General features: G+C 61.0%; 1 protein-coding gene across 3 annotated transcripts; it reads left to right on the top strand.

The window, feature by feature from the left end:
* The first annotated feature begins 88,789 nt into the window (after positions 1-88,789).
* Positions 88,790-138,714, top strand: PRR5 (proline rich 5). 3 transcript variants are annotated; one of them, XM_012757527.2, is made up of 9 exons: positions 88,790-88,838; positions 112,812-112,928; positions 123,681-123,761; positions 128,363-128,411; positions 130,237-130,294; positions 134,763-134,854; positions 135,278-135,418; positions 136,230-136,365; positions 137,779-138,714. In XM_012757527.2, exons 2-9 carry the CDS (start codon positions 112,822-112,824, stop codon positions 138,252-138,254), a joined length of 1,140 nt encoding a protein of 379 aa, XP_012612981.2. In that variant the 5' UTR covers positions 88,790-88,838; positions 112,812-112,821; the 3' UTR covers positions 138,255-138,714. The 3 variants fall into 3 exon arrangements, with proteins under 3 accessions (XP_012612981.2, XP_075863037.1, XP_012612973.2); XM_012757519.2 differs by lacking the exon at positions 88,790-88,838 and having other exon boundaries at positions 112,564-112,928; XM_076006922.1 differs by lacking the exons at positions 112,812-112,928; positions 123,681-123,761 and having other exon boundaries at positions 88,816-88,838.
* Positions 138,715-139,213: the final 499 nt, after the last annotated feature.

Raw genomic sequence — 139,213 nt, 5'->3', positions numbered from 1 at the left:
CTCGCTGAGTGCTGGCCGTGGCCACAAGCACTGTCTTCAAAGCCACCGTCACCTGCCCCGCTCCCGCCGGGGCCTGGTCCGTGCTCTTTGCAGCAGAGGTTTCCCCGGGCGAAGAGGAGGAGCTTCCGGCAGGCACACGCACGGGGACCGCTGTCACGCAGCCCGCGTCCCTGCCACTGCGCAGGGTGCCATCTGACAGGGGACTGGGCCCAGGTCTTTTTGTTTTCTTCCTGAACATAATATCTGGCCTTGACTTTGTGGTTGGTTCCGCGACCCTCTCAACAGGGACTTCAACTTCCTCTGCTTTGATGATGTCGTTGCTGTCTCATTCCAGCCTTTACTAGTAAAATTGCGCGATTTTGCACCGGCACGCTTGCTTCTGTGCTTGAAACTGCCATCGCTTGCCAGGGCGATCCCCGCATTTTTCTCGAAAAAGAGGTGGGACCTTCCTCGGCTTCAGGCAGCTGTTTAACAAAGCTTCATAACAGGCAATAAAGTCCCCCGGTCTAGGGGACAAGAGTTCACCGCTGCAATGCAATCGGTTTATCAGATATTTGGATTCATTGCATTTCGAGTCACTGTTGGTGTCTGGGCTGTGTATACAAAACCCCCTAGCGGGAGTTTCACTTCCGAGCACCCACACAGCCTCGCCTCCTCGCCTGCGTGGTCTGCGTTTGTGGCCCATCCTGCCTTCTGGTCAGAGTTTCACCGTCTTCATCACTCCCTTGTGTGTTGACTGGCCACGCCCAGGCACTGAAGCATCTTTGCAAATTAGGAAGACAATGCAGTGAATTGTAACTATAATAAATGCACATTACCTCGAGGAAATGATTAGAGGGAAATTAGGTGAAAATACAGCGCGGAGACAAGCTGCCACCTGGTAGCTGAGTTCCCCAGGCGCTCCGGGCAGGGCAGCCCCGTGGTGCAGGCGTCCTCTGTCCCTTCTGTGGGCTGAGAGGCCCCAAGGTCTCCAACAACGTCGGCACACAGTCGGATGAGAGAAGAACGCCACATGATGCCCAGCAGGCATAGCCACCCTGGCACTGCTACGTCTGTGAGCACGGTGTCACGGTCGCATCTTTGGGAGCTGCCACCCCTCCTAAGGACATTTTGGTTGAGCCCCAAAGTCCAGGGCCCCTGCGGATCTCCTGGGCGGGCACAGAAAGGCGGAAGGTGGGGAACGGCCCCGGGGGGTGGGAGGGCAGCCCAGGGAGCAGATGCTGCAGGGACCGGAGTCTCATTGTCACAGACCTCGGGTGGGGTGGCGGCGTGAGTGACAAGGCTGACTTTTGGAGACTGGGCCGGCGTGCCAGCCTCCAGGTGCTTCGGAGCCTCTGCTGCGGTGCTCCCGGCGACCCTTCGCATAGCTCGGCTCGCCAGCCAGTCCGGCCGGCAGGGAGATGGGGGCGCAGAGAGCCGCAGGACGAGCTAACGGGTGTCAGGGCCAAGACCTGGAAGCGGCCCCCACGCCCTGGCCCGTCACCAGCCCACTAATCTCTGCCACAGACAGCAACTTAATATCCAGGGACAGGATATTAGATCCGGGAGCCTCCTCGCTCTTGTTTCAGAAGAGCTGCGTTGGCAAAGCCGTGTCTTGCTGTTTGCTTATAAAGGATTCTCCTCCTCTGATTCCCAGAGCAGCCAGGGAAGCTGAGGACAGAATGGGACAGAAAGAAAGTGTGCACACCACAGCCTGGAACATCGCAGGGGGTTGACACGTGGGAGACTTGCCGTGACAGGAACCATCGTAAACATTGTCATCTCAGTGGCTTTTTATTTTTTTATTTTTTTATTTTTTGAGACAGAGTCTCGCTTTGCTGCCCAGGCTAGAGTGAGTGCCGTGGCATCAGCCTAGCTCACAGCAACCTCAAACTCCTGGGCTCAAGCGATCCTCCTGCCTCGGCCTCCCAAGTAGCTGGGACTACAGGCATGCGCCACCATGCCCGGCTAATTATTTCTTTATATATTATTTGGCCAATTAATTTCTTTCTATTTTTATAGTAGAGATGGGGTCTCACTCTTGCTCAGGCTGGTTTCGAACTCCTGACCTTGAGCAATCCGCCCGCCTCGGCCTCCCAGAGTGCTAGGATTACAGGCGTGAGCCACCGCGCCCGGCCGTCAGTAGCTTTTTAAAACTTCCTTACTGGCGGGGTGCTGTGGCTCCCGCCTATATGATCCCAGCACTTTGGAAGGCAGGAGGATCTCTTGAGGCCGGGAGTTGGAGACCAGACTGGGCAACATAGTGAGACCCCTGTCTCTGTAAAATAAATGAATAAAAAATAAAAGTGTTGACTGGGCACACACGTGACTGGGTCCATAATTTTACAGAAGTGCACAAATGGGAGCCCATCATTAACTAGAGCAGTATATATAATAGCCCCAAATGAGAAACTACCTAAATTCACAAGTAAAATGCTAGAGCAGGAAATTATAGACCACTAGAAATTAGTGGAAGAGCCCAGAATTTGGTGACATTGACCCATTCACATACTCATACATTCACCTACTCAACATATGTTCAATATATTCTTGTTCAACGTGCATGGGTTGATACAGGAATAGGTAAGTGACTTGTACTATAGCAGGGATAATACACACATGAGTAAACAGGGCAATGTAATGAAACAAGTGTTCTGAAGACGGTAAGAGGTGGAACGTGCTGGAAAGTGGTGGAGGCTGAGGTTGGGGTGGCGGCAGGAGCACTTTGGCTGGAAGGGTCAAGGGAGACTCCTCTGGGGTGTTGACCCCAGACTTGAGACGGGGGCGGGGGGAGGGGGGGCAGGCGCCAGCCGCGTGCGTGTTTGGGGCACAGCGGTCCGCGTGGGAGGAAGGAGCGGCGAGTGCGAAGGCCCCGGGAACCAGGGTCCAATCCCAGTCGCACCCGGCCTGCCTGCCAAGCCCAGCGGCCACCTGCTGTCACATCAGGGCAAGTAGAGAGCGCCACTGCCCTGGGTGGCAGGTCCCCGTCTGTGAAGCGAGGAGAACAGCAGGGGCATCACGAGTCCCGCGTGAGGACGCAAAGGCCAGCTGGGCGAGGAGCTGTGCCCGGGCCCCTGCGTCCATTAGCACTCCCCGGCAGGAGGGCAGAGGGCAAACACCCGGCGATGGCCCCTTGCAGTGGCGGCTGGGGTGGATGTTTGTTTTATCGAGTTATTTAACACAGCTGTCCTGTTGAGCGGCACGAACGCAGTCAGTGTGAACCGCTCTTTCCTGTGACGACTGTTGCCCCGAGGGAGTCGCTGCCCCCCCCACCCGCCCCGGACACCCACAGCTGGGGCTGGAAGAGCACCCTGCGTCTGAGTCCCGGCTCTGCCCTGCAGAGTGCACAACTGCGGGCAAGTCGTCTCTCCTTCTGATCCGGTTACTTGTCTACAAAACAGAAGATTCGAACTAGACCACCCCGCACCAAGCTGGTCTCCGTCAGTGCCCGCTGCTGGGACAGGTGCCGTGGACGGGTGGCCCACACAGCAGGAACGTTCCTCCCACCGTCTGGGGACTGGAAGGCCGCGGTCGAGGCTGGCAGGTGCTGCGTCCGCACGCGGCAGAGGGCAGAGAGGAGGCCGGCTCCCCAGGCGCCAGTCCCAGCACGAAGACGCCACCCTTGTCACCTAATTGCCTCCCAAAGCCCCGTCTCCAGACACCATCGCAGTAGGGATGGGGCTGCAGCACGTGAACTTGGGAGGGACTCAGACATTCGGTCCATGGGACGCTCGGTAGCAATCTGGCCCAACGAGAGGATCCATTTCCACAGTGCACGTCCCCGTCACTCCCGGGCTGTGTGACCTCAAGCGACACGCTCCGCCTTTCTGGACCCCTGTTTTCATCATCCATGAAGTGGGGAGCTAGGAGCGCTCGTTAGGGCCACTGCGAGGTTCCGCTGCATCTATGAAGCTCTCTTGGCTCCTTCTTGGCCAGTTGACGAGCTCCTATTCAATGTTCAAAACCCAGCTCCCACGGCAGCTCGGCAGGGAGATGCCCTCCCCACTTCCCTGCACCGCGGCAGGCCTGGTGCCAGCCCTGAGACGGCTGCTTCGCTCGGCCGGCTCCCCCCTGGGCTGTGGTCTCCCGGAGCTCAAAGGCCACAGTCTGTCGCTGCCACGTCCCAGGGCCCAGGGCTGAAGCAGCACCCCTGGCCCACATAGAACCTCCCTTCGTCCCCCGGGATCAGGGGCATCTTGCCCTGCCCAGCCCAGTCCCTGCTGGGCGTCTAGGACAGCTGGGCAGAGCCGGGACTCTGACCAGATTCCAAAGACAAGCACGTCTGCGAGCCCGCAGCCCCAGGAAACATCTGCCAGACTCTTTGCCGAACCATTTTCTAAACTGCTTCCCTCTCAGAAGGATAAAAGCTTCGGCACAAAAAAAGATGACAATCTAAAACCTAACAGTCACGTCCGGTCAGCCGCTGGTCACCGGCCATGCCTGGACACTCCGCAGTTAATCCCAGTCCAGTGACGAAGGTTCAGGAGCCCCTCCTGGGAGAGAGTCACCCTAACTCACACACGGCACCCCTCTCTTGTCCGCCCGGCCCCAGCAGCTGAGAGCGCGGGAGTCCACAGACCTCGGCCACGCCCGGCCGCCCCTCTGGCAGTGTGACCCTGGGCAAACGCGAACGTCCCGAGGGTGCGGGCACCAGCCTCCCGGGGCCGCTGTAGTCACGGTCAGCGATCACGTCTAGCGCCCGAGGGTGCTCAGCACGGGACGGCTCGCCCAGCTGTGGCTGGTGGGCTCCTCCCCCGCTGGGAGGGGAGTGGAGGGAACCTACACACACAGCTCAGGCTTGCGTCGTTCGGCCTATTTTAGCCTCGCAGATAAATGTCATCGTTTCCGCCCGGTGTTTTCCTCTCCACGTCGAGAGTCGTGGTCCCTGCTGCCAGTGGCTGTGCCGCCTGGGTCCTTGCCGCTGCGACGCATTCCACGTATGAGGAACCAACTTTAAGTTTTCAGACTACAGAAATAAAACTGACCCGGCATATTATCACCCAAGTCATGTAGCCGTCTTTGTATGTGCACCTGCGTTTCTGTTTTGTGTTTCTGTGCTCATCCTCCGTCCTGTAAACGGACCACGGCAGGCAGGAGAGTGGCATGATCAAGCTTAGATGCCAGCCTGTGCCTCCCCAGGATGGCCCCATGCAGGCCACCGCCTCTCCCGCAGGTTCCCGCTCCTGCCCCCAAATTCCCGGTCAGTGCTGCTCAGAGCCATGCACTCCTGGGAGAAAAACTGGGAGGAACGGCGGCAAAATGCTCAGTCGTCATCATTATCTCTGGGAGGAAGGGCAGGTCGAATGTGCTTCTTAATGGGAGGTTTGCTCCCAAATTCCCTTCAATTAATTCTTTTTTTTTTTTTTTTTTTTTGGAGGCAGAGTCTCATTCTGCCTAGCTCACAGCAACCTCAAACTCCTGGGCTCAAGTAATCCTCCTGCCTCAGCCTCCTGAGTAGTTGGGACTACAGGCGTGTGCCACCATGCCCGGCTAATTTTTTTCTATATATTTTTAGTTGGCCAATTAATTTCTTTCTATTTATAGTAGAGACAGGGTCTCGCTCTTGCTCAGGCTGGTCTCAAACTCCCGAGCTCAAACGATCCACCTGCCTTGGCCTCCCAGAGTGCTAGGATTACAGGCGTGAGCCACCGCACCTGGCCTCTTAAATTATTATTGTAGGTATTGCATTACATATAAATACCTGTTTGTTATATATTAATACATATTAATATAATTTATTAACACAAAATTAATGTTTTACTTTTAAACTTGGGGCAACGAATAATTATGATTCATCCAAAGGAGATTTTCAAAGATGCTCCCATAAGCACCAACAGGTGTTGAGCATCAGGCTTCAGTCCCAGCTCGGGGGGCCGGGGAGGACAGACTTCAAGAGGATCGGGTCATGAGAGCTGGAGCTGCCGGAGCTGCGGGGGTCCCTGGGTGGAATCACAGGCACCCCAGCCTCCAACCCCCGTCCTGAGGCTGCATGCTGTCTGTGTCTGCCCTGCGTTCCTCCTCTGGGGAACCACACACCGTTTTCTGGAAGACTTTCTGCAAAGGGGGTCGCTCCGCAACACTCGCCCCTGGGAGCCTCAGTGTCCTCATCTGTCAAATGGGAGGGGCTGTTGAGAGGACTTGGCGAGAAACCCCTGGGAAGTGCCCGGCGGAGGTGGCCCCTCGGCAGGCGCAAGGCCCTTCCGTCTTTACTGACGGTTGTGACTCTAGCTGTCCAGCGGCCACCTGGCCTCTTCCCAGCACAGCAGGGACGCCAGGCCTGCGGGCTTCAGCCGGCACAGGCACCGGGCCCCATCCGTCCCGTCCTTACAGGCGTTCTGAGCAGGGACGCTGGGCCAGGTGCCGCTCAAGGCTCGAGGGGACCGTCCCTGAATGATGAACAACGGCTCCCCTGTCCTCGGGAGCCTGTCTTCCCGCAGGAAGGGAAAGCATGGCGTGAGCCCTTGCACCAGCAGGAGATACGAACAGACGGAGCAGGAGAGCCGGGGCCCCCAGGGCGGCCCCACCTGGGGGGCTGCAGAGCCCTGGAGGGAGAGCTCGGCAGGCAGAGCCAGGCCCCAGGAGGCGTGCGGGGCTGTGTGTGCGGTGAGGTCAGCGGCAGGAGGAGCCGCAAGGAGGTCACACAGGGCCACTGACACTCGTGGCTTGTACTCAGGGAGGGCTCCGACACGGTGCAGAGGAAGGACCACCCCGACCCACGTGAGTGGGCCCCTCGGCTGCTGTGCCGGGGGCAGCTGAGCATGGGGGCAGCTGCAGGGAGGCCCCGGCAGCCCCCGACGGCTGGCTGGGGAGTGAGGGGCTCCGCCAGCCGTGGCACTGGGCTGCTGAGAAGCCCCCGCAGCTGTGTAAGTTCTGCCCGCGAAGCTTCGGGTCCCCCATGGCCCCTGCGGGGTGGGGAGAGAATGAAAGAAGTGGGGGGTACCCGCAGCCGATCCCCATCCCCTGCGGCCCCAGCCAGCCGGCGCCCCTGGGCAGTCAGCGTGTCACCCTGACCACTCGCGGCTGTCTGGCCCTGGAACAGCACCTGTCTCAGCCTGTCCTAACGACCGCGTCCTGCCCCCACTTCTGGGAGTCCCGTGGCAAGACACAGCCTCCAGGCAGCCACTGGCCTTTGCCACAGTGGCGTGGCTGGGAACCGTGTCCGGGTCACCCCCCCACCCCCGCCGGGCCGTGAAGTGCCACGTGAGGACGTGGCCTCACATCCAGGGCCAGGAAGAGCCCTGTCCCCCTGCCTGCCCATGGGAAGCCCGTGGGACCTTTCCCTCTTTCGAGAGCCGCTGTCTTTCCTCGGAGCCGGCCTCGCCTCGGCCCCAGCAGTCTGTGCGGCGTGACCGCCCGTCTGTGCCACTTCCTCCTGGGGCCCCAAAACTCAGACTTCAGCGCAGTGGGGATGAGTGGGGTGCTGGGAAGCTCAGGAACGCCCAAGGGCCTCTGCTCCCTCCCCTCCCCTCCCCCCATGCGGGCTCCAACACGCGGGGTCCCTGGGATGACCCCCGGGTGCCCGGACCTGCACCAGCCATCTCTCCATCGGGTGGGGGAGGGCAGGGCAGGGACACCCATAGGCGTCCCCTCCCCCGCCCCCTCCTTTCCTTCGGCCTGACTTTCCTGTCCTTATCCTGTGAACCCTTTTAAACAGGCCTATTGTGGAAACCTCCGTGAGGCTGCAAAGGTATTTTATCTCAGGATCTCACTGATCTCCAGCAAGGCCCGGCAGCGCAGGCCCTGCAGGCTCCAAGCGGGAACCGGCTCAGAGAAGCACGGCGCCTTGCCCGAGGACACAGCTGGGAAGTGGAGAAGCAGGACTCGGTTTCCCATTGTGGGGAAGAGCGGGAGTGCGTATGATAATAAACGAGAGCCTCGCCTCGGGTCTGGGTTCCCGGCGCCAGCTGTCCGGGGTCGCGTGGGCAGAACCTGACGCCCCAGTTCCCCGCGGACAGCTAGCTTGAGCTCCGTCTCCAGCAGAAAGCCCCGATGTCAAATCCCAATTTTAATTAGCAGAAATCTCGGGGTGCACTCGGAGCCGCATCCATGTGGGACTCGGGAGGCAGCAGCTGTTTGTTAGCTCGGCAGCCAGACGTGGCGCGGGGAGGGTCCGCCCTCTGCTGCCAGGGCCGCCCGGGAGGGATGTGGCCCTGGGTGGGGAGGTGGCCCAGCCCCTCGCACCCGCTGCCCGGGGCACGTGGCACCTTGCAGTGGCGTTACCTGCTGGGGCGTGGGGTGTGCTGGGGCCCAGGTTGCTAGGTTTCGGGCGGACAGAGGAGCCCACCTGGGGCTGCAGCCACACCTGGCTCCCGTTGCTGGGAAGGTTTCATCAGTGTCCCTTCGCGTGGCCTTTGTGAAGGACCCGATTATCCCAGACCTGGCCCAGTCGGCACCTAGGCCGCTAAAACCCAAGGCTTGTCACGAGCATCTGACAGCAGCTCGTCACCCAGAACCTGCCAGAGCAGGGAGCCAAAAACACTCCTTTTCAACGCCCACTAGAAGGCCGTCAGCAGCAGGATTTGAAACCTGTGTTTGTCTGTCAAGAATTTGCATTCATGCCGGTCTCACCGGAGAGAGCTGCAGGTAAAAAAATAAATAAATAAATAAGAAGGCCTGAATATATGAGCGGGCTCTCCAACGATTTACCAGACCTTAACCTTAACCAACATTTGCAGAGGCTTCCTGGGTGCAGGCCCTGCCCACGGCACCGTCTGCACGCATTCGTTTGTTTACGTCTCTCAACAACAGCCCTGCGAGGGGCATTCGATGGTGTTGCTGTCAACCCCACTTACATATGGGAAACTGAGGCACAGAGAGAAGCGGGGTGTCCAGGGTTGCTCCTCCAGCAAGTGCCAGAGCAGGGATTCACCGCACAGCCCAAGGCAGCCAGGACACGCCCCAGTGCCTTTGCACCTGCCCTCATCTCTCCACCTGCAGTCCCTCCCCTGGCTCACCCGCCAGGCCGACCTCAGCCTCCTGACTCGGCCCAAACCCTCTCGCTGTCTTCCGGGAGGCTTCCGTGAGGTCCAGGCCATCGGTGCTCCCTCCTGTCAACCCTGTCGGCCTCGGCTGTCTTCCCCACCAGCCGAAGTCACCTCCACGTGCCCAGGCCAGGGGATGGGGGGGGGGGGAACCGTGCGTGGAGGGAAGGGAGCCATAGCCGGGAGGGGCAGAGGCACCTGGTCCCCAGGGGAGGTGGTTGGTCCCAGAGCTGAGCACAGCCCCAGCCCCTGGGCACAGCCGCCCACCCTGCCCAACTCAGGCAGGACGGACTGTCCCCTGGAGAAAATGACAATCATGACAGGAGTTGACCCCAGTGGACTACTTACTACATGCCGACACTGTTCTGGGTGTGTCCGATGTGTGTCACCTGTGGGTGGGCAGGGCCACTGTCCCCACACCACGGATGCAGCAGTGGAGGCACAGAGAGGCGAAGTCTCTCTCTCAGGGTCCCACGGCCAGGAAGCGGCTGAGCCCTGATTCCAGTCCCAGGACACACTTCTCTGCTCTGAGGAGCAGGCTCAGGCCAGCCTGGAACGTCCGCCACCCTCTCCTGTCTCAAACCATCCTCTGGGGGCTTTTCTGTCTTGCACCTGCCTTGCCTTCCCTCCTTTCTCTCTGTAAGGGCAGTCCCTGAACCTGGAGCCTTAGCTGGGATGAGCCAACTTCGGTGCTAGTGGGGGGAGTGGAGTGTGGGCTCACGGTGGGCAGCCAGGGACCAGAGAGCAGATTCCCTTCCGTGGGGGTCAGGGCCAGCGCCCACAGCTCCAGCCCTCGCTCAGGCCTGTGTCCACATGCTTCCCCCAGGGGAGATGAGATCTGTCTCAACACACTCATTTCTGAACTGAACTTGCCTGGGTGAAAGGTCAGCGTCAAACCCTGGGAAGACCTTGGCCCGGCCAGGTCCAGCTATCAGAGCGGCCTCCAATCCTGCAGCCTGACCCCCCTGCCAGCCCAGATCTGGCCCCCACCGACCCTCCAGCCTGACCTCCCTCCTCTGCCTGGAGCCCCTTCTCCACCCCTTGCCTGGTCACCTCCTTCAGATCTAACCAGACTCATCTCAGATGTCCCCTCCTAATGTGACCATGACCCCCAGGCACTGCCCCAGGCTCTCACAGCCTCTGCCCTCCTTCCCCCTGTCCACACCAAGTGCTGCTTGGCCTTCCTCACCTGTCTCCCCACCATCAAGGCCAACAAAGATCGAGGAACATCAGCACAAAGTTCTAGGGTTCAAGGTCTACAAGCCCAGGGACTAGCTTTGACTTTGCTTAGAATCCTTAGAGTATGGCACAGAGTAGGCACAAGTATGTGAGGGATGGGTGGATGGACAGATGGATGGATGGATGGGTGTATGCATGCTGGATGGGTGAGTGGTGGTGGGTAGCTGGGGATGGGTGGATGGACAGATAGATGGGTAGATGGATGGATGCATGCATGCTGGATGGGTAGATGGTGTGCATGTATGAATGGATGGGTGGGTGGTGACTGGTAGCTGGGGATAGGTAGATGGATGGATAGGTGCATGCATGCATGGATGGGTAGATGGGGTGTATGCATGTTTGGATGGGTGGGTGGTGATGGGTAGCTAGGGGTGTGTGGATGGATGGATGGATGGATGGATGGATGGATGGATGGATGGATGGGTATATACATGCATGGATGGGTGGGTGGCAATGGGTAGCTAGGGATGTGTGGATGGATGGATGGTTGGATGGATGGATGGATGGGTATATACATGCATGGATGGGTGGGTGGCGATGGGTAACTAGGGGTGTGTGGATGGATGGATGGATGGGTATATACATGCATGGATGGGTGGGTGGCAATGGGTAGCTAGGGATGTGTGGATGGATGGATGGGTGGATGGATGGATGGATGGGTGGATGGATGGATGGATGGGTATATACATGCATGGATGGGTGGGTGGCGATGGGTAGCTAGGGATGTGTGGATGGATGGATGGATGGATGAGCACATGAATGCATGCATGGGTGGGTGGGTGATGGGTAGCTGGGGATGGATGGATGGATGGATGGATGGATGGATGGATGGATGGATGGATGAGCACATGAATGCATGCATGGGTGGGTGGGTGATGGGTAGCTGGGGAAGGGAGAAGTGGGGAATGGAGGCTGGGAGGATGGGTGGGAAGATGGAGGAGCGGGTGGACGGATGGATAGAAGGAAGGGATAGAACTGACATCCTTTCATTCTGTTCTCTTAAAAGCAACATGGGAAGTAACGCAATATGAAATCGGTGTTGCCTCTGCAGCAAGCTGCCCCCAGCTCCACCCTGCCTCACCCCCAGCGACCTTAGCGACCTCGCCTCAGCGCCCCTCCCCTTCCGCAGCTGCCCGGTGCCACAGCCCCGAGCACACTGCCACTGCGTGGCCGCTCTGGGGACCGTGGGCGGCCCCGTCGGCTCAGCTCCACGCACGCGGCGCCCCGCACAGGGCCGGCGTCCGGCCCTCGAGTGGCGGGACCCACGCTCGAGCTGCAGGTGCTGGAGCAGGCAGACGACCGGGCCGCGTTCGACCCACACCGCACAGGGCCCCTGCGGGAAGGTGGCCACACACGCTGGCGTCTGGATGACCCACGCCGCACAGGGCCCCTGTGGGAAGGTGGCCACACACGCTGGCGTCGGCGAGGGCCTCTCTGGCTGGGGCTGCACGGGAGAAAGCAGCCCTGACGTGCACGGCCGCGCTGTCCACGGGGAATGAAGGCCACCCGCAGCCAAGCCCACGCTTTCCCAGAGCCAAGCCGGCAAGCGACTGGGGTGGGGAGACGCCCCGGGAGGGAGGCCTGCCCACGCGGCGGGGCCACGGGTAGCCAGCGAGGTGGGGGCGAGGGCTCGGCCTCCCACTCCGCTCCTCCAGGGAGGCTGCAGACATGAACCGTGGGGACAGTCGGCCCCAGTTTAAGTGGTGGCTCTGCCCTGGATGGCTGCGTGACCGTGGGCATGTCGCTCGACTCTGGGTCTCGCTGCGTGGCCGTGGGCATGTCGCTCGACTCTGGGTCTCGCTGCGTGGCCGTGGGCATGTCGCTCGACTCTGGGTCTCCGTCCCCACCTGGCTGCCGTGAGATCCAACAGGCTGCGTGATCAGTACTGCGGAGCGTGGCGCGCGGAGTGCTCCACTCGCTCTGCCTGCTCCTCCCTGCCCTCCACTCCTCCCCGCTCACCGCTCCTGGGCCTGCTGGCTGGTTCCCAAGTGTGCCGAGCAGGCGACACCTCGGGGCCTGTGCACTTGCTGCTCCCATAGACGACATGGCCAGTGCCCGCACGTGAGCCACCGTGGGCACCAGGAGTGAGGGGAGTGGGAAAGGCTTCCCAAGGGACCGGGTGCTTCTGGGTTTTGAGGGATGAGTAGGAGTTGGCCTGATCACGAAGGAAGCCCTCACAGTCCCAGCACCGGAGCAGGTTCACAGAGGGCAGGACAGAGCGTGGACTGGGAAGCAGGGACGGTACAGGAGAGAAGGGAGGGTGCTGATGCGGGGAGCAGGGGTGCTCTTCCAGCATGTTTTACGCTGAGGCCACAGGGTTCCCTGGGAGCCTTGGGGGCGCCAGGGGCCGGGGAGACGCAGGGCTGCTTGCGTGCCCCCCGAGGCCCGCCCAGGCACCGTGCACAGCCTGTGCTCATGGACAGCACGCCCGTGGGGGCCGCCTGCTTGGCAGAGCCCGGAGTCTGGGTGGCCGTGGGCAGCGGCAGCTCCGCTGGAGCGACGGGGTCCAGCCCCGGAACGCCGACCTCCGAGCGGCGGCCTCCGAAGGGTTTTCACAAAAATGAGGCCGGTCTGGGAACGGGAGCGCTCTGTTGGCCTCGGGGGCTCTGCGGCCAGGCATGCACAGAGGGTCACACGCCCCGCGGCGGCAGGAAGCGCAAACCCCAGCAAAGACACGAGGCTGCCCGCTCACTGCGTACCCCAGGACGGTCACCGACCATTAGGACCCTGCTGCGTCTCCCTGGCATCGGCCCCTGCGTGGGGCAATGTGCCAGCCCCTCACCTCCCCTGGGCACCTCGCCCCCTTGTCCCCACGCCCGGCTGCTGTGACTGCGCCCTCCAGCCCCTCAGCTCCCCTCTGTCCACGGTGATGGCCTTTCAAACATCGCTGTCCAACAAAGCACCGGGTCTCACCTGCCCATTACAGCTCGGAAGACAGAGGCTCAGAGAGTGGCCGGCGTTGCCAGGCTGCCTTCACGCTGTGTGATCTTGGGTAGATTCCTCCACCCTCTCTGAGCCTTGATTCCCCACCTGCAAACGGGGCGCCACTGTCCATTCTGTGCGTTATAGCTCCCTGCCACTCCCCTCTCCGTCAGTTGCTCCGCAGGACTCTAGGACAGAGTCCGCACTCAGAGGCCTGAAGTTCAAAGCTCTCCAGGACCTGGCCGCTGCCCAGACCTGCACCCCACGTCCTGCCCCGCCTGCACCCACGCCCTGCGGCCCCCCAACCCGCAGATCTCTGCCCCCTGCGGCCCCCCAACCCACAGATCTCTGCCCCTGCACGTCTCACTGCCAGGGATGTCTTTCGCTCGCCTTATCTGCTTGGTGAACTCCTATTCATCCTTTAAAACCCAGCTTGGACATTCCCTCTCCTATGTCATCCAGGCTGTCATCCCTAACCTGGGCTGCCATGGCCCTGTGTCACTCTCTGTCCCTCACTGGGACTCACCTTGTCTTCTGTCTGTCTGGGCGTCAGTCTCCACAGCACACTGGGACAGCCAGGACCGGCCTGACTCCTGTCTGCGTCCCCAGTGGCGTGGGCAGGGTCTGGGCCGCCCACGGTCGGCACCTGTCAAGGCCCACGAGCTCGAGGGAGGTGGCCAGGCTCACGCCCTTGGCCGAGAGGCTGAGAAGACTTAAAGGCTGCCTGTCTCCGTCCGCTCTAACCACTGGCCTCCCCGGCCCTCTCCCCGGCCCTCAGCCTCGGCAAGGGCTGCTAACGGAACAGCCAGGCCCCTCCGCCCAGACAGCTGGGAGGCTGAATAATTTAGAGCCCTTTTACACGGAGCCCTGGTAAAATATTTCGATGGAGATGAGATTGTTCATCAAAGTTGGCACCACACGGAGCTGCCCTTTCCCTGGGGCGCCACCAAGAGAGCTGGCCTTTCTTAAAAATAGAAGTGTCCTTACCAGCTCTCCACCCAAGAGCTCGCTTGCAAATGCAAATCCCGTCCTCTTACCACCGAGCAGGAAGCCCTTCAATTTCTTCCACCTGGCGGGGATAGAGTCTGAGCTCCGGCTGCCACCGTCGGTGGGGTCCACTGCGCCTGCCTGCAGGACCCAGCCCTGCCCGGCCCCCTGCCCCTGCCCCTGCCCCCAGGGGCTCTGTCTGCCCTCCGGGAGGAAGTGACATTTGCACTGAAATCGGCAGAACTGAATCAGAAGGCAGGGGAAGTAAAACACATCTGGGCAGAGGAGACAGCATGGGCAGGAGCCCTGGGAGGGGACGGAGTCGCTCACGGGGACAAGTCCCTCCTCTCCCCGGGCTCCAGGAAGACCCCATTCCACAGCCCCCTGGCACTGGGCTGGGCCGGGTTCCCGCGTTCTGGCCGGCAGATGGGGTGGTCTGCACACCCAGGCCGGGCCCAGCTCCCTCCTGCTCCCCCACAGTGGCCGTGGAGAACACGTGATGAAGGTGGCAGTGGCCGGGCTTAGTCCCCGAGTCACTGTTGGGGGACGCCACCCAGGAGCGCTGCTAGCCTGCGCTAAACTCGTCACGAGGAAGAAGGAAGCGTGGCGTCAAGTTGCTGAGATTTCAGAGTCTATCTGTAATTGCAGCGTGGCCCGTCCCGCCCTAACTCAGTGAACGAATGAACGAGACTGGATGGCCACAGTGCCCCGGGTCACCCAAAGCAGAGCCCGGGAGGGAGAAATCACCACCTTTCCATACACTGGCGTGTCTCTGCATTTTATTTTTTAATTGAGATATCCCCTCCAAGGTGATCTCCACGTTTAAACAGCTGGGGCCCTCGGAGGTCGCCTAGACAGTGATGTCCACGCAGGGTTCAGGGATCCCCAGCATGGGACGAGAAATCTCACGCTTGGTGGGGGCAACGCAGCAGGGGGCAGGGCAGGGTGAGGCAGAGCCAGACCCTGACCGGCCGGGGAGGCCTCGTCGGCCATTTGAGCGATGGGACTCTGAACAAGTCTCACTCCAAAGAATGATCCTGCTGCTTTAAGTTTACATGGGGCCGGGCGCAGTGGCTCACACCTATAATCCTAGCACTCTGGGAGGCCGAGGCGGGTGGATTGCTTGAGGTCAGGAGTTCGAAACCAGCCTGAGCAAGAGCGAGACCCTGTCTCTACTATAAATAGAAAAGAAAATAACTGGCCAACTAATATATATAGAAAAAATTAGCCGGGCATGGAGGCGCATGCCTGTAGTTCCAGCTACTTGGGAGGCTGAGGCAGGAGGATCCCTTGAGCCCAGGAGTTTGAGGTTGCTGTGAGCTAGGCTGATGCCACGGCACTCACTCTAGCCTGGGCAACAAAGCGAGACTCTGTCTCAAAAAAAAAAGTTTATGTGGAAAAGCCTAAAGCCCGTCGGTCTAGCCTGGTGCCGTGGGAAGGGTAGCAGCCCCTGGGCGTACGTGGCTATCATGGGTGTGAAACATGGCCAAGCTGCCACGTGCTTCCAGCGTGCAATACTCAGCCAGATGTTGGAGGCTCGATATAAAACATGCACGCTATCCCACGAACTCAGCTTGATCATGTGCAATATGTTGTGTGACTTTCACCTCAATTTTTTTTTACAAAGTACTACCAAAAAATGCTACATATATGCATGCACCTTAAACATCGTATTTCCAATGCAAAATATCTCACTGAATATTCATCCACCAATGTTTTGATTTGGGGCCTTTTCTTTGACTGTGATTGGCATTTCCTCCGACGAGCATTTCTTGGAGGGTCTGTTGCAGAGACCGGGCTCCCGGAACACTGTCTTACTACAGGGAAACCGTGAAGGCACAGCCAGAGGATCCGGAACGCAGAATCCTTAAAGGTCTTGCCTTTGTTGAGTCTGCAGATGGCGTGATTGATTTTTCACAGGAACAAACGCCCCTTCCTCGCTCACTCCTCGTCATCTTACGGGGCGTGGCCGCCGGGACCAGCGTGTCCAGGACAGGGGAGACCGAGCCCCCGGCGCCGTGCAGCCGGCAACCGCGGGGAGAGAGCGGCACGCTCGGAGAGCCCTGCGGGGGGCAGCCGGGGAGGAGCACCTCCTGCAGCAAAGCTCGGGGAAGGTCGCGGCCGGACCCGTGTGGAGGTCAGGAATGTGTCCCTACGCATTTGCCAGAACTCAGAGGGCCGGTGCTTCAGGCAAGAAAGATGAGTCCTCTGATGCAGCAGGAATTCCAGGGCAGTGCAAGGCCGAGCCGCGGCTCCGGCATGCCAGACCTCGTGTGTGTCGATCCAAGTCACGTACTGTCTACGGAACTGCGACCGTGAAAATGGCGCGCGCGGCTGAGCCCCAGAGATGCCGCGATCGCGCTCCTTCCCTACCGGGCAGCCCATCTTCCCGAAGTTAACGTTAACCGCTTTGTTTTGTTTGTTCTTAGCTCGCGTCTAAGTTCTTATTTCCACACTGCCTGCCGTCGTCCACACCGCAGAGGCGCCTCCCCTGGCAGGTGTCCGGCAGCCCCAGGCTCGTGTCCCGTCCGTTGCCAACGGGCCTTGGGGAAAGCTGGTGTCCCGCACGCCGCCTCTCCCCTTTCCTGTGTTGGCTTCCCGGGTCCTTTGACCCAGATCTTCCAGCTCGAGTTTTCTCCCTTATTTTAACGGAAAACACCCCTCAGTGGCTCCCTGAGAAGGAGCCCGTGCATGACACATTTTCGAGACACTGCAAAACTGAAAACATCTGATCGCACTCTCACACGTGGGGGTGGTTTGGCTGCTGTGCTGGTGGGGTTCAGCCCGGGAAGGGGAGCCCCAGAGAATGCTGTGGAACGAGGGACTCGTCTTAGGATTCAGATCTTGCACAATCCCAGGAGGAGCCGGAGGCAGAGCTGGGAGCGGAGGGAGCTGGAGGCCCAGAAAGGGCCGGCCTCGCCAACCCCAGGCCCCATGCAGGCGGGAGGTCAGGTCACAAGCCTGCAGGGCAGCCGGGTCCCACATGCAGGCAGGCTCGGCGGGGCGCCAGGGCAGAGCTGGCCAGGACTCCCCGGGGAGCTCCCGCCCCTTGGGGTGGCCCCGGGCCACTGCTGGGCTGGGTCAGAGCACGAGCAGGATGTGCAGTGTGGACGAGCTGGGGCCACTGCCTTGGTCTGTCCACCTGGGATAACAAGGCTGCATGGGAGGGGAGGAGGGGTTCCACGTCACCCTTGTCTGCCAACGCCCGCGAGTTGCCAACTTGGCATCCAACCAAGCTCTCTAACTATATTTAACTTCCAAATAAAGACAATAGCAGAATCGGGCTGCTTCTCAACACATTTGCAACTGTTCCTTACAAAATCAAAAGTCTGGGAACCTTCTACCCTCCTGCCCCCCACTTCTGCCTGGGTCACACCTGCTTTGTGACAGCCTGTGACCTCAATACCAAGACAGGAGGTCAACCGCGACTGACACAGCGCATGGCAGATAGTAGGGGACCGGGAGGCTTAAGGAGGGAGGAAGAATCTGTTAACAGCGTTGAAAGTTACAGCCATAGCAGCACAAGGAACAAGGACCCCCGACCCCGACAGCTTGGTTTCTGCAATGTGTCACGGCACCTTCCTGCCACGACTCGGTCCGTGTTGCCTTCGCCTGAAGTGAGCTCTACAGCTCGGCTCCTTGCCTAGGGCGGTGACCTACCCGGTCGGTGGTGATCCACGTTACTATCGTGACTGTTTGGGGCACCGTGCACCACGCCCACAGACGACAGCGAACTTGATGTCATGTGTGTTCTGACAGCCCCACCGACCGGCCGTCCCCGGCTGTCTCCCTGTGCTCGGGCTCCCTGTTCAGACACAGCAGCACTGAAATCAGGCCAGCCAACAGCCCTACAGTGGCCTCTCGGCGTTCTAGTGAGAGGAGGAGCCGCATGCCTCTCACTTTAAATCAAAACGACAGAAACAATTAAGCGAAGCGCGCAAGGCATGTCAGAAGCCCAACGAGGCCGCAAGCTGGGTCTCTTGCGCCAGTCAGCCAAGCCGAGAAGGCAAGGGACAAGTTCTTGAAGGAAATTAAGAGCGTAACCTCAGCAACAAACGGGTGATAAGAAAGTGGGACGGCCTCCTTGCTGATGTGGACGGCGTTTGAGTGGTCCGGATAGAAGATCAAACCGGCCACAGCTTTCCCTGAAGCCAAAGCCCAATCCAGGGCAAGGCCCTCGCTCTCTTCGGTTCTGTGAAGGCTGAGAGAGGTGAGGAAGCTGCAGGAGAACACTCCGAAGGCAGCAGAGGCTGGGTCGTGAGGTTTCAGGAGAGAAGCCATCTCTGTAACCTTGAAGCAGCAAGCACCGGTGCAGAAGCTGCAGCGAGTTACCCAGAAGGTCTCGCTGAGATCAGTGATGAAAGTGGACGCACTGAACAACAGGTTTTCAGTGTAGACAGAACAGCCTTCTATTGGAAGAAGATTCATCTAGGACTTTCATGGCTGGAGAGGAGGCAACGCCTGGCCTCCAAGGGCAGGCTGACTCTCGTTAGGGGCTAATGCAGCTGGTGACTTAAGTTGAAGCCAGTGCTCATTTACCACTCCGAAAACCCTAGGGCCCTTAAGAATTACGCTAAACCCACCCTGCCTGTGCTCTAGGAAGGGAACAACAAAGCCCGGACGACAGCACGTCTGTGTTCAGCATGCTTTACTGGATATTTTAAGCCCACTGTTGAGACCTGCTGCTGAGAGAATAAAAGATGCCTCTCAAAATGTCCCTGCTCGTGGCAATGCACCTGTTCACCCCCGAGCTCTGATGGAGAGGCGAGAGGAGATGAGGGCTGTTTTCACGGCTGCCGACACGACATGCATGCCGCAGCCCATGGATCAGGGAGTAATCTCCACTTGCAAGTCTTGTTGTTTAAGAAACACATTTCATAAGGCCATAGCTGCCATGGACGCTGATTCCTCGGATGGGCCCGGGCAAAGGACGTCGTACATGCAACGGGAAGCAAAACAGTCCGAGCTGCTGGCTTCCTCGCAATATCCACTTTACTGTGGTGGTCTGGACCCGAGCCTGCAGCATCTCTGGTGCTGCACACCCCGTGCCTGTGTGGGGCGCCTCCTCCTGGGTGATCCTGTGTGCCCAGCCCCGAAGCCTGAAGGACATGAGCCGAGTGACAGTTACAGAAGAAAGGAGAGGCGTTGGGGCTGGGGCTGGAGGAGGACTGGCCCCTCAGGACAGGTCACCACGGGCTCTGGGCCGTGGGAGGCCGACCTCCCCGGACGGGGGAAGGGCTGCTCCTGTGAGCTGGGGGTGCTGGGCAGAACTGGGGTCACGGGCGCCCAGCGTCATCACAACCTGCCCGCAGGTCAGTCCAATTGTGAGAGCCTGGCTCCTTCCGGTCAATGCCCTAATTCAAAACAAGAGGCGCTGTGAATTTAAACTGTACTTTTTTTTTTTTTTTTGAGACAGAGTCTCGCTGTGTTGCCCAGGCTAGAGTGAGTGCCGTGGCGTCAGCCTAGCTCACAGCAACCTCACACTCCTGGGCTCGAGCGATCCTTCTGCCTCAGCCTCCCGAGTAGCTGGGACCACAGGCATGCGCCACCATGCCCGGCTAATTTTTTCTATATATATTTAGTTGGCAAATTAATTTCTTTCTATTTTTAGTAGAGACGGGGTCTCACTCTTGCTCAGGCTGGTTTCGAAATCCTGAGCTTGATCGATCCGCCCGCCTCTGCCTCCCGGAGTGCTAGGATGACAGGCCTGAGCCACCGCGCCCCGCCTAAACTGTATACTTAACCTTCATTTACCCCCAGAATGAGACTGTGGGTTCCGTTTTCACAGAGCTCTCAATCCTGTGACTACAAGAGATGCGGCGCCTTTCCAGGAAGCCAGAGACGCTGTGGGGCTCCCAGCCTGGCCCCGTGCCGGGACTTTACAGTCCTCAGCTCAGCATTTCCTTCCCCACGTTCCCCAAAACGCTTAGCCGTCACCGACAAGACCCCCAGTCCACGTGTGCCTCGTGCCACCAAACGTTCTAGGGCCACTGCTCCTCGGTCACCCGAAGACTTGCCTTCTACGGCACTTGGGCTGAGAGACTCCGGGTGACGACTTCAGTAACTGCTTTGCCCACGTGTGCCATGGGTGAGGGCCGCCTATTCACCTCTGGCCACAGGGACATTAACGCCTGTAAATCTAGTCAAACCTGGACCAGTTCCAGACTGCCATGCATATGGTTTTGTTCCCTGGGACCAGTTCAGGTGCCCAAAGTCATCTCAGACAGCAATCGAGGAAGCAGAGCCCGCAGGGCTGCTGTGGAGATGCGCTGCAGAGACTGTACCTTGCACGACAGTGGGAGGGGCTGCGAGGGCGGGTCCAGATGGGGAGGGGTCACTGGCCAACCTCCTGAAGCAGGACGTGGGCGACAAGTCACAGCCTGCAGGGAAATCGCTGGGGCGGAATGTGTCCAGCTGCGGATAGGTAACCAGTCGGAGGAGTTTGAGGGCGTCGGGGAGAAGCTGGGCCCCACGGGGTGGGCTGGGCCAGCTGCCAGCGGGGCAGGCAGGACGGAAGAAGAGCATGTGAGACAGGGAAAGAATAAGATGGAACCGGGCACCTCCACAGGTGCTCTTGTACTGACCGCAGAGCCTCTCGGGAAGTGCTGGCCACCACCCCCCTTCTGTCACTCAAGTCCTGCAAACCGTTGTAGAGAATTCTAATCCAAACTCCGCAGATAAGGGAGCTCTGTTCACAACAGAGATTCTCAGCACATGGAGCCTGGATTTCTGCAGCAAATACTCCATGGGCCTCTCACTGCCCACGTGCTATGGCGGGGCTGAGAGGCAGCCTCTTCCCTGGAGCTCTGTGCAGAGCTGCCCCGCCCCTGGGATTTAGCCCTCTGTTTTCCAGCACTTGGAAACGTCCTAGTGGTGTGTTTGCTGTTGGCTTATTTTCACCAGTCTTTCCGGGCGCTCGGTGGTCTTGGCAGGTAGAATAGTTTTAATCCTTCCATTGACAATTTCTTCCCTCTCTCTGCCTTTTCCGCTCTCTCTATCTCCCGGCTTCCTCTAACTTTCTCATCCTCTCTCTTCCACTTTCTCTGTGTCTTTTTTGTTCAGCTTTTTACAATACAGGATCATGTTTGCTTTCCAGCTCTTCTACTGAGTTTTTCATTTCAGCTGTACTGTTTTTATTTTGTAAGAATTCCTGTTCCTGTTTTGTGGCATCTTGGTCTTATGTAAGGATCTCTTACTCATCTGAGAATATCGGTGACAGTGTTTTTTATTTTTATTTTTTCTCTTTCTATGGTGTCATTTCCTCCCAGCTTCTCCTCGCTGGTTGTATATTTGGGCCACTCCCTTCCCTCTAGTGACCCTTGGCTGCAGCTTAGACTGGGCAGGACGTGGCTCTAATAGGGCTGGTCTCGAGTTACTGCTCTCAGCCACGACAGTTCTGCACTTGCCCTCTGCCGTTAATAATTATGAAACTGGAGCTTGGGAATACATGGAATATTGCTTTCAGATGTTCCACATTCAAAAACCAAATTTAAAAAAGAGATTAACAAAATATCACCGTAACAAAGTAAAGGCAAAAATCCACATGATCGTCTCTATAGATGCACAAAAAGCGTTTGATAAAATTCGACAGCCATTTGTTATAAACACTCTCAGCAAACTAAGGAAATAAAAGGTACTTCATTGACCCGATTAAGGTCATCTAGAAGCAAAACAAAGCAAAAACGAAACACAACGTCTACAGTTAGTGTAATACCTCCTGATGAAGAATGAACGCTTTCCCCTAAGATCTGAAACAAGGCAAGGATGTCCGCTTTCTGTTCAGGGTTGGGCTGGAGGCCAAGTCAGTGACACCAGGCAAGAGAAAGAAATAAACAGCATATAGCACTGAGAAGAAAAGACAGAACTGCCTATACTCACAGGTGTGTTTGTATATGTGGGAAGTACTAAGAAATTATTTTGAACTGCTTTACTAGTAAGCAAATTCACAGGATACAAAGGCAGTAAAGAAAGCCAATTAAATTTCTACACACTTCAATGGCTGACACTAAAAGTAACACCTTTTGCAATACCTTAAAAAACATAAAATACTTAGGAATGAATTTCACAAAATGTACATAAAACCTCTACACTGAAAGCTATAAAGCAATACATACCATTAATAAGAGAAATTAAAGAAAAAATGAGTAAATGGAGAGATACCACCATAATCATCAATTGGAAGATTCAGTATTTGTAAGATATCAATTCTTCCCAAATTTAACTACTGACTTAATGCAATCACAATCAAAATTTCAAAAAACCAGTCTATACGGACAGAAAGCAGATCAGTGATTGCCTAGGGGCCAGGGTCGGGTAGGGATTAAGGAACCCAGAAAGTCAGAAGAAAACTTTTAGGAGTGATGAGTGTGTCCATTATATTGATTGTGATGTTGGTTCACATGCGGAACTTGTTTTATAACTTATCAAACTGCACACTTCAAATGTGCTCCACTTACTGTATGTCAATTTTACCTCGATGAAACTGTTTTTTTAAACATTTTAGTACCAGCAGATTTTTTTAAGTTAATAAGTTAATTCTAAAATTTATACAGAAATTGTAAAACCTTGAATAGCTAAACAAAATCTTAAAAAAAGAAAAATAAAGTTAGAGGGCTTATACTATGTGATTTCAAGACTTGCTATAAAGGTATGACAATGGACATAGTACGATAATGGCATAAACATAGACAAATAGATCACTGGAACAGAATAGAGCCCAGAAATGAAAAATATTTTCAATAAATGATGCCAAACAACTGGCTATCTATAATCCTGAGGGGTCACCCTCAGTCCTTTAGCTGAGTACTAAACAGCATGTGCATGATCTTCTAACCTTAGGTTAGAAGAAGAAATTCTGGAACAAAGCTTAAACTCAAACCTCAGAAGCCTCAAACTATTTCCAAGTCACTTATCTAAACCCCAGAAAAAAATAAAAAATATTTTAAGGACTATAAGATAAAGACAAGGGGGGGTGGAGGGGGAGAAAGAGAGAAAGAGAGACTCCAACAGCCCACAACCAGAATTCCATTAAAAATTACCAGCCATGCAAAAAGGTAGGAAAAAAAACAGCTCATAATAAAGAGAAAAATCAGTCAATAGAAACAGACCCAGAAATGACACAGATGATAGAATTATTAGACAAGGATATTAAAACAACAATGATAAATACATTCCATTTGTTTAAGAAAGTAGAGGAGGCCGGGCATGGTTGCTCGTGCCTGTAATCCTAGCACTCTGGGAGGCCGAGGCGGGAGGATCATTAGAGCTCAGAAGTTCGAGGCCAGCCTGAGCAAGAGCGAGACCCCATCTCTACCAAAAATAGAAAGAAATTAGCTGGACAACTAAAAATATATAGAAAAAAATTAGCTGGGCATGGTGACACATGCCTGTAGTCCCAGCTACTCGGGAGTCTGAGGCAGGAGGATTGCTTGAGCCCAGGAGTCTGAGGTTGCTGTGAGCCATGCTGACCCCGTGGCACTCTAGCCAGGGCAACAAGAGTGAGACTCTGTCTCAAAAAAAAAGAAAAGAAAAGAATAGGAAAGTATTCACTGAAAATAATAAACATGAAACATACTTTTTTAAAAGACCCAAGTCAGAGTTTGAGAGATGAAAACCACACAGGACAGATTTTCACTCCTTCCTTCATGTGCTATGGCCTGCCCCTCCCTCCCTCCCTCCCTCGCTCCCTCCCTCCCTCCCTCCATCCCTCTCTCTCTCTCTCTCTTTCTCAGTGAAATAAAAAAATTTTTACTTCTGTATATCCTTAAAAAAAAAAAAAAAACACAGGACAGAATTAACAGCAGATTAAACAGAGAAGAAAGGTTAGGTGAATATGGATACATAGAAAAGTATCCAAAAATGAAACAGCTGGAGGAAAAAATGTGAAATACAATGACAAACATCAAGTGACTTACATGCAAGTGACTGGAATCTCAGAAAAAGAGAAAAATGAAGAAGGAGGGGTAGAAGAGAAAAATATTTGGGAAAATGGTACTTACATTTTTTCCAAGTGGATGAAAACTATCAATCCACAGATCCAAAAACTCAATGAACCCCAAGCACAAGAACTATGAAGAAGCCACATCGAGGTGCATCGTAATCAAATTACTGGAAACAGATGTTAAAAACAAAGTCTTAAAAACAGTAAGGGATTTAAAAAAAAAAAAACATTACATACAGAACAAAGATAAAAACTACACAAAGCTTTCTAGAAGAAGCAATAGAAATCAGAAGGTGAAGGACATAATATCTTTGAAGCACTGAGAGAGAATTGTCAAGTTTGAATTCTATATACAGAGATAATATAATTTTTAAATGGAGGTAAAATGAAGATTTAACATAAGAAGCTGAGAGATTTGGTCCCAGGCAGAACAGCACTATAAGAAACGTTAAAGGAAGGGAAATTCCAGGCATACTGGACAAACCTGAATCAACACAGGAGCAATGAGCATCAAAAATGGTAAATATGCGAGTAAATATAAATAATACTTTTCTTAATTTTTTGTGCCTCTTTAAAGATAATTATCTGTTTAAGCCAAAGATAACAGCAAAGTATTGTGGGGTCTGTTACATGTGTAGAAGTAACATTATGACAATAGTAACACAAAAGCCAGGAGCGGGGAAGTGGAAGGATTTAACATATATCACTGTGGGGAGCTGTATCTGCATGTGAAGGGGCCTAATACTCGTGGCGTGTTGACTGTGACAAGCTAAAGATGCATAAAATAAACACTAAAGCAACCACTTAAAAATTAAATGAAGTATATTTAATAAGCCAGTGTAGAAACATAAAAATACACAATTGAACAGAAAGAAGTCAGAAAAAGAAGAACAGAGGAACAAAGAATAGATGGGATAAATAGACAACAAAAAAAAGCAATGTGAGAGATTTACAGTCAACCCTAACTATATCCATCTTTGGTGTATGTAGTCTAAACACCCTTATTTGTTTGTTTATTTATTTAGAGACGAGGTTTCACTCTTGCTTAGGCTGATCTCAAACTCCTGACCTCAAGCGATCCTCCTGACCTGGCCTCCCAGAGTGCTAGGATGAATGGCATGGGTCACCATGCCAGCCTAAACACTACAATTTAAAGTTGGAAGGCCGGGCGCGGTGGCTCACGCCTGTAATCCTAGCACTCTGGGAGGCTGAGTTGGGCGTATTGCTCGAGGTCAGGAGTTCGAAACCAGCCCCGTCTCTACTATAGAATTAGAAAGAAATTAATTGGCCACCTAATATATATAGAAAAAAATTAGCCGGGCATGGTGGCGCATGCCTGTAGTCTCAGCTAATCGGGAAGCTGAGGCAGGAGGATCGCTTGAGCCCAGGAGTTTGAGGTTGCTGTGAGCTAGGCTGACACCACGGCACTCACTCTAGGCTGGGCTACAAAGCGAGACTCTGTCTCAAAATAAATAAATAAATAAATAAAGTTGGAGATTATGAAAATGGATTTTAGATTTAAAAAAAAAAAAGCAAGATCAACTACATGCCATCTACAGAAAGTCAACATTAAACGTAAGGACACCGATGGATTAAGAGTAAAAAGATGGAAAAAAGATATGCCATCCCAGCATGAATCAAAAGAAAACTGGAATGTCAATATTAATATCAGAAAGGGGCCGGGCGCGGTGGCTCACGCCTGTAATCTTAGCACTCTGGGAGGCCGAGGCGGGTGGATTGCTCAAGGTCAGGAGTTCAAAACCAGCCTGAGCAAGAGCAAGACCCCGTCTCTACTATATATAGAAAGAAATTAATTGGCCAACTAATACATATATAGAAAAAATTAGCCGGGCATAGTGGTGCATACCTGTAGTCCCAGCTACTCGGGAGGATCGCTTGAGCCCAGGAGTTTGAGGTTGCTGTGAGCTAGGCTGACGCCACGGCACTCACTCTAGCCTGGGCAACAAAGTGAGACTCTGTCTCAAAAAAAAAAAAAATCAGAAAGGTAGAGTTCAGAGCAAATGATATTGCTAGGAATAAAAAGGGATAGTTAACAACAAAAGGGTCACTTCATCAAGAGATATGTGCACCTTATAACAGAAATTCAAGGCAGATAAAGCATAACTAACAGAACTGGGAGGAGAAATAGACATATCTACAATTATAACTGAAGATTTCAACACCCCTCTCTCAATAGCTGGTATAATGAATACAAAGAAAATCAGTAGAATAGAGGAGACTTGAACAACACCATCAACCAGCTTAACCTGATCAACATTTATAGAATATTCCACCCGGCAACAGCAGAAACATCTTTTTCAAGTGCTTGTGAAATATTTACCAAGATAAATAATTTCTAGGCCATAAAACAAGTCTCAAAAAATTTGAATGGATTTGAATCATGCAAAGTATGTTCTGTGACCACAATGAGATTGAATTAGAAATCAATAACAGGGAAATAGCTAGAAAATCCCAAATATTTTGAAACTAAAAAATACATTTCTAAATAATCCACTGGTTAAAGAATAAATCATAAGTGAATTTAGTATTCTTAACTGAATGGAAATGAAAACTTCGCATATCAAAAATATGTGGGATGCAGCTAGGGCAGTGCATAGAAGGAAATTTTATTAGTAAATGCTTTATATTAGGAAACAAAGAAAAGTCTCAAATTGATGACCTAGACTCCCTCCTTAAGAAATTAGAGTAGCTAAGTAAGCAAAAGAAAGCAAATGGTAAAGAGAAGAGCAGAAATCAGTGGATTAGGAAACAGGAGAACAATAGAGAAAATGAATGAAAACAAAAGTTTATTCTTAAGTAATTGATAAAATGAACACACCTGCAGCCACGCTGACCATGAGCAGAAGAGAGTGGGCACAAGTTTGCAACACCAGGAGGAGGAAGGAAGCAACACTACAGAGCCCACAGGCATTAAAAGGACAATAGAAACAATGGGATGCCCATACATGAGAAGAAGTGGATAAAACCGCAAATTCCTTGAACGTACACAAAGTATCAAGTCTCACTCAAGAAAAAACAGATACCTTGAATGGCCCTGCATCTATTAAATATATTGAATTTGTCATTTAAAAAACCTTCCAACAGAGAAAACTCCACATCCAAATGGCTTCACTAGTGAATTCTACCAAACACGTAAGGAAGAAATAACACCAATTCTATACAAACTCCTCCAGAAAATTGAAAAAGCTGGAACAAATCTCAATTTATTCTGTGAGATCGGCAATAGCCTGATACTGAAACCAGACAAAAACTACAAAAGAAGAAAACTACAGACCAATATTCCTCACAAATAGAGATGCGAAAGTTCTTGAACAAATTTCAGCGTATCAAATTCACACACACACACAACACACAGAATAATGCACCTTGTCTACACGGGGCTCATCCCAGGAGTGCAAGATTGGTTTAACATTTGAAAATCAATGTAATTTACCATTGATTGATAAGTTAGATAATAAAACTAGAAGTGTTTGTTTTTTAAAAAATACACTGTTGCAAAAATGAAAGGGAAGTCACAGGCTGGGAGAAAATACATACAAAACATATCAGACAAAGAACTTATATCTAGAATATATAAAGAACTTTTACAACTCAATAATGATAATAATAAACTCCCCAAAAGGAGCGAATGATTTGAATAAACACTTCACCAAAGAAGGCATATGGATGGCAAATAAGCACGTGTTTTAATAAAACGATGCTCAACGTCATTAGTGTTTGGAGGAGGGGAATACACATTCTAACAGCAAGATGCACTACACACCCGCTAGAATGGCTCAAATTTTAAAAACTGACCGTCACAAGTGTTGGCAAGGCTGTGGAGCAAGTGGAACTGTTGTTATACACTGTCAGTGAGAGTGTAAAATGGTGAAACTACTTTGGAAATCAGCATGACAATTTCTCGTGAAGTTAAACATGCACCCATCCTGTAACCCAAGCAATTCTGCCTCTCGTTATTTATTCAATAAAAAAATGAAAGCACATGTCCACATAAAAACTTGTATAAGAATGTTCGCAGCTGCTTTTGGGATCGCCGAAAACTGTCAACAACCCGAACGCCCACCTGCGGGAGATCGGATGAGGAAGTTCTGTGTGCGTGGCGGAATACTATGCAGCCATGAAAAGGAGCGAGCTCCTGACACCTGCGATCTGCAGGTGGCGCTCAGAAGCATGAGGTGAGTGGGAGGAACCCGACACAAGGCTGTCTGCTGTACGATTGCATTTCCTCGACCTTCCAGAATGGACAGAGCTCACAGGACGGCAGAAATCAGAGCGGCACCGGCTGAGGCGGGAGGGGGAGGCAGGTGTGGGGACAGGGACCTACTGTGCCCAGGTTGAGGCAATGTTTCACGCCTTGAGGGAGGCAGGTGACACGGGAGGATACCTGTGCCAAAATTCACCAGCCCGTGCTCTTGAGGTCCGGCGCGTTGCTGACTGTAAACTTCATTTCAATGCGCGCCTCACTGAAAAAGCAGCAAGCTGACTGGGGGCGCCGCGCCCGGCAGCGTCTGCTGGCTGTGGGCTTCTCCGCACGTGATCGGGCTGAGCCGGACGCGCGGGGTCACCCGGGGTCAGAGGGTTGGGCCTTTCCTCCATTCTCCCCAAAACGACCTCCTCCTGCTGCCCTTTGGGCACGAGGCCTGGCTGCCTGCGTCCCAGCAGCTGCGAGGAGGGCGGGCAGGGCCCCCATCCTCGGGTGTGCCCGCCTTGGGGTGGCGCCCCCAGGCCAGAGGCCTCTGCCTTCCCCGCTCTCAGAAATCAATCTCGCGTTCTCTGCCGGGCTTGGGGAGGGACGATCTCCCAGGCGTGCGAGTGGAGGGGGAAGACCACCTGCCCCGTTTGAAATGACCCTCCTTCGCGCCCACCAATTGCCGCCAGCTGAGCTTTAGCCGTCTCCAGCCCACGAGGGGTTATGGCTTACCTACCAGACTTTCGGTTTCCAAAAGGTTGCTTTGGCCTGCTCTGCTGCTCTTCGTGCTTGAGGGTGAGTGATCTGTGCCATCGTTTCAGTGGTTTCACGAAGAGGCAAATGTCCAAGTGTGTGTCTGTGCCGCCCTCTCTTCCCCAGAAGGCCCAGCCTTTGCACCTTTTAACCTCGTGGTTGCAACGTGGCTGCTCCTGCCCTGGGCATCAGACCCACATCCCAGGCAGGAAGAAGGGTTTATGCCACTGACACCTTCCCCTTGGACAGGAAAGCAAGCCGGCAGACTTCCTCCTGCATCCCACAGCCGCTGCTAGCTGCAAGGGAACCTAGTAACACCTTTATTAAGGGGGCACGGTGCCACTCCAACAAAACAGGCTCTGTTTCAGGGGGAGAGCGGGGAATTGCACATTCTGCTTGGGCCATGCACCCATTCCCGAGCCAGTCACAGACCCAGTGGGACGCAGAGCCTGACGGGCCGGCCCAGCTTGTGGCAGCCGGGGCTGGGGTCAGGGCAGTGGCAGTGAGGGGACAGCTGGGTCCCCGCAGGGAGGGCGCGGTGCGGCCCCGAGACGGGGCGGGGCTGGGGCAGGCGGAAGGCAGCGGCCCAGAGCGCACGGCAGGTGCTCCCTGCCCATTCGCTCCCGTGCCCTTCCTACTCCCGATCCAGTCCCCGACTCCTCTTCCCACTCTCAGTGCTGTCCCTGCCCCTCCCCCAGCCCAGGGTGGGGGACGGGAGGGGAGGTCTGCGCGCTGCCGAGTCCCGTGGAACGGTGACGGGACCTCCGGGAGGATGATGTCACCCTGTCTGCGGGAGCGTCGGCTGCGATGCTAACAATAGCCGCGCACCGCGCCGGCCTGATTGCAGAGGCTAAAAACAGCAGCTCGTCGCAAAGCCGTCAGGGAGAAAAGGTCCTCAAAGGCAGGTTGCAGGGGCCGGGGAGGAGGGGGGAGGGCACAGGGCACTGCCCGGCGGCCTGGGCCTGGGGACGGCCGGGCGTGGGCTGCCCCAGTCTCCAGGAAGAGCAGGTCCGCCCTGCGCCACCCGCCCACCCCTAGTTGTGCAGGGCGCCAGCAGTGACCCCAGGGCACCAGCGGGGACACCCGCCAGCACCCTCTGCTGCCCAGCCAGAAGGCCCCGTGCTCCTGGAGCTCGGCCCAGCCACAGGAGGAGAGCAAATGGCCCGTGTGCACCCAGACCCCCCGTGTGCCAGCCTGGTGTCACAGAACCTTCACCACAGCCCTGCCCCCCTTGCAGAGGAGGAAACTGAGGCTGGAGGAGGTGGGGAGCAGGCTGGGCTGGAGAGCTCATCCCTCGTCCTGCTGCCGGAATCCTGGCCAAAGTGCTCGGCTAAAGTACTGGCCAAAGCCCCAAGGCCCGGCTCCCCCAGCACCTTCCGGCTCCTCCGCAAGCCCTGTTGGTGGCAAATGACAGCACCAAGGCCAGAAGGGGAGCAACGCGGCCACGGCCACGGCCACGCTAGTGACAGGCAGACCGCCCACTGTGCGTGCCTTCTGCCCTTGCCTGCACCACGGCACGTGGGGGCAGCCGCGGCGCCAGCCGGGTGGGCAGCTGGGGGAGGAGCGCCGGGCCTGTCCCTCGGCCGCCACGCACGCATGCACGCGGCTGCCGTCACCCCAGGGAGAAGTGCCCAGCCGGGACGCTCTGCTCTGAAAGGCCCCGCCCGTCGCACACCCGGAGCTGCCTCCTGCCCGAGGGAAGCGCGGCTTCCTTGCCGCCTGCCGCAGATGCCAGCGCGTTCTCCCAACCCCGGGCCTTTCCTCCTCGTTTCAGCCTCACAGCGGCGGGCGGAGGCAGCCACCGGCCCGCTCGCCGGGAGCGCGCTGCCTGCCCAGCCAGCAGCCCAGAACCTAGTCGAGACTCCCGCCACCGCGGCGGGCACGTAATGACACTTCCCTTCCGGCCCGAGGTGGCCCAGCCTGGGACCGGGCGGGGACCTGGGAGCGGCCTCAGCAGGCAGCGGGGCAGCCGCACGAAACACCCCTGCGCCACACGGCCCGAGCGCCCGCAAAGCCGCGTTTAGAGGCGCCGGGAGGTGTCGTGGTTCAAGCAAGTCACACCGGCCTGGCAGCCAGGCCCCCGGCCGTGAGAACTCGAAAGACCCAGCCTGGACTTGGAAACGGGACGGAAAACCGCGTTCATCCCCACAGTGCGGCCGCTGGCAAACCGCCCAACACTCGGGGCTCGAACCCCGCTTACGGGGCTCACGGTGCCACAGCGTGGAGGCCCCGCTCTGCTGCAAAAATCCACCCCGCAGCCCCTCTTCCCTCCCCCTAGGAACCGAGTCTGCCTTCACGGGGTCACCGTGAGCCCAACTGAACGACTGTGTCCCAGCCCTCCTGTGCCCCAGCCCTCCTGTGCCCCAGCCCTCCTGTGCCCCAGCCCTCCTGTGCCCCAGCCCTCCTGTGCCCAGGGCCCGTGGCAGTCAGCTGAACGACTGTGCCCCAGCCCTCCTGTGCCCCAGCCCTCCTGTGCCCCAGCCCTCCTGTGCCCAGGGCCCGTGGCAGTCAGCTGAACGACTGTGCCCCAGCCCTCCTGTGTCCCAGCCCTCCTGTGCCCCAGCCCTCCTGTGCCCCAGCCCTCCTGTGCCCCAGCCCTCCTGTGGCCAGGGCCCGTGGCAGTCGCTGGATGTTGCCTCCAGGGGCTGTGCTTAAAGGAGGCGACCACCTGGGGAAAGGTGGGCGCCTCTCGAGTCTCAGGCTGTCAAGTCCTCACAGTAAATCCCAACCTCCTCGCACGCCCACCCTCAGGTCCCCACCTGCCTGCTCACGGGCTGCCCCGGGGACCTGGCTCTGCCCCAATCTCTTCCCAGTTCCACTGACCCTTTCTGTCCTGCCCGGCACACAGGCGCGATGGAGCTCCTGCAGCCTTCTTGTCATCATGAGGTAACCTTGGGGACAGAAGTCACAGAGGAGACAGACAGAAGGAGCCTGCGTCCTGTGGACTTTGTGCACACGCCAGGCCAGCCCCAGACTGCAGACCCCCAGGCCTCTCTCTTGGGAGGTAAAAAAAAACAACCCTAATTGGCGTATATTAATAGCAGCATCTGAGGTCTTTGTCTGCTTTTCCTCCCAACCCCGGAGGCCTTTTCCTCCTCATTTTCAGCGTCACAGGCGAGGCAGAGGCAGCCACCTGCCCGCTGGGAGCTCCTTCTGGTTCTGTTCCCAGCAGCCCAGCTCCGTTCCCGCAACGCCGCTGCGGAGGAAGCGGGGCTGACCTGGCGGGAGGTCGCGAGGACTGCCTGAGGATGGAGCTCCGGCTGGGGCGTGGACAGTAAGCGAGGGTTCCCAGGGCGTCGGGAGGGGCAAGGCAGAAGGAACCGCACCTGCCGAGGCCGTGTGGAAGGCGGGAGCCCAGGTGTGGCGTGAGCGGCAGGCACCTCTGCAGCCTCTCGGGCACGGGGCAGGGAAGGGGGCGAGACCAGCGGGCGGCGGGGCCGTCAGACCCGGGCCTGACACTGTCCCCTTGTAACTCCAGGTTTCTCTGTCGCTCCAGACAGCAGATGGCTGCGGGGCTGCCGGCTCCTCTGCAGCGGAGCCACTCTGGCCACGGCTGTCCCCGCTGCATGGTGTAGACGCAGTGGGCGGGGCTGGGTCACAGCAGCGATCTCGGCCCTGGCCCGTCTGCACCCCCGCGCCTTGGGCAGGGGCGCCTCCCCAAGCCACAGCATCCGGAGATGCCTCTTATGGGGGTGAGGGAGGACACCCCAAATTTGCACTCCTTTCTGAAAGACCCCAGCGGGGCCACATGGCACCTGCTACCTCCTAGGCTCCTCAGACTCCATCCCAGCTGACTCCCTGCCCGGCATCTTCTCAGCCTCGGCACGGTGGCCCTGACCGCGCACATGGGCATGCCGCTCGCTGGGCTCCAGACGCCGCAAGGCCAGCAGGGAGCGGCTCCCCCCGCAGACCTGGCCACGTGCACCCCACACTTGCGGCCAGGCCCGTCCCAGCCCCCCTCTTCCCAGGGCTGGGGACTGGGGACCTGCCCTGTCTGCTCCAGCCGCCCTGGCTTCCCGGCGGTCCCTCCGTGCCCCTGGCTCCCGCCTGCCTCAGGGCCTTTGCGCTTGCTGTCCCTCTGCCTGGAACGCCACTGTCTCGATCTTCCTCTCAAACGCCACCTCCGCATATTTCCAGCGTATTCTTCCCCGCCTGCGGGAGGCACAGTGATCTGCCCCTGGCCGCCCGGCTGTGAACACACCGCCAGGACTCGGCCCAGCCCACCAGCCTCCTCCCTGGGCGCACGCAGGGGCCTCCCTGGGCGCACGCAGTGGTCTCCCTGGGCGCACGCAGGGGCCTCCCTGGGCACACGCAGGGGTCTCCCTGGGCGCACGCAGGGGCCTCCCTGGGCGCGGGCAAGGGTCTCCCTGGGCGCACGCAGTGGTCTCCGTGGGCGCACGCAGTGGTCTCCGTGGGCGCACGCAGGGGCCTCCCTGGGCGCAGGCAGGGGTCTCCCTGGGCGCACGCAGTGGTCTCCGTGGGCGCACGCAGGGGCCTCCCTGGGCGCAGGCAAGGGTCTCCCTGGGTGCACGCAGTGGTCTCCCTGGGCGCACGCAGGGGCCTCCCTGGGCGCGGGCAAGGGTCTCCCTGGGTGCACGCAGTGGTCTCCGTGGGCGCACGCAGTGGTCTCCGTGGGCGCACGCAGGGGCCTCCCTGGGCGCAGGCAAGGGTCTCCCTGGGCGCACGCAGTGGTCTCCGTGGGCGCACGCAGGGGCCTCCCTGGGCGCGGGCAAGGGTCTCCCTGGGCGCACACAGTGGTCTCCCTGGGCGCACGCAGGGGCCTCCCTGGGCGCGGGCAAGGGTCTCCCTGGGCGCACACAGTGGTTTCCCTGGGCGCACGCAGTGGTCTCCGTGGGCGCACGCAGGGACCTCTGACACAGGCGGGGGTCACAGGCTCGGCCGCCTGTGGGGGCTCCGAGGAGGGGTGCCGCAGAGGGCTGGGCTGGGAACGGTGGGAGCCTGCCGGGGCAGACACGGGTCTCAGTGACTCCCGAGGCTGCCTGCGTCCTTCTGCGCGTGGTCCTGCGACAGCACCTCTGTCTCCCGCTGGTGGTCGTGGGTTGGGGTGGTGCAGTTGTGCCTGGCGGCACGTGCGGCCCTGTGTCTTTGCACGTGGTGGTCTTGGTTGGGGCGCAGTCCTGCCGGCTGTCACGGCCGCCATGCCCTTTGCGTCCCCATGCCGCCCGGGGAGCCCCACTCCGTTGCAGCTTCGAGCGTCCGCGGCTTTCCCAGCCCTGGGGACAGGGCTGCGGGGAGCGGAATGGCACGGAGACAAGAGCACAGCGGGACGGACGCCCAGAGACGGCTCCCCGTGGGGACGAAAGTCCTGCCGGTGGGCTCCTGACGGTGTGCGCTATGGGATGGAGGCGTACGGTGACAGGGCAGGGTGCCGGGCAGGAAGGAGCGGGGAAGGAACCGCCCAGTGGAAGAGGCAGGCCCGCCGGGAGCCGGGTCGAGACGCCGCCCGGCCAGCCCCGGACCCTAGCGCCCTGCCTGGCCCCCGGGACGCACCGGGAGCCCCTGCCCGATCCGAGAGGAGCCCCGAGGCCCAGGTGCAGGCCGGGGAGCTCTGAGCACCTCCTGGGCAACTTACCGGAACATGCAGCCGGCTAATAAGTGGGTGACTGGATCCTTTGTTCAAAAGTTATCTTTAGACAAGAGCATTTATCAAGTTTAATTAACGTGTCACGGGCTGCAGCGTGAGAGATAGCTCCGAACGCAGCCCTGATGATACTAATTTTTCTACATTAATGCCAGCTCGGCGCCGGGCTCCGAGCAGGAAATAGACTGTCAATGCTAACACCACAGTAAGAGAGAGATCGCCCTCCCCGAATCAAAGTGAACGTGTGTGGACGCCTGAGCCGGAGCCGGAGGCTGAAGGCCCGGCAGCCGGGAGCTTGGGCAGCTGCCGAGGAGCCGGGGTGCTCCGGGACGGCCCTGCCGGGCCGGGCTCCTCCCGCCTGGAGTGGGGGGACATCACAGCAGGACCAGCAGCCAGCACAGCCCCGGCCTGATGCAGCTCGAGCCCCGGAGCCCACGAGCTGGCATGCTCCCTCCCCGCAGGGACTTCAGAACCACCCCGATTGGTCCCTACCGGCCACCACTGCCCGCCGTCCTGGGGTCCCCTCCCCCTGGCACTGCCGGGGCGCAGTGGCACAGCAAGAACTGAGCTGGGGCCCGCGGTGAGAGTCCACAGCCCCACGAAGGGCCACCACCCCAGCCGCCCACCCAGCGGCTGCCGTCTACACCTTCCCTCTGAGTCGTCTGAGGCCTGGGCACGGCCCCCTCACCTGCCAGCTTCGGGGAGTGGCGCCAGCTGTGTGGGAGGGCTCCAGGGCCCCAGCTCATTCAGAGTCCCCGTGTGGGCTGGGGTCTGGCACACGCCCCCTCCCAAGCCCTGACCCCCGCAGTGGCCTCTCTGCAGGCCCCAGATGCCACCTGACCCTGCATTTACAGACCACTCCAGGCGCAGCCGCACAGCCCATGGAAGCATCTGGAACGAGGCCTGCAGTGCTCCAGAATCACTGGGTGGGGGCGGGGAGCACACCTGGCACCACCAGCCTTGCGGGGTACTTTGGACCAGTCGCTGTCCCTCTCTGAGCCTCAGTTTCCTAATTTGTGGGTTGAGGGGTGAGAGGAGTGACCCAGGGCCCTCCCGTCTCCAGGTCTCCGGGTTTCGAGTGACTGTCCCAGGCCAGCCCTCCTGAAGCCCGGGTCAAACTTTAGGGAGCAGATGAAACACTGGCCGAGGTTTGCACCTGACCCCTGCCCTGCCAGGGCCAGGGCAGAGCACTTTGCCCTCCGGGTTTGGAGCCTGGATCGATGAAGAATGAAGATGCCAGTCCCTCTGCAAGGACGTAGCTCCACACCCTGATTCCGGAGCCCTGAAACCCCCTGGCGTTTCCAGCCTGGGGACCCCGGGAGGTCCCCTGCACCTCCATGGCTCTTCCATCCCTTCCCTGAGCTCCCTGAGCCTTGCGAGTCTCTCTGTCCCTCTGAGAGATTGATGACAATAGCTGGCTCCCCATTTCCTTCCCCCGAGGCACTGCCTAATGGCTCATGATGCTGACAGGGCCACCGATCCCCTGATAAATCCCTGCCGCATCTCATTTGCATATTCTCACAGCACTGCATGCTGGGAGCCGCTCGCAGTCTTGCCCAGCTAAGTCCCCATCACCTTGGGCCTGGACACTGCAGAGCCCCTCACTGGACTCCAGTCCCTCCCTCCAATCTCTCCTCCATCCACACTGCAGCCCTCAGCCACCTGCCACCCTCTCAGAGCTGCCCACTGTCCGTGGGAGGCTCTCTCTCCCTACTTCACCAGACAGATGAGGTCCAGCTGCATAACACAAAAACTTGAAACAAGAGAAGCTTAGACAAGACAGAAGCTCGTTTCCCATCCATAAGGGCTCAGAGGAAGGGCATCTAGAACTGGAGTGATGCCGGTCACTCGTCCAGGACACTGGCATTTATGTGTCTGCTCCACCATTCTCAACACACAGTTTCTGTCCTCCAGTCACTCATGATCCAAGAGGGCTGCAGGAGCACCAGCCATCACAGTCTCCTTGCAGATTGGCAGGAAGAGGAAAAGTAGACAGTTAACAAGGGCCACTCCTCCAGCTGATCCAGTTCCCGTCAAGCATCAAACATCTCAGCAACATCTCTGCTTATATCTTATTAGCCAAAACTTCGGGCTGAGGCCACATCAGCAGAGGGGGGCTGGCAAAGGCAGTACTTTATTCCCAGGGGCAGTGTACCCTCCGAAGCTTCCGTCCTCTTTGAGCCCTAAAGAATAGGAGAATGGATATTGGGGGGACATCTGGGGTGGGCCCTGAAATCTACATTTCTAGCAAGTTCCCAGCCGATGCTTGCTGGCCCGGGAACCCCTCTTTGAGAACCGCTGGAGTAGCGGGAACAGGCAGCGCTGGCCCGGCAGTGGGGTGCCGCGATTGGAGCTTCCCTGTGGCTGTTTATAAAACAGAGGGACGGCGCCGTATAGTGTGCAGGACAATTTCACACCTCCTCTGCCTCCCAACCGCCCTGTTATCAGCCCGCCTTTATATTTGCCTGGGGCCGTTAAAGGCCTTGCCCAGGGGTTCCCGGCCGGCTCGGTGAGTACCTGGGGTGGGTCGGCCCGGGCGTCTCCCGCTGCAAAGCCGCCAACCCCCAGCGTTTGTGCGGAAAGCGATTTCCTGACCGAATATTCATGCGCCGGCCAAGCCTAAAATAGGCCCCGGAGGAGGGAGGGCGATTCGTGTCCAGCTCAAGTGCTTGATGGGGTGACGTGAAACCACAAGGCGCTTTCTCTGCACTGTCCCCCGCCCCTCCCCCAGCAAGGGCCCTGAGACCCCAGCAGGGTGGGCTTCGCCGGCACGTGACCTTCAGGTCACCCAGGGCCACCGTTGGCTCCATGCCCTGTGGCCGGTGACAGTTCACAGCAAGGGCCATGCACGCAGCCATCCCGCCGGGCGTGCAGGGCCCAGCTGTCCAGGAGGACACCTGCCGTCCAGGCCCCGGGGACAGAGACCAGCTCCTCCCAGACGGCCGTGGGGGGCGGGGGGAGGCCCACAGCCCCAGGACACCAGCGCCTCGGTCCACCCTTGAGCAGCCGCACGAGGTCCACACAGCCGTCCTGGAGCAAAGACCGCCGCTGCAGGCACTGGGCGCAGACCCTGCTCCCAGCAGGTCCCCGGTCCCCTCAAGTGACCTCCCACGGCCTTGGCGGGGGCCCCTCCTCGGCCCCCCATAATGAGGAACTGCAGTTCAGAGACCAAGGCCCTTGTCTGGGGCTTCAGAGGCCATGACTGGTGGACATGGAACGTTCCGGAACGGACAGAAGGCCAGAGTGGCTGGGGCAGGGGAGGAGGGATGTGTGTAGAAGCTAGCGGCCCCAGGAAGTGATGCTGACAAGACACAGAGACACCCGCCGAGGAGTGACCACCCGGAGAGGGACCACAGGAGGCTGCCCCAGCCCTCCGCCCGCCTGAGACGCAGAGGCAGCGTGCAGCCGGTGCCCATGGCCCAGCGGTGGGCAGCCAAGCCTCCCCGCTGCCCGCTCCCCGCCGGGGCCTACTCTTCGCTCCTCGCCGCACGGGCCCCAGTCCATCTATCGGGAAACACCCTTTGTCCAGCTCCACGCAGTAGTTAGAGTCCAGTCAGGGGTCACCCCTCGGCCTGTGGTCCCTGGCCTGGCCCGGGGCCCGGCTTAGTCCCGAGTGGCCCCTGACACCCCCAGTCTCTCTCCATCCCCACGGCCACCGCGTAGATGTGTCACGGGGCCGTCCCTGCTCGGTGGGAAGCCTGGCCGGGGCTTCTCGCCCGCCGCACTCAGAGTGGAGGCGGAAGTCCCACCGCATGGGCGGGAGCCCCTGCCCCTCCAGCCCCTCCCCCTGCCAGACCAGGAGAGGAAGAGGCCCCGAGGGCCCCGCATGGACGCTGGCCCTTCCCTGAACAAGACGCAGGCTGCTGCCACGTGACTCAGGCGTCCCGCTGGTGCCCTCATGGGTACACCGGCGCCGGAGGGAGCAGGAAGACCTGAGGGGCTGTCACAGTAATCCGAGTAAGTGACGAGGACGGCTCGGACCAGGTGGTAACCGTGAGGGCAGGGAGACGGGCGGGGGGGCGGCTGATTCCCGCCATATTTTGAAGATGCAGCCAGTGGGTGGGCGCTGGGTGTCGGAGGAGGGGAGGGGTCAAGAGTGACCCCAGACTGTGGTCTGAGCCACTAAAGGATGGAGCAGGTTGGGGGACCAGCAGGGGAGAAGGGGGACGGGGAGCCCGCGCTGGACAGCCAGGTGGGCACACGGGGCCGGCAGGTGGGTGTCGGGTTCAGGATTCAAAACTGGGGTCTGGGCTAGAGATGGATTCCAGGGTTGCCGTGGAGACGGTAGATCAAGCCGGAGGCTGGAGGGAGCCCCCAGGGAGGGATGGGAAGAGAGGAGAGGAGAGGCCCCAGGGGTGGGCCTAGGGGTCAGAGGTCACGGAGACGGGAGAAGCAGGGAGCCCCAAGCGGGCAACACGCTGTGCAGGCTCAAAGCCGGGGTTCAGGAAAGCAGGGAGGACGGTGACCCAGCAGCGGCAGCTTGAAGCGAGGCGCAGGCCTGTCCTAGCTCCAGGCCCGGGAGAGGGGAGCGTGGGGGTGGGGGAAAGGGACCCCTCCCAGGGCGCCTGCAGACGCAGGGTCTCCAGCAGGGCGGGCGTCAGCGAGTGCCAGATGCAGGGAGAGTTGGGGGACAGGGTGAGAATTGGGAATTTGGCTGATGAAATGTCGGCCGAGCTAGCGAACGAGCGACACAGCACAGAGTGTGGAGAGTGAGCACCAGCCGCCCAGCCCCCGCCGCTCCCGTCCCGAGCCCCTCGGCTGGGGCCCGGGCAGCTGTGCTGTCATTTAGACTGCTTTTCTGTCGTTAGCCCACGCTGCCGCGCGCAGCTTCTCCTAGGAGACCACCGAATCATGACGCAAATGTCACGCTGTTCCCAGGCGGAAGCAATCACCGTGGCTGTTTGTTTGTCTGCCGAGCGTGACTGCCCCCCGCCTGGCGAGCGGCCCCTCTCCAGGGTCACTGAGCACCTGCTGGCATTTGCGGGGCCGGCGGCAAGAGTGTCGAGGAAGCCTGCCGGCGCTCTGGCGCCACGCGGCAGGGTCACCAATCTCACCGCCAGAAGTTGGGGCGGTGGGGGGCGGGGAGCCCGCAGGGGGCCTGGGAGGTGGGGGCTGGGAGGCCTTGAGACCGGGATTCTGCCACCAGCCTCCTTGTCCCAGTGAAACAGCACTTCACGGTTTTCAAATCACTCTTGCATTTATTCTCTGGCGTGACCACAGGAAGCACGAGGGGCAGGGATCTGGCTGTGCCCGGACCTCTGTGGGCGGACGGGGCTCCTGGGGGCTGCATTTGCAGGGCCCGGGATGTTCACGCTCAGGGACCCAGGCAGGAGGGAGGAGGAGCAGGCCTGGCGCGGCACCCACCCTGCACTGGTGGTTGCTGCTGGGCAGGGGTGCTGGCCCCAACGTGGGAACTGCCTCCCCTTTGCCCTTGACCTTGGCCTGCAGCTGCTGGACAACACAGTACAAGGATAACCCAATAGCCTGAGCGGAGCCCCCTGGGAACTTACACAGAACAAAGCTGGTTCTTTAGTCCTCTTTAGCCCGGGGCCCCGGCGCCTTCTCCACAGCCAGACCCATGGAGGGGCACCGGACCCAGCCGCACACCGGCGGGGGCCAGCAGGACTCTGGCCGGCGTTGTGGACGTGTAGCACCAGACACGCGGCGACGGGGCCGCGGTGACAGTGGCTGCAGGGGCAGCCCTCTGTGATGGCTGCCCCTCCCGGGAGGTCACAGGCTGGAAGGCGCCAGGGTGGCTTTGCCCAGGGGAGGCTGGCACCCGGAAGCTCGGCCTCCCTCATGGGGGGCCTGGCCCCAGCCCTGTGGGGGGGGAGGGGCCCTGGGCCCAGCAGCAGCTCCAAGGCAGGGCGGGCCGGCTGGGGGAGGGAGGGAAGCACCCGTCAACAGCATGTGCTCATCATCTGCCTTGACGGCAACCCGTTGCACGAGGAAGCCCACGTGGAAAGCCAGGTGCTTGCCTGGGCTCACGTGGCCCAGGCCCCAGGCCTGAGGGACGGGCACCTCCCAGCCCTGGGCCCCCACCGTCCCCCAGCCCAGATGTCCCTGCATGGGCACAGCATCCCCGTGCACCCCGCAGGTCCCACGCCGGCACCTCTGGGCGTCAGGACAGGCAGAGGCCGCTTTGCAGAGTGGGCCCTGAGCTTCCAGGCCACGAGGTCACGCCAACCCCCGGGCCCCAAAGGAGGGCACGGAGGCCGCCATCAGGAAGCCCCTCCGCGCTGGCACCTGCCGAAGACCCTGGCTGAGTGCCCACGCCTCTCCCGGCCTGCGCCCTGCCCACCTGCTGGGCCGGACCACGGCAGAGCCAGCTCCCGGGACGCGTGAGGACCCGATGACTCAACGCCGACGAGCGCATTGAGAGACGCCAGGTGCCGGGCAGATGTGGGGGGTTGTTGCTGCCCCTGGTTGGTTGCCATGGAGACAGGCGCTGCGTGTTTAGCGGGTAAACATCCCCAACCCACTGGAGCAGCTGTTCCCATCTCATCTGACGCCCCGGAGGCAGGCGCATGCGGCCACGGTGCTCGGGACGGGGACACACACCCATCGGGCACGGACACTGGAGGGGAGGCCGTCAGTGGCTGCCACCCCCACAGCACGCCAGGCAGCGCCGTGCTGTCAGCGTGAGTCCAGACCCTTCCTCCAGGACCGGGACCCGCCCTGCTTCCTGAGTCCAGTTCGGCTCAGACCCAGCCCTCATCTGCGTCGCCCAGAGAACGTCTCCCCCAAGTCCCTGGGCCACGGGGGACCCAGACCAGCCCCTGAGCGGGAGGGCCACCCCGCAGGGACAGAGAGAAAGAGGCCCCGATGGCAGAGCGGGGTCGGGGCTGGGACGGACGGGTGGGGGCGGGCACCAGGCTCCCCAGGGTCCAGAGCACAGAACCTTCCAGACCCTGCGTGGGGACGTAACCAGCAGGAGGGACGCTCACACGGGACCCTCACCCGGCGCGCCCGCCCAGCTGTAAAACAGGATGATTCACGCACGGCAGAGCTGCGGCAGGGATGGGACCGAGGCCACTGGCACGAGGCGCTGGCCTGGCGCCCGCCCGGCCTGGCAGTGCCACAAACCAGCCAGATGAGGGTGGCTTTGTGATCCTGCGAGGCTGGCGGTGGAGACAGAGCAGCGCGAGGCCCGCCTGCGGACCCGGGCAGCTCCTGCGTGTTCCAGACGAGCCCCCGAGCCCTCATCAGCACCGGGGCCTGCGGTGGGTGGCGCCGGGGCTGGCAGCAAGTGGCCAACCCGGCCCGCGACGGGAGGCAGAGGAAGCCCAGACAGGCACCCGGAGCCGGCGTGGACTAAAGGGCTGCACGGCAGCAGCATGCCACGCACACTGCTGGCGAGGCCAGGATCGGAGGAGCCTCCCCGACGGTGACCATCAGAGGCCACAGAGACCCAGCCAAGAAGCAAAGAGGGAACGGAATAAAAAGAGGAAGAGGAAGGAGGGGGAAGAAAATGCAGTCCCGGCGCGGTGGCTCACGCCTGTAATCCTAGCACTCTGGGAGGCCGAGGCGGGCGGATTGCTCAAGGTCAGGAGTTCGACACCAGCCTGAGCAAGAGCGAGACCCTGTCTCTACTAAAAATAGAAAGAAATTAGCCAAACAACTGAAAAAATAGGAAAAATTAGCCGGGCATGGTGGCGCATGCCTATAGTCCCAGCTACTCGGGAGGCTGAGGCAGGAGGATCGCTTGAGCCCAGGAGTTGGAGGTTGCTGTGAGCTAGGCTGACACCACGGCACTCTAGCCGGGACAAGTGAGACTGTCTCAGAAAAAAAAGAAAGAAAAAGGAAGTGCAGGTTCCAGGTACCCCCAGGTTTCCAAAGTGAGGCCGTCCTGGACCCCAGCCCAGCCCCTCCTCGGGGGCAGCGGTGGGTAGCGGTGAGAAGCCTCACAGGAGTCCTCAGGGGCCCCCAGACCCTGGCCATGGGGGAATCTACGGAGTCCTTCACCCCAACCTCAGGCTGGTGAGAGGGCGTGACGTAGGCCCCCGCCATGTTGGGGGACACTGCATGTGCAAAGGCCCTGGGGTGGCACTCTGCCCTCCTGGGAGCAGCAAGGCCTGGAGTGCAGCTGCAAGGGAGGGGAGGGCGAGGTGGGCAGGAGTTGGAGGCCAGGCCATGAAGGACCCCGCAAGCCCTGGTGAGGACTTTGGGAGCAGCTAGGGATCAGGGAGGACCATGCGGCAGGGCCTGCCACGCACTTGCACAGGCTGCTCCGGCCGCTGTGTGGCAGAGACTCGGGGCTAAGGGTGGAAACCACTGCAGTGAGCGGGGTGGCCGTGCAGAAGCTGGGAAGGAGCTGCACTGGGGCGTATTCAGAAGACAGGACCCCTGGGGCCGGCCGTGGGCGGAGGAGACTGAGGCCTGGGAGGGGACGCGGCTGTCCTCCAGCCCTGACGCTGTCCCAGAGGACGGGGACCGGGCTGCAAAGCCTGGCAGAGGCAGGCTGCCCCTGCAAGCCTGATTTGCAAGTCGTGTTTTAATTAGCTGGAAATGATCAGCCCTGCCGGCTCCAAGCCCCGTGAGACTCTGATTGCCACCTCTACTGGAAAAACACCAAGCGGCCGTGACACAGAGCAGGGAGGGAGGGGCATTCGGGCTCTGGGGGAGCCCAGGCCCGGCCAGCTCCCAGGGCTCGGGGCGTCCTCCGGGGCTGAGACGGCTCTGGCTACCCAACCCCGGCCCTGCGTGGGTCGGACGTCGGCAGGACTTCCGCCTCCTTGGCACAACGAGAGCTGAAGCAGGCAGAGTCTGACCGCCCCAGGTGCATGTTTGTCCCCGCAGATGCCCACTGAGCGTCTCCTTGGTGCCAAGGACTGTCCCAGCGCCTGCATGGGGCCTCACGGGGCTGCAGCCCAGTGGGCAGACAGAGAAACACACAAGCTCGCACGGAATTCACGCGGCGGTGAGCGCTGCAGAGACCGCAGGGCCCCCTCCCCCCAGAGCAGTGTTGGCCCGAAACAGAGAAAGGACAGATTAGGATCAGCAGGGGGAACAGGTGCGCAGGGAAAAGTCCACGAGAGCCCAGGCAAGAGCGCCCAGCTGTCCTCTGCAGTGAGTCACGTGACAGCGCTTGATTCTCCCGGCAGCCACGCGTGCCAACACGAGAAAAGTAGTGCCGACCAGGGTGCTGTACTGCTCACCCAAGCCTCGGTGTCCGGGGTCACTGGGGGCCAGCCCAGAGGCTGGGGCACCCTCGGGCCACTCACATGTACAACTGAGCCGTTCCCATGCCCCCCGGCGGCCGGACTGCTGCAGGTGACCCTACAGAAACAGGCATTGCCCAGCGGCCACATTGTCACATGAAGTATCACGCAGAGTCACCCGGCCCAAGGCCTCAGGGATACAAAAACCCTCAGGGGCAGGGCATTCCAAGGGTTCCGAGGTCATCTCCCAGGAGCGGCTCAGGGGCCTTGGGAGGTGCAGGCTTTGAGGGACCCACGCCTGCTGAGTTAACCCTTTCCTGCACACCCCGCCCGCCCCAGCCCTGCACCCCCAACTTCCCTGCAAAACCCCAATGCCCTGCTTATCCTCCCCTCCCCCTTCCTCCAGATCCAACAGCACAAACCCAAAAGACACCCGGCTTCCCCCTCTTGCCATCGTCCCTCTGTCCCACTCTGCCGTCACCGAGTGATGCGCAGGCAGGCTGGCCGCAGAGCTGGACCTGCCGCCTGGAGTTACGGTGGGAGGCCAAGTCTCACGTCTCCGCCACGGCAGGGAGGTCGGCGCTGACCCCGGGCCAGCCGCGGCGATGGGCAGGCGCTGCTCTGCAAACAGCGGCGCTGCCGACACAGAACCGAGCTGGACGGGGGAGCCGTGGCGGAGGGGACGAGGGACCCGGCTTCCAGCCTCAGCTGCACGCCCGCATGCCAAGCCCCTGTACTCGCTTCCTGCACGGGGCGACAAACTAACACCCCGCTGTAGCTCGCAGCCGCGCGGGTCTGAAGTCCAGCGTGGCGGCCTGCGTTCCCCAGGCTGCACAGACGACAGACCAGGTGTCTGCCGGCTGCGTTCTCACCTGGGGCCCAGGAGCCCCTGCCGACCGCAGCTGGCTGTGGCAGAACTCAGGTCCTTGCAGGTGGAAAACGGAGCCCCTGTGTCCTTGCTGGTCAGGGGCCTCCCTCAGTCACCAAAGCCACCAGCCTTCCTTGCCAGGTGGCCCCTCCATCCTCCAAGCCAGCTGTGGACAGTCTCTCTCGCCAAAGCCCTCCCACTCTTTGAAGCTCTCCCCCAGAGGGCCTGGTCCCGTGGCGGGCTCACCTGCTTAGGTCAGGCCCACCGAGGAGCATGCCCTGTCTTAGGGGCAACTGATCTGGGGCCTTACTCACATCTAGAACGTCCCTTCCCCGCAGCACCTAGTTCGTGTTTGCCTGAATAGGTGGGAGAAGGGGTGGAGGATGTGTCTACACTGGGGGCAGGAATTTGGAGGCCGTGTCAGAACCCCACCACGGAGGCTGGCCCGGAGCCCCTCCCGGCCTCCCTGAATGGCATGAGGACATGCACAGAGAGCCAGACACGGCCACCTGCAGCTCGCACGTGACGTTTCCCTGACGCCACTTTGTGTCTCCGTGAACTCTCCTCGTATCTGGAGAGTGGGGACGGCAGCCACAGCGCCCAGACCCCGCCAGACGGCCCCCTACCCCCAGCGCAGGCCAGGCCCGTGCGGACAGCTGCTGCGTACGCCAAGCGGCACCGTCTGCAAGTTCCGGCACCCGTCAGTCGCGACGCACTAGCTTGCTCCGGCTGCCCCAGCAACGACCGCAGACGGGCGGCTCAGCCGGCGGAAATTGATGTCCTCCCGGTTCCGGAGGCTGCTAGTCGGAGGCCAGGGTGCCGGCAGGGCTGGTTCCTTCTGAGCGTGTAGACGCCGCCTTCTCCCTGTGCCCTCACATGGCCACCCCGCTCTGACGTGTCCGTGTCCTGGTCTCTCCTTCCAGGGACAGCAGCCGTACGGGTGGTGCCCACCCCTGTGACCCCGTTAACCTCAGCCACCTCTGCAGAGACCCTGTCTCCAAATGCAGCCACATTCCGAGGCCCGGGGGGGCTAGGACTTCCGCGTAGACATGGCGGGGTGTGGGGACACGACTCAGCCCGTGGCACATGGCATACAGCTCCTCACTGTCACAGCGACCTGTCTGTGCTGGAAATCTCCAACGTGCACGTAAGTGATCCGTCTTCATTTTCACTTTATCTCCGGCAGCGGAAGTACGGGGCTGGCCAGCAGAAGAAGGCGACGAAAACGGTTCCCTTTACAAACAGACCTTCCTTCTTCAAGGAGGGAAAACTTTTTTTTTGTCACTTACACACAAGGAGAATTCACAGCCGTGGTTTCAGTACTCTAACCATGCGACGAAGGTGGACACAGAACACAAAACCCCGGTCGGCTGCAGCAGCTCCGGGAAGCGGGAGTCCCGGCGACCCGACCCGAGGACGGCGAGGGACCCCTCTCCGCCCTGGCGCGCACGCTGCCTTCCTGCGGTCCTGTCCTGGTCCCGACCTGTCTCTGCGCGACCTCGCAGCGAAGGCCAGCGGGTCAGAGATGCTGCTCACCCCCAAGGGAGGCTCGCAGACCCAGGGAGTGCAGACGCGGGAAGGAGGCTCACCGACATCCCCCACAAGGGGAACTTAAATGAAGCAGCAAGTCCCTAAGGCCACCGGGCGTGCCGGGCTCCCGTTTGCCACGTGCTCACCCGCGTCATTCCTGCAGAGGCGCCGCGCCCGCAGAGGCCAGCGCCAGAAGGTGCACGACTGTCAGCAACCTGGGCCAGGGCCCGGGGTTTCCTGCACTCGGGACCCGAGCTAGGCGGTGGCCCTCCGCACTGCCACTCTCGGGTGCTGTTCTATCTCCGCAGCAAGCTGCCACCACTCCCTCTCCCCCGGGGGTGGGGCGTGGCGGCCACACCTACTCCAGCTGGAGCAGGGCAAGTTGTCGGGGTTGAGACTGTGAGGAGCGAGGAAGAAAAGCGTCTCTGGGGGCGACGCGGGGCGTGGGCAAGGACTGTGACAGCTTATCCAGAAACCGTCCACTGTCTCCCAGATTCCGGCACGGCGGGAAGCAGGGCGTGTCGGGCCCTGCCCGGGAGCCGAAGGACACGGCTCTGCGACCTGCAGACTGCGGGGGGCCACTCCAGACAGGGCGGGTCTCCCACCCCGCACCCCGGGCAGTTTTGCCAACGGCGGTCGGGGACTCTCGACTTGCGGCTTGACCCCACCGACACAAACTCGGAAACCCCTGGTCACCTCCTCGACTGCCCGAGTCAGCAGGGCCCTTAGGGTCGTCTCACCCAACGTCTTCATGGTTTCTCTGGGACGCTGAGGGCCCGAGGAGGGAAGCCGGGTGCCCCGTCGAGGGTGGGAGAGCTGCAGGAGCAGGCGGGGCTCGGCCCCAGGGTCCAGCCCAGCGAGCCGCCACCCTGGCGCTGGGCCCCTCCGAGCAGGGCAGCCGCCGTGGGCTGCGAGCGCCCCCTTCCCCACCCGGGGGTGGAAGGAGCTAAGTTCTAACTTAACAGCGGGATGCTTCTGGGCCTCATTACCATGATGCAAATTAATATTTATTATGCAATTATTCATCTTTGTAATTGCCAGTATTTCAAAGGGAGCTCAGAGGGTTTAATTAGAATACTTGGCATGCTACTAAAATGGAATGTCAGAATCAGAACGAGGGGTGCCCCCTCTCCCCACGGGCAGCCCCCGTGTCCAGCTGCATCCAGAAGGTTCTTGGAGCCAGGTCCACCACACAAGCTTCCCTGCCCCACCGGGACGCTCACTTGGAGTGGGGGCCCATTTTTTTTTTTTTATCCTGACCCCTGGAAAGCTTCTGGGAGCATCTGCAGCCAGAAACACAGGACCGGAAGGGCTGTGGTGGCCTCAGGACTCCTTGGGGACAGGCAGCAGAGTGTCGGTTGGCACTCGTGTCCTGAGAAAGCTCAGTGTCGCCAGCACACCCTGACCCGCTGCCCCCCTGCGCCCACCTCGCCCGGCCCTCCACACACGCTCTCCCTCGGCCCCGCCGGCCACACACAGCCTTCCTCCGTGCTGCCCCCTCCCGCGCCCGCCACCCAGCAGACATTGAAGCTGTCTCTGTCTTCCAGTTCTTAGAGCACTTGCAAGTGCTGGATGCTAGTAACAGCCTAGCAGATCAGAAGGTGGGCTTCAGCTTTGAAGAAGCAAGATTGGAAACTGAAACAACCCGCCCAGTGACAGCAGGGTCCCCGGCCACCTGCAGCGTCACCATCAGCAGACTGCCGGGATGGAGAGGGTGGGGCCGCAGGACAGTGGGGGTACGAGGCAGGGCCCCGGGCGGAGCGTGAGGTGTGGGCACAGGTGGGCTGTCAGAGGTGGAGGATGAGGAGGGCAGGCGTGCTGCCCTGTGGTCCAGCAGCATCGGGGGAAGATGACAGGCCGGGCCGGGGATGCGCTGAGGGCCCGTGGCACGGGATGGGTGTGGGTCGCAGGAGGGGCAGGCGGGGGCCCAGATTAGAGCCCCGCGGCCGCAGAGACGCCGGGAGCCGTGGGCACCTGCGCTGACCCGGGCTGGCGGCCAGGACAGGCCCGCGCACGTGCTCAGAGAGCAGGCGGAGGCTCCCAGACGGCAAAGGTGCGCGGGGCCAGGTGCAGCAGGGACGGGCGTGTGGGTCCCCTAAATATGCCACAGTCCCACGCCCAGCACTGTGGACGTGACCTACACAGCTCTCCCACTCAGCCCAGGATCCCAGCTCCGGCAACCCCAACCCCTTCCGTGCCCCAAGGCCTGAAACCTCTGGGTCCCCTGAGGCTGGACCCTGCCTCTCCCCGCCCCTGCAGGTGCTGCCAGGGGACCCGTGTGAGGTGCCGTCTCCTTCCCTGCCTACCCTGGGCTGAGGACGAGCCAGGCGCGTTCCGAATGCTCATCCAATCCGTACAGCGCCCGGGGGGGCGGGGGGCAGGCGTGGTGACGCGCCCTGTGCAGGGAGGAGACCCGAGCGTAGACAGGGAAGTACATGGCCCATGGCCCCAACTCAGAGGGGCAGGACTGACCCTCACCTTCTGCCTGTGGGGTCCGGCCAGCCTCCCCCTTGCCCATGACGGGGGACAGAGCTGAGGGGACCTCTCCCTAAGACAGGCCTGGGCTCCAGTTTTGGTCCTCTCCCACTGTGTGGCCTCAGAAAAGTCTCTTCACCTCTCTGGGCCTCAACATCCTCATCTGTAAATTGGGCATGTGCCGTCCTGCCTTCCCACGGGGTTGTTGATACAGGACTCCCCGGCCCGGAACTTGGACAGCGGGTGGTGTCAATCCCCTCGAGGTCAGCCCGTTCTGTCCCGGCTCCCCCCTCACCCTCCAGCCCTGTGTTACCTGAGTATGTCGGTCCCCCGGGGGCAGATCCCTGCCCTCCACACCCCTATGCCCATCTCCCAGCCCATCCGGCAGGCCCACCCATGCCCTGTCCTCCCGGGCCGCAGACTCCTGGCACCTCGAGCCCGCAAAGCCCATGGAGACACACCCCTCGTCTGCCCTGTCCCCTAGGCAGGGCTGACAAAGGCAGCTTCCTTTGTATCGGTTTTCACCTGCTCCCAGCCCAGCCCTGGGCCTGCCCCTGTGCAGCAGATTAATATGCATGTATGCTAATCAGCAAAGCCCAGCAATTTGCATGACAATCAGAGGGACTGAGTCACCTCTGCAGAACTGCTTCCAAAGTCAGCTCCCACCCTGGTTCCTGGCAGAGGAAGGCGAGGTGGTGCTCCTGGACCCCCAAGTGCTGGACAGGTGGCCTGGCCCCCCACAGGCAGAGGAGACACGGCTGTGACACACACCTGCCTGTCTCCAGAGCTGCCCCCGCCAGGGGCTGCATCCTCTCGGCCACCTGGGTGCAGGGGAGAAGCCAGGCTGCGGCACCCTGGGCCTGCGGACCTGGGGACACAGAGGTGCCTGGGTACCGTCCCATCCCCGTGAGGGCAGAGGGCCTGGCCGGGCTGGCCCTCCCTGGGCTCTGGTGGAGCTCACAGCCCCTCCCCGAGGCTCTCGCACCTTGGCAGCTCCACAAGCAGCGCCCTACTTGGTGGGGGGATTCGGGCCGTGCCTCCAGACGGACCCCCAACCCCCACACACACAAGGCTGTCTCTGCTCACGAACGCTTGTCAACAGCACCAGCGGTGACAACAGCGGCGGTGACCGCCCAGCTCTTAGCCGCAGTCCAGCACCGCCACGTCCCAGCTGCACCTGCCACAGGTAGGACAGTCCAGGGCTCATGTGCCAACCCAGGCTCTGCCCGCCACGCCCACGACCCCGCCTCCCGCAGCCAATGTCCACCCCATGCCCACTCAGCGGCCACATGAATGAATCTTCTAGCTCACCTGACAACCTCTGGCTTGCTGGGGGAGCCCAGCAGCTACCTGGCATGGAAGCTTCTCTCCAGGTGAGGGTGCAGAGCCCGCCCAGCCGGGGTGCAGCAGGAAGGGACTCGCATGGCCCTGCACCTTGAACCACATGGGCGTTGGTGCCCTAACAATAATGACAGTGTTGGGGCTGGGGACAGTGGCCCACGCCCGTAATCCCAGCACTTTTGGAGGCTGCGGCAGGAGGATCCATTGAGACCAGAAGTTCAAGACTACAGTGAGCTGTGATCACAGTGAGCTGTGAGCTGTGATTGCACCACGGCACTCCAGCCTGGGCAACAGAGTGAGACCCTGTCTCTAAAAAATAACAATAATAACAATAACAATATTGGAAGGAACTATATAAAATTGCTGGTGTTTTTATAGGCCAAAGATGACCCTATACTGGCAATGTCATATAGTTCAATCTAATAATGATGGTTGAAGTGCTGTGAGTCCCAGGGTCTTCGTAGGTATTTGCCCTTACAGTACCCCCAGGTGACGATGACAAGGACACCGGGCTCGGAGAGGTGACTCGAGCTCACGCTGCTCATCTGCACCTATCAGAAAGGCTCAGAGGGAAACAGTCGGTGGCACCGAATGCTGGCGAGGATGGGAAGACACGGGGCCATTTATACCCTCCCGGTGCGAATGTCACGGGAAAGCCACTCTGGAAGGCAGTTTGGCAGTTTCTTTAAAATCTAAACATACAGCGACCATATGGCTCAGCGATTGCATTCTGGGGCCTTTATCTTACAGAAATGAAAACTTAGGTCCTCAGGAAAAGCCACACACAAAAGCTCCCGGCAGCTTCATCCACCATAGCCAAAGACTGGAATCGGTCCAGTGGCCTTTAGCGATGAATGGCTCAGCGGACAGGTGCGTCCACCCCGTGGAACGCTGCTTGGCGCGGAAAAGGAACTACGGACGCACCACCAAGTTGGAAGCCTCTCCAGGGAGTTATTCTGTGTGGGAAAAAATATTCCCAGAAAGTACCGTGCTGTGCGAGTCCATTTGCACAATATTTTTGAAATGATTTCAGAAAAGGAGGGCAGGTGACCGATCGCGGGGGATCGGGACGCAGGAGAGGGGTGGGGGCCGTGGCGCTGGGCTCTGCAGCCCTTGAGTGCGGCGGAGACACGAACCCGCACAGATGATGAAGCTGCACGCGCACACACACACACACACGCACACACACACACACACGCGCACACACACACCACACAGGCACACGCACAGGACTCCAAGCAACGTGGTAGGTCCGCGCAGCGTGGGCGCATTGTGTCCATGTATCCCGTTTGTGACGTTACACTGTAGTTTTGCAAGATGTTGCCACCGGGGAAAACTGGGAAAAATGTACACACGATTCCTTCATAGGACTTCTCCCAACTGCATCTGAGTCTACAATTATCTCAATATTTTTAAGTAACATTTAGAAAATAATAGCAAAAAAAAAAAAAAAAAAGGCTGTCACAGCCCAGAGGAGCCAAGGAGACATGACAATTAAATGTCATGTGAGATCTTGGGACAGAAAAAGGACATTAGGTTAAAAATTAATGAAACTGAATAAAGTACGGATTTTCGTGAATAAGAACATTAGCGATATGGGTGCACTCGTTGTACCAAATGTACCCGCCATGCTGATGTAAGATGCTAATAACAGAGCTAGATGCAGGGTACATGGGAACTCTCTGTACTGTCTTCTTAATTTTACTGTAAATCTACAACTATTCTAAAAAAAATGAAGTCTATTTTTAAAAAGTTTGAAGATGCCAAATAAGTACTTTATGAAATGTTTGGGAGTACCTACCAAAGTTAAATTTGCCCCTACCCTTTGGCCCAGCAATTCCACTCCTATATATATACCCACAACCCAAAGGCATATAAAGGACTATTCATAGCAGGCTTTTTTCAAAAGAGCAAAAAACTGATAACAAATCCAATGTCCTTCAGTAGGAGAAGGTATGAGTAAATCATGGTGTATTTATACAATGGAATACTACAAATAAAAAGGGCGCAAGAGGCCAGGCCCCGTGGCTCACGACTATAATCCTAGCACTCTGGGAGGCCGAGGCAGGCAGATCGCTCAAGGTCAGGAGTTTGAAACCAGCCTGAGCAAGAGCGAGACCCCGTCTCTACTATAAATAGAAAGAAATTAATTGGCCAACTAAAAATATATAGAAAAAATTAGCCGGGCATGGTGGCGCATGCCTGTAGTCCCAGCTTCTTGGGAGGTTGAGGCAGGAGGATCACTTGAGCCCAGGAGTTGGAGGTTGCTGTGAGCAGGGCTGACGCCACAGCACTCTAGTCCGGGCAACAGAGTGAGACTCTGTCTCAAAAAAAAAAAAAAAAAAAAAAAAGGCGCAAGAGAATTCAGATAGAAAGGACCCCAGCCCATGTGATCCAGTTGTATGAAGTTCAAGAACACACCAGATGGCCGGGCGCTGTGGCTCACGCCTGTAATCCTAGCTCTTGGGAGGCCGAGGCGGGCGGATTGCTCAAGGTCAGGAGTTCAAAACCAGCCTGAGCAAGAGCGAGACCCCGTCTCTACTATAAACAGAAAGAAATTAATTGGCCAACTGATATATATATATAAAAAATTAGCCGGGCATAGTGGCACATGCCTGTAGTCCCAGCTACTCGGGAGGCTGAGGCAGAAGGATCACTCGAGCCCAGGAGTTTGAGGTTGCTGTGAGCTAGGCTGACGCCACGGCACTCACTCTAGCCTGGGCAACAAAGTGAGACTCTGTCTTAAAAAAAAAAAAAAAAAGAACACACCAGACTATGAGTGGTGCCGGAAACAAGAAGGACACACCCGTGTAGGGAGGATGTTGAGGGGAGGAGGAAGAGGGCATCTTGACCCAGGTGGCAACCATGTGGATGTCTATATGTGTAAACAATGGAGCTGTCCATACCAGATGTATGCACTTTGAAGTATGTTATAATGAAATTTTTTTAAAAAGTACAAATAAATTTTAAAAAGAGCACACATGTTATGAACTGAATGTTCACATCCCCCCGAAATTCACATATTGAAGCCTTAACCCCCAGTGTGATGGGGTCCCCCCCTCCCCTCCCCTCTCCCCTCCCTTGTGAGAGCCCAGCAGGAAGGCGGCTGTCCACAGACCCAAGGAGGGAGCCCTCGCCAGGAACCAAATCCACAGCCCCTCGATGCTGGACCTCCAGCCTCCGGAACTGTGAGAAATAAGCCTTTGTCGCTTCGGCCCCCCAGGTCTACAGTGTCTGGTTGTGGCAGCCCCAGCTAAGTCTACACAGCAGGACGACGGCAAAGCCAAACACGAACCCACAAGCCTGGCCGGCAGAGCTGCAACCACGACCCCCCCACGCTCATTTTCCCAACGAGGATTCTGGAGACCTGGGCGCCCCTCCCAGAGGGCCCGGCTGCTCTGGGATGGGATCACTCCTAGTGCCGGGGCCTGACCTGCGCGTAGGGGACGCCCGGACGCGTCCCTGACCCCCGTCCCGCCAGTAGCTCTCCTCCCCCCAGGAGTGACAACCAAAAACGTCCCTAGACATGTCAAGTGTCTCCTCGGGGCAGACTCCCCCAGTTGAGAACCGCCACTGCACGCCAAGTTGGCACACAGCCGGGAAGTCAAAGCCACGGAGGAATAATAATTAAAGCAATGATAACAAATGCAGCAATAACAGTGGTTGTAAAAACAACAATAATTTTGATAGTCACGACCATGACAAAAGCAATCTCAGAGGCAATAAAAACAGCGCACAGTCACGCAATGCAACAGTAGCGTGATGAACAGCGTGGTGCAGGTAACCGTCACTCACGAACACAACCGCCGTGCGGGGGGAGCCTGCCCTGGGGCTCCAGCGTCCCGCAGCCCACGCTCAGCCCTGCCCGGTCTCTCCGCCCGTCTCCCTAGGGAGGTGACCTCACCCTCTGTTAGGACACGACCCTCCTCTACCGGTGGCTGGGGAGTCAGCTGGGGTCACCTGTGGACAGCGCTGGGCCAGGGGCCCAGCACCCAGGGCAGCACTATAAATGACACCTGGGACCTCCCGGCCACTTCCTCTTGCCTCCCTGGGGGGTCTGCCTCCAGGGGAGCACAGGCCTTTGCCTGGGCCTGCGGACTGAGCCTGGGGTGTCCAAGGAGGATTTGGGGGTTCTCTCCGGGTGCCTGATTTGTCTCCAGGAGGAGCCCAGGACCCTGCAACTTGGATGGCAGTGAGGACTCTGCCCCTGCGTGGCTGTAGGGCTCAGGCCAGCGCCCCCAGCCCCGCCGGCCTCCAGGCCTCGGACAGCTCCATGCGGGAATGGGGCCTGGTCTCTACGGTCACCTCTGGCCCTGCTGTCCTGGGGTGACCTCTGGCCCTGCTGTCCTGCCCTGCTGCCCTGCTGTCCTGCCCTTCTCCCAAGTCCTCTTGTTTAAGAACATGACTCCCTGCCCCCTCACCTCTGCATGCCAAGAAAGGCCCGTGACAGGCTAGTGTAGCCACAAAGGAAGGGCGGGGCCAACGGGAGGCGGGCGGAGGGGCCGGGACAGCTCGGACACCCCTGGTGGGACGCCCCACAGCACCTGCGCCAGGCCCCGCGCTTAGTCGGTGCACAGCAGTTCTGGGCCAGAGCCCCTTCCCTGGCTGCTCCCATGCCCAGGACTTCTGGGGCGACCAGGGAGGGGCCCCGGGCAGACCTGGGGGAGGGAGGGAGGGCGAAGGCCTCTGAGCCTCATGCTTCCTGCATGGCTTTGACCACGGACACGGCTGAAGGGCGAGGCCTCTCTGAACACCCACCAGCCTGTCTGGGAGCCCAAAGTGGAGCCTGCCAGGCTGGGGAGGGACGGCCGAGGCCTGGCCCCTCTGGGGAGAGACGACTGAGGCCTGAACCCCTGGGCCCCCCAGCGCCCCGGCCCCGGCAGTGTGGGGTACAACCTGGCAGGTCTGCACGCCCGGCAGCCTGAGGCTCCCCATCCCTGTCCCTGTCCCCAAGACGGAGGTTGGAAAAGGCAGCTCAGGCATGAAGACACAGTGAGGCGCAGAGGGGCTGGGCTGAGGGCAGAGGGAGCCCACGGGAGCCCTATAGATCACCCCCGTGTAGGGCAGGGCACCACTGCCCCGGCCACCAGCCACACCTGGGTCTCCTTTGCCACCCACCCTTCTGCTGCCTAAAGAGTGGGCAGGAGTGGGCTCTGGTTCTAGAACCTTCCACCCCACACACCCACACACACACACTCACCTGTGCCCTGGGAAATAAAAGCCAGGTCAGGAAGCAGCAAGGCTCAGGTAGGGAGGTTGGCGTGGCAGCCAGGCCTTGGGTCCCCGCCCCAGGTCGGCCCTCGGGCCCTGACCACACGGCCACCTCCTGTTCCCCAGGACCCAAACCCCGCACCTGCCCGCCCACTGCCTCCCCGCCCCACACACAGACAGCACACGCACATGCCACACACACGCACACACCACACACACGCACATGCCACCCGCACCCCCATGCACGCACCACACTGGCATGTACGCCCCTCATGCACACACAAGACACGCCACAGACACGCGCTCACACAGGTTCACACCCCAGATGCACGCGCCACGCACGAGACGCACGCTCTCCGCAGCCCGGCTGCAGCCGTGAGGAGGTGGCGCCGCAGCAGTGCCCGGCAGGCGCTGAGGGTTAAGGTGACATGGCACTGCTCTTAGAACAGGAAACGGCGCCCCGTCCCTTCAGCCGGCCAGGCCACCAGCCCGAGGCTGCCGTGTCCCCTCCCGCACCAGCACCCAGGAGGCCCAGAAGCCCCTCCTGGGTGGGGCAGCCTCAGGGGTGACCTGGGGCCCGTGGCCCAGCCGCCTGGCCGGGCTCCTCCTCCTCCTGCTTCTCCGGGCCCCGGGAGGAGGGACAGGGCAGGGCGCGTGACCCCTGCCGTGACCCGCGTGCCCACTCTGGGTGCGGCAGCCAGTTTGGGCTTTACCTCCTTGGAACTGCAGAGGGCAGGACGGAGAGCACTGACAGACGGACAGACAGACGGACGGACGGACGGACAGACGGTCTCCTGGTGGGGGTGGGGCGGCTGTGGGACCGGGTGGGCGGGGCCTCTCTGGATGGGTTTCCCAGGGGTGGGGGCTCCACTGGCCAATGCCCACCCCCAAGTCTGGTTAAGTGTTGGGATCTAGTGGGATCCCGAACACATGGGCCTGGGTGTGTACCTGTGTGTAGTGTGTGTATCTGTGTGTATGTGTGTATGTCTGTGTGTATCTGTATGTAGTGTGTGTGCCTGTGTGTGGTGTGTGTATCTGTGTGCATGTCCATGTATATCTGTGTATGTGTGTATGTCTGTGTGTATCTATGTGTAGTATATCTGTGTGTATATCTGTGTGCATGTCCATGTATACCTGTGTGTATGTGTGTATGTCTGTGTGTATCTGTATGTAGTTTATCTATGTGTATATCTGTGTGTATGTGTATGTCTGCGTGTATCTGTGTGTGTATCTGTGTGTGTAACTGTGTGTATGTGTATATGTCTGTGTGTAGTGTATCTGCATGTATCTGTGTATGTGTGTAGTGTGTGTATCTGTGCATGTCTGTGTGTATCTATGTGTATGTGTGTATGTCTGTGTGCAGTGTGTGTATCTGTGTGTATCTGTCTGTGTATGTTTGTGTATCTGTGTGTATGTCTATGTGTAGTATGTGTATCTGTGTGTATCTGTGTATCTGTGTGTATATCTGTGTGTATCTGTGTTTGTGTGTATCTGTATGTAGTATGTGTATGTCTGTGTGTACCTATGTGTAGTATGTGTGTATTGTGTGTGTCTGTGTATCTGTGTGTGTACTGTGTGTATGTCTGTGTATCTGTGTGCGTATGTGTGTGTGTATCTATGTGTGGCATGTATATCTGTATGTAGGGAGTGTGCAGTGCATAGTGTGTCTGTGTGGGGTGTTTGTGTGGGGAAGTATGTATCTATATGGGGTGTATGGGGTGTGTGGGGTGTGTGTATCTATATGGTGGTGTGCATCTGTGTATCTGTTGTGGTGTGTGTGTCTATAGGTGTCTGTGTGCATCTGTATGTGGGGTGTGTGTAGTGCAAAGTGCGTGTCCATGTGTGGAGATGTGTCTATGTGTCTGTGGATGGGAGGATCTGTACATGGTATGTAGGGTGTGTCTGCAGGTGAGGGGCACATCTGCAAGTGAGGGGCGCATCTGCAGGTGAAGGGCGCATCTGCAGGTGAGGGGTGTGTCTGTAGGTGTGGATGCATCTGCAGGTGAGGGGCGCATCTGCAGGTGTGGGTGGGTCTGCAGGTGAGGGGTGTGTCTGTAAGTGTGGGTGCATCTGCAGGTGAGGGGCGCATCTGCAGGTGTGGGTGGGTCTGCAGGTGAGGGGTGTGTCTGCAGGTGAGGGTGCATCTGCAGGTGTGGGTGGGTCTGCAGGTGAGGGGCGCATCTGCAGGTGTGGGTGGGTCTGCAGGTGAGGGGCGCATCTGCAGGTGTGGGTGGGTCTGCAGGTGAGGGGTGTGTCTGTAGGTGTGGGTGCATCTGCAGGTGAGGGTGCATCTGCAGGTGAGGGTGTGTCTGCAGGTGAGGGGTGCATCTACAGGTGAGGGGCACATCTGCAGGTGAGGGTGTGTCTGTAGGTGTGGGTACATCTGCAGGTGAGGGGTGCATCTACAGGTGAGGGGCGCATCTGCAGGTGAGGGGTGTGTCTGTAGGTGTGGGTGCATCTGCAGGTGAGGGGTGTGTCTGCAGGTGAGGGTGCATCTGCAGGTGAGGGGCGCATCTGCAGGTGTGGGTGGGTCTGCAGGTGAGGGGTGTGTCTGTAGGTGTGGGTGCATCTGCAGGTGAGGGTGCATCTGCAGGTGAGGGTGTGTCTGCAGGTGAGGGGTGCATCTACAGGTGAGGGGCACATCTGCAGGTGAGGGGTGTGTCTGTAGGTGTGGGTGCATCTGCAGGTGAGGGTGTGTCTGTAGGTGTGGGTGCATCTGCAGGTGAGGGGTGCATCTGCAGGTGAGGGTGCATCTGCAGGTGAGGGTGTGTCTGTAGGTGTGGGTGCATCTGCAGGTGAGGGGTGTATCTGCAGGTGAGGGTGCATCTGCAGGTGAGGGGTGTGTCTGTAGGTGTGGGTGCATCTGCAGGTGAGGGTGTGTCTGCAGGTGAGGGGTGTGTCTACAGGTGAGGGGTGCCTTTGCAGGTGAGGGGTGCATGTTCATGGGGTGCCACCTCCCCACGGCCTGACAGGAGAAAGTCCCCCAGCACAAGCAGTTGGGTGAGAACCAGGTTGGTGGTGTGAGGGCCACTTCTCACGACCCAGCCCCTCTCGAGCCTAATGACGGCCACAGGACACCAAAGGACAGGGAGCAGCCTGCCCTCACTGGCAGGCACGCAGGGCCCAGCTGTAGGTGGCATCCTGCGGGAATGGGAAGGGTCCTGGGGCCCCCAGACCCGCTGCGAGGGGCCAGCCACGCGCCGTAGCTGGGCTGTGCCGGGCTGTGCCGTGGGCAGCGCTGTTCTTGCTCACAGTGGAGGACACGGGGGTGGGGGAGGCGGCTCCAGGGCCCCTGGTCCTCGGCTGGGTCCTTGGCCTGCCCCTTGGCCTGCCTCAAAGTGACCCCGGGTGACCCAGTAGGTCCGCAATTTCCGACAGCCACACTGCGCCGGCTGTGCACATCCTGTTCGTGTGGTTGCTAGGAGGTTGTCATGGCGACTAATAGGGGATGAGGGAACCTGGCAGCTTAACTCATCCTCTCCGATGGTCAAAACTGGGCCCCTCCGGCAGCCCCTCCTGGGATCGGGCCGAGCAGGGGCTGGGGCTGAACGGTTAGGGAGGGAGGCAGACGGGCAGCGGGAAGGGCACGGGGCTGGGAGTGGCCTGGGGGCACAGGAGCCTCAGATGATGGCCACTCTACGGCTGGGGGTCCCCTGTGCCGGCACTGGGGCTGCCTCGTGACTGCCAGCCCCCCAGCAGCCCTGCCCTGTGCCAGAGTGACTGCGCTTCCCTCGGCCACAGAGGCGGAAACAGGCTCTGAGAAGTGGGGCGCCCTGACCCCACAAAGAGCTCCTCAGGTTGCCACTGGGGTGCTGGGCAGGGCTGGGCTGGGCACCTCTTATCCTGGGCACTGGTCCACCAGGCGTGCGCCCTGCCAGCTCCATCTGGGAGACAAGGAAGCCCGGGCACAGAGAGGCCAGGGGTCTGGTCCCGGGTCACACAGCACAACAGGGATGGAGGGTGTGCAGGAGACCCCGCGCTTGCTGTCAGGGGCAGCTGCGGTGCCCGTCTCTAGGGGCTGGGGCAGAGACCCCGTCCAGAACACACTGACGCAGACGGGGGTGACGGAGACCCTGCGACTGAACTCTAGGAAACGAGTGGGGTGAGGAGCCGCTGGCAGGCCAGCCGAGCGGGCGGCGGGGCGGAAATGCTGCACCCCGTGGCCCAGCCCCTCTTCTCTTTGCTGTCTCAAGGCAGCCCTTGCGGGGCCAGGAGAGGGAGGCTCCCCCCATCACACACAGGGAAACTGAGGCCCAGAGAGGCCAGAGGACTTGCTGAGGTCGCCAGCTCCTGAGTGGCAGAACTGGCCCCGATCCCGGCTCTGCCGCCTCCTGGCCCCGGGACGCCCCACCTTGCCCCGGCGGCCACGCGCCTGCTCAGACCAGAGCCTGCGCTCCCGGTCTCGCCCGCGCCGTGTGCCAAGCAGCGAGGGGACCCTGGCCAAGTGCGGCGCCTGCACGGGCGGGCGCTCCCGAAACACTTGTGGATGGGGGCCGGGCAGCGGAGATTACCACTGGCGTCTGGCAGAGGGGGAACCGGGGCTCCACGAGGGTGAGGGCGCGAGAGTCGGCGAAGTGGCCGGAGCAGGGCCCAGGCCGCAGCCACCGCACCGCCCGGGCCCAAGCGGTGGGACGGGGGAGGGCACGAAAGCCCAGAGACGGGCAGCCGGGGCGCTGCCCCGAGCCATTGCCTCCCCCACCCCTGGACTGCAGGGGGGTGTGCCAAGGCTTCCGCTGCCTCCAAGGAGGCAGCCGTTGCTATGGTGACCACCGTTACCTGGCAACTGAGCCGCATCATCCTGGGCACCTGCTGTCTCTCTTCTGGAGCTGCTGGCTGACTCTGGGGACAGACCTGTGTCCAGAGGCCCTTGTCTCAGAAAACTCACCTGTGGGGACAGGCCAGGTAGGCATGAGGGGACATGCAGAGACACCCCCCCCCCGCGTCTGGGAGAATCAGAAGCGGGGTCATCTCGTTAAATGCTTTCACTTTTTCAAAACTGGGAATTATTGCATTGATTTACGGGATAATGAAAATAACATTGAAAAACATTTCAAACAACATAGGCAAGTATTCAAATAAAAGTGAATTCTGCAGCCTCTGGCTTCGGTGGCATCTCCCGGTCATCTCCCTGTGTCACCTGCAGGGCGTGAAGGCAGACATGACGTTAACAAGGGGTCTCGCCCTGCCCAGCCCCCGCCAGCCGCCAGCACTGTGACCCCGCCCCATCGCCCCATCCATCGGGTGCTGCCTGGTGCCTGGGGAGACTCACCGAGCACCCCACGACTCCCAGGCGGGCCCCTGAGATCTGAGGCTCGTGCCTGGCCTCCAGGGACCTTTGACCGGCCCACCTGAGCCCCCTGCGAGGACGGGCATGCCCCACTTGATGAGAAAGGGCCGCTTCCCTGGTGCAGGGTTTAAAGGAAAGAGCCGGCGCACTCAGTCGGGGAATCAGGGTGGGCTTCCTGGAGGAGGCCCCTTTATGGCTGAAATTAGAAACAGGATTAGTAAATGGAAATGAATAAAGCGGAGGGAGAATAAGAGGGACACACAAAGAACAAAGTAGGGTAGCAGGGGCACAGAGGCGGGACTGTGCCGGCTGCGATGGGGTCATGCCGAGGGGGAGCTTGCGGTGCCTGAGCCGCCTTCTGGGGAGGCTGGGAGGGACTGGGGGCCTGGGGCAGCAGGAGAGAGGGAACAGCACAGGCAAAGCCCAGAGGCAAGAGAGAGGGTGTTGGGCGTTAGCGGGACAGCCCGATGGGAGGCCGCGGTCGGCAGGCTGAAGGGCACAGATGGGGGCTAAAGCGTTCTTGGGGAAAACACAGTGAGTCCTGTGGGTGGGGGGCTTGGGGCCTGTGGGGGCCCCACCTGCCCTCTCTGTGCAGGAAGGAAGCAGGGACGGGGTTCTCCCACCAGCTGCTGGGCCATCCCGGCGGTGCCCGGGCCTGTAGGACCCCTGCCTGGGGAAGCCCCCGGTCCAAGACCCACAGCCGGTGGTCCACGCTGGAGAGAGGGAACCTGAGGGCGCCCAAGCCAGCCTGGGGGTCTAGGAGGCCTTCCAGGAGGAGGCGGAGTTTGAGCCAAGCCCTGGCGACAACCAGGGGGTCACAAAGGGGAAGGTGACAATATTCAGCCCCTTGGGGGCTCCCCGAGCCTTCTGCTGCCGGCTCCATGCCAGGCCTGGGCTGGGGACACCAGAGACCACCTGGCAGCCCCTCTGTGTGGAGGCACTAGAGACCACCTGGCAGCCCCTCTGTGTGGGGGCACTAGAGACCACCTGGCAGCCCCTCTGTGTGGAGGCACTAGAGACCACCTGGCAGCCCCTCTGTGTGGGGGCACTAGAGACCACCTGGCAGCCCCTCTGTGTGGGGGCACTAGAGACCACCTGGCAGCCCCTCTGTGTGGAGGCACTAGAGACCACCTGGCAGCCCCTCTGTGTGGGGGCACTAGAGACCACCTGGCAGCCCCTCTGTGTGGGGGCACCAGAGACCACCTGGCAGCCCCTCTGTGTGGGGGCACTAGAGACCACCTGGCAGCCCCTCTGTATGGGGGGCACTAGAGACCACCTGGCAGCCCCTCTGTGTGGAGGCACTAGAGACCACCTGGCAGCCCCTCTGTGTGGGGGCACTAGAGACCACCTGGCAGCCCCTCTGTGTGGAGGCACTAGAGACCACCTGGCAGCCACTCTGTGTGGGGGCACCAGAGACCACCTGGCAGCCCCTCTGTGTGGGGGCACTAGAGACCACCTGGCAGCCCCTCTGTGTGGAGGCACTAGAGACCACCTGGCAGCCCCTCTGTGTGGAGGCACTAGAGACCACCTGGCAGCCCCTCTGTGTGGGGTGGAGGCTCTGGAGGTCAGGCAGGGAACGGGGAGCCCCTACTGATGTGGCCCTGGGTGACAAACACCGATGGAGATGTAAGCAACTTGAGACAGGGGCCCCACGCATGGGCCAGGTGAGGCCCAGGACAGACCACGGGTCTGGGGTCTGGGGTCTGGGGTCTCGGCAGCTCTGCCCCAACAGGCCTGGGGACTATCCGAGTCTTGATCCCTGGAGCAGGCGCATGTGACCTATTTGGAGAAAGGGTCTTTGCACCCTGGATCATCCAGGGGCCTCAAGTCCCTTGGCAAGTGTCCTTGTAAGAGAGACAGAGGGAGGAAGGCCGCATGGACACCAAGGCAGGGATGGGAGTGACACGGCCACCAGCCGAGGGCCGGGCCACCAGCCTCTGGAAGGGGCAGGAAGGAGCCTCCCCGGTTGCCGGGAGGGAGCTCCGCCCCGCCCACACCTGGAGGTCGGACTTCTGGCTGCAGACCTGCGAGGATTCAGTTCTGTTGTTTCAAGCCGCCCAACCTGTGGTCATCTGCTACCGCCACAGGACACTGACACCTCGGCTGCCCCTTCCCCGGTGGCGGCAGCAGGACATCTGCACGTGGCCGGGCTGGTCCAGCACCTGCCCACACTGGCCCCCCACAGGTGATGGGGACAGGTGGGGGACGGCAGGGCAGTGTGGTGGGATCACGTGACAAGGAGGGCCAAGCCGCTCTTGGAGAAAGGTCCCCACGCCCACCCCTCCCACGGCTGCTGCCCAGGGCCCCCCAGCTCCCCCTGCCGCCGTGAAGCGGGCTGCACTCCCGGCCTCCAGGGGCCGTCTCAGGCCAGGCCCCAAACCGCAAACCGTGGGAGGAGCCAGGAATGGTCGGGGCCCATGTGGGGCTCAGGGCACCTCCCAGACCCTGAAGGGTTCGCCCCTCAGCCCCCCCCCCCAAGCCCGGTTTTTAAAGTGGAAGCACTCGGGCAGGGTGACAGCGCCCCCTGCTGGCTGTGCACTCTTCCCACGCCCTCGAGCCGGAACAGAACGGGGGAAGGGCCAATAGCCTGGAAAGGTGACAGCCAGGAGATCCAGGTGGCCCGGGCTCCGGAGGAACAGGGACACCAGCAGTTGCCGTTGGTTTAGCCCATGCCACCAGTGTTTTGATCAGCATCATTACTGTTGGACTCCTGCGCACCAGCAGGCCTCACCTCGCCTCAGGAAATGGGGTACAGAGGGGCCAGAGCGGGTCAGGACCCCTGGGGCTGTGGGAGTGGCTCATGGGTGAAGCCCCAGGAGGTGGAAGGGACAGTGATTCCCAGGAAGGTCCTTTCTGCTCCCTGAGCCTCAGTTTCCTCACCTGTAAAATGGGGGTCTGGCCCAATGCTCTGCTGTTGCTTTCCTGAGATCCGTAATCAGTTTTGAACGCGGGCCCCCAGTGTTCACCTTGCGCTGGGCCCCAGTAACCACATAGCTGGTCCTGGGCGTGGGAACCACCACGCCGCCCTTGTGCTGAGGACTCAGCTCTCGCCCCGAGCTGGGGGTCCCCGGGGGCAGGCTGGTTACCACCTCCCCCTCCGCCGGGGAGACCGCCCTGACCACTGGGCTGAGCAAGGCGCCTCCCAGGCTCCCCACCCTGGGCCTCCCTCCCACAGCCTGGACGACCGGGGCAGGGCCCTGCGCCAGGGTTCGATCACCCCAGCTCTGCCCCCCGCACAGGGCCGGGCACAGCGGGAAGAGTTTGCTGAGCACTAAGTGGTGAGCCTGCAGTGGCACTGAGAGGGCGCAGGTGTGGCTCCTCCAGCTCAGCCCACAGGGCCTGCACCTGGGGCTTTGCTCCTGCAGCCCTGTCCCGCACAGCACCCATGGAGGGGCCCGGTGTGAGTAACCCCAAGGTGGAAGGTCAACTCTGCAGCTGGGGCCCACAGGTGGCCCAAGATGCGATCTGTGGTGCGATTCTGCCACCTAGTGGCCAGTCAGGAGAAGGCAGCACATCCACCAGGGAAGGGTTAGGGTTAGGGTTGGGTCAGGGTTAGGGTTAAGGTGAAACAAGGACAGCCAGGTGGGATGCACTTGGGATGCACTTGGCAGTGCTCTGGGGAAAAGATGACAGTGGAAAGGGATTCCTGTGGCTCTCACCATTGAACTTTCCGGGACGTGTCTCTCATCTTTCTCTCTCATTGGCAGGGTGTGAGTTCCCCGAAGCCTCAGAATTACTTTCCTCCCTCCCACAGGTCTCCAACTAACTACTGATCTGTTTACCCCGTGGGTGGGGGAACAAGGTGTAGGGAATATTCTCCTGCAGCTCAGGAGCCAAAGTCCCTCCCAGAACGCCCCTAGCCAAGCTGAGCCCAGGTGGAAGCCATGGAGAGGTGCCGGCGCGCAGGGAGGGACCATCCTCCCTTCCTTTCTGTCGGTGATCCTGGTCTGCCCAGGTTTGCCAACGCAGCTTCCAATGCCCTTTCCCTCCAGGACTCCGTCCTGTGAGGACAGACCGGGGCCACGCTGGGCGACATCCCCAACTCTGCCCTGAGGGACACTCCCAGGTGACCTTTACCAGTCAACGTGGACCTCCAGTCCCACCTCTTCAGTGTGCAGGTGGCCAGGGAGCCTGGGCGCGGAGCCAGAGGAGGCACCTTGCGGCAGACCCGGGTTCAGTCCCCTCTGGCCAGCTTCCCTTCTGTGACTGTCTCAACCCGCCTCCACTCACCCCCTGAGCCCTGTCCCCTGGCCTGGAAGACTAGGGCGGTGGCACTTGTCCCCTGGGAGAGCCTGGGGGTTGAACAGGAGATATTTCTAGAGCACGTGGCCGAGGCAAGTCCTGCAGCCCCACGGAGCCCCGGCCACGCACCTGGCGGCACAGCAGCCTGCATGGGGGCGGGGGGTGTCTCTGCCCCAGAGACATCAAGTTAGTGCCCCCCAAGGCAGGGGGAGTAGGTGCAACCCCAGAGAGCCCGGGGAGGGGAGAGGCTAGAAGGGCCTGGGCGGTGGCGGGGGGGGGGGGGGGGGCAGCAGCCAGATAAGCTTGCAGACGAGAAGTGAGGCAGCACCTAGCACCAAGCCTGGGCTTCCCTCTCTGCTGTTTGTCCTGGACGTGCCGCAAACCCCACACCTGGGAGTCCCCTCCTGGTCCCTCTCCCATCTGCTGCCTCCTCCACTCCGGAGCCACTCCCCAGGCCAGCTTGGTCTCCAGCCTGAGCTTTTTTTTTTTTTTTTTGAGCCAGAGTCTCACTCTGCTGCCCGGGTTAGAGTGCCGTGGCGTCAGCCTAGCTCACAGCAACCTCAAACTCCTGGGCTCAAGCAATCCTCCTGCCTCAGCCTCCCGAGTAGCTGGGACTACAGGCATGCGCCACCATGCCGGGCTAATTTTGTATATATATATTTTAGTTGGCCAATTAATTTCTTTCTATTTTTAGTAGAGACGGGGGTTTTACTCTTGCTCAGGCTGGTCTTGAACTCCTGAGCTCAAACGATCCGCCCACCTTGGCCTCCCGGAATGCTAGGATTACAGGCGTGAGCCTGGCCCGGCCCAGCCTGAGGTTTGAACTGTGAGTGGGAGCTGCTGCCCTCCGCTGGAGCAGCCTCAGGTCTTGTCCCGGACCCAGAGCATGACCTAAACTCCCCGGGGGGCCGGTCCAAGGTTGCCCTCCGCCTCGCCCATGCACCTGCGCACCTGTCACGTCCCCGGCCACGGCCCACTCGTCCTCTGGGCCACAGCCTGCCCCTCCCACCCCGCTCCCCCACCCCACTCCCCAGGCCAGACCCACGGCTTCCTGGGACGGGCAGCATTGGCACCTGCCGGCAATGGTGCCCAGGCAGGTCCTCGCCACCTGCCTTCCCTCAGCCGCCCCTCGTGGCAGCCCCTCTCCCCCGAGGCCCTGCTCGGCCCCCACGCCCTGGGGGGGGGGGGTTCAGGCCCAGCAGGGGGCCTATGGGCTCGTTCCCTTGTCATTTCCAGGCGCCTGGGCTGAATGGCCCAGGGCCGCGAGGCTCTCTCGTCCGTGTGCAGCCCCTCTGCACGGGGAGAAGAGCCACATGCGTGGGGACCCGTGCGGGAAGCCAGGCTGGTCGGAAGCGGCCCGGACGCCCCTCCGCAGGCGAGTGGATAAACACAGTGGGGACGCCAGACGACGGGGGTCACCGGCGCTGGGGAGACAGGGGCCGTCAAGCCGCGAGGCCGCGAGGAGCAGCGCGCCACCACGCGAGGGCAGCGGCTAAGAGGGACGTGCCAGGGCTGCGGGGGCTCGGGGGGCGGCCACTGGGGGCGGGACGTGGTGCCAGGGCGCCCAACGCCCAGGGCGAGCGCCGGCATAAACCGTGGACTCTGCGGACAGGGGTGGCAACGCCCCGTCAGCTGTGACAAGCGTCCCCGGCGGGGAGGCTGTGCGAGTGGGGGCAGGGCGGGGACGTCTCCGTCCCCCTCTCCCTCTTGCCGTGAACCTGAAACCGCTCTAAAAGTCTGTTCTTTTCTTGAAAGGAAGACTGAGAAGTGCAACGAAGGAGACGCAGGAATCGGGGCCACGCGTGTGCAGGGCCACGCGTGTGCAGGGCCCTCCTGCCCGGGGGACAGCGGTCAGCAGGCAAAGCCAGGTCAGTGCCCGCGTGGGGGAGGGGCTTCCCTGACGGAGCCCAGGGCGTGGTGGAAAGGGAGGTCGGAGGCCGTAGTCAGGTTGCTGGTCTGGGTCCGTGTGGGTCGGGGGCACTGAAGGGGGCAGGTGAAGCTGGTGACACAGGTCTCTGTGGACACGCGAGGTGCGAGTTTCGAGCACTTCTGGGTGAGCCAGCGGTTCACCTGGCGGAGCGAGCTGCTGTTCAGACCAGGGGGTTTCGGGAAGTTCCTGGAACGACAATGTCCCCTGCGACTTTACCTTCCCGGGCAGGGTTCTCCTGGGTGATCAACGCGTGTTAACATACGTGGTCGTCGCTCTCGGTCCAGCAAGCTGTGTTTTTGGGGCAGGGCATAGGGCCTGGCGTGGGAGAACCCTAGAGCTACAAAGAACTCATGGGGGTAGGGGAGTGTATCACATGAGGCCTCAGTTTCCCCATCTGTAAAATGGAGCTTGGCCTGCGTGGATTCACAAAGCTCTTCCTGGGCTCATCCGTGGAAGGGCCACGTCAGTAGGCACATGAGATGCTCAACGAACGTCTTTAGTCATCAGGAAAATTCAAATCAAAACCACAGTGACAGGCCGGGCGGGGTAGCTCATGCCTATAATCCTAGCACTCTGGGAGGCCAAGGCAGGTGGATTGCTCGAGGTCAGGAGTTCAAAACCAGCCTCAGCAAGAGGGAGACCCCATCTCTACTATAAATAGAAAGAAATTAATTGGCCAACTAATAATATATATACAAAAAATTAGCCAGGCATGGTGGCACATGCCTGTAGTCCCAGCTACTTGGGAGGCTGAGGCAGGAGGATCGCTTGAGCCCAGGAGATTGAGGTGGCTGTGAGCTAGGCTGATGGCGGCACTCACTCTAGCCTGGGCAACAAAGTGAGACTCTGTTTAAAAAAAAAAAACCACAGTGACAAACTACTTCACAATCACTAGGATGGTTATGCTAAAAAAAAAAAAAGGACAATAACACGTGTTGGCGAGGATGTGGACAAATTAGAACCTGCATGCTTTGCTGGTGGGAGTGTAAAATGGCACAATAGTTTCGTAAAAAAGCCTGGAAATTCCTCAGAAAGTTAAACATAGACCTGCAGTATGAGCTAGCAATTGCACCCAGGGAATATACTGGATAAAACAGAAAACACATGTCTACACAAAACTGGATGTACATGGATGTTCATAGCAGTGTTATTCACAATAGCCAAAAAGTGAAAACAATCTGAATGTTCATCAACAAAGTATGGATAAACAAAAGGTGGTCCGTGGGCTGGGCGCGGTGGCTCACGCCTGTAATCCTAGGCCTCTGGGAGGCCGAGGCAGGAGGATCACTTGAGCTCAGGAGTTTGAGACCAGCCTGAGCAAGAGTGAGATCCTGTCTCTATTAAAAATAGAGAGAAATTAGCCAGGCAAGTAAAATTAGCCAGGCATGGTGGCGCATGCCTGTAGTCTCAGCTCCTTGGGAGGCTGAAGCAGGAGGATCGCTTGAGCCCAGGAGTTTGAGGTTGCTGTGAGTTAGGCTGACGCCACAGCACTCTAGCCTGGGCAACACAGTGAGATTCTGTCTGGAAAAAAAAAAAAAAAGTGGTGTGGCCAGGTGCGGTGGCTCACGCCTGCAATCCTAGCACTCTGGGAGGCCGAGGCAGGAGGATCGCTCAAGCTCAGGAGTTCAAAACCAGACTGAGCAAGAGCGAGACCCCATCTCTACTAAAAATAGAAAGAAATTAATCAGCCAAAAATTATACAGAAAAAATTAGCTGGGCATCGTGGCACCTGCCTGTGGTCCCAGCTACTCGGGAGGCTGAGGCAGGAGGATCGCTTGAGCCCAGGAGTTTGAGGTTGCTGTGAGCTAGACTGACGCCACAGCACTCTAGCCCAGGCAACAGAGTGAGACTCTGTCTCAAAAAAAAAAAAAAAGTGGGGTGTACATACAACTCACTATCATTCAACCATAAGGAGGAACGAAGTTCTGACACAAGCTACATCATGGGCCAACCTTAAAAACATGAAAACAGCCAGACACAAAAGGCCACATGCTCTGCAGGTCCATCTATATGAATATCCAGAATACGGAAACCTGTAGAGACAGCAGGTCGGTGACGGCCAGGGCCTGTGGGGAGGGCGAGGGGGAGTAACTGAGAATGGGTACAGGGTTTCTCTTAGGGAGACAAAAATGGTTTTTTGTTTTTTTTGTTTGTTTGTTTTTTTTTTTGAGACAGAGTCTCGCTTTGTTGCCCAGGCTAGAGTGAGTGCTGTGGCATCAGCCTCGCTCACAGCAACCTCAAACTCCTGGCTCAAGCAATCCTCCTGCCTCAGCCTCCCAAGTAGCTGGGACTACAGGCATTCGCCACCATGCCCGGCTAATTTTTTGTATATATTAGTTGGCCAATTAATTTCTTTCTATTTATAGTAGAGACGGGGTCTCGCTCTTGCTCAGGCTGGTTTCAAACTCCTGACCTTGAGCAATCCGCCCGCCTCGGCCTCCCAGAGAGCTAGGATTACAGGTGTGAGCCACTGCGCCCGGCCAAAAATGGTTTTTTTTTAAATTAATTTATTTTTTATTTTAGCGTATTATGGGGGTACAAGTATTAAGGTTACATAATTGCCCATGCCCCCCTCCCCCCTCGGGTAAGAGCTTTAAGCGTGTCCATCCCCCATACGTTGCACATCTCACTCATTGTGTTTGGATACACCCATCCCCTCCTCCCCCTCCCACCTGCCCGACACCCAATGAATGTTACTCCTATGTGTTCACTTAGGTGTCGATCCGTTAATACCAGTTTGCTGGTGAGTCCATGTGCTGCTGGTTTTTCCATTCTCGAGATACTTCACTTAGTAGAATGGGTTCCAGCTCTAACCAGGAAAATATAAAAATATAAAAGATCACCGTTGTTTCTTAAAGCTGAGTAGTACTCCATGGTATACATATACCACATTTTATTAATCCACTCGTGAATTGATGGGCACTTGGGTTGTTTCCACAGCTTTGCAGTTGTGAATTGTGCTGCTGTAAACATTCAAGAACAAAAATGTTTTTGAATTAGGTACTGGTGGTGGTTGCACGACTTTGTGAATGTGCTAAAAACCACAGTGGACACGCTAGGAGGGTCAGTTTTGTGGTATGTGAGTTGATCTCGGTTTTCTGAAAAAGCTCTGCAGACTCCTTAGCTGGCCAGCCCCGAGCCTCTCCCGCCTCGTCTCCCACTCACACCCTCCACCACATTCTCCCCTGCCCCGGGACGCCCACGAGGTCACACCCCGGCCTCTGGCACCCCCATCACAGCACTCATCACACAGCAGTGGGGTGCTGTCTGCCTCTGACCCCCGCCCCACCATGAGCTCCCCTGGGGCAGCAACAGGACTGGTTACCCCTGTGTCTGCCCAACAGGGTCCCCATAGAGAGGACATCAGACAAAGCGTAGAGATGGATGGGTGGATGGATGGATGGATGAGTGGATGAGGAGATGGATGTGCGGGTGAGTGGGTGGATGAGGGTGGATGGATGCATAGATGGGTGGATGAGTGGATGATGATAGGTGGGTGAATGGGTGAGTGGGTGGATGAGTGGATAGATGATAGGTGGGTGAGTGAATGGGTGGGTGGATGGATGGATGGATGGATGGATGGATGGATGGATGGATGGATTGGTGAGTGAGGGGGTGGGGAGGTGGGTAGATGGGTGAATGGGTGGATGAGTGGATGGATGATGGGTGGATGAGTGGACGATGATGGGTGAATGGATGAGTGGGTGGGTAGATGAGTGGATGGATGGATTGGTGGGTGAGGGGGTGGAGAGGTGGGTGGGTGGATGGATGGATTGGTGGGTGAGGGGGTGGAGAGGTGGGTGGGTGGATGGATGGATTGGTGGGTGAGGGGGTGGAGAGGTGGGTGGGTGGATGGATGGATTGGTGGGTGAGGGGGTGGAGAGGTGGGTGGGTGGATGGATGGATTGGTGGGTGAGGGGGTGGAGAGGTGGGTGAGTGGATGGATGATGGGTGGATGGATGGATGGATAGGCAGATGGATGGATGGATAGGTGGATGGATGGATGGATAGGTGGGTGGATGGATGGATGTATAGGTGGATGGATGGATGGATTGGTGGGTGAGGGGGTGGAGAAGTAGGTGGGTGATGGATGATGGGCGGATGGATGGATGGATAGGTGGATGGATGGATGGATTGGTGGGTGAGGGGGTGGAGAAGTAGGTGGGTGGATGGATGATGGGTGGATGGATTGGTGGGTGAGGGGGTGGGGAAGTAGGTGGGTGGATGGATGATGGGTGGATGGATTGGTGGGTGAGGGGGTGGGGAAGTAGGTGGGTGGATGGATGATGGGTGGATGGATTGGTGGGTGAGGGGGTGGAGAAGTAGGTGGGTGGATGGATGATGGGTGGATGGATTGGTGGGTGAGGGGGTGGAGAAGTAGGTGGGTGGATGGATGATGGGTGGATGGATTGGTGGGTGAGGGGGTGGGGAAGTAGGTGGGTGGATGGATGATGGGTGGATGGATTGGTGGGTGAGGGGGTGGGGAAGTAGGTGGGTGGATGGATGATGGGTGGATGGATTGGTGGGTGAGGGGGTGGGGAAGTAGGTGGGTGGATGGATGATGGGTGGATGGATGTATGGATAGGTGGAGGGATGGATGGATTGGTGGGTGAAGGGGTGAGGGGCTGGGGAGGTGGGTGGGTGGATGGATGGATGGACAGGTGTGTGGATGGAATGGTTTTCAGGAGCCTAGAAAGCCCATTCGGTGCTCCTGTTTGGGGACGAGGGAATAGCCATCGTTTACTCCTGTAACCTCTCTCCCGCTGCTGGCGCTAACAGCTCCAGACTGACCACGCTGGCGGGAGGAGACGGTCAGGCTGTGGTCTGAGTTAAGAAGGGCGAGTCGGAGCTGCTCTTTGTCCCAGATTTCACAGCCCAGCCCAGACCAGCCCAGCCCCCTTGCTAGCGCCCCGGCGGTGACAGCAGGACCCATGGGAGCGCAGCGGAGCAGACAGGCCGGCCCTGCCCCAGGCCAAGTGGTGCCAAGGGCAGCTGGGGGGGGGAGGGGGAGGGAAGGAGGGGGAGGGGGCCCAGGCCTGGCCTCTGCTGAGCCTGGGAGGTGAGGACACAGACACACCCCAAAGTGCGGGCCTAACCTGATTGGAGCCTTAAAAAAAGATCTTTCTAATCTTTCTAGACTTTTGCCTTCCTAGAGTGTCTTATAATTAGAATCACACAGCATGCAACCTTTTCAGAGTGCCTGTCTTCGTTTAGCAAGTTGTATTTAAGATGCATCCACGTAATTTTGCCGTGGCTGGGTCGCTCCTTCCTTCCTCGCTGAACAGCACCCCCTTGTAGGCATGTCCTGGAGTTTAGTCGTCTATTCATGTATCAAAGGACATCCCGGAGGCGCAGCACCATCCTCTGCACGTGTGCGCGCTCATGCACACACATGCACGTGCACACACCATCCAGCCATGGGGTGCACTACGGGCTCAGGCCACAGCCACCCCACCCCTGCCCTCAGAGCAGCCCCCACCGCCCCCTTCTCAGGCAGAAAAGGCAGGGTTCCTTGTGCCCAATTCACAGAAAGGCAAACTGAGTCCCGCAGACTTGGTCTGGAGCCTGGCTCCCCTCACCGATCCGCAAAGACCAAGAGTCGCTTCAGAGGGAAGCGCAGCTGTCACTGTCCCCCTGGGGTGCATCCCTGCCAGACCCCTCGGGTGCTGGAAAGCCCCCCCCACGCACCTGCTGCAGGGGCTTCTCCAGCACCTGCCCCGCACCTGGGGCACAGGAGGAGCGAGACCCATCCGTGGGCTCTTGGAGCCGGCCGTGGGGAACAAGCCCGTGGCTGGGCGTCTCAGTGGCCCTAAGGGAGTCTCCTCCCCCTTCGAGGAGGCCGGAGGCGGGTGCCAGGGGGGCCTTCCCAGAGCAGGTGCGTCTGAACCTGAGACCCAAAGGGGAAACGGGGGCAGCAGGAAAGGGAGGGGGTATGGCGGCGGGAGGCGGGGGAGCAGCCCCGCTCAGAGGGGACGGAGCAGGGGGAGGCCCGGGAGGGACGCAGAGTTTGGGGACCAGGGTGCTGGGGGGTCGGGGGCGCCTGAGGAGGGAGAGACGAGGATGCCGCTGTCCCAGGCGCAGCTGCAGGTTGTGGGCATCCGTCCCCACCGTGCCGCCCTTGTGAGAGGCTGCGGTGCAGGTTCGACTCTCCTCTCAGTTCCTCCGCGCGTGACGCCAGGCGGCCGTCCTTGCTCTCCGGCGTGAGGCTGCGGCTGGCGCGGGGTGAACCCACTGCGACGACGATAATGCACGCTTATTACCAGACGTTCGGGAAACTAGAAAGAGCAGAAAACCTTCCACATTGCTACGACCCAAAGATCATCCTCCCTAACAAGTGAGCGCAGTTCTTTCAGATCTTAATCTCTGCATTTTGTACCATCTCGGTGACACCCCACGTAACAATTTGAATCTTAGTTTTTTTTAATTTAACACGATTGCATAAGCATTTTCCCATGTCCTTAAAAACTTGTCATAGGCCGGGCGCGGTGGCTCGCGCCTGTAATCCTAGCACTCTGGGAGGCCGAGGCGGGAGGATCGCTCAAGGTCGGGAGTTCGAAACCAGCCTGAGCAAGAGCGAGACCCCGCCTTTACTAAAAATAGAAAGAAATTAATTGACCAACTAAAAAAATATATATATAAAAGTTAGCCGGGCATGGTGGCGCATGCCTGTAGTCCCAGCTACTTGGGAGGCTGAGGCAGGAGGATTGCTTGAGCCCAGGAGGTTGAGGTTGCTGTGGGCCAGGCTGACGCCATGGCTCTCACTCTAGCCTGGGCAACAGAGTGAGACTCCGTCTCAAAAAAAAAAACCTTGTGATAAACCTAATTCTGATGGGTGCGTCGTGTTCCAGAGGGAGGGCGTGTGATCCTTTCACGGCGCGCTGTCGTGGGCCATTTACACGGTGGCGTTTTCTGATGCTCTGAGCGATGCTCCAACAGCGTAAAGACTTCTCTAAATTTCCGGAGACTCCCTGAGCGGGGGTTTCCAGCAGTGGGGTCGCGGGGTCGGCACCCTGCCGGAAACGTGCAGCCAAACCGGCCTCCGGAAAGTTGGTGGCGACTCCGTTCCCGCTGGAGGGTCTAACCCAGCGCCGCCCTGCGCGGCGGTAGCGGTGAGCGTTTCCTTGTTCAGCGGTGATGGCCCCAGCTCGAAAGGGCCGGGGCTCCAGCGCGAGCCGCTTCCCTGCTGCCTGCGGGCCACGCGGCCGGGTGTCCCTGCCGCACCCGGGATCGCCTGCGCTGGGCGTAGCCGTGGCCGGTGAGCCATGGCGTGGACGCTGCTCAGTGTGAGCAGCCCACACACCCCGTGGCCGTGGCCAGCAGCCTCCTCGCCTGCAAACCGGGAGACCGGAGAGATGCGGCGGGGACGGCAGGCGCAGGCGGTGGCCAGACACGGCACCCTCGCCTCCCTCGGCCCGTCTGCCCCGCTGGCCGGCCGGGCGCGGCCTCTCGGGAGGACACGCTGTCCGCGGTCCACTCCTGCCGCTTCCCGGAACAGCACATCTAATGCTCCCGGGCTTCGTTACGAACTTAGCTCTTTCTCTTTGCCCGGAAAAAGTTTCCATGTAACCAGGGAAACCTTTCTCAAATCACGCGTTTCCGCCAGCAACCGCACAGCGCGGGGGCGCGGAGAGATGAGGGCGGGGTTTGCCGAGGTCCCCGTGGCCTCGGAAGGGGGCCGGGCCGGGCTCAGCTGGCGGGGTTGGGGGCAGGGGAGCCCCAGGAGGCCGAAGCTCCCACCAGCCCAGGCCCCCCCCCCCCCCAGCCCTCCCGCTCTCCAGCTCTGCCCTGACTCAGGCCCTCTGTGTCGGGGCTGGGACTGGGGACAGAGACATAACTCAGACAAAACCCTCTCGCCAAGTCACCGTCAGGCCTGGAGGGAGAGCTGGCTCCCGAAACACGCAATGACATCCACACGGCCGTGGAGAACATGTTTTCTGAGCACTCCCCGTGGGTCACAAGCTGTGCTGGGACGTTGGCACTGTGACATCCTGACAGCTGGGGGCAGAATCTGTCCCAGGCCGAGGCCTGACCCGACTCCAGGTCTGACCGTTCCCGCTGGTCCGTCTCTGCACCCCAGGCCCAGTGTTGGCTCCTGTAGAGCAGGGGGGCCGGGAAACATTCTCCCCAGGACCGGGGCAGCTCTGTCAGGGCCGGGAGCAGAGTCGGCGCCAACCCCCTGCCCACCGAAGGGCACCATGACCCACCCCTGGACGGCTGGCAGTGACCAGGGGCGGGTGACACGGGCAAACCCCTGCCCTTGGGGGCCCCCCACCCGCTGGTTCACTGCCCCAGATAAACCTGCCCCCACCCAGGGCCACGTGCGGTGGCAGCCAAGGGCCACAGAGGCAGCAGAGACACCTGGTCCCGGAGGACAAGAGGGAGGTTTCTAGGTAGAAGAGGTCGGGGACACAAAGACGACCCCGGGCCCCCCGCGAGTGTTGATGCCAACACCAGCTTTTAAGGAAAACGGACTAAGAGCCAGCGGGTTTCTTCCCTAACTGACTTCAGTATGTTCCGGACCCTTTTTCCTACCTTGGTTCTAGTCCACGCTGAATCTCTGAGCCTCCCGGAACCAGCCCCTGGGGCGACAGACCGGCCGAGGCAGCAGAGAGTAGGACAAGTGGGGCAGACAAAGATCTTTCTCCCGCCTGAGCCCCGCAAGGAGAACTTGGGCAACTGCCGGGAGTAGTGAGCCCACCGTCTCTAAAAGCAATCAAGCTGCTCCTGGATGCCCAGCAGCCAGGGAGCCCAGGAAGGAGTCTGCAAGTGTGCAGTGCTGTGACAAGAGCACCCGAGGCCCCTCCTCAGGAGGCCCCCGAGGGCCGTGCTGCACGCAGGGTTCAGAGCCACCGAGCCCTCCAGATAGACGGGGGTGGGGTGGGGACGAGCCCGCTAGACACAGCAGGAAAGGGCTAAGCACCTGCTGTATGCCGGGCACTGTGCCCGCCAGGAGTTTCTCTCTCAGATCATCTCAAATCATCTCAACTTTACCACTCTCCCCATTTAACGAGTGAGGGAGCTGGGGACCTGGGAGTACAGGACTTGCCCGAAATCTCACAGCTCCCTGGGGGCAGAGCCAGGATTTGGAGCCAGAGCCAGGTGACCCGAAGTCTTCCTTCAGCCATCACTCAATCGAGAAGTATTTATGGTACCTGCCACGTGCTGGGCCCTGGTCTGGGGTGTGGGTCACGGTCCCGAAAGACAGCCTCAAACGCCATGATCCCAAACGATGATAACACGAAAGATCAAAATCCCTAAAGCAGGGGTCCTCAAACTGCGGCCCTCGGGCCACATGCGGCCCGCCGAGGACATTTACCCGGCCCGGCGGGTGTTTTTGCCGCCGCCGCCTGTCCTGCTTAGCGGCCGACCCGTCCCGGGCCCACAGTGCACACGTGTGGAACGTGCCCGCACTCTCCAACGGCCCCCCAACAGTCTGAGGGACAGTGGACTGGCCCCCTGTTTAAAAAGTCTGAGGACCCCTGCTAACGTCTAAAATCCCTACTGTCTAACCGAATCCCCAAACCACGATGACAGATTTGGAGCGAGGGGCGATCGAGGCTCCTAAAAGTGAATTTCCCGGTGTTGCCAGCAAAGCTTGTTTTTGCCGTTCGGCCCAAGGCAGGTGGCAGAAAGCTCAGATGAGTGGACCGGTCACTCGACACGGCCACCGCAAACACGTCAGTTTAAAACTCGCCACGTGTCTGCCACGTGGCTGCGCTGGCATCCCTTCCGGCTGCCGACGCTCGGGGGCTTTGAATGCATTAAAGCCACATTTGCCTGAAGCCGGGGAAGTGGCTGGCCGGCCTGGAAATCGCCAACTTGTTGCCTAAAGAAACCTGTTAGAGGCCGGGCGCGGTGGCTCACGCCTGTAATCCTGTAACCCTAGCACTCCGGGAGGCCGAGGCGGGAAGATCACTGGAGGTCAGGAGTTCGAGCAAGAGCGAGACCCCGTCTCTACTTAAAAATAGAAAGAAGTTAGCTGGACAACCAAAAATATATAGAAAAAATTAGCCGGGCGTGGTGGCGCATGCCTGTAGTCCTAGCTACTCGGGAGGCTGAGGCAGGAGGATCGCGTGAGCCCAGGAGTTTGAGGTTGCTGTGAGCTAGGCTGACACCACGGCACTCACTCTAGCCTGGGAAACAGAGTGAGACTCTGTCAGAAAAGAAAAGAAAAGAAAGGAAAGGGAAAGGAAAGGAAAGGAAAGGAAAGGAAAGGAAAGGAAAGGAAAGGAAAGGAAAGGAAAGGAAAGGAAAGGAAAGGAAAGGAAAGGAAAGGAAAAGAAAAGAAAAGAAAAGAAAAGAAAAGAAAAGAAAAGAAAAGAAAAGAAAAGAAAAGAAAAAAACAAAACCTGTTGGAAAGGAGCTAGCTCTTTAGCAGGAAGGGCGAGGCTTCATGTGTCTCGCTTCCCTGACCGGCCCGTGTAACACGACACATACGTGTGATGCCCGTGCTGATGCCAGGGCCTCCCTCCGCGACTCACCCGCTCGCTCCTGCTCTGTGCACGGGGTGCCCGCCAGGCGCTAGGCCTGCACCGCGGCTCCGTGGCCAGAGCCCGAGGGAATCCCCGTGGGGAATGTTCAGAGTAGATGGCGCTCGCCTATTCTGGGAGTGAGGAGCGCAGCTCAGAGAGGCAGGTCTGCGGCTAGGAGGCAGCGATGCCGGCAAACGGGGAAGGAGGGCAGAAACTTACAGACCGACACCCCTCCTGAACATAGATGCCAACACCCTCAGCACAAAGATAGCCTGGCGTCCAGCAATATGTACAAAGGATAATGCATCCCGGCCAAGTTGGATTTTTTCCAGAAATGCAAAGTTGCTTTAATCTTTGAAATCAATCAATGTGATTCGCTTCATTAACAGGATAAAGAATTTTTTAAAATTTATGATTTCAGGCCGGGCGTGGTGGCTCACACCTGTAATCCTAGCACGCTTGAGAGGCTGAGGTGGGAAGATCACTGGAGGTCAGGAGTTCGAGCAAGAACGAGACCCCATCTCTACTTAAAAATAGAAGTTAGCTGGACAACCAAAAATATATAGAAAAAATTAGCCGGGCATGGTGGTGCATGCCTGTAGTCCCAGCTACTCGGGAGGCTGAGGCAGGAGGATTGCTTGAGCCCAGGAGTTTGAGGTTGCCGTGAGCTAGGCTGACGCCACGGCACTCTAGCCCGGGCAACAGAGTGAGAATCTGTCTCAAAAAAATAAATAAATGATTTATGATTTCAATACATGCAAAATATATTTTTTAATTTTTCAGAAAATTAAGAATACTAATAGGAGGGAACTTCACCAACCAGTGAAGAAACTCCAAGAAAACCCACAGCTAACATCACAGCAAATGGTGAGAGCCGGAGTCTTTCCCCAGAGGCCAGAAACACGACAGCAGATCAACTCTCCTCGCTTCCATCCAACTTCATCCCGAGGCCCTACCCATCTCCACTGTGATCCTTCACGTAGAAAAAACCCTAAGGGTGCTTCAGACGCCACCCCGGGCCTGGCTCCAGTGGGGGAGCATTGGTTGGGGAAGGGGTGTCAGGGCAGCCCTGGGAGGCCCAGCAATGCTGAACAGCGGCAGAGCTGCAGGGCCACCTCCACCCAGAAGGCCACCAAGGATGCTGAGTTATTTTAAGGCAAACTGGACCTGGGTTTCCTGCAGAGGCGAAGCTTGCTCTGGCTGGGCGACGTGAGAGCAGCGACTGCAGACAGATTACTGGCGGGACTGCCAGGTTGCCAACCGCGGCACAGAGCCCGCTGCCTGGCGCAGGGCTCTGGGCTGAGAGCAGCGGCCTCCGCCAGGCTCCCAGCAGGCACACCGGAGGGGCGGGGGCAGGGCTGGCTGGGAGTGAAAGGCCTCAGCCCGGACTCCTTTCATCCCCAAGTTATAACCCCCCCCAGGGTGGGGGAGGGGCGGCTGTGCTACCAAAGCCATTCCCACAGGGAGGGGAGGGGTGGGTGACTGTGCCCCAGGACCAGGGGCTCAGGAGGCGGAGTGTGGCCCAGGTCACATGCAGGCCGGGTCCTGCTGAGTCCGTCCTCTCAGGCTCTGCTGCCTTGGCCCAAGCCCCCCGGGGCGGGCAGCAGGCCCGAGCACTTGGCCACGCAGGGCCAGAGGCTCTGGGCTGCCACACAAGCGCTGGTCCAGGAGCCCCAGGCTCTTTGAGAGAAGCTTCCACTGAACGCTGGGAGGAGAGAGAGGGGGTACCTCCAGCCCCTCCAGCCTGGCCCGGAAGGTCCCCAGGGCAGGCCGGGCTCCCATCTGCCTCCCAGCGCCAGCCTCAGAGCCTGGCACGGACAAGTGCTGCCTGAATGGAACCTGCGACCCGTGACCCACGGTCCAGGCCAGCGCTGGCAACCAACGGAGGCCTGGTTTCCTCCGGGACGAGGGCTGAGAGCAGATGAAGCACAGCTGAGGCAGAAGCTGGGGGTGGGGGAGACTGGCAGCTCTCGCTGGAGCCCCCGCCCCTCCAGCCCAGCCTGGCAAGGCTGCCCACTGCCTGAGGCTGGGTCACCTCCCCCAGCCAACCAGCCAGGCCCTGTCACCCCAGGGACATCAGCAGCAGATGGTCAGCTGCTCTGCTGCTCAGCCACCAGCCCGGCCTGAGCTGTCCACCCCTCTCATGCTCCCCCTCACCCACAGTCTGAGAGTCAGAGGGAGGGGGCTGCCTCGTGGCTCAGGGCGCTGGCAAAGCCCTCCCTCCAAAGACCGCCAGGAGAAGCCCCGGGTGGACGGGTCCAGGGAGAAGGAGCACACGGCATGGGAAGCCTGGGGCAACTCAGCGAGTGGGGGTGGGGAAGGACTCACTATAGTTTTAGGGGTTAGGCTCGGTGACTTGGGGAGGCCTCTGCCCTGGCTGGGATGCTCTCAGGAAGCAGGGGTGAGGCTATGACCCGGTGTCTTAACCAACCTTGTCTCCAGGACGAGGCTGAAGCTGTGATTGGTGAAGCGGCTGCAGCCACCCCGTTAGCTGGGACGGTGGGGGGGGGGGAGTTGGACATTCTGTGGCTTGGACACGCGTATGCTGTTGTCTGCGTTCAGACTTGATGCCAGAGGAGGCTGATTTTTGTCCTGCCCCATCACGGTGCCAGAAGGGCCTCGTCCGATGCTGGTGCTCTGTGCACCTGGAACTATTCATGTGCACAGGAGGACGAGCTGGCTTTGGAGACAGAGGGTTCCCCAGAGAACCGGGGAGGCCAAGTGGGGCACAATGTGGGTCCTCCCCATCGCCCCTCGAGTGTGCAGGAAAATTACCAAGCACACCCTGTGCTCGGTGGGAGGACCCAGGTGTGGACATGGTGGAGTGTCCAAGCTCTGCATCGAGGTCCCCAGGGCCTCCGGGCCTCCTGTGGGGCTGAGGGGTGAGGCAGAGGGACAGGTAGGGACCATCGGAAGCCCCAGAATTCTGGGGGACAGACTGGGGGTGCGGGTCTGGTGTTGGGTCACAAGGAAATATTATAATGCAAATTTGCCTGCGTGGGCTTCATTTGGACAGTGCCCCAGGGTGGAGCTGGCACTTCAGAGTCCAAAGGAGCCCACAAACCCCAAGAGAGACATGGCTGAGTGGGGAGCTCCCCACCCTGACTAGCCCTGGCTGGGAGCAAAGTGTGGGGTTCTCAGGCCTCATCCAAGTCCCTTCCAGTGCCCACAGGCTACCCTAGCTCCACTTGTCAACCTGCACCTGGTGCACAGGGGTGGTGCACAGGTGTGGTGCACAGGAATGGTGCACAAGAGTGGTGCACAGGGGTGATGCACAGGAGTGGTATACAGGTGTGATGCACAGGGGCAATGCACAGGTATAGAATACAGGGGTGATGCACAGGGGTGATGTACAGGTATAGTATACAGGGGTGATGCACAGGGGTGATGCACAGGTATAGTATACAGGGGTGATGCACAGGGGTGATGTACAGGGTTGATGCACAGGTATAGTATATAGGGGTGATGCACAGGGGTGATGCACAGGTATAGTATACAGGGGTGATGCACAGGTATAGTATACAGGGGTGATGCACAGGGGTGATGCACAGGTATAGTATACAAGGGTGATGCACAGGGGTGATGTACAGGGGTAATGCACAGGGGTCATGCACAGGGGTCATGCACAGGTATAGTATACAAGGGTGATGCATAGGGGTGGTGCACAGGTGTGATGCACAGGAGTGGTGCACAGGGGTGACGCACGGGTGGTACACAGGTGTGATGCACAGGAGTGGTGCACAGCAATGGTACACAGGGGTGATGCATGGGTGGTACACAGGTGTGATGCACAGGTGTGATGCACAGGGGTGATGCGTAGGTATGGTATACAGGAGTGATGCACAGGTGGTGCACAGGTGTGATGCACAGGAGTGGTATACAGATGTGATGCACAGGTATACAGGAGTGGTGCACAGGGGTGATGCACAGGAGTGGTATACAGATGTGATGCACATGGGTGATGCACAGGTATGGTATACAGGTGTGATGCACAAGAGTGATGCACAGGTGTGATGCACAGGGGTGGTGCACAGGTGTGATGCACAGGGGTGATGCGCAGGTATGGTATACAGGAGTGATGCACAGGTGGTGCACAGGTGTGATGCACAGGAATGGTATACAGGTGTGATGCACAGGTATACAGGAGTGGTGCACAGGGGTGATGCACAGGAGTGGTATACAGATGTGATGCACATGGGTGATGCACAGGTATGGTATACAGGTGTGATGCACAGGAGTGATGCACAGGTGTGATGCACAGGGGTGGTGCACAGGTGTGAGGCACAGGAGTGGTGCACAGGGGTGGTGCACAGGTGTGAGGCACAGGGTGGTGCATTTATATTGATCTGCAGGGTAAATCCATCATTTGCCAGACATTCACCAAGCACCTACTATGTGCCAAGCCTTGTGCTGCCCCTCAGGGATACAGAGCTGAAAGCCAGGCTCTGCTTTCCAGTACTTTGCATTCTAGAAGGGGAGAGAAGGAAGGGGTGAGGAAGGCACATCAACAGCTCCTCCTGTTTATTGTGCTCCACAATCTACCCGTGATGGCCAGTGGGGACGAGGCACCTCCCTCCCCCACCCCCTCCCCCGCCACACGTTAAGTGATGTCACCAGCCTGAGCTCTGAGAGAAAGGTCGAGTCTGAGAAGCGAAAATGCAAAAGGAGAGCTGAGCCCGCACAGGGAAACGCACGCACCTGTCACATCATTCATAAAACCTTATTTTTCCTTCAAATCACAAAATGCTGCACAGCGACTACCTTCTTGTCCCAGATCCGATCCGTAAGTCAGGAGGAGGGGCCCCTGCAGCTGCAGGGGGCAGGGAGGCCTGGGAGCTGGGCCCACCAGGCCAGCTGCATTTCCTCTGGCGCTGGAGGGGGATCTGCCTGCCTGTTGCCTTTCCTGCCTTCTAGGGTGCCTGCATTCCTTGGCTTGTGGCCCCTGCCTCTGACTTCAGAGCCATAGGGCTGGCATCTTCCAGCCTCCCTTTCTTATTGTTTCCATTGTCATTTTGCCCTTTTCTTACTCTGACCCTCCTGTCCCCCTCTAATAAGGACCTCGTGATAGTCCAGGGCCATCTCCCTGTCTTAGGATCCTTATTGACATGGGCAAAGTTCCTCTGGCCATCAGCACTATACGAGGTCACACAAGCCCAGGCCACAGGGATTAGGACGTGGACTCCTTGGAGAGAGTGTCTTTATTCTGTCCAGCACCGTGTGGCCCTGGGTGAGCTGCTGCAGGGTGCTGGCCTGTCTCCCTGACCACAGGGACTGGGTGGGGTCCCAGGGCACAGAGCCCTCCGAGCCTGCAGGCTTTCACCCAGTCTTCCGATGGCACCAAAGGCCTTCTTGGCCGAGTGGGGGTTAGGAGGCACCCCCCCCAGCAGGCTCCAGGGGGCAGAGGTGGGAGGCAGTGAGACTTGCTCCTCAGACAACTAAGTTCTGCACAAGTCTTTAGATTTGCAAAGCGGCTTTCCTATGTGCAGGCAACAATAAAAGCTCATCCCCTACTTTTCAATGGCTCAACCAATGAGTAGACAAATAAATGGAAGGACAAACTTGTGCAATTAGCAGGTGTGGCTCACAGCGGGTGGGTCATGTGACAAGGGACCCAGCCTGGTCTTCCAGCCGTAGGACCTGTGTCCTCCCCGCTGTCCTGTGCCGCCACAGCGCCCCTCACCCACACGGCATCAGGACAGCCCGGCACGCAGCAGGCGCTGGCCACATCTGCTCATTTGGAGAGGAAGGGAAGGAAGCGAAAGGTCAGGCCACCGCCCAGGCCGGGGCAGGGGCCTCACCTGAGCCTCCCGGCGGCTTCCTGCAGCCTCACGTGACCTGGGGAGCAGACACACACTGAGGTTTCCTGCCACGCCCGGGGAACACGCTCAGCTCTCACCCGGTGGCTAGGAGGAAGACGCAGACGCTCATGGTCACCCCGAGAGCTGGGATAGCCCCCGGCATGCTCTCTGGGGAGCCCAGGGGTCAGCTGCCTTCTGGATCACCTGGGTCACCTTCATGTTAACCCCAGTCCCGGCCCCGGAGAGGAGAAGAGCCGAAATCCCTCCAGACGCCAGCCACGTAGGCTCCAGCCCAGGCTCTGTCGTTACTCGCTGCGTGGCCCTGGGCATGGTTAATCACCTCTCTGAGCCTCAGTTTCCAATTCTGCAAAGGGGCAAAAATAATATCTATCTGTTGCAGCCAGGGTCCCCACGAAAGCAGCATTTACCCCAGGCGGTTTACGCCAGGGGACTGCTCACAGAGGCGAGGCGGGTTAGGGCGCACCAGAGAAGAGTGGGAGGCTGTTGCCACCCCCGGGGCTGGAGGAACGAGGGGAGGAGAGGGTCCCCTGGAGCCCCCAGGAGCTGACGCCTGGAGGAACCTCCCAGCAGGAGCTGTGGCCCGGGACGGGGAGAAAGTCCTCATCCTCTCTCCTCCCTCTGAGCTCCAGACATGGCCTCCCAGTGGTCAAGTGCAACAAGATGCCAGTGAAGATGCCACGGGGCGGGGTCGGTCACAGGGAGGGCAGCGCAGGCGGCAAATGGGCAGGGGGTGACAGCAGGTGCCACACATTGTTCTAAATGCCAGTGGACAAGCCAGGGGTGAAGAACCTGCGGCCTTGGGGGCCACACGTGGCCTCTGGACTCTTGAGTGCAGCCTTTTGACGGAATCCCAATTTTACAGAACAAATCCTTTTAGTAGATGGATTTGTTTACCTGACGAACCTCAACAATAAGAAATAACCAGGCCGGGCACGGTGGCTCACTGTAATCCTAGCACTCTGGGAGGCCGAGGCAGGTGGATTGCTCGAGGTCAGGAGTTCGAAACCAGCCTGAGCAAGAGCGAGACCCCGTCTCTACTAAAAATAGAAAGAAATTAATTGGACAACTAATATATGTAGAAAAAATTAGCTGGGCATGGTGGCGCATGCCTGTAGTTCCAGCTACTCGGGAGGATTGCTTGAGCTCAGGAGTCTGAGGTTGCTGTGAGCTAGGCTGACGCCACAGCACTCTAGCCCAGGCAACAGAGTGAGGCTCTGTCTCAAAAATTAAAAAAATTTAAAAAAATAACCAACTGTAGAGTATAATGCCAGGTCCAAGCACTAGGAAGAAAAACAAAGCAGGGAAGGGAAGACAGACTATTTCAGATAGTGTCAACCTAAACAGCAAACAGAGAGAGGCTCGCTAAAAGAAGATGACATTTTGCGGGCAACAGGCATGGCAGTGGGAATGTGGGTGTCATAGCAAACCACGCGCAATCGCAGGCAGGCGAAGGAAGACAAAGGCGTTTGGAGGACAAATGAGGAGGATCGCAGAGCTCTTCTGAGATAATTAGCCTTGGCTACAAGGACCAATAACAAGGGTGACACCAGTCTGGGGCCGGGCAGGCGGCAGCTGGGCAGATGTCCTCGCACAAGTATTTTCTGTGCAAGGTTGAGACGGCCTTTGCGTCGGGAAGAAGTTTTTGCAGCATCTTTTGTGATGGTTCTTGTTATCAGGCACGTCCGCGTGGGAACCCGCCCCCTGTGGCCTTCCCCGCTCTGTTTGCCGGTGGTGTTTTTCTAAGGAGGTCCCAGGACACACTCAACACATGAGTTTTCTTCTAAAACACTCACATCTGCGAACAGCAGCATCTTAGCTACTGTCAGTGCTTCCAGGAAAGAAAATGTAAGAACAAAGAATGAAATGACCTCCAAATTCAGAGCCAGGTGAGAGGGCCAAGCAGCCTCCGGGCCCCGCACCACTGGCATTGCCCCATGCTCCTCCCGCTTTGCAGAGATCGGGCTGGAATCTTAATCGTCGAGATTCTGTAACACGGAAACGCGCAGACCTGCACGTGCCTGCCTGGGCGCCTGGACGTCCTGCGGTCTTGCGCCCTGTCCCTCTCAAAGTGTCCACACGGGGACAACGCACTGTGGGTCACCCTGGCTTGCCGCTCGGCCTCTGCAGTTAAGGCTGCACCACCTACAAGCTGTGGGTCCTTGAGCAGATTGCTTTACCACTCTGGGCTCCGGATGCCTGAGCTTTTAACTGAGGAAGACGAGGACACTCACTCCATAGGTTCCTGTAGGAGCTAAACGGGGCGACACGGAGGAAGTCTGGAAAAGCCCCTGGGACACTGCAAGTGCTTGGTTACAACCACCGGGGCTGTCATTATCTTTGCGGCTGCTGTTATTCTGCGTGGTCCTTTAAGCCCTGGGTTAACGCTAAGGGTTAGGGTCCCGTACATCTAACAGTAAGCGATCCCCACTCTCCCCGCGGGAGCTTGCAGGGGCTGCCTGGTGACCCCACACTGGATCCCGGGTGTGCTTGCAGACGACAGGCCCAGCCCCGTCTTCTCACTTCCTACCTCAACGGGAAGGGCTCGATGAGCCAAGTGTGCAGGCAGGTGCTGACTCACTTCCCCTGCCCTGTGGGAACCAGGCTCACTGAGGTCAGAGGTCAGCAGACCATGCCACGTGGCCAGGTGGGGATGGCCCTGAGACACAGGCACATGGGCAGTGTCGGGGTGACAGCCTAAGCCACCACCACGTCCTCCCAGACGGGGCTCCATCCCTGCCAGGGCAGCTCGTGTTCTGGCCGGAAAGGAGAGAGACACAGGGCTTGTTCCATAGAAGGAAAAATGGATACGTTGGACTCCATCAGAACTAAAAAGCTTTTGCTCTGTGAAAGACCCATTAAAAGCATGAAAAGACAAGCTAAGAATGTGAGAAAACATTTGCAAGCCACATAGCCAACAAAGGACTAGTATCTGAAACACATAAAGAACTCTTAAAAATCAACATTGAAAAAACCAATCCAATTAGAAAACAGGCAAAAGGCTCAAGAGACTTTTCACTGGGAAGGATTCAGAGATGGCAGCTAAGCTCGTAAGATCTTTCCAGATCTTCAACATCGTTGGCCATTAGGGGAAGGCAGATTAAAGCCATGAGCTATCCCTACATGCTGAACAGATCGGCAAAAACAAAACATAGCGACAACACCAAATGCTAGTGAGGATGCTGAGAAACTGCAACGGCCACACGTCGCGGGCGGGAACATGAAGTGGCGCAACCACTCTGGGAAACGGTTTGGCAGCTTCTTAAAAAATCTAAACATGCAGCCACCATACGACCCAGCAATGGCACTCCTGGGCATGTTTCCCGGACAAATGGAAACGTATGTTCGCACGAAAACCTGTACACAAGTGTTTATAGCAGCTTTATTTGTAACAGCCCCAAACTGGAAACAACCCAGATGTCCCTCGACGAGGGAATGGTTCAACAAACTGTGATACATCCATACCACGGAATAAAAAGGAACAAACTACGGATACACAAAACAACTTGGAAGACTCTTCAGGGAATTATGCTGAGTGAAGAAAAAAAAAAAAAAAAGCAATCTCAAAAGGTAACATACTGTATGGTTGCATTTATATAAAATCCTTGAAATGACAAATTATAGAAATGGAGAACAAATTAGTGCTTGCCAGGAGGTGGGGGGAGGGAGATGAGTGCATGAGAAGGCAGCAGGCGGGACCTTGTGGTGATGGAATATTCTGTGTCTTGATGATATCAACGCCAGTGTCCTCCTGGTCACATTGTGCCAGGTGTTCTTTGTGCTAGTTTTGCCAGGTGTTGCCAGTGGGAGAAAATGGGTCCAAGAGACCCCTCTATAGTATTTCTTTCCCTCTTTTATTTTTAATGCTTTTTACTATTGTAGTATTTTATTTTTTATTTTTAAATTTCAGAATATTATGGGGGAACACTTTGGCTGCAAATATTGCCTTTGTATCCCCAAGCCAGAGCTACGAATGTGCCCATCCCCCAGACAGTGTGCTCCACCCGCATCACCCATCCCCTCCACCTCCCTCCCGCCTGCACTATGTCTTAAAACTGCATGTGAATCTACAATGATCTCAAAATAAGAAAGTTTAATTTAAGAGAAGTGGCGGGTCCTAGTGATCACACCTCAAGAGGCTGGACTGAATGACCTCAAAGGTCCCTCCAAGGCCAGGATATCCCTCTTGCAACAAAAGGCCCAGAAGAGCTCTCACCTGCCCCAGGCACCTCTGGGACCCCATTTCCGGCCACACCCCAGCAGCCCCTCCAGGCTCCGTCTGCCCAGTCTAGATGCTGGCCCGAAGCTGTAGGTTCCCAGAGTTTGCTCCTGCAGTGGTCTCTGTCCTGAGCCCTCTCCTCCCTCTGGGACGCCCCGCCTGCGCCCAGGCGGGTCTGCTCCTTCCCCGCTCTGTGGACCCCACTAGTGCACTCAGGGTCCCGCCAGGCCACGCGCTCTCCTGGAGTCGGGTCACCAGGAAGGCCGGCCGCCGCCGGGCCTGCCTCATGTTTGCCCTGTTTCCGGGGATCGAGTGACTTAGCTTCAAACAAGCACAATGATGAGAAGGGAAAGTATGTTTTAGTACTGAATATGGACACAAGTATTTGCGCAATTGCATTGCAAAACTTTAAAACAATCAACCCCACTCTAAGACCCACAACCACCAGTGACCATCTGCACGGGATGGCCTGGCCTGGTCACCGGCCCATGCTTGGTGGCTTGCAGGGGCACTGCCTGGCAATCCTGCCCCGCCCCCACGACGACCACGTTTACAACGGAGAAACCCTGCGCCTCGGTGGGGCTGTTTAAATGAAGAGCGAAAAGAAATCCTTTTAGAGGCCGGGCGCGGTGGCTCACGCCTGTAATCCTAGCACTCTGGGAGGCCGAGGTGGGCGGATTGCTCAAGGTCAGGAGTTCGAAACCAGCCTGAGCAAGAACGAGACCCCGTCTCTACCAAAAATAGAAATAAATTAATTGACCAACTAAAAATATATATACAAAAAATCAGCCGGGCATGGTGGCGCATGCCTGTAGTCCAGCTACTCAGGAGGCTGAGGCAGGAGGATCGCTGAGCCCCGGAGATTGAGGTTTCTGTGAGCTAGGCTGACGCCACGGCACTCACTCTAGCCTGGGCAACAAAGTGAGACTCTGTCTCAAAAAAAAAAAAAAAAAGAAATCCTTTTAGAGACACCGGGGTGCGGGACGGGGGCCAGGGTGGGACTTTGCACCAGGGCATTGCTGCTCAAACCGCACAGAACTTTGTGCTCGCCCCGGGGGCTGGTAACCCCGGCCCGACCCAGAGCCGGGCCCCTGCAGTGTGGCTGAGGCCAGAACCGCTCTGCTAACAAGTTCCCCGTGGCCGGCCGGGAGGGCAGGCCGAGGCCACACTTTGAGAACCGCAGCCCCGCTGCTACTTTTTGTCGCTGGATCCGTTCGCTCACCCCATCCCCCACCCTCCGGACGGGGGCTGGGTCTGTCGGGTCTTCCCTCCCGGCCGGGACCTGGGGAGGGGCGCGCAGGGGACCTCCGAGGACCGGCCAGCAGCGGGCGGCGGCGTCGCGGGCAGAGGAGCCGACTTGGGCCCGGTGACCCGGGACGCCCGCGCCGGCGGGCACCGCCCTCGGCCTGCGCAGCGCGGGGCGGGGCGGCAGGGTGGGCGCGCGCCCCGCCGGTGGCCGGGGAGGGTGGGCGTGCCGCGGCCGGCTCGCCGCCCTCGCGCGGGTCCCTCCGGCAGCGCCCGAGCTCCGGGGCCGCGCGGCCGTGGGCGCCCCCGCGCGGGCCGGGGGGCGGGGCGGGGCGGGGCGGGGCGGGGCCTCCGCGGCCCCCTCCCCTGCCCTGGGCTCGGCTCCGGCTCTGCGCGGCGGCGGCGGCGGCGGCGGCGCGGGGACCAAGGTGAGCGGCTGCGACGGTCCCGAGGCCCGGCGGGGAGGGGCGCGTGGGGGCCACGCGCGGCCCTGCGCACGGCGGGGGCCCGGGCGGCGCCGGCGGGGTGGCGCGTGTGCGGCGGCGCCGAGTGCGGGGCCCCGGGGTGGGGTAGGGGTCAGGCGGCATCTGCAGGGCAGGGCGGGCCGGCTTGGGTGGGGGCCCAGCCTCTCCCACTCGCAGTCTCCCGGGACCTCCCGAGCTCGTCCCCTCTCCCTGGCTCTCTCGCCCCTCGCCCCGCCCCCTTCTCTTTATCTCTGAGTTTCTCTCCGTCTCTGCGGGTGGGTCTCTCTGGGTCCCCGTCCAGCCCCCAGTGCAGCTGCCTGGTCTCCAGATGTGCCTCCCCAGCACCACCCTTCCCCATCGCAGCCATCCCCTCCCCATCCACTGCCCCCCTTCATAGAGCAAACAAAGATGGGGGGCCTTCCTTTCAGAGCCCTGTCCTGGCTCAGCCTGCAGCCCCCGCCCCTCTGGCCTCTGGCCTGGGCCTCCAGCCATGCTGGGCAGGGAGCTGGCCCTGCAGACTGGTGGGGGAGAGGCAGCAGGAAGATCCAGGGCAGAGGCCCTGGGGCTGCGGCACTCAGGGCTCTGGGAGGCGGGACCCTGGGGGGACCCCCCACCATCCCTGCACAGGTGAGGATACTGGCAGGTCTGCCTGGCCAGGGCTCTGAGCCTCGGGCCAGATCCATTAATCACTAGACCTCGTTCCAGGCAGGCCTGACGCTTTCTAAGATTTTTTTCCAGTAGAGCCAAGGGAGGGAGCACATGCTGCACTGGGGGGGGGGGGGTCCCTGGCCCAAGGGCCACAGGATGTGGTCTCAGCCACTGGGCCGCTCCCTCCAGACAGCCTCCACTCGCCCTCTGCCGCATGCTGGGAGTGACAGCTATGGACAGCGGCCGTAAGGCCCCGTGGGGCGGCATGACTGCCCAGGTGATTAGCGATGCTCTTGGCAACAGCGTGGCCGTGCCCACGTGTCCAGGGATCCCGAGGGCCCGAGGCCCAGTCCCTGGACTGGATGTGGAGGGGACGTCTGTCCCAGACCTCAGGCCCCTCGGACCTTCTCCCAGCCCAGCCTGGGGAATCCTTCCTGGGGTGAGCTGGGGGTTCTCCAAGTGAGGTCCCGGACGCCGGGATCCCCCTCCTCAACCACATGCTTGATAAAAGGCCGTTCCTGGGCCCCTATGCTGAGCTGCTGACGGGAGCATCGGGAATCTGCATTTGACACGCCCCCCCATTCTGGTGCACATTCGGGTGTGAGCACCGCTGGGCTATAGGGCTGGATGGGGGGGGTGACAAGGTCATCTGTCTCCTTCTGGCAGGCAGCGAGGAGGGCCCAAGAAGGGCCATCCTAAGGCTGAGGCTTTGCCGTGTCCCTGGCAAGCCACCCCCCTTGGAAACCCCGTCCCCCATGGTCTGGGACTCCGAGCCCTTTGTTTAAATTGCGGGGATGGGGTTGCTGTGGAGTCAGGCAGCCCTGGGTCAGCATCCCAGCTCCACCACTGGCTGGCTGTGTGGCCCTGGGCAAGTCACTTTGCTTCTCTGGTCTTTGGTTTCCTAATCTGAAAACTGGGAATCATAATATTACCCCCAACCATGGGACAGTGACAGCAAGGTGCAATGCCTGACTCATCACACTCACACACTCACACTGTTGTGTGTCACGGCTCCTGTAACTGCCTGGTGATGGGGACATTCGCAGGGACCTAAGTCCTCATGGGCTGGGAAGGCGGTCTCTGCAGAAGCGTCTGGTAGCTAATGGGTTTTTGTTTCTAATGGACGGCTTAAAAGGCCTGGGGCTGCTTGGGCAGAGCTGCCTGGGCAGAGGCGAGTGGCGTTGCATGGTGCCAGCGTCCTGCTCCAGACGGGCACTGGGAGATGACCCCTGGTGTCAACCCCTCCCACCCCCTGGCAAAGTGGGGGCGCAGACACTGGGAGGGGTGGGGGTGAGGGAAGGAAGCAGGAAAGCCGGCCCAGATGTGGGCATTCACGGATGCGAGCACATTCTTCCGGGACATCTGTGAGAACAGAGCTCTCGTGAGGCTCCCGTAGAAGGGCAGGGAAACTCATTCATTCACTCAGTCACTCATTCACAAAGACCTCGGGGCCTGGCAGACAGCGAGGAGGGCCCTGGAGACTGAGGGACCCACGCAGAAGGGGGCAGGATGCAGAGCCGTCCGTTCCAATGCAGGTGTCAGCAGCCCTCTGGGGCAGACAGCAGGGTCAGGCGTCCGGCCTCAGGACCCCCACCCGGAAGCCCAGGGGGCCCTCGGGGGTCTGGGCACCCAGCGAGCGGGACCCGCCATCTGCTGGGTTAGAGGTGAGAAGTGTGAATCAGACTTTGGGCCGTTATGCAGACGTGGCTTAGTGGAACAAAGAGGTAACGACACAGCCCTCATTTTGCTTTTAACCGCAATCCCTCTTTTATGTCTTAAAATCGAATCTTGATGGGGGAGCACCTAGGGGGATGGGGGCTTTGAAGTCCTTGGCGAGCGTGTTTCTTGGTGACTTCGGGAACCTTCAGTCTCAGAGAGCAGGCCCCGTGCCGTGTGGTCTGGAGCCCTCGGCTTCCGGCCCCAGGGCCCTCGCCCCAGGTGGCCCAGGAGGGGCCAGCAGAAGCCACGGGGGCAAAGGCTGGGGGCCCAGGGCCAGGCCCACCTGCCTGACCTCCCCGAGCAAGGCGTGGACTGGAGCGACCAGCGTAGGTGACGGAGACAGTCTCGTAGCTCTGTAGTGACGGAGTCCTGTAGTGACAGGGTCTTGTAGTCTTGTAATGACAAAGTCTTGTAGTGATGTGGCCTTGTGGTCTTGTAATGACGTGGTTCTATAATGCTAGCTGTGTAATCTTTTAGTGCTGTGGTCTGGGAGTCTTGTAGTGACATGGCCTCGTGGTAAGGCTGTCCTGGCATGAGCCGTGGCGTTGCCGTTGGCATGAGGCTAAGGTCAGTGTTGGTGCCCGCTTTCTGGGGTGGCCCGGGGATACAGGTGCTGAGACAAGTGCGGTGCCCTCTCGGGGCCTGGCGGAGGGAAGGCCTCAGCTGGTACCCGAGGAGCGGGGGCAGAAGTGGGGCCCGCCGTTGTGTCATCACGTGCTAGGGCAGGTGGTCTGGGTCTCTTTTTAAAACATCACCAGGAAAATATATGTGTATCCATTTCATCAGAGACAGCATGCTCCGCTCAGTTCTGCCTCCAGAGCGTGGGCTCGCCTCTGGAAGGGGCCATGAGGGGTCACTCTCTGTGCCTCAGTTTCCTCATCTGTAAGCAGGAATTTTGCTTTCTGCCTTGCATAGTTTCTAGGATGGGTAGGGGAAGGCTGTGAAATAATAATAGCAACACATATCCAGCCCTGTGCTGCACCAGAAGGCATCTGAGAGGTTTTGCATGTTTGCCCTCATTTGCCCTCTGCAGGCCCTGTGAGGTTAGTTACTGTTGTGGTCCCACTGTGCAGCTGAGAAAGAAGAGGCACACAGAGATCAGCGTCTTGTCCATGGCTACACTTTTGGATCTGATTTAGATGGTCTGAAAGCCATGCACCGTGGCCGTTTCTTGGTGGATAAACATGCAGCCTCTGCTTGATTACTTTCAGTGACAGGGAGCTCACTACTCTATAAGCCCCTGCGATTATTAACCTGGGACTTGGGTAGGTGGTGGTGATGGTCCCCGGTACAATAGACTCAACGTGGAAAGGGAAGACAGGGAGAAGATCCTGGGCTTGGCCTTGGCCTTGCTGGGTTGAAGGGGCCAAGAGGTCCACCGTGGAGCGGTGGGGAGGGCGGCCCCAAGTTCTGCATCATTCACAGCTCTGGCCGTCTCAGCCCTCCCACAGACCAGGCCTGAGGCTGGGAGAGGAGAAAGCGCTCAACAAGGAGGATAAGCAGTAGGCACTCAATAATTCCTAGAGGTGGACCAATCCTACTTCTAAGGAAAGTTTAAATTATAAAACCGACGGGCACGTATTGTATAGAGTCTGGAAAACAGACTGATTTTACCTGTAACCTTGCCACCTGAACATCATCGTTTTTGTGTATCCATTTCCAGGCTTCCCCCCCCCCCCCAATAAATGCACCCTGGTGTAGAAGTGGTTTCATCTCACCACATCTCCCGCGTTCTTTGCTGGATGTGACATCGTGAGTGTCTGTCCTGCTCCTGAGCAGTCCGGGACTTCCTAGGCAGCAGTGACGAGTTTCTGGTGGCTGCAGTGTCCTGCCCCACCGATGTCCTATCATCTGCCTTGGGGATGCCCCTTCCCGTGGGGCCTCCGTGTGCGCAGTGATGTGGAGAGCTGTGTGACCTTGGGCAGGGCCCTGACCCTCTCTGTGTCTCAGGTTCCTGCTCTGATGACAGGTGGGAGCCAACACCCCTGCCACAGGGGTCTGGGGGGAGTGAATGAGGGGAGCAGGTGAGGTGGCAGGGGCACGTGGCAGGGGCTCACAGTGTGCTGGCCACTGTCACCGAGGTCGAGGTCACTGTTCTCATTTAGGTCGTGTCTCCCCAGTTACGCTGCGGGCTGACAGTCCGCACTCCCAGCCGTGCCCACCCGAGTTCCCTGCTTTGAGTCCTGGTGTGCGGCTCCCGCCAGGTGGCGCGAGTCTGTGTGGGCGGGGTGCCGGAGAGCCTTCAGTTAGCCGATCTCTTCTTGTCCCCCACGGGTGGGGATCATAGCTCCTTTGTAGAAACAGGCTCAGAGAGTGTGCTGGGCCTGCCCACGGTCACACAGCGGGAAGCGGAGAGCCAGGAATGCTTCCTGGAGGAGGTGGCAGTGGCCCTGGGCCAGCAGGATGGGTATCTGCCTGGGCCCCGGAGCAGAGTGTTGGTGTTCTAGGCAGGGTGAAGAGGAGGAGGGGAGCTGTCCACGGGGCACGGGGGCTGAGCCCAGCGCCCAGCACCCGGCGCAGGGTGGAGCAGAGTGGGGGCAGGGTTCAGGGGTGTTTGCTGAGCTGACCTGAAGTGAGAGCCGGCAGGCATGAGCTGTCTGGGCCCCCGTCCCCCCTGCACGCTGCCCCGGCCACTTGCTCCTGTCCGGGCAGGAAGGGGTGCTCTGTGGGCTCGGAGGCTGCGGGCACCTTCCTGGGGACGTCTCCGGGAGCCGCGATAAAATATTCATCAGCGGCAGCTGGGCTTCCCTGCGCGCGGGGCGCAGTCGGGGGCAGCTCCCACCCAGGGCCCGCAGCCTGGCTGTTCTGCTGAGTCACGGGGGCCCAGCGAGCCGCCCGCCCTCGTGCTCCGGGCCCCTCCGCCCTTTGGCCACGTGGGTGCCTCGCAGTCTTTGCAATGTGTAAGCCATTCGGCCACCCGCAAGGCCAGGGCACCCCGCGTGGTCAGGGCTGAGCGGGGTTTCAGAGCTCACCCGGAGGTGCAGGCCGGCCAGGTCGCAGGGCAGAGGAGCCCAGCGGGCCAGGACCCCACCCCGAGCCCACCCTGGCAGCGCCCCGCCTCCCGGGTCCTCTTGGCACCCGGCAAGGTAGGTCCTCTTTGCGTCCGGGGTTGGCAGTGGGGCACCGAGGTTCGGAGAGGTGGGCGCAGTGTGTCGGGGCTCAGGGCTCTTGGTGGCCGAGCAGAGATTCGGCCCCGTCCGTGGGACTGCGAGACCCTGCTGTATGCTCCCGGCCCCGCGGAGCCCTGCTCAGTTCCAGCCCGGAACTGAGCTGGGATGTCCGTCCACTCTGATGTGGCACAGTGCTGTGACTTCGGGTTTGTGCTTTTGATTTTCAGAGTAGCAGCAACAACAAAAAACAGTAGCAGATGGCTCCTTCCTACTGCTGCGTGGCGCGGGAGGCGGCACGGGGCTTCTTTTGTTCACTCATTCATAAAACACATTCTGGGGGCACTGGCCACAGGCCAGCGTCCTAGGCTCCGGGGACCAGCAGGGGACACGTTGGGTGGACTCGTCTGTGGGGAGCTTATGCCGTGGTGCGGAGAGCCCACGGATCTAGAGAGGGGTGGGTTTGTGCTGTGTGACCTCAGGCAGGTTGCTCCACCTCTCTGAGTCCTAGTCCTGGATTTGTGAACTGGGGCTAAACTCTGCTTTCTCCCTGTGAGCAAGCGAGGCTCACACCCGTGTCCTTGTTCCTCCTCACGGCCCCGCATCTGCAAGGCCTGGCTGGCGCAGATCGGCCTTTGGAACGGCCCCGGTTTCCAGACAGGCCCCAGCAGGCTGTGCCGTGGGCTGCCCAGGAAGCAACCGGGACCCGGTGTCTGGGGCGTTGGGCTCCAGCTCATGTGAAGGCGGACGTCGTGTCCAAGGTGTGAGCTCCGAAGGGGAGCCCTGGTCCCCGGAGCCCCTCGCCAGGCAGCCGTGAGAGAGAGCCGGGCCGCGTCCAAGCTACTGGGGCGCTGTGCGCGGCCGGGTCATCTCCAGCCCACCGTCCTGCACCCTCGCCGCTGCCCCTGCACGCAGGCCTCCCGCTCCTGCCCTGTCCTCTGCCTGCTGGGCTTCTGGTTCTCCAAGCCTCTGAAAGGCGCCCTCCTCCAGGAAGCCTTCCTGGCTGCTCCAGGCAGGTTGGGCTGGTGCTCTCCCGACATCCCCGTCAGCCTGGACTCTTCCCTTGTGTCTGAGACGGCGCCTGTCGTGTGCCGCTTCGCAGCTCCGAGGGCTGGGCTGTGTGTGGCTGGTCTCTGGGCCCCAGGGCTGGGCTGGGGTGAGAGGGTGGGGTCCCAGCAGTGCCTGGTGAATGGCAGACAGCCAGTGAGAGCCAGACATCCAGGGCACGCGGGTTAAGGGACAGGAGGGCCCAGGTGGGGAGCTGTCTATGCAGACGGGGCTTCCGTTCCCCGCCTTCCAGGGTGGGGAGCTGTCTATGCAGACGGGCCTCCGTTCCCCGCCTTCCAGGGTGGTGGGGGTTCAGCTCAGGATGCTGCGGGTGGCGTCTGACAGACACGCACAGACAGGCGTGGAGAAAGCACAGGGAAGACACGCACCGAGACGGGGACCGGTAACTTCTCTGGCAGTTTGTTTCTTCTTCCACCTGTTCTGTATTTTCCGGACGTTCTGGGGTCCTGTGCTAAGCCCGCGGGGCAGCTGCCGTAAAGACACAGACGGGCCGGTCTGATGGGGCGGGTGTGACCAGGCACAGACCCTGGTGCGATTGGAACCGTCCAGAGGGAAGCCGGGGGCTGGGGAGGCCCGGAGGAGGAGGCCCTGGCCCGACGCTGAGTGAGTGAGGACGGGTGGGCAGGGGCAGGGGCAGCTGCTGCGGTTCGGGGCCTCCCACCCCAGTCATTTGTTGACCGACTTACACGACAGATGCTTCTCGGAAGGGACGGTGCCAGGTGCTGTGGGGCACAGACGCTGGTGCCCACCCTTAGGGCTGCAGGGTCCAGGGTTCGAGTCCCACCACTGACCAGCTGTGTGGCTCTGGGCAGGTCGCGCGACCTCTCTGAATGCCAGAGGCGTCATCTCTGAAATGGGCAAAGTGGCACCTGCCCTTCACCAGGAGGGTGAGGCGGGGGGCATGGCAGCTGCCCTTCTTGGAGGCCCCTGTGGCCACAGCCTGGGGTCGCCGGCAGCAGGGAGGCCGGTGGCAGGGAGGCTGGCAGCAGGGAGGCCAGTGTGGAAGGGCTGCTGTGGCCGGGACCAGGCCTCAGAGCAGTGGCCAGAGCGAGGGGACAGAGCCGGGGACAGCACCACGGCGCCTGCTGCATGTGGCCGCAGAGCACGTGGACCCTCGAGTCTGACCTGCCTCCCCTCCAGGGAGGTCTCATCTGCCCACCGCATCACAGAGGCCGTGACGGTGGCGGCGAGGTGTCCCCTGCCCTACCTGAGGGTGGGGGAGGTGCTGCCCAGTGAGGCAGGGCAGCCTCGTGCCCACGGTCAAGGTCAAGGTCCGCGGCCCAGCTCGCGGCTGCCGGCCCCAACACCAGGGCGGCTGAGGACCTGGGGGCCGGCAGACTGGGGGCGGGCGGGGCGGGCTGTCACTGTCACCGAGCTCAGATGACTTCCTCCTTGCCTGTGCACTGGCACGGGGCGCTGCAGGCGGAGGGCAGGGGAGAGTCGGGGAGAGACGGAGGCCGCCCGTCCTCCTTCCCCTAGGGACTGCCCTGCGCCCCTGGTTTGCGGCTGGGGCACCGGGCATAGCCGCTGGCTCTGGCCCCGGATCGCCATTGGTGAGACCCCCCACCCCGCCCCCCTGCCTCACGGAGCAGGCACGAGGCCCGGGGAGCACGCCGAGCCCAGCAGGGGCAGAGGCCGGGCCGGGGCAGGATCCAACGCTGAGCTCAGGGCCAGGCACTTAGCAGGTTCTCAAGAACCCCGTGGGTGAGGAGGAGGCTGCCCCCCGTCCGGGAGTGGCTCCCCCGTCCGGGAGTGTGGCGGGGGCGGCCGGGCCTGGCGAGGGGGAGCCGAGCAGCTGCTGGCCGGGTCACACCTGCAGGAGCCAGTGAGGAAACAGACGGGTCTCGTCCCGCAGAGCTCCCCGAGGCCCCTCTGAGCCTCCCGGGGAAAGTGCCCGCTGCAGCAGGTGGCCAGGACAGTGCTGTCCCCTAACACACGTGTGTGTGTGTGTGTGTGTGTGTGTGTGTGTGTGTGTGTGTGAAGGGGCAGGGCTCACGGAGAAGACTTTGGTGGTGAGGTCACCTGGAACAGGGTTTTGCAGGTTGAATAGGAGTGGGCTGACCAGACCAGGCTTAGGGGAAGGGCACCCTAGATAGAGTGAAGAAGGGCAGGCATGTGGACACGAACTGGGCCTGGCCTCCAGGGACAGTGCCTTTCACCAGGAAGCGGCCTCTGCTTTCACTCGCTCAGGGGCCTTCGTGGGCGCCTGCCTCCCCTTCCTGGCCCTGTGGGTGCCCTGGAGCCGCTGACCTGGGCTCCCTGCACCTGCTGCCTGGCCCCCGCTGGCCTCTCCCCGCAGCAGAGCCCTAGAGATCCCCTTTCTGTCGTCCGCCCTTGAGTCTGGGGAAATCCCCTCGGGCCGAGCCCGTGCCAGGGGGGTGGCACGGTCTGTGGTCGAGGTAGTCACCCTCCTCGGGGCCACCCGCAGCCTCGGCCCCCACCCCATCTGCCACTCACGCCCAGGACCGCAAGACAAGGAGCCGGACCGCGGTGACTCAAAACCAGAAAAGGCCGACATCTGGACGATGCCCCCGGGGCCCAGGGCAGGTGGGGGCATGGCCGCCCTCCCCGCCCGGCACCCCGAGGAGGATCGGAGGGAGGGCAGAGGCCAGGACACTGTCCACCCCCTGGCTCCTGGCCCCTGCCCAGCCGGCCGAGGATCTGCCTTGGCCCCGTCACAGGGCGCCTAGTGGGCCCTCGGGGACTCCTGCGGGCGGGTCCCCCAGCCGGCCGCAGATCCAGTCCCTTGGGGCGCGGGAGCACTGGTCCTGAGCCTCAGTCTCCACCGGTGAGCTGGGAAACTGCTCCCAGGCCGCCCGGGGAGCGGAATCGGCTTCCACGTGTGTGAACTTCTGCTCGTCGTCGTTTATCGGGGTCCGTGGGTCACTGGAGAGGCAGCGCCCTGGTCCTTTGTCAGAATGCAAAGCCCAGGAAGGTGGCTGGGCCCTCCCAGGGCTGCGTTTCCTTTGCTGACAGCGGTGGCTGGTGGGTGCCCTGGGCTGGGCAGGGTCCTGGGGTGCAGGGAGCCAGGAGTTCCCCAGTTGGTGAGGGTCCCGGGGCCCAGGCGGGAGGGCAGGCTGGGGGGGCTGGAGCTTTCAGCTAACAAGCTCGCGGCCCCCCGGACCCCTCCCCCGTGCCCACGGAGCCTGAGCTGTGAGCCCGGAGCTGGGCCGGAGCTGGGCCGGGTGACCCAGCCTCGAGGGCCTTGGAAAACATGCCGACAGGAGGTGGCTCCCAGGCCCACCCCTCCTTCCACGCCCACCCTCCTTCCACCCTCGCCCACCCGTGAGGCCAGTGGCGCCGTCCCCGTGAGACGCCCAGGTCCTCACTGGCAGTCGTGGCGGACCCGGTGGTAGGTGCTCAGAGCCTGGCTGGTGAGGCCTGGGGAGGGGACAGGTGGGGGCAAGGTTGCCCCTTGGAGCTGGGGGGTCTGAATCCCCCCGGGTGACGGTCCTCCTGAGCCCGTCCGCTCCCACACCCGCAGGCCCCCAGCCCGGCTCCTTACCCCGAGCCCGGCCCCTCACCCCCAGCCCTGCCTCGTCCCGGCCTCACCCACAGCCCCGCGTCCCCCACCTCTGTGCTCCCCCTCCTCTGGAGTGCCCGTCCCCTCTCCAGCTTCATCCAAAGTCCTGCTCACGGGGCTCGGTGGGTGCAGCCTCAGTCCCCAAGGGGCACCCTGTCTGCATAACACCAGCACGGGGCCCCCACCCTCCAGGGGCAGGCCTGGGACAGCAGCCATGGGGGTGGACATGGGGAAGAGCATGGAACGGGGGTTGGGGGCCCAAGGGTCCCCTCCTGCCTTCGCCCCACTGCCTGTTCGGCCCGGTGCTGCCCAGGCTCAGCCTCCCCTCCAGCCCCGTCCCCCGGGCCGTCCTGAGGTTGCCGCAGACAGCAGGTGGCCTCAGGGCTGGGAGGGCTGGTGCCATCGTCCACGCCCGGGCGCTGGGGTTCAGCCCCCTCCCGTGAGCCTGGTCCGGCCCTGGACCAGGGCTGAGGTCGCCCTTGCAGGCCTGGTTGAAGTGTCACCTCTGGAGCAAGCTGTGCTCCCTTCTGGAACCCTCCAGGCAGCGCATCCTCCTTTCTGGGGAGGGGAGGTGGCAGCCCCGGGGCATGGCCCGGGCACGGGCTGAGCACCCCCGAGTGGCAGCTGCCGGGATTACCGGAGGCTTGTGTGGTGCGGGCCAGCAGCACTGTAGGCAGCTTGTGGCTCCCGAGTCACAGCTGGGCTCAGAGCTTGGCCCTTCACCCACCCACGCTGCAGCTGGGCCTGCCGCTCAGCTGCCCGCCCCAGCCCCGGTTTCCTTGTCTGAAAAACATGGGTGGACTCTCTGACCTGGCTTCCGCGCAGTGGCCCCAGAGAGAGCGTTTGTCCTTTTCCCCATGCACTGGGACATCCTGCTCTGTGGATGGCCCTACATGCCCCACCCATTCGTGAGGCCTCAGTCTCCTGGTCTGTAAAATGGACAGCTGGGCGACTTCCAGGGGCCCTTGTGCCTGGTCCCTGAAGGAGGCAGGTGGGGAGGGCCGCGGGAGGCAGAACCCCGACAAGGCACCCAGCACCCTTTCTCGGGTGCCCTGCCCCCGCATTACAGTGGAAAGCAGGGCCGGGTGGTTCTGCACCGCCCCGTGTCCATTCCCAAACTGAAACCGAGTCATGCATGAGGATAGTGCGGGAGACGTGGAGGCCCTGTGGGCACCGGGAGAAGCTCCCCTTCCCGCCCTCCCCACGCCTCTGGGGCTGGGACCCTGCCAGCTCTTGCTCCCTGGGTCTGAGCGTCGCTGCTCCCCGCTGAGTGGGCCGCTGGGGGACGCCCTGCGTGGTGCTCTGCTGGGCTCCTGCGCCCGCGTGCCTGAGGGGCATAGCCTCACCTCCCTGGGGAGTGAGCCCTTCGCCAGCCCTGTCTGCAAAGCAGGAGCAGCAACACCTGTTACACCAGAGGTGTTGTGACAGCGTGATCGTACGTGTGCGTCCTGCAGGCCTGTGCTTGGCTATTAGAAGTGCCCACAATGTAACACCCATGCTTGTAGTAGTGCTATAATCATTATCAACACGGACTTGGATGTTTTCTTAAAAGCATGCCCGAAGATCCAATGAGATACGGACTGTTTTTTTTACTATGAGCCTCCTAGCAACAAGAGCAAAGAGGGAAAGAGGATCACTCACTAGATTAATAATGCCCTTGAGATGAATGGCAGCTTTTCCTGGTAGTGAGACCCAAGGCGCGGTCCTCCTAAGGGCCCTCCTCAAGGGCCCCCTTGTGAGGTAGTGGGCAGCATCCTCAGCATCCTGGCTTGATCCAAGGACCTAGTGTCCAGAGCAGGGCCCCCAGGATCTTCTAACTGCAGAGAAGAGGGAGGGAGGCAGGCATCCGCAGGGGGCCTGCAAGGGGGCCCAGCGAGGCCCCATAACCTTGAGACAGCTTCGGAGTTTCGTGTGTTTATCTTCAAAATCCATGAAATTTCACCCCAGTCTGCAGTAGCGCCATGTGTATTTTAACCACAACAATAACGTCTTCCCTCCACCCCAAATCTTTGGGTACCGAGGATGCTCCATGCAGACGGGCCGTGCTTATCCGTCAGCTTCTCCTCGAGGCAGGTGTCCCCACCCTTCCAGAGAAGCCAGTGGAAACCACGCCCTCTCCCCAGAAGAAGGCGCACTCACAGCCAGATGTTTCCTTCGCCGACGCAGCTGGGAGCCGGCTTGGGCGCCCAGTCCCCTTCCAGGCGTGCCAGGTGCTCGCTTGGGCTGCTTAGGACATTGCCAGACGCCAAGGAAAGGACAGGGACTCAGCACAGAGAATGCTTGCTGCTGCCCTCTGCTCGGGTCCGCCCGCCTTCAACCAGACAGGTGCCCAGAGAGCCGGTGCCACTGAGGCCCCGTGCCCGCGGCCTGCCCGCCCGGTGCCAGGCTTGCTGCCGAGGGGAGCACCTTGAGAATGCACCTCCTGAAGCCCTCCTGGAGGCACCTGGCTGTTACAGCACCTTGTTACAGTCCCATGTTTTCATATTCCTTCTTTTATGTCTTTAATTATGTTAAGCAAATTAATTTTGCAGGCTCTCTCCAATAGTCTCTTGGCTGAAGTTCTTGGGAATTCCATCCTGACGCGTGTAGGGTTTGCTCCCTCCCTCCCGGGGCTCTGTCTCCTCGCGTGTTGCGTCACTTGCGATCTGGAGTTTGTCTCCAGCAGGGCTTTGTCTGCGAGCACCCTGGCTCATGGACGTGCCCCTCCGCAGCATTTTAAGATTGATGTATAAGGTACATATTTTGGGAGTACCTAGGATATTTTGACAGTTGTTTACCATGTGTAATGATGAAGTCAGGGTAGTTGGGTTATCCATCGCCTTGAATAGTTATCTTTCCCTTGTATGGGGAACATTACAATTCTTCTAGCTTTTTTGAAGTATATAATAAATTATTATAAACTATAATCTTACTACTGTCTTTGGACCTTAAAAAAAAAAAAAAACTATAATCTCCCTATCCAGAGTATTTTTATAATTGCTCTGCCCAGCAGACTCGGGCTGTCACCGGGCAGGGGCCCCTTTATGCCAGTTGGTTTGGGCTTTGCAGACCATGAAGGGGATACAAAGCTGAAATTCCCGGCAAGGCAGCCCCGTGGCTTTAGATTCCCAGGACGGATGCTTGCCTTGTCCTGCCTCACCTGAGGGGTCAGACGAGTTGTCCTGTCGTCTCTCTCGGCCGGTGGGCAGATTTTTCCTGGGCTACCCGTTTATCGGGGGGCAGCCCCTGGAGACCCCTGGCCTTCCGCGGGGAGCTCAGTGTCACCGCCCAGCACCCCGCTTGCTCGGTGCCTCATCGCCCGGCCAGTGCGACCCAGCCCCCGTCTCAACACCCCTCCCCACCCCACAGGGCCGCCACACTCTCACTTAACGTCTGCGTTTTCAGTTCCCGGCGTTTTCCTGTGACCTCACTATGATGCTAGTGAAAGTACAACTGGTAGAGTGTCACGGTTAAGGACACAGACGCCAGAACCAGACTGCCTGGGCCTGAAACCCTGCCCCACCGAGGAGGGGCGTGCTCAGTTTCTCCATCTGTGCAGTGGGCGCAGGCGGCCATGTCTACCGCTGGGGTTGCTGCCGGGGCGGAGGGCTTGGTCCATTGAGGCGTTGAGAATGCCACGCCCGGTGTGTCACTGCACATTCCGGCGCGGTGCTGGCCTTCGGTGGTGCCGGAACTGTCCCGCATGACATACATGTCTTCGCCTCACGTGCTGTGATGTAAACACGTGTGTTAATGCTACCGTCTGCCCCCGCGACTCTCCTCGCTCTCTAGCAGGCTCAGTTGCGTATTTAGAAGGTGTCTGTGATGCGCTTTGTCCAGCATCTCTAGGCGCAGGTAGGAGGAGAGTTTTCAGGTTTCCTGTTCTCTAAGTTGCGCAACCTCTTGATCTGTGTGTCGCCACCGCCGCGTTCGTGGCGTCCGTGGCAGCGCTCCCTGTTGATTACGACTTCTCACCAGGCACGTTCCAGAGCCTGCTACGTGCCGTCTCTAATCCCCTACTAAATCGAAGGTCATCTTTGGAGTCCCTTGGAATCCAGCTTAGTCACCAGCCTGGTGACTCATCCTCCCCTCGGTGCAGGTCCTAGGTCTCTTATCAGACACCCTCGGGCCAGAGGTGATGTTGGAATTCCTGCGGGATCCTCCCTGCAGCTCCTGCTAATCACGCCCAGGAGTTTCTGCAGCAGCATTCCCCGAAGTGGGGTAGACAGAGGCTCTAAGTAGCCTCCCTGCGGGTCCCGGTGTGTCCAAGGACAGCAGGGTGCAGGCTGGGACTTGGCCATTGGATCTGGCACCGTGGAGGTCACTGGTGTGGAGGTCACCGGCGGCCTTCCCAAGCTTTGCTCTAAGAGGGAGCAGGAGAGGGCAGCACTGGCCAAAGGTGGTTTTATGGTCCAGAGGGTAGAGCCGAGCGCCTGCTGGGAGGGGGGCAGCCGCAGGTGCCAGGGAGGAGGAGCCAGGGGACCCGCTGCCTGGGAGGGAGAGAGGAGGCCACATGGGCAGCAGAGCCACGGGGAGAGGTGCACACTCTCGAGCCCAGCTGTGGGTGAGGGGGCGACCATGACCTGCACGGAGCCCAGCCCTGGGTGAGGGGGCGACCATGACCCCACACCCTGCACAAGAGCCATGGCCCTGGGGCTGCCCTGCCTGAGGGAGCAGGAAGCTCTGCGCTGAGATGCTAATGCAAGGCGAGGAGGGAGCGGCAGGGACTGTGGGCTGAGTCGAGTCACAGGGAGAAAGGACTGCAGCCAGTGGGGCAGACAGGACACAGTGGGCGTGGTGGGGCCAGAGGCCACCCTGAGGATGAGGTCGGCCAGCCCGGGATCCTGCCGGCCCTGCCGGAGCCCCGCCTCCCGGAGTGTGTTTGCAGCCTTGCGCTCACCTGGGGAGGAAGCTGCGACTGGGGCTCTCATTTCACAGATGGGGAAACCGAGGCACAGTTAAACAGGAGGAGTCAGTCTGAGGCCAACTGCCCCTAAGTGGTGAAGCCACAGTCCGACCAGGCAGTCTGGCTGCACAGCCCACACTCCGACCACTGCGCTTTACTGCCTTTTATTACTGTTAGAACCGTAGTAATGATAATTACAATAGAACAGCTGGAGGCAGGGCAGAGGGCAGAACCTGCCCGGCGAAGGCCTGGGGTGGGAGCAGGCGGGCCGCCTGGGCGGGCGGGCGCTTGGTGTCCCGGCTCAGGTGGTGGCACAAGGGGCCGGGAGGGGGTCAGAAGGAGACAGAAGCAGAATCAGAAGGAAATGAGGGGCTGTGCCCAGACTGCAGAGGGTCCTGGATGCCAGGCTTGGAAATTCGGAGTTTATCCCGCGGGCCCAGGGCCACGTCCAAAGGCTCTGAGCAGCAGGGAGGGCCATTGTGTCTGAGAGAACGTGCTGGTGGCCCAGGGGAAAGGGGGTTCCCGGGTGGGGGAGGCAGAAAGTCCTGGGCGCCCCCAGGGACTGCATGGGGGGCTCAAGAGGGGAGCTGGGGAGCAAGGAGCCCCCACCCCGGCTGCCTCCAGGAGGGCTTGGGGTCCACCTTGGCTGTCCAGGAGTTCCGGGCTGGGTCCCCGCCCTGCCTCTCACCAGGGTGGCCCTGCAGGGGCCGTCAGGACCCGGAGCCTCAGCGTCCGCCCAGCTGCCAGGGCTGTGGCCCTTGCTGGGCACAGGCAGGCACTCAGTAAGGGGGACCCCTACCTAGACTCTGCCCCCGGCACACTCGGAGCTGACCCCTCCCACCCCTGGGGAGTGGGTCCCCCCACCCCAAGCCCTGCAGGGACTGTCAGCCTTGGTTTCTGCATTATTTCAGGAGGGATTAGGAAGGGCCAAGCTGTTTACCGCTGGTGGCGTCCCAGCCCCCTCCGGGCCATGTGACCCGCTCCGCTCCCCTAGCCCAGCGGAGGCTGAAATCCACCCAGATCTTCTCAGGTAACGACTTCCTGGTGGCAGCAGCGGACTCTGTCCTGGGTGGCCGGCCCTGGCCGGGAGGGAAGCCCGTGCCCGGCCGCGTGGGCAGGACCCGACACCACCCCGCGCCCGGCTCTGCGCGCTGAACGTGCGCGGTCCGGAACGCAGGCCCGCTCTCCACAGGGCTGCTTCCTGTCTGCCCTGCTGTGTTCCTGACCAGGAAAGCGATTCCCGCCTCCCAGGGCGCTTTGGAAAGCAGTGAATACCGAGTGAAAGAGCGCTTCCGATCCCACGCCAGGCCGGGGACACCGGCCTCCCGGGGCTCCTCCCAGGGTTGGGGCCGGCCGGGCGCGAGCTCCACCTGCCAAGCTCGTTCACTCTTTCCCAGCGTCCTGCCAGCAGGAGGCCACCATGCCTGGGAAGAACGCAGGGCGGGAAGTCCCGCTGTGCCGACCGGCTGGGTGGCCTCGGTCTGGGTGTCCCGCAGTGGGGACGCTCAAGGGCCCTGCCTCCCAGGGCTGCCGCGGACACCGTGCAGGGAGGCGTGTGAGCACCCGGCCCTGCCTGGGGCGCAGCTGCGGTGTTGTGTTGCGCGGCTGCTGGGTCTCGGTGCCTTCCGCAGAGGTGGCACTGCCTTGGCCCGTCCCCTGCAGTGTGTGTCCTTCCACTGGAGGAAGCAGGGCTGGGGAGCGAGGAGTCTCCAGCGTGCTGGGCACGGGCACCTTTCCCCATCTGCACGGGCTCCCGGAGGTCATCGCTGGGCCCGGCGCGGTGTGGGCCCTGGCATTTGCGTCCTGGGGCTGCCGGAACCGACGGCCGCAGCCTGAGCGGCATGTAACAGGAACTTACTTCTCACCCTCTGGAGCCTGGAAGTCTGAGGTCCGGGCGTCAGCAGAGCCGAGAATCCGTCTGTGTCTCCTCTGTCTTCTGGTGGCAGCCGGCTGTCCTTGCAGTCCCTTGGCTGGCGGCCACATCAGCCTAATCTCTGCCTCCGTTGCCACGCAGCCCTCTCCTCTGGGCCTCTGCACCTCTGTCTTCACGTGGCCTTCTCGTAAGGACCCAAGCGTCCACCGACCACTGGACACAGGGCCGCCTCGCTCCAGCGGGGCCTCATGCCAGCGTGAATATGTCCGCAGAGACCCTGGCCGGCTCACGCCTGTAATCCTAGCACTCTGGGAGGCCGAGGCGGGCAGATCGCTCGAGCTCAGGGGTTCGAAACCAGCCTGAGCAAGAGCGAGACCCCGTCTCTACTATAAATAGAAAGAAATTAATTGGCCAACTAATATACATAAAAACATTAGTCGGGCATGGTGGCGCATGCCTGTAGTCCCAGCTACTCGGGAGGCTGAGGCAGGAGGATTGCTTGAGCCCAGGAGTTGGAGGTTGCTGTGAGCTAGGCTGACGCCACGGCACTCTAGCCCAGGCAACAGAGTGAGACCCTGTCTAAAAAACAAAAAAAAAAAAAAAAAGAGAGAGAGACCCTGTGTCTGAATAAGGTCACGTGCTCAGGGACCAGGGGCTGGGACTTCAGCTTGTCTTTGGAGGGACACAACTCTGCCCACGACAGGGGAGCAGTCTGAAAACCCAAGGCCTCCGCCCGGCAGGGAGACTGTTGTTTTCTGGATCCAGCTTGAGCTCACACGGAGCTGGGCGGTCCGGCAGGGTCATTCTTGGGACAGGAAGCTGCAAGGGACGGGCACCTGTGTGGTGCTGGCTCAGCCCTCCCACCTGCACGTTCTGCCCACGTTGACGGTATTCAAGATGTCGGTTACGGACGAGAAGGGGCGGCCGCTGTTCACGCGGGGCCTGCTCTGGGCCGGGCCCCCTGCGCGTTGGTATAGGGAGGTCGTAGCGTGCACCCACGCCAAAGCCAGCCCACCTGCATTTGGATCCTGGCCTGGCTCTGTGACCTTGGCTAAGTCACTTAACCTTTCAGGGCACCAGCTGGCTCCCCTGGAAACCGGGCGGAGGGGAGGGGCTGCCTGCAGGTGGGATTGCCGTGCAGGTTAAAGCACGGATGCGACAGCTGCCCAGCCCATAACGAGTTCTCCGCTAGCCCTGGGAAGAACCTGGTGTCGTCTCCCCATTCCAAGCACAAAGAGCCTGAGGCTCGGGGAGTTCGGGGGCTTCACGAGGAAGGTGTTGCAGATGCCAGCCTGGGTCACAGAGAGAGGCTCTCTGAAAGAAAACGACTCCGGGGAGGTAAAGGGAGACCAAGGTCTTTCAAGGAAAAATGAGGTGGATTATGTAATTGTGTAAACTAAAAATAAAATCCTAAGCCCCCCCCCCACCACCACCAACCAAGCAGACGCCCTCTTGGCCAAGGAGATGCCAGAGCGACCTGAGAAACTGAGTCCTGGCCATGACGGGAGGGAGGTCGGACTCCCTTTTGGAGTTTAGGCACAAGAACTGCCCAGCACTGCTGTTAAAATAGAGATCATGAGACTGACAAACAGACTCTCCGTGGCAATAGGACGCCAGATTATAAACTGCCATGCAAGTCGAGGGTTAAGCCACACTTTGCAATCCATAAAATCCAGTGAGGCAGGTTTATATATTTTTTTTCCTGGCATGGTGTCACATCATGGGTAGCGGATCCCTTTATCTTAAGCATTTCTTTCTACCCACTCCTTTACCAATTGCAGATTAAAGAATCTCCAAACCCACCTGTGACATGTAAGCCCCTGCTTCGAGATGCCCCACCAGTGCATGCCTTCCGCGTGTCGGTTTATGTCTTTGCCCGTAGCTCCTGCCTCCCTGAAAGGGACAGCACCAGGCCGTCATCCAGCCACCGTGGACCACGCACGCAAGACCTCTCTTGGGTCCGTGTTTCCCTGGGCTGCAGTCACTTGTACTCAGCTCAGGGTAAACCTCTTTGAAATATTTGACAGAGCTCGGTTTCTCCATTAACAATCGTTCTCAGATAATTATAGTTGGCTACAAGGATCAGCAACAAGGGCGACACCAGTCCAAGGTTGAACAGGCGGTTGCCGGGCAGGTGTCCTCGCGCGAGTGTTTTGTGTGCGGTTGCAGTGGCCTCCGTGCAAGGTTGTGGTTTACGCAGAGTCTTTTGTGATAGTTTCAGTTATCAGGCATTTTCACATAAGAACCCTCTCCTCATTCCTCGTGCCCTTCCCTGACTCTACTTACTTGTCAAGGTTTTCCTTTAACGCAAGTGACTCCGTTTGATTCTGACAGCTTTCACCCAGAGGCGGCGGCAGGGCCGGGAGCAGACCCGATCCGGGGCATTCCGGAGCCTGGCTGTCTCTCTGACGGTTTCCTCTTCGTACCACGGAGGCAACTACTGGTAGACCAGCATCAGGGCTGTAAAACACCCGCCCGGGAAGAGCCTTTGGAAAGTGGCTGTTGGGGGCCTCTTTTACACAGTCGCGATTTCGGTGCGTGCAGGAGGATATGGTGTCTTAGGACAAGGCCCTGCTGCTTGGAGCCCCCTCCCTGGAACTGGGATCCAGAGCGGAAGGAGGAGAGGCCTGAGTGCAGGGGACTGGCCCCATGGGTGGGGACAGGGCCCAGATGGTAAAGAGAAGCCACAAGGGAAAACAGTCTGTCTTCAAGCCTCTGTTTGAGGCTGTTACAGTGCCAAGGAGGATGGGATCGAGATGGCAGAGCTAGGATGGGACTGTGAGCTCACCCCGTGGTGGCAGGCACCCCGCGTTTCTTGTCCCCTGTTGTATTTCCAGCACCTAGAACGTGGCTGCCATTTAGTAAGTGCTCAGTAAATATGTCTGTGGGGAATTTTTTGCAGTTCTAGGAAGTGGCCCTTGTCTCAGCAGAAGGAGAGTGTCCCAGCCCCTTCACTTTCTAGCCCTTGAGCAAGCAACTTGACCACACCCAGCCTCAGCTTACCCACCTGTGAAATGGGGATAGCAACGGCCGATACTGGCTCCAAGACTGCTGGAGGGGAACATTGCTCTAGAGGAACTGGAGGGTGGGACCCACCTTTATCCACCTTTATCTCGGGTGTCCCCAGCCCAGGCGTGGCACGGGGGACCCCAGTTATATTTCTCCAATCGTGAAACACAGCGTGCACTGCTTGTGACGGGCCTGATGCCGTCCTGCCCTGGACGCTGGCCGGCAGACGTCAGTGCCAATCAGTGCCCTGAGAGGCCCTTGGAGGTGACCAACCTAACCACGGCCGATGCTGGTGTCGCTGCGAGTAGCGGGGACTCACCCGGCCACACCCCCGGCCCGGGACTCTCTCCCCGCCTTGCCCCCACAGCAGCGGCACTCGCCGAGCCCTGGTGTGCCCCGTGACCGTGTGCAAAGTGCTTGTCCCCACCTCACCCCCATAGGGCAGTGGGGTCACCATCCCCACCCGTCCCAGGGGAGGGATGGCATGTGCCCGGCTGGCGCAGTCTGTAGGGGACAGCCAGGCACGTCCCGTGGCTTCCTGGGCTCAGCCCCTCCCTGGGTGTCTGGACCGAGCAGGTGCGGAGCCCACTGCCTGCTGTTCCACCAGGGCCCGGAAGGGACTTTACCAGTCAGCTTTGGGGGAAAGCGCCAAGCTTCGCCGCCAGGGGGCAGGAGTGCCCCTCCAGAGCGGGCAGCGCCCGGGGACAGTGACGGGGCTGGGGGCTGCCTCCCCCCTGCCGAGCTCCAGCCTCCGCTCTGCCGCTCCTGGGCTCTGACCTCTGGCAGGTGCCTCCACCTCCCTGAGCCTCAGTTTCTTTGTCTGTAAAATGGGGCCCCACCCCGTGCTTGGCAACCTGGTGAGGACCAGATGAGGCAGTGTGTCTAAGGGCCGCCCCTGTGCCCCAAGCTGTCTCCTCCCCTTGGTCATATGGAACAGGGCTGGCGTCACAGAGATGGTGAACTCGTCCTGGGGACTCGAGTCCAGAGTTCTAGGTTCGAGAGCTGCCACTGATTTACAGGTCCCCGTCTGTGCTGGGTGTCAGGCTGTCTGTCTGTCTGTCTGCCTGTCCATCTGTCTGTAAAGGGAAGGGCTGAACCAGGCTTGGCGGTTGCAGACCCCAGGATACCGTCAGAGCCCACTGAGATGCCGGTTGTCAGCAACGCCCGGCACTGCCCCTGCAGTTCGGATTCCCGAGGTCCCAGCAGGGGCTGGAAGGGGGAATTGTGAGCAGCCCCGGGGGCTTTCGATGCCAACCCTGGCGCTGTGAGTCTGTCTCCAGGTGCCGGGTCCATGCTGAAGGTCGATGCCATCCCAGCACCGGCCACTAAAGATGAGAAGTCTGAGCCAGCCCTTAGCACGGTCATAGTGCAGGGGTCAAAGGCACAGGAGTCACCGTCTCCTGTCTGTAAGGAGCACGTGGCCTTTAAAGGGTTTATCTCTCCTGTCCCTCAAATTCACCTGGGGCAGCTTCAGGGCTGACCCCTCCATCTTACAGACAGATAAACTGAGGCCCTACAAGTCACCTGACTTGGTGACTGGGCCAGGTGGACCCCAGTTCTGGCCACTCAGCAGAGATACCGGGGTCCCCCTTCGTGCCCAGGGTCCTGGACTAGCACCCTACACCCTGCTGGCCAAGGAAGTTTGGATCCTGGGGGAGGAGGGGATGTGGTTGATGCCATCGGGCCTGGCACTGTTCTGGAGTGGGGTCGCCCTGGTGGCTTTGGGGGTGTGCGATGGGTCCCTTGTTTGCCGTTTCCAGAACAGAGGGGCGTTTCCCTCCCTGAGTCTCAGGCTCAGATGGGCCCTGCCCAGGGCCATCCCCCAGTGCAATTGCTCAGTTCCCCGACCCTGGATCAGGTCCCTTAAGTGAGGGGACCCGCTGGGCACCTGGAGCCCCGTGCCTGCCCGCATGGGCAGCAGCTCTGGCCAGAGGCATCCCGGGGGGCACGGCTGGGGGTCCCGTCGTCTGATGCATCCAGGGCAGCCAGGATCGGGCTTTGCGTGTCAGTCCCTGCTGTAAAACTCGGGCTGCACGCAGCTGGGGTTGGATTTTCTTCTGCAACACTGCCACACGTAACACATTTAGGGGCTGGACTCAGCCTTCTGCTCCCCAGTTGCCCCCTGCTCTGGGGGTCTGTAACAGCCTCATCTCCCAAACTGCCTGGGATTTCCAGCCCCTGGTGGGACGGGCAGCCCCCGTGGACCAGGCAGCCCCCTCGGCTGTGCCCTCTCTGCCTGTCGCCAGCCCAAACACCGGGCAGTGGCACCAGCCCCTGCACTCTGGCACTGGGCTCCTGGGTGCAGACAGAGTTTACAGATGTGTGGCTGGGGCCAGGAAGGGGTTACAGCTAATTCCTCAACGCTGTCTGGAGACGTCTCTTTTTCAAATATCTCTGAACTCCCTCAGCCATTCCCACCTCCGGAATTTCTTGCTGGCCACTTCTCCCAGAGGCCTGCAGTGTCCCCAGCCCTGCCACTGAGGCCACATCCTCTTCTTCCCCCCTCCTGCCTCCCACCTTGGCTGCCTTCCCCCTGGTTTCTTACCCCGCACAGCCCCGCCTCCCTCCCCCTCTGGAGCCGGCCCTCCTGCCAGCCAGGCCCTGCCTGCAGCCTGTGCACTCAGCAGGGGACATCCCCATCCTGTCCCCATCCCCACGAGTCTGCTCCGGCGCACTTACACCTGCAGCCGGGACAGAGGTTGTTCCTCACGTCTGTCCACCCTGGTACTTTCCCAAGGCGTTTTCAGCATTGTGGTCCAGTTTCATGCCTTGACTCCGAGGTAAATGTTTATCCATGCATCAGACCAAATACTTATTGAGTGCCTACTGTGTGCTAGGCGCAGGGGATGCAGCAGTGAACAAGCGGTTACAGTTCTTGCTCTCCTGGCTTACAGCACAGGATGGAAGAAAGCCATCACATGACAAGAGGGTGACCCCTGAGCCTGACATGGGGTGCAGGGGGCGCGTGACGCTGGAGAGCAGGCAGGTCCTCGGGCGGTGGGACTCAGGGGAGCCTTCTCCTGGGAAGTAGGGCTCATAGGCATGCCACGCAGCTCCAGCCACCACGTGGGGAGGGGCTTGGGAGGTGGCCTGTGTGTGTGGCCTGGGAGTGGCCTCTAGAAGTGCTCTGTAAAGCAGGCAGGAAGCACCAGGGCTGTGCCCTCCCTTCCCGGCCACAGGGACTTAGGAGACCCCACCTGCTTTTACCTGCAGGAGACCTGGGGGTGCGGGACGACTAGCAAACAGCTTCCCTGGGGTCTGGCCTGGGCAGACCACCCTCCCCAATCCAGCAAATCCTCAGGCAGCGGGGCAAGGCTGAGGTCCCCACCCGAGGAGGGGTCCAGGGTAGCAGGGCCCAGGTAGGGCCCCAGCAGGGTGGGCTCCTAGCCCGCGGTGCCTGCAGGGGACCCAAGGCCTCGACCCAAAGTCTTCATGAGAACCGCGGAGGAGCCTGCGTCCGCGGGTGAAGGCGTCCTGAAGGGTCTCTGTGGCCACAGCCTTTGCGGGGAGGGCTGTCTAGGTCTAGGAGGAGGTGGCTTTGCACGAGGTGTGGATGGGGCGTCCGGGGCGGGGTCGCTGGGCATCGTGTGGGTGTGACCGCGGGGCGGGCGCCTGCGGTTCGGCCGCGCGTCTCCCGCGTTTGGTGGTTTCCTGCCGGCACGCGTGGCTCTCGGAGGGCGGGAGGGGCGGAGGCGACTGAGGGGGCGTCGTGGCAGCTGCGGCCCCGCCCCCGGCTCCTGACCCCGCCCCACCCGCCTCTGTGCCCGCCCCCTTGCCCAAGGCCCCGCCTCGGCCCGCGCGGCCCCGCCCCCGGGCCGCCCGTGCTCCGCCCCGGCCTCCCTGCGCGCCTGTGGGTGCTGGCGGCGCTCGGGGCGCTCCACGCTGAGCCGCGGCGAGCAATGATTAACCCGGCGGGGCGGCCGGCGCGGGGCCCGGGGCGGAGGCGCGGGCCCGGGGCGGGACCCCGCGGGGCCGCTCGGCTTCCTGCTCTCGCCCAAGTTTCCGCGTAGAGGGCGCAGCGCCGGCCGGGCCGCGGAGCCGCGTGGCGCAGGGCGCGGCGCCGGGCGCGCGTGGGCGGCCGGGTCACCATGAGGACTCTCCGCAGGTTGAAGTTCATGAGTTCGCCCAGCCTCAGTGACCTGGGCAAGAGAGAGCCGGCCGCCGCCGCGGACGAGCGGGGCACGCAGCAGCGCCGGGCCTGCGCCAACGCCACCTGGAACAGGTAAGGCCGAGCCCGCCCGCCGGGGCCGGGGCCGGGGCCGGGGCCGGGGCCGGGGCCGGGGCCGGGGCCGGGGCCGGGGAGGGGCCCTGGGCCGGTCCGCGGGTGAGCGACCGCCCGAGGCACGAGCGCCGCCTGGGGCCCCGCGGCTCGCGGAGAACTTGCGCGCGGAGTTGTGCGGCCGGGAGGGAAGTTTAGTGCCGCGAGTTTCCAGGCGGGGAAGAGACCGAGGCCCCGCCGGCGCCCGGGCCGGTGCAGAAGCGCCCCGGTGGCGGGGTGGGCGCGGCCCCCGCGTGCCCGCCTCCCACCCGGGGTCTTTCCACGCCGCTGCCTCGGCGCTCGCGACCACCCGGGGGGCCGGCCGGGCAGGAGGTCTCCTTGCCACTCTGCAGAGGAGCAGTGAGCCCTGGCGCAGCGGCGGGTCGCCGCGGCTTCCTGTGTCTGCTTAAGGCCCCTCTGGTTTTCCCTTACGCGGGCCCCGTCCGCCCAGCTGTCAGCAGGGGGTGTGGCAGCTGCGAGGCATTCCTTAGAGGACCCTCCTCCAGGGGGCCGGTCCAGACTAGCGGGGGCGTGGAGGACCCCCTCCCCCAACTTGGTGTGAGGAGCAAGGCTGAGATCCGGGAAAGAGATGGCTTACGTGGTGGGATTCCCCAGCGTGCCTCTCCGGAGCCCTTTTCAAAACTAGACATTTCCACCAAAAGGCAAATGGGGGCTGGGGGAGTGTGGCCGGCCGTTCGGGGGAGGCTGTGGGTGTTGCCCCTCTCCCCCATACCTGGCAGGGAAACCTTGCCGGCTGCCCCACGGGCTGTGGTCTTGCCCACCAGGAACCCCGCTGTCACTTGGACCACATTTACTGTGTGCATCATGTGTCCTAAGCGTGGTGGTGGGCACAGGGCCGCCAGCCTGAGACCTCAGTGGGAGGTCCTCTGCTCGCCAGGCAGGACGTGGTCATTCACATGCTTATCTTCTGTCCCCTCTGTTGCATCCTGCTAGAGGGCTGGGATGTGTCTGCCTCAGTTTCCCTTTTTGTCAGTGGTATGTGCACTCCTCCCTCCAGGGCTGGAAGCAGTGAAGGAAGGAAGGAGGACTCCTGCTGGGGAATCTCCTCGACCTAAGACGGCGCAATGGCCTAAGGGCCGTCCTCTCCCCTGGACTGAGGAGGGAGGAGCAATCTGCCTCCTTGTTTCCTGTGATGATTTGGTGGAAAGAGCTAAACAGGCTTACTTCAAATCCCAGCTCTGCCCTTCCCCTGCTGTGTGGCCTTGAGCAAGTCACTTAACTTCTCTGGTCCTCAATTTCCTTATCTGTAAAATGGGTGAATAACAGAGGCCGTAGGGATTAAATGTATCTGTGTAAAGCGCTCAGCACGGTGTCTAGCACATAGGAGGGGCTCCGTACCGCATAAGTCAAGCCCAACTCATGCAGGCGACTTGTGTTGGGGTTTGCCTAGAGGGATGGGGTTTGGGGAGCTCCTCGGGAGTCAGCCAGTCCTGGGCTTTCACCGGTAGTAACTTTGTGAGCGCCCTCCCACTCCCCAGCTGGGGTGTCCTGCAGGGTCCCCAGACAGGTGGGGGCACTGGTGAGGTGCATGGGCGGGCTTGGGAGTCCCAAGTGTCTTCTCGGGGTTCAGGGAGGCCTTGCGGAGAGTGGCCCCCGAGTCTGTCCACGGGCTTTCCCACGTGGCCTGGCGGACCGCAGAGAAACGCCAGCCCCTTCCCTGCGGCCCCCGCAAGGCTCCGAGTCGCCCGGCCCTTGCACCTGCTTCAGCCCGCGCTGCTGTGGCAGCAGTGGCACTGCCATTTCTTGCACTCCTACTATGTGCCAGGCCCTTGGCTCACTGTCCCCACTGTCGCAGCCCAGGCAGGGAGGTGTGGCGATGTTTCCAGCAGCTTCCATGTAGAGCTCCCTAGGGGCACGGAGAGCGCCTGGCAGACCTGGCCACGTCACCCATCACCCACAGAATATGCGGCAGAGCCTGTTCTTCCCTGGCAGGTGCGGGGACCGAGCCAAGGGCAGGCCAAGTGCCTTCCCCAGCCAAGTCCCTGAGCAGAAACAGTAGGGGGCTGGGGGACGCCTTCTGGTCCCCGTCTGCCTGCCCCTCTCCTCCAGTGCTGCCTGCCAGGGTCCCCAGCACAATAGCCTCTTACGGGGTTGGGGACAGCTGTGTCCACCTGAGTTGGGGACTCCTCGCTTTGAGTCCAGGATGCACCCCTGTTTTATCTGTGTGACCTAGGACCGCTGTCACAAGTGATCATGAACGTGGTGGCTTCAAACGAGAGACATGTCTCCTCTCACAATTCCGGAGGCCTCAAGTCCAACATGGGGGCAGGGCTGTGCCCCCTCTGCAGGGTCTGGGGAGGGTCCCTCCTTGGCCGGTGCGGTGTCACTCCAGCCTGAAACCTCACGTGGCCTTCCTCTGCGGAGACCCTGTTTCCCGGGAGGGTCTGAGGTTTCAGGTGGACATGAGTTTCTGGGGGACACTCTTCAGCTCCCTGCAGCGACCCCAGGCACAGCCCCTAAATTCCCGCATCTGGGCGTGGGGCAGGAATACATAGTTTGCTGTGTCCTGAGAATCACCGTGCGGGCACGGGCCGGCCGGGGGCATGGATCGGGCAGAGAGCGTGCTCCCGGGGCTCGGAGTCCATGGAGGGAGCACTTGAGGAATAGACAGGGAGACAGGTAAAGGGACGGAGTAACTGCAGGTCGGCTTAGTGCTGGGAGGAAGATAAACTGGGTGGCACTGGAGCACGGAACATGGCCCGTGGCCCGTGGCCCGTTTTCTTCCATGAGTTGATTCTGTAGGCCGCGAGGGAAGGGTGAGTCGGGGCGGCTGGCTGGCCGGCCGGCCGCTGGGCCTCTCGTGCGGCCATAAACCAGCACCGGCAGAAGCTTCCTGAGCACCTGCTGCTCGTTTATCCGGCAGGTTTTGCCCCTGCCTGTGCCAGGCCGGGCTCAGTGCTGGGGCTGCAGACATGTGTCCCCATGGGTAGGGCTCTCCCAGGCTGGGGGGGGTGACATACGAGGCTGCGTGGGCCCCCTCCCTCCTCAAGGCCCGTGTCCCTGTCTGTTGTCTGTCCTGTGCGCCCACCCCATCCCCCACCAACCCCGTCTGCCCCAGTTCACTCCTCACTGGGACTGGGCCCCACACCCACACGGGGTGGCACTCAAGCTGGGGGCCACATTGTGCTGTCATGTCCTTCCTAGGTGCAAGAGGAGGTGGGACCTAGGGGCCCCAGTGACCCTCTGGCTGAGCCCCGGCCTGCAGGCATGCACAGATGGGCTCTGTGCTCACACCCCTGGCCTAGACCCCGCCTCTGCCTCCTCCCCCACCCCCAGGGCTGCAGAGAAACTCCCAGAACATGCCTGAGATCCAGGGTGGGCCCCAAGAGGGCACGTGGGGGTGTCCGAGCCCTCTGAGCTCGTGCCCGGCCAGTTGCTCTCACCTGGGTCTGGGGCTGCCCAGCAGGGCTGGCCACTGCAGGAGACCCCAGCTGGGGGCGGGAGGGAGCTCCCCAAGCCCCACCCCTGCAGACCCACTCCAACACCAGTCCCTGCCTGTGTGGGGGCCGAAAGGAGACAGGTGTTAACCGTCAGGGAGCACTTCTCCTTGCCAGGCCTGGACCTGCCCGAGGCTTGAGAGAGCCGGAGCCCAGCCCCCTCGAAGTGGCAGCCCCAGGCAGAGCGTGGGGGAGCGCCTGCCCTTGAGGTGCCAGGCGTGGCTTGGGGCTTCACTTCTCACTCCCTATGAATTACCTCCAAGCCTGGGGTGACTGTCTTCAGCTTCATGTAGGGAAACTGAGGCAGAGGAGGAGAGGAGCCTGATCAAGACCCCTGGTGACGTCAGAGTCTGACCCAGGGATACACGTGGGCTCGTGCCCCAGCTGGGGCCAGGGCGAGGCAGGTGTTGGTGGGAAGAGCCGTGTCCCAAAGCTTGTGCTGTCTCTGGGGCAGGGGCTGTCTCAAGGGCCTACGGGCCTTGTCTGCACTCCCTGGTCCTGGACGGGCGCCGGCTGGTGGGGCCCAGACCACTCCAGCCACGGTGCCCGGCCCTCAGCAGGCACCTGCGTCTCCTGCCGGCAGCACCGCGCCCCCATTTCACAGACAGCGTGGGCCCACCCACCCCCTACCCGAGCTGGGCCCCATCCAAACCCCGGATGTGGACGAGCTCCTTCCATCCCCACAGCAACCCTTCGGGTGGGGCTTGAGACCCCCATCTTGCAGACTGGGGCTGAGAGACGGGCGGGACTGCCCAGGTTCAGCGGCTGGGCCGGCCAGGTCTAACGGGAAGCGAGTGCTCACGGGGTCTCTCAGGGGCCAGGGCATGTTGGCTGAAGCCTCCTGGCTGGGTGACCGGCTGGCTGGGAGTGTCGGTTGGTGGGGTGGGGCTGCTGTTTGGGTCCCCACCACGCTTACCCGCTTGCTCTGGTCCTGGGCCCCCTGCCCCTCGGAGGCAGTCTGGGTGTGGTGGCAGAGTAATGGTCCCCAAAGATGTCGCCCTAGTTCCACAACCTGTGAGTGTGAGACTGTCCTGAGGGTGTGTGATTGTCCTAGGGACCCAGCGATGGGCAGGCACCTGGCGTTCTCAGATGCACCCAGTGTAATCGCCAGGGCCCTCGGGACGGGGAGGCAGGAGGGTCGGACTCAGAGGAGGAGGACTGTCACACGGTGGCTCTGGGGCGGGAGGGAGTGCCACGAGCCAAAGAATGCGGGCGCCTCTAGGGGCTGGAAGAGGCGAGGAGAGGGGTCCCCCCAGAGCCTCCGAGGGATCAGCCCCCCCAACACCTTGGTTTCAGCCCAGTGAAACTGGTCTATGACTTCCAGCCTTGAGAACCGCAAGAGAACAAATTCATGTTTTAAGCCACTTATTGGTAGTCACGGCAGCCGTGGGACACTCATACTGTGGGCTTCTCTCTCCCCCTGCGAGCCTTGGGCCCCACCTCTGACGCCCACCCACCAGCCTGGGCTCAGGGACTGTCTGCGTCCCTTCCCCAGCCACAGCCGGCCAGATCCGGCCGCGAGCTGGGGAGGGGGCCGAGGGCCTGAGGGTGGGCGGGCGGCCGGGGGAGAGCACGCCTCCGTCCCCTCCGCAGCCAGAGCAGGACAGGTGGGCAGAGCCCACGTTCGCCGAGGGGGCCCAGGTGCCTGCCGCCCTGGGCAGGTGAGCCTGTGCAGAAAAGCTCCGGGTCCCTGCAGGCTCCCGGGGAGGAGGGGGCTGGGCACGGGGCCAGGAGCCCTGGCAAGGGGGATATCTTCAGCCGGGTGGGCTGAGACCAGGGTGTGCGTGGCACCTGTGTGCTGAGGAGCAGGTGAGCCTACCCACAGCCCTGGAGGTGGCATTGTCACCCCCATTTTCCAGATGTGACGTTGAGGTCCAGTGTGGGAACGGGCTTTGGTTCAGTCACCTGCCTCCCTGGGCCTCTGGCCCTGATGTGCAGAGGGCCAGTGGACACTGAGTTTCTGGGGGGCTGGTGCAGAGCCAGGAGCCCCCCAACTTTCTCTCTTGGGGCTGGGCATGGCCTCCTGGGCACAGATGAGGACACTGGTCACCCTTTGAAGGACAGGACAGCGGGAGGATGGAGGCATGGGCACTACTCAGCCCAGGTGGGCACTCGCCAGGAAGGTGGCAGCCAGTGACAGGGGGACCCGGGGGGACCCTGGGGGACCCGGGGGGACACGGGGACCCAGTACAGCCCTGCTGCCCTGCCACCCTTGCCACACACCTGACCTTCCATGGGTCCTGAGCCAGCCTCCTGGGGGCAGACTTGAGGAGGGGCACTGGGCAGAGGCCCAGCCTCGTCTCCAAGGCCTCTGAGCCCTGCAGAGCCGTGTCAGTGGGGTTTGGGCCTGGGAAGGGTGGGCCGCCGGGGCTCCGGAAGGGTAGGCCTCCTGGGCCTGGAAGGGTGGGCCTCCTGGGCCTGGGAAGGATGGGCCACTGGGGCCGCGGCCTCCCAGGTGACCCTGGTGGGGTGTTAGACCTGCCGGGGGCCGGGCTGTGGGTGGATCCCTCACCCCCCCCCCGCCCGGGCTTTCTGTGTGGGCAGGTGGGCACCACAGAGACCTGCCCAGCCGGGCTCTAGCCTCACACGGGCCCCAGCCAGCGAGGGAGCCCCCACAGTCTGCCCCTCAGTGCCTTGGCCCTCCGAGCCTGCCCCCCAGCCCAGGCCTCCCGCTCCTGGGCACTGGGGCCTCCCTGAGGGTCCTGCCCTTCTCCCCTCCCCCCACACCCACCCAGCGCTGGGCCTGGGCCTGGGCCTGGGCCTCTGGGACGGGAGGGACCACCCTGCGGTGGGTGATGGGGCCTGCCTGCGGGGGAGGGCTTCCTGGAGCAGGTGGAGGTGGCTGGAGGAGGGGTCGTGGGCAGCCTCCACTCACGGGGCCTCACCCGGAAGTCTCCAGAGAGGTTCCTGTGGTGGCCGCAGGGACCATTTGCACGTGCCCCGACTGGGCCTGCCCGTCTGGCCTGGGAGGCCATGGGCCAGCGCAGCCGGGGTTTCACTTCTATTTTGGGGGACGACACGTCACGTGAGGCCCTCCTGCTCTCCCCACCCTTCCTCTGTCCCCAGTGGCACGCAAGGTTTCTTGTTTACCAAACACCCTCCCCTCCCTCCCTCGCCCAAGAGTTTGCAGAGGAGTGGGTGAGGGGCAGCTCCCGAGAGCCCCATGGGGCGGGGGAGGGGACCACAGGCCAGGCCCCGGGTCTCAATTCTGGCTCTGTTGGCTGTCAAGCTGTGTGACTCTGGGCAAGTCCCTAGACCTCTCTGAGCCCCAGTGTTTTCTCCTGTATCCTGGGGTCTAACAGTCCCTGACACACGCTGGTGGTTAGGAGGAGACTGAGAAACCACGCAGGGCCGGGCCCGGCCGGGCGAGGCTAAGGCGTGGTGGATACGTGCCCCTCCCTGTAGCATAACCACCAGAGACCGCAGAGCACGCTGATTCTGCAGCACCCCAGGAGGTGGCGCTGGACTTACTAATCCCATTGTACAGATGGGAACACTGAGGCACAAGGTGGTGAGGTAGCTTGGCCAAGGCACACGGCCAGGAAGTGTAGCGCTGGGATTCAAACCCAGGCCTGTACCTCAGACCGGCCTAGGGGCTGGAGGAAGTTCAAGGTCCACCCAAGGTCGGGCGGGAGGCTGGGGTGAGGGTGTGGATAGGAAAACATCCCGGGAAATGCTCAGACGCCTGTGCACAAAGAGTAGAGGACAAGTCCCCGCTTGGCCTCGCTCCGTGCAGCCCGTGTGAGGTGGGGGTGGTGACAGGAAGCCGGGTGGACCTCTCCTCCCCAGAACACATGACCAGACGACTGTGGCAGGTGAGGCAGGAGGGGTGGGGAAGGCTCCCTGGGTCAGGTGGAGGGCGAGCCGGGACAGTGGCCTCGAGGGGAAGAAGCGGTTGCTTGAAGGAGCTGGCAGAAGCCGGCGGGGTGCGAGCTCAAGCCCAGGGTGGCGCGAGTGACAGTGGGCGCGAGACTCCCACAGGGCCTCAGGTAGAGGCCCGGGACCTCATGGTGTAGGGTCAGCCCTGGGCAGGGGGCACCGAGTGGGCGGGCCCCGGCAGGTGTACGGGGAGAGGAAGCGGATGCAGGATGGAAGGGCCCTGTTGCTGAGCTGCGAACCGCAGCCTGGGCCAGGGACCCCCGGCCCCGGCCCCTGTGCTTCATTGCACAGGAGACTTCCTGCTTCCTTCTGCCTCGGCCCGTGGGCCGTGCCGTTCTTCCCGCCGAGTTGGGTCCAGCGAAGGGACCACCCTGAGAGAGGCCTGGGCTGCCAGAGAGAAGTAGGGCAGGCCTGCTCTGGGGCCCAGGGGCGTGGCCAGCAGCGCCCCGCCCGCGGCCCCCAGGCTCCCCCAGAGACGGGGGGGCGGCCCAGGCGTCTCCACTCTGCGCAGTTCACTCCCCGCCCGCCCGCAGCCGCTCAGGGCTGGGCGTGAGTGTCCAGCAGTTGGGACTCATGGTGGACGCTGGCTGCCATAGGATGGCCGGCTTCCTGGGGGCTGCTGGACTTCCTGCAGGAGTTTTATCTTAGTCCACTCTGTAAATGGGAAGCAGCTTTACTATGACACATTGTGGGCCTGGGGCCACCCGGGGGCTTCTCACTGGTGAGCACCGTCCTGGCCGCGAACGTGCACCGAGCCCCTACCCTGGGCCAGGCGTCTCGTCCCCCCTGCGCCCTGCGGGTGGGCACTCCCGTGTTACAGACGAGAAACAGAAGTTAGCAAGCCTGCGTCCCCAGACACGCAAACAGGGAGCTTTCGGAGTAGTCCGGCACCCTGGGTCAGGTGACACGTGTCCGGCGTGGTCTTGGCCAGCGCCTGCTAGAAGCGGGTGATAACTCCTGGGCAAAGCTGGCCCGGCCAGGAGCCAGGCGTGGAACCTGAGCATGCGCCCGCACTGCTCAGAGCCTCCTGGAGACACTGGGATGTGAGCCTGTGACCCTGCCTTGATGTCCCCAGGGGACACTAGGATGTGAGCCTATGACCCTGCCCCACTGCCCCCAGGGGACACTGGGATGTGAGCCTGTGACCGTGCCCTGCTGTCCCCAGGGGACACTGGGATGTGAGCCTGTGACGCTGCCTTGATGTCCCCAGGGGACACTAGGATGTGAGCCTGTGACCGTGCGCCGCTGTCCCCAGGGGACACAGGGATGTGAGCCTGTGACCCTGCCCCGCTGACCCCAGGGGACACTGGGATGTGAGCCTGTGACCCTGCCCCACTGCCCACAGGGGACACAGGGATGTGAGCCTATGACCCTGCCCCACTGCCCCCAGGGGACACTGGGATGTGAGCCTGTGACCCTGCCTCCATGTCCCCAGGGGACACTGGGATGTGAGCCTGTGACCCTGCCCCACTGTTCCCTGGGGACACTGGGATGTGAGCCTATGACCCTGCCCCACTGCCCCCAGGGGACACAAGGATGTGAGCCTGTGACCCTGCCCCACTGCCCCCAGGGGACACTGGGATGTGAGCCTGTGACCCTGCCCCGCTGCCTCCAGGGCACAGGGACAGGAAGCCCTGCCCAGACCTGGCTCCGTGAGGGGACACTGCTCTGTGCTTTCCTGCAAAGGACGTAGCCTCTCTGGGCCTCAGTTTTCTCATCTGCAAGATGGGCAGCCAATCGCAGGACAGGGTAGAGTTAATAATGAAAGCCGACGAGGAGATAGGAGCACTGGCCTGCCGTCCCCTCCGAGCTGAGCAGGGCGCAGCTGATTGCAGCAGAGCCACAGCCACGTCCCGAGTACAAGGTGGCAGTGCCACCCAGATCTGGCTCTCGGCCTGGGGAGCTCGTGGCCGGTGGCGACCACTCTCAGGCAAGTGAATCAGTGAAGTGCTGGTAAAGGAGTCTGCACGGGGAGGGAGGGGCCCGAGGGCTTCTTGGAGGGGGCGGGCTCTGGGTCAGGGCCCAGCATGACCAGCTGCTGGCCCCGTGGACAGGGAGAAGGGCCTTCCGGGCAGAGCAGGCAGTGGGAGCCAAGACCCAGAGACGTGCCACCGCGTGGAGGGTCCAGTACTCTGTGGGGTTGGAGCTCCGGATGCCCGGGAGTGGGGCGGGGCGGGGTCCAGAGGAGCCTGGAAGGCCACCTGCAGGACCCTGGGAAGCGTCTCTGGCCGGCAGAAGGGCGGAGGCAGTGGGGAGGCAGGGAGGGGCTGGTGTAATCCGAGGTCCCGGCAGGCGAGGAGGAGGGTGCAGCAGAGAGATCTGGGACACGGAACCGAGGGAAAGTGGAGGGTGAACTTTCCCCAGACACTTCCCACGCCTCCCCTTCGAGCCCGGGGCTGGGCACGCGGTCCTGAGCAGCACCGGGCCCTGCACTCTCGGGTTTACGCATAGCAGTGGAGACAAGTTAATCCCACGCGGCGCGTGGGCACACGCTGGCAAATGCTGGGAACCCCGGTGACAGCTGGTGTCCGGAGAGCTGCGTGGCTGGAAGTGGGGAGAGGCAGGCAGGAGAGGCAGGTGCAGGTAACGCAGGGCGTGCGGGGCTCAGGGCGGCTGGGGGCCACGGGGCCGGCTGGCGGGGCACCAGGGGGCTCCTGGTGGGGAAGGCGCCAGCGCGGGGAGTCGGCGTGCACCCCTCCTCTTCGTGAATAAGGTTCTGCTGGAACACAGCCCCGCGCGTTCCCGGGAGTGTTGTCCACGCCGTCTGCACCACGGCAGCCGAGGTGCGCAGGGGTGGCGGAGACTGGAGGACCCAGAAAACCTGAAACCTCGGTCCTTTGCAGAGACGCCGCCGGCTCCCTCCCGCCGTGGCGGGTCTTCGTGAGCAGGGCGGGGGCGTGATCACGCGCGCACTTTTTACCCTCCCGGGCCGGCACGTGGACGCTCAGCGTGGGTAGGGACGCTGTGTGGAGCGAAAATTAGGGTGGCGTGGAGGAGGAGAAGGGCCCGGAGACATCAGACGCGGGGCAGCGAAAGTCGGCGGTCCCGGGCGTTGGCTGGCCGGGGGGACGGCTCACGAGCACAGGAAGGAAGCTGAGCTCGCCGGGGTTGGGCTGCAGAGCGTGTGCCCGGGCAGGGGACGTCCTGGACAGGTCACCGGGAGGCACCTGGTGACACAGGCCCGGGCTCCGGGTGGGCCGGCTGGGGGTGCAGGGTCAGTCACAGCGTTAAACGTGTGGACGGCCGTTCCTGCTCTTCTAATAGTGAGTCTTGCGCGCCCCGTTCCCAGCAGAACAGGAGGGGCGGGCAGGAGAGGGGGCTGGGGGGCCGGGGCAGGGGTCTGGGGACCCTGGGTGTGACGTTCCTCTTCCTCCCGCAGCATCCACAACGGGGTGATTGCCGTCTTCCAGCGCAAGGGGCTGCCCGACCAGGAGCTCTTCAGCCTCAACGAGGGCGTCCGGTGAGTGCCGGGGAGGCGGGCCCGGGCGGGAGGCCACAACCCCCCAGCCACGACCCCACCAGCCACGCCCCACCAGCCATGACACCCCAGCCACGCCCCACCAGCCACGGCCCCCTAGCCACGACCCCCCAGCCATGACCCCCAGCCACGCCCCACCAGCCACGGCCCCCTAGCCACGACCCCCCAGTCATGACCCCTAGCCACGACCCCCCCCAGCCACGCCCCCAGCCACGCCTCACCAGCCACGCCCACCAGTCACGACCCACCAGCCATGCCCCACCAGCCATGACCCACCAGCCACGCCCACCAGTCACGACCCACCAGCCATGCCCCCCCAGCCATGACCCACCAGCCATGACCCCCGGCCACGCCCCACCAGCCACGACCCCACCAGCCACGACCCACCAGCCACGCCAGGGGCTCGGTCTCAGAGGCCACATGAGCAGGGGCCGCAAGGCCCGGGCTGGGTTTCCCGAGCTGCCGTGTGGGGCTTGACCCCGGCTGGCGCCCCGAGCCGCCACCCCTGCTGGGGACGGTCTTCAGGGGAAGCTGGGTGGGACCTGGCTGCGCCTTGCGGCAACGCCCACCCGGCCCCGCCTTGTCCAGCGTCAAGAGGGACATTTATCCTGGTAAAGAGGAAGGACCCACCTGCCTCTTGACGAGTGTCATTCCGGAAAGGCAGTTACAGCCGGCCAGCACCCTGGTTTCCTGCGAAGAGCCGGGAAATGAGGACGGTGAGGCAGTGAGGGCGGGCGGCAGCCACAGCTGCTGCCGGAGCCGGGCGGGCCCAGGGAGTCTGCAGGCATGTGTGTGTCGTGCGGGAGGCAGAAGCTCAGAGAGTTCGAGACATCTGTCCAGGGTCACACAGCTGCTGCAGGGGGGCATGACCCAGTTCTGTGACGCTTCCCTCGGAGCCCCGTCCCTGTGTCAGAAGAACCCGGGAAACAGGCAGTGAACCTCCCCTGGCTGTTAGAGGGGGGCATGAGAGTCAGTGGGCCAGATTTTTATTCGTAGGTGTCCTGTTCCCACCCTGTGTGGCAGAGCTGAGAGGACCCTTACGTGTGGGTAAACCGAGGCCAACGTGTCACTTGTTCGGGTCATCCTGCTTTGCTCTGGATCATCCGGCCTGGCCAGGGTGGGGCCCCAGGAGCCCCATTTTCCTGGTACCCCTCTGATTAGGGAAACAGGAGTTTGTGACAAGCCTGAAGAATCTCCTCCTAGCCTGGGCAACGCAGTGAGACCCCATCTCTGCAGAAAAATTTAAGCCGAGCGAGATGGTGCGTGCCTGTAGTCCCAGCTACTCGGGAGTCTGAGGCAGGAGGATCGCTTGAGCCCAGGAGTTCAGTTGCATGGAGCTGTGATTGTGCCGCTGCACTGCAGCCTCAGCCTGGGCAAAAGAGCAAGACCCTGTCTCAAAAAAAAAAAATCTGGAGAGTGTTTGAACAACAAGCAAAGGAAGGAGTTTTCAATTCATGGGCACGGCAGCAGGCACAGCCCCGGCATTGGCTAAGGCCCCCGGCCCCCCGGCCTGAGCAGCGTGGACGGGCGTCTGTCCTGATGTTGCTGCGAGCCTCTTCTCCCCGGGCCCCGCCGGCCTGACCCCTGGGAGCTGGCACCGTGCCTGGAGCGTGTGCCGCACGGGGCACAGAGAAGCCACCGGCTCCCAGGCCCCCCTCACCAGCCAGGGACCCTCACCCATGAGAACGAGTAGAAATGGGTGTCGTGTGGGGCCTCGAGCTCCTGGGCAGCTGGGTTATCTGGGGCAACTTCTTTTTAACCAGTTAAAAATTAAATTCTAGAAATCTTTAAGTCATAACAAGAAGGCCGTTTTCACGAAGTCTTTCTCTGTGCCAGCCTTGGGCACGCAGCGTTCTGTACCTTAAACTCCCCCGCTCCTCACGGCAGCCCCATGGGTGGGCGCCGGATCAGCTCCACTGCACAGATGAGAAGACTGAGGCCCAGAGCGGCGGAGCGGGTCGTTTGCCTGCTCAGGACTGGCGGGTGGAGCTGGCGCCCAGGCCCCGGGCTCCAGGGCCTGTGGGTCGTTCAGAGCCCCCCGCCCACTCGGCTCTTGCTCACGTGGCCACGTTAAATGGGGTGCATCAACTATGCAGATTTGGTCCAGAACTGGTCACTAGCGTTGATCCCACGAGAGGCTGTGACTGGAGCCATGGGCTGCACCAGCCTCCGAATGTTCCCCTCGGTTCTTAAGGCTGCTTAGTGGGATTGGGGGCCAGGGGTGCCCTGTTCGTGCCAGGCACAGGCAGGTGGGCAGGGCCTGGGCTGGAGTAGTGAGTGAGGACTCTGATGTGTGTGTGTACGCTTTTTATTTATTGAGATATAATTGACTGTATGTAAACCTTTTGTTTATTGAGATATAATTGATTGTGTGTATATAAACCTTTTGTTTATTGAGATATAATTGATATACCATGAAGTTCACACTTTTGAAGTGTGCAGTCCAGTGGCTTTTAGCACATTCAGTGTTGTACAGCCATCACCACTGTTTGCTTCCGGAACATTCTTATCAGCCCGAGAGGAAAGTCCGTCCCATTAGCAGTCGCTCCTTGTCGCTCCCGCAGCCCCGGCAAGTCGGGTGCCAGGCAGCTGTCGCGTGGGTCTGCCTGACCGGGCGTTGTACGTGGGGTCATGTACGTGGGGTCGCAGCACGTGGCCTTCCGAGGCGGGCTGCTTTCACGTCGCATAGCGCTCTGCAGGTGCATACGTGTGGGGGCGTGCTTCAGTACTTTGCTCACTTTACGGCCGAGTGACAACCCACTGCACGCGTGGAGAGCACACGGTGCACGTCTGCACGCCGACGGACATGTGGGTTGTTTCCACCTTTTGGCTCCTACGAGGGATGCTGCTGGGAGCGTCTGTGTGCGAGCTTCCGTGTGGCGTGTGTTCGTTTCTCTCGCGTGTGCCTGGGAGCGGAGTTGCCGGGTCACCTGGTCACTGTGTCAGCTCTCGCGTGTACCTGGGAGCGGAGTTGCCGGGTCACCTGGTCACTGTGTCAGCTCTGAGAGCACCTGCCTGCCGCGTTTCCACGGTGGCTGCACTGCTCTGTGCTCTCGCAGTGCAAGCAGTGTGGGTGTTCAGTGGGGATGGTGGGGGGGGTCGGCGGGGACGGGGGAGGGTCAGCGTGGGGGGTTAGCGGGAGCTGGGGTGTCGGTTGCTCTGCATTCTCGGCAGCACTTGTCACTGTCCAGTTTTCACTGCGACCACACCAGTGAGCATGCAGCGTGCCTCCCTGCGGTTCCGATTCGCGTTTCCCTGGTGACCGAGCATCCTGAGCATCTTTCCATGGGTTCGTTGGCCGTTTGTGTGTCTGCTTTGGAGAAATGTCTGGTCACATCCTTTGTCCATTTCTTGATTGGGCCGTTTGTGTTTTTGTGGTTGAGTTTTAAGCGTTCTTTACGTTTTCTGGATCTGGACCCTCATCTGACACTGATGTGTGAGTCTTTCCTCCTGTTTGGCGAGTTGGCTTTTCCGCTGTCTCGGTCGTGTCCCTGAAGCGCCAGAGGTTTCAGTTCGGGCGTGGTCCAGTCCTCTCGCCGTCTCCTGGTTCCTTCCTTTGGTCGCTTTTCTTCTGAGGCACAGAGGTGTGCGCGCATTGCAGAGAGGTCTTTAGACACAGGGAAAAATCCCAGAGCGTAGGTCCCTCTGGGTTGCAGAGGGCTGCCAGGTTAAGGACCCAAGTCAAGTCTCTTTTTATCTTGGTGGCTTTGGATGGCATTGTCCCTGAAGGACACCCGGGGTGACCCACCTTAGAATCTGAGGCTCTGGGTGCCCTGGCTGTGGTCGGTCGTGAAGGCCTCCGAGCCCCCCCCCCCACGCCGCACCGTGGCCGGGGCTGCCCGTGTTGTCCTGCAGGGTGCTGCCGGGGCGTCCGTCCTCGGGGGCGGCCCCTCCCCAGCGTCCCATGTGACCCCTACTGGTCTGCCGTGGGCTGTGAGAAGCTCGGCACTGACGGTGCCTGTGTGGTTGTGGTCTGTGGTTGGCGTGGAAGGTGGCGCTCCCTGCTCTCAGCGCCGGATGTGCAGGATTGTCAGCATCGAATGCAAAGGACGAGGGTCAGGTCCGAACCCGGCCATGTCCTGCGTGGTCTTGAACCAGTCCCTGGACCTCCGTGAGCCTCTCTTGCCCCCCCTGTGAGAGGAGAGCCCTGATCAGCGCCGTGGGTGAAGACTGAATGGGGTTCTCTGGAGTAAAGCAGGAAACACCCGGAAGAAGCTCCACGGGGGTCAGGATTTGGGCGGGTGGAAGGGGGCAGCTGGCCGTTGCAGGCCCAGCCCTGCCAGGCGTCTGCTGGAGAAAGTATGAGACACGGCCGCCTGCCTTTCCCCGTGGGGACCCCTCAGCTTCCTCATCTGTGAAATGGGTGCGGGGACCAACTTGGTGGGCCACAACTCTGGACCGTGGAGGCCCAGATATGGAGCCACCCGACCGGGCCCTGCTCTCTGGATGGGTGGGACTGTCCCAACCTTTGGGCTGAGCAGGTTGGTCTCCTGCCGCCCAGGAGGCCCCACCCCAGTCCCGGGCCCAGGCCGCCATGCTGCCGTGAGCTCTCTGACTCACTCTCTTTCCCCTCCCGCCCGCAGGCAGCTGCTGAAGACGGAGCTGGGGTCCTTCTTCACGGAGTACCTGCAGGTGGGTGGGGCGCGCCGCCGGCCACGCTGGCTGCGCCTCCCGCGGGGGCCCGAAAGGAGGGGGAGGCACCTGCTCTCGGTGGGCACGGGGCCCTGGCTCCACCGCTGTCCGCCTGGGGTTCCGAGGACTCACTGCTCCATGACTCAGTTTCCCCACACAGCCTATGTGGAGCGCTGCGAAGGTTAATGATCGTAAGGCACAGGTGACGTCTTAGCGCTGCGCTGGGCACGTATGGACCCGGAGTTCTGGTGCCCATTCCCCTCCTCCCAGAACGTCGGTCCGGGATCCCAGACGCCATGTCTGTGTCGTCTGCGCAGCCCTGAGCCCTGCGCCTCGCAGTGACACCATCGCTGTGGCGTGAGCGTCCGCCAAGCCTGTGTCCCGGGCACTGCCGCACTTAGCATCTGTTGCTCCCCACCCGGCCACAGGCCTGCACGGGCAGGGGACGCACGGAGCCTGGGGCTCGGAGCGGTGGAGGGACCTGCCTGAGGTCACAGGGCGGGGGCGGGGCACTGTGAGACATGTGGCCCCCTGCAGACCCCGCCCTGTGCAGGCTCAGAGTGGGGCGCCGCCCTGCCCAGAGGGTGGGCCAAGGGTGGGCCTGCGGTTCCTCAGAGCGCATGGTTTGGGGGTTTAAAAATTACTATTATTGGCCGGGCGCGGTGGCTCACGCCTGTAATCCCAGCACTCTGGGAGGCCGAGGTGGGCGGATTGCTCCAGGTCAGGAGTTCGAAACCAGCCTGAGCAAGAGCGATACCCCATCTCTACTATAAATAGAAAGAAATTAATTGGACAACTAATATATGTAGAAAAAATTAACCGGGCATGGTGGCGCATGCCTGTAGTCCCAGCTCCTCGGGAGGCCGAGGCAGGAGGATTGCTTGAGCCCAGGAGTTTGAGGTTGCTGTGAGCTAGGCTGATGCCATGGCACTCACTCTAGCCTGGGCAACAGTGAGACTCTGTCTCAAAAAAAAAAAAAAAAAAGTCACTATTATTTAACAGCTTCATCGAGGCATAACTCACATGCCATACTGTCCCCCATCACAGGGTACAATTTAGCAGTTTTTAGGGTATCCACAAAGTTGTGCGACCATCGCCACCATCCAATTCCAGAACTTCTGGTCGTACCGAAAGGATGCTCCCCTCCCCCGCCCTCCCCAGCACGAGGACAGCGGCCGCTGTCCGCTTCCCACCTCCACGTCTGCCCGCCCCGGGCGTGATCTTGGCGTGATCTCACGTCTGCGGGGTCGCAGCCATACGGCACGCGGCCGCTCGTGTCTGGCTCCTCTCGCCCGGAGCGACGCCGGCGGGGCTCGTCCTGGCTGGAGCATGCGTCAGCACTTCATTCCTCCGCGGCTGAGTAATGTCCCGCTGCGTGGACAGGCCACCCTTTATGCGTCTGCCCTGCGTTGGTGGACGCTCGGGTTGTTGCCGCCTCTCGGCCGCTGGGGGCATGGCTGAGACCACACGTCCGTGCCCGGCCAGGGTGCACGTGCAGGGTCCACGAGGTGTGGCGGTGGCCCGCAGGCCCCCTCTTGCCTCAAAGTCCTTTCTTCACCGTGAGATGTGCAAGGCCCCCAGCTCGGGGGGCTCCGGGATGTCCCCATGGCCACCACCTCCTCTGCCGTGACAGCCCCAGGTCAGGCCAGGCGTGGCCTCCCAGGGCGAGCTGAGGCTCCAGCTCGACGCCGTCGGGCTGTGGGACCTCAGTGCGTCACTCCCCCCTCTGGGCCTCGGCTGCCTGGTGAACTTTGGGGTCCCTGCTGCCTGGGGACACCCCAGGGCACCCACAGGACAGTGATGGCACCTCTGTGTGTCCCTGCAGAACCAGCTGCTGACCAAAGGCATGGTGATCCTCCGGGACAAGATCCGCTTCTACGAGGGTGAGTGTGGCGGCCTGTGGCCGGGGCCGGGCTGCGTGCCGGCGTGGCTGCTGGGAGTCGTGGCACGGCCCGGCCTCTCTGCCCTCAGCACTCTGGGCAGGGGTGCGGCTCTGGCCAAGACCAAACGCAGCCTGGCGGAGCAGGGCCGAGATCTGCACCCACAGTAGGGCCTTGGGAGAGGGTCTGCCCAAACCTACCAGAGCCAGGAAGGTCCCCGCCTCTGGGGGAGGGGACCCATGCCCACACCCATGGGGCTTTCTGTCCCTGGGTGGTCCCACCCAGAGGCCTAGGGGGACCCCGGTCTGGGTTTTGAGGCTCGGAGGGCAGAGGTGGCCCCGGGGCTCACAGATGGAGGGGCAGGCGTTCGCGGCTGCTGACCTGAGCATGGTGGAGGGAGTTTCGGTGAGTTTTCTCTTTCAAGGATCACACCCACCCTAGGCGGCCTTCAGGTCGTTGTTCCCAAGTGGGTTCAACACAGTAATGACAGGCGGTCTGTCCGCGCCACACGGCACGTCAGGGGAGAGGCAGCATTCGAACCCTTTGCCCTTCCAGGGGCCCCGAGGTTCCCGCTGGCCTCTCTGCCCTGCACAGGCCTCAGCAGGTGGGCGGAGGCCTTGGCCACCTGCCGGGTCCTGGGCTCCCAGGTTTGAGTGGTTTGGGGCAACAGCCGAAATGCGGGCGTCCTCGTGGGAGTGAACCCGTGTGGGGGAAGGTCAGGTGAGGGGACGGCTCAGCTCTAACCAATCTCCCCCACTCGGGGCCTGCTGCCCGCCAAGCCCTGTGCTGGGTTCAGGCTCCCTGACCGTTGGTTGAGCACCTACTATGCGCCCGGCACCGGGCAGGTGCACGCTCTGCGCCAGACTCTCTCTGCTGTCTCATTTGATCCCCGGCAACCCTGTGCGGGAGCCACGATTACCATCCCCACTGAGCATGCGGGGAGGGAAAGGCACCGAGAGGTCCCGTGTGTGGCCTAGGCCACATGGCTGCTCCGTGGCAGAGCCAGGGTGCAAAGTGGGGAACTGAGGCTCGAGCCCACACTCTGCGCTCTGCTGCTCCAGGTCCCTGTGAGGCCTTGCTCTGACCCTGGGGAGAAGGGGTGCTCCCCGGTTCACAGAGGGGACACTGAGGCCTGGCGGCGTGGCGTGTTCCTCCGGCACCTGCGCTGCGTGCAGTGGGTGGGCCGGCCGCGGCAAGAGCAGGAGGCTGTGAGAACCGTCAGCCCCAGAGGGGCGGCACAGGCAGCCGGAGACCCAGGATGGCTTCCTGGAGGAGGCAGCCTGTCAGCTGGGGCCGTGGCACTTGGCATCGAGGAGGGTGCCCTCCCGCGCCCCTCCTGACTCGGCACATTCCCGGGTGCCTGCGCCGCCCACCAGCTCTGGCGCAGGGGAGCGGGATGGGGGAGAGGGGCTTTGTGTGGCGTGTGGAGCTCTGCCCGGGCAGCAGTGAGCGCCTGCCTGGCGGAAGGGGCCGGAAGGGGCCGAGGGCGGCAGGGCAAGCCCCGCCCAGGGGCTCTGCCCCACCCCCTGCCTGACCTCCCGGCCTCCGGGATAGGCCTGCAGCTCCAGGCTGGGAGTGGGAGCGCTGGCCTCCAATTCCCACAGCCTTTCCTCCCTGGCCTCAGTGCCCCACCTTAGCACCGTGGGGTGGGACGGGCTCTGTCCACAGGAGGGCTCACTACCTGTCAGGCGCAGGTGGCCTCCGGGAACCCAGAGATAAACCAGATGGTGACAGTGCAGTGCGATGAATGTCAAGGGGAAGGGAAGGGCTAATTCCACTTTGGCAATCAGGGAGGGCTACATGGAGGTGGTGGCTCCGAAGCAGGGCCTCAAAATGTGGGTGGCTGGTCCCCTTTGGTCCCCATGCCGCTGACTCCGTGCCCTGAAGGGTGGCCTTAGAACTTCCCTTCCCTGCTCCCCACCCAGTTGTATGTCCCAGTGGGACTTCTGGAGACAGCTCGCAGCCAGGGAGGGTGTGGATGGAGGCAGGGTGGGGGCCCCGAGTGGGCAGCCCCGGACCTCGCCACCTGCCCCTTCTCTCCAGCCTCCAGGGAGGCCTTGGACTTAGACCCCCGAGCAGAGCGGTTCCTGGGAGTGGGAAGCTTGGAGGACCAGTCTGGGGGTAGAGGCCCCCAGGAAGAGGTGAAGGCTGGACCACGCCTGAGGCTGTGGTTTGACGTCTCCATGTGGCGGTTTACGGAAATCGGCTCCGCTGCCACCAGGGTCACTCGTTGGCAGCCAGAAACTCAGGAGCTCTGAGGAGGGGCCCATGGTCCTCTCCGGCCCCGGGCCTGGGACGTGCGTCTCTCGCCCGCCAGGGAACCTGAGCCTGGTCTAGGTCATGCGACCAAACCGCACCTTCACATACTGGCCTCCGTGTGCCACGGCCAGCGCCCGGCCAGACACCCTCGGCCCCACTCACGGAGCCTCTGCCGTGGCCTCTGTCACTGCCCTGCGGTCCTCACCGTCCCTTGGTCTTTGTGGGTTGTGAGACTTGAGCCAGGTCAGCCCGGTTCCTTCCTGTCTCGGCCCCTGAGTGGAGGAGGGGAGAGGACGCACTGTGACCGGCCCCGGGGCCGCGACCACCACGTGTGCTGGCTGCCCGCGGGGCCCAGCTCCGCCGCTGTGGGCACGAGCCACGCACGGCACGGCGCACACGCACACCCAGCCGCGCCCCCGGAGCAGAGCCGGGGCAGTTCCATTGCAGCTTGCACCCTGCCCGCGTGGGCGCTCATCGCGCCCATGTGCAGAGGGGCTGCCCCAAGTCTCGGCTCGGGGACTTCCCTGGGGCCCCCAGCGTGGCGGGAAGCAGGGCCTGACCCCGGGCCCCTGACTCGCTGACCCTGGCAGCCCCGCCACTCTGCCCGGAGCACAGTCCCTGGCGGCGAGCGCGGCCAGCAGACGAGGCCACCCCTCCTGGCCAGTGCGGCCTCTGTGTTTTACGGCGTCTGCTCTCCGCGGCGTGTCCGCCCCGTGGGCCGGAGAACGGCCTGTGCTCAGCAGAACGCTGGCCTGGCGGGCGCCCAGGCCACCCCACGGCTGGCAGGGACTAAGCCGCCTTTCTTCTCGCCGCGCCGGCAGGGAACTGAAGGGACTTTGTGTGCGGGCGCCGTTCCACGGGGCAGTGAGCGCCCGCCCAGCCCAGGCATTCCTGCCCGCCTCCGGCCCCTCCAGCGCCAGGTGTGGGCCACCTGGGAGGCCACCGGGCCACACTCAGGGCTGCCCCTGGCCGGCCCTGCCAGCAGTGCTGGGGCCCACGCAGACCTGGCTTTTGGGGAGGGGCGCGGGTCCCAAGAAACGTGAGGAAAAGGCCCTTGTCTGGCCTCAGCGTTCCCATGGAAACCTCCAGGCAGTCCTGGCCTGACCTGCAGGCGAGGTGGCCGGCGTGCGCGACTCTCCCCTCCTCGCTGGGAGTCACCCCCAGCAGCCCCTTTTTCCCAGCCGTTGGCTAGCCTGGCTCCCAGGCGGGGCCCCTCCCGGCAGCAGAGGCCTTGGGGACGCGTGCCAGGGCCTGCTCAGCCGCGGGCCGGCAGCCCACACCCAGCTTCTCTGCGCCATCCAGGCAGAGAGGCCGAGGGCTCCGCGTGCTGTGTCTCCTGGCGGAGCCCAGAGCCAGCGCGGGGCACTTGGGCTGCCCTCATCTCCCGGGCCGGCAGAAATGCCCGCTGAGCTTGTCTGTCTGCTCAGAGGTTCACACGCCAAGATGTGCCGCCACGTGCCGTCAGTCTGGCAAGCCCAGCCCCCGTGTCCAGTATGGATAGCACCTCCTCCAGGAAGCCCTCCCTGCCTGACCCGCTCTCCACCATCCTTCCTTGGACGTGGTCCTCGTGGCTCCCCGGATCTCACCACGGGCAGCCTGGGCTGGCCCTGGGCCCTGGGGGTCACTGACCATGGTAGACCCTTTTCTCAGAAGCTGAGTCTTTCTCTGCTCAGTGGAGGCCACCCTGGCCACTGTCCTTGTCGCTGCCACTCGGTGTCCCGCTCCCTGTGGTGTGACGGGCCTGGGGACGCTTGGGCTCAGCTGGGTCCCCGCCGCCCAGCACGAGGCCCGGCACCGAGTCGGTGCTATGTTGGCGGGCGGGCGCTCGCTGCTTGGCAGGGCTGTTGCAGGGAGCGGCGAGAGCAGGGAGAGCAGGAGCTGCTGTGCGGGCACACGAGTGCGGGGCTCGTGGGCGACAGGAACTAGCACCTGGCATCTGCGGGCACCGGACCCTGTGCCGAGTGCCCAGTGCCGCCAGCTCTGGGAGGTCGGCCCCGTTACCGTCCCGTTTCCCAACCGGAGAAGCTGAAGTTAAGCGGAAGGCCTGGGGCCTCAGCTGCCAGTGACTGGGCTGGATGTGGCCTCAGGCTGGTGCCTCTGGACCCCAGAGCCCAGGCCGGCCCCTCCCGCCGCCTCCGGCCCGTCCTGGGAGAGCGGAAGCGTCTGCCGGAGCCTCTTGGGGCCAGGTGGTGACGGCCCCCCGTGCCCACAGGACAGAAGCTGCTGGACTCTCTGGCCGAGACCTGGGACTTCTTCTTCAGCGACGTGCTGCCCACGCTGCAGGCCATCTTCTACCCGGTGCAGGTGAGCGGCCCAGCCTGGGGAGGGTGGAGGGGGAGCCCCAGGAGCCTGTGCCACCTGGGACCCAGGGCGGTAGCACCCCCACCCTGGCCTTGCTCCGGGGAAGGAGGCTCCCGGGGACGAGTGCGCCTGCCGTGGCCTGGGCTGGCTGCGCCTGGCCTTCCCTGGGCCTCTCGGAACCTGTTTCCTAAACACACAGGATGCAAATAAGGCCGGCTGCCTCCCTGTAAAGCTCAGCAGTGAGGCCCGGGGCTGTGTGTGGCGGTGACCCTTCCCCTGCCAGAGGAAACTGAAGGGGCCCTGTGTCCTTGGGGCAGGGTCACCGTGGGGTGCAGGGGGCCTGGGGGGTCAGCAGGTCCGTTCCCCGGCATCTGGGGGCAGGGGACTAGGCCCAGGTGACGCGGCAGGGCGGTTCTGTGTCCGCAGGGCAAGGAGCCGTCGGTGCGCCAGCTGGCCCTGCTGCACTTCCGGAACGCCATCACCCTCAGCGTGAAGCTGGAGGACGCGCTGGCCCGGGCCCACGCCCGCGTGCCCCCGGCCATCGTGCAGATGCTGCTGGTGCTGCAGGTGGGCGCTGGGGGACAGGGGATCGGACCCGGGTCCGGGGCGCGTCCGGGGTCCGAGGCAGAGCCCGAGACGAGGCTTTATGGGCACGTGACTTAGGACGGGGACCCTCTGGGAGGAACCTGCCGGGGAGAGAGAGGCAGGAGGGTGGGTTCAGGAGAGAACACGGGTGCCTGGGAGGGTGGACAGGCCCAGGCCGTGCCCTCGGGCAGGAGGCTGGGCCCTTGTACACGGATGCCGTCGGCCTGGGGCTGTGGCTCCACACATGGTGGCCCCCGACGTCTGTCCTGATGGCTTCTGTCCTCGAGGACAGCTCTGGGAGGGGCTCCAGGGTTGCTGTCAGTGGCCACACTCGCGACAGCCGGGGCGGGGGTCCTGTCCCAGGGAGGGGAGTGGCGGCACCACAGCCCCCGCCGAGCTGCCTGTCTAGGTGCCCTCAGGGAGCCAGTGGGGGGGGGGGCGGATGAGCCAGTGCGGCCATCCCCGGGCGGGGTCCGCAGGCGTCTCCCAGCACGGGCAGGACTCCAGCGCAGGAACTCCCGGGGGCAGGGAGGGCAGGGTGGGTGGTGAGCGGCGGCGTTTGGCCAGAGGGCCCCTTTCCCTGAGCCATCGAGGTCTCCCAGGCCCCTGACGGCTGCTGTGTGCGGCAGGCGGCCACCGAGGGTGTGGAGCACCAATGACTCGGGCCACACGCTCTGAGAGGGGCTGGGGGGGTGCTGTGGGCCCTGCGTGGGGGCAGAGACCCCCTGGGAGTGGGGGAGGGGGCTGGGGGCCGGCAGGCTCGGGCCTGTGACCCTCCCTCGTGCTCTTGCAGGGGGTGCACGAGTCCAGGGGCGTGACGGAGGACTACCTGCGCCTGGAGACGCTGATCCAGAAGGTGGTGTCGCCGTACCTGGGCACCTACGGCCTCTACTCCAGCGAGGGGCCCTTCACCCACTCCTGCATCCTGGGTAGGGGTCCGCCCGGGCTGGGGCAGGGGTGGCGGAGCCAGCCTCCCGCTCGGGATTGGCTTCTCAGGCGTGCGGCACTCCCGCCCTGAGTGTCCGCCAGCCCTGCCGTGCGCTGGCCTGGACAGCAGGGTGGGGGCTGGGCAGGCAGCCCCACGAGGCCACTGTTCCCCGGGGGTCACATCTGTGCTCGGTGACCAGAGGTCGGCCAGACAGGGCGTTGTCCACGGGCAGATGCCGGAGCCCGAGGACTCCTGCAGGGACAGAGGATGGCCAGTGGGGTCCTGGGTGGGCGGGGCAGGCCGGGGGGGGGGGCGGGGGGCGTCCGGGGCCGCCTGGCCCATCCAGCAGGAGCCGCCATGTTGCTCCCTTGATAGAGCCTGTTAGTCCATTCAGCAGCGTCACCTGAGCACCTACTGTGTGCCCAGCCTCACCCCCACTGGCTGTGGTCCCACAGGGGAAGCAGACCAGCGAGTACCCAAGGTGGCATTGCACTGAGGGACAGGGACATCCCAAGCCAAGGGGACAGGTGGCATAAGGGCCACTTGGGAACATGCCCTCCATGCAGAGTGGCACCTCTGTGCCCACCTGCTGGCATAAAACCCAATGTGTCCTGCCAATGTGTCCCAGCTCAGGCAGGGCCCCTGCAGCCGAGGGGACTCTGAGCCCCAGCTGGGCAGGACGGACCCCATGGCCTCCCAGGCCAGGGAAGACCCTCAAGGCCCTTGCTGCGCTCAGCACTGCCACCTGGTGGTCACTGTTGGGACTGCAGGGCCCCGCGTGGGCCTGGCCTCTGCCACCAGGACCACTGCCTCCCGCCCAGATGACCGATGGGGCCTCCTACCTGGGTCCCTGAGTCTGCCCTCATCCCCTACAGCCTGATACTCTCCACCCAGTGGCCATTGAGGCCCGCCGAAAGCTGCCCCTCAGGATAGACTCCCAGCCTGGCCTTACGTGGGGGGCCTCCGCCACCTGCCCCCAGCGTGGCCGCGACCTGACCCTGTGGCTAGCCCACGCAACACACGGACACCGGGAGACCAGCTCTCAGGGCAGGGGCCGTGTCTGCCTGGGAAGGTGCTGGCACCTGGCAAGCGCCAAGACCCGTAGGCTTCCACCGGTGGGGAAACTGAGGCACGGAGGGAGTACGTACCAGTAACTTACCTGGGGTCATTTACAGGTCACTGGCAGGGTGCAGATTCCAACCTGGGCAGGTGACTCGAGGCCCTGCCCATCGAGGGGTCACTGGGACCTGACCTGGCGTCAGAGCCGGGACCCGAGTCCCCGTGGTGCCCGGCGGGCCGGGCCAGGCTCTGCGTCAGTCAGGCCTGCCCCGCGGGCGCCAGGGCGAGCCGGCGCGAAGGAGCAGGCGGGCGCGTGGCCGCCCTGCCCCGCCCGTGACCGTGCCTCTCCCTGCAGAGAAGCGCTTCCGGCGCCGCTCCCGCTCGGGGGACGTGCTGGCCAAGAACCCGGTGGTGCGCTCCAAGAGCTACAACACGCCGCTGCTGAACCCCGTGGCCGAGCACGAGGCGGAGGGCGCCGCGGCCGGCGGCACGAGCATCCGCCGGCACTCCGTGTCCGAGATGACGTCCTGCCCCGACACCCAGGGCTTCTCCGACTCGCCCGGCCAGGGCCCCGCGGGGGCCTTCCGCCCCTCCCCGGCACCCCGCTCGGGGCCCTGCCCCAGCAGACTGTGCCCGCCCGGCCAGCCCCCCGAGCACAGCCGGGGCCCGGAGCGCGGCTCCCCGCCCACGTCCAGCCCCGAGAACCTGGTGGACCAGATCCTGGAGTCCGTGGACTCGGACTCCGAGGGCATTTTCATTGACTTCGGCCGGGGCCGCGGCTCTGGGGTGTCCGACTTCGAGGGACCCGGGGGCCGGCAGAGCGTCGTGTGAGGGCCTGGGGCCGGCCGCACGTCTTCTCTGGCCCCCAGGAGTGCGTGTCCCCGTGTGTGCGTGTGAGACTTTTATACCTTGTCCCGTCCTGGCCAGCCCTGACCCTGGCCCCGGTCACTTTATGCTCCCGAGTCTGTGCTGGGAACATCGGCCTCCCCACCTCAGACCGGGTCCGTTCTGGGGGCGACTGAGCCGGCGTCACCCAGGTGTGCAGGGCAGCCTCGTGGCGTGGGCAGGTGGGCCACACGCTACTGCCCCAGCCCTGCCGTGTGCACACCCACCCACGGAGAACGTGAATCCGTGTGTTCTGCACGTGCCGGGCCCCGGAACGGCCGGCCTGCGGTGCACCTGCCTTCCAGCGCACCCTCACCTGGGCGTGTGGCTGTCCCAGAAGTCCTGCCTCTGCCTGGGTGGCCGTGGGGGCAGGGTGGGGGGGTGGAATAAAACCTGTCGTCCTGGCTCCCAGGCTCCTGTGTGCAGTGCAGGCCCCACAGACGTCTCCCCAGGGTGCCCACCCTCGGTCCCTGCCTTGAGGGGCCTCCCCACTCCTGGGGGGGACAGGTTCCCAGGGAGGAGGTGGCCTGCCCTGTTATCCAGCCGCAGCTAGCTTCCTGCTTGGCTTTCCCTGCCCCTGACAGAGGGTCCTCGAGGAAGAGCTGGGACACCAGGGATCGGGGGCTGGGTGCCGGTCACAGGCCCTGCTGCGAGGGGTCCAGCTCTGGCTGTGCCACTGGTGTTAGAGCCCCTAAAGCTGGGGAGGTGGCACATGACCCCCTGAGCCCCAGGTGCTGGAGAGGAGCCAGGCGGGGTGGGGGTGACCTGCTGGAGGCCACCTGGGCCAGGAGGGGTGATCTAACACCTCCCGCGGCCACTTCTGCAGCCTTGCTGCCGCCAGGTGGGGGTTCCCTGAGCCCTTGGGGTCAGGAGGTTCCCTTGTGGCTGCAGCCAGGCAGGGGCTG

Source organism: Microcebus murinus, chromosome 10 (assembly GCF_040939455.1).
Source record: "Microcebus murinus isolate Inina chromosome 10, M.murinus_Inina_mat1.0, whole genome shotgun sequence".
Classification (NCBI taxonomy): Eukaryota; Metazoa; Chordata; class Mammalia; order Primates; family Cheirogaleidae; genus Microcebus; species Microcebus murinus.
This window is presented reverse-complemented; position numbering and strand designations above follow the sequence as displayed.

Excerpts from the sequence above, each read along its gene's own strand:
- PRR5 (XM_012757519.2), top strand. The coding sequence starts at position 112,795 with ATGAGGACTCTCCGCAGGTTGAAGTTCATGAGTTCGCCCAGCCTCAGT. Across the intron at positions 128,412-130,236 it reads TCTTCACGGAGTACCTGCAG|AACCAGCTGCTGACCAAAGG; the intron begins GTGGGTGGGGCG and ends GTGTCCCTGCAG. Across the intron at positions 134,855-135,277 it reads CCATCTTCTACCCGGTGCAG|GGCAAGGAGCCGTCGGTGCG; the intron begins GTGAGCGGCCCA and ends CTGTGTCCGCAG.